At 52.2% G+C, this 141,165-nt stretch overlaps 2 protein-coding genes across 14 annotated transcripts; both read left to right on the top strand.

Moving 5' to 3' along the window:
* The first annotated feature begins 8,378 nt into the window (after nt 1-8,378).
* H6PD (hexose-6-phosphate dehydrogenase/glucose 1-dehydrogenase) lies at nt 8,379-36,710 on the top strand. Of its 5 annotated transcripts, none has more exons than XM_084786718.1 (5): nt 8,379-8,709; nt 21,113-21,749; nt 23,109-23,226; nt 32,866-33,135; nt 34,388-36,710. In XM_084786718.1, the coding sequence occupies exons 1-5, from the start codon at nt 8,705-8,707 to the stop codon at nt 35,749-35,751; spliced, it is 2,394 nt and encodes a 797-aa protein (XP_084642844.1). In that variant the 5' UTR covers nt 8,379-8,704; the 3' UTR covers nt 35,752-36,710. The 5 variants fall into 5 exon arrangements, with proteins under 5 accessions (XP_084642844.1, XP_084642848.1, XP_084642845.1 ...); XM_084786722.1 differs by lacking the exon at nt 8,379-8,709 and adding an exon at nt 9,037-9,226; XM_084786719.1 differs by lacking the exon at nt 8,379-8,709 and adding an exon at nt 14,666-14,865.
* A 27,752-nt stretch (nt 36,711-64,462) lies between these two features.
* SPSB1 (splA/ryanodine receptor domain and SOCS box containing 1) lies at nt 64,463-127,068 on the top strand. 9 transcript variants are annotated; one of them, XM_084786754.1, is made up of 3 exons: nt 64,463-64,661; nt 115,642-116,485; nt 124,950-127,068. In XM_084786754.1, the coding sequence occupies exons 2-3, from the start codon at nt 115,792-115,794 to the stop codon at nt 125,075-125,077; spliced, it is 822 nt and encodes a 273-aa protein (XP_084642880.1). In that variant the 5' UTR covers nt 64,463-64,661; nt 115,642-115,791; the 3' UTR covers nt 125,078-127,068. The 9 variants fall into 9 exon arrangements, with proteins under 9 accessions (XP_084642880.1, XP_084642882.1, XP_084642885.1 ...); XM_084786756.1 differs by having other exon boundaries at nt 64,463-64,689; XM_084786759.1 differs by lacking the exon at nt 64,463-64,661 and adding an exon at nt 78,784-78,827.
* The last annotated feature ends 14,097 nt before the right edge of the window (nt 127,069-141,165 follow it).

The raw sequence follows: 141,165 nt of genomic DNA, 5'->3' as shown, positions 1-141,165 counted from the left end.
CACCTGCCTCTCTGCCTCCTGAGTGCTGGAATTACAGACTAAGCCCAGCCCAAACTTTCAATGCACGGTGGAGCCCTACCAGTGGCTCAACCCACACATTTTGCTGCAATCCAAAAGCCTATAAGATCTTGCTTCCTATGTCTTTATTCGTAAGACAGAGTCCCATACAGCACAGGCGGACCTCAGGGAGACACTGATGACACTGACCTTCTGATCTTCAGGAAGCTATTTCCCCAGTGCCATGTGGTACTGGGTATCAGCCCAGGACTTTCTGCATGCTAGGCCAGCACTCTACCAACCGAGCTCCATCCCCACCCCGTAACTATTTACTTGTTTAGAGACAGAGCCTGAGCTCCATAACCCAGGTTCTCATTGAACTCACTAAGTAGCCCAGGCTAGCCTCAAACTCTGTGTCCTCCTATCTCTACCTCCAAGTCAGCAGTTCTATGTGGCAAGGAGTGCTATCGCACCCCGCCACAACAGACTTTTAAGATGAAAACCAGTTGGGTCACTCTCATTTAAAATCCCACAGAGCCTTCTGTTGGCAACTGGAATCAGTCCCTAGTGTCTTCCGGGTCCTGTGCATCAGGGACCCTGCCCTAGGGCAGCCTCTGCTCAGGGACCAGATGGTGCTGGCTGCCTTCAGAGGTGACAGGCTGATCATACCTTGGGCCTTTGTATGTGTCAATCTTGGAACATTTTCCTCCAGCCTTTGTGTGCCGGTCTCTGTCCCTCCATCCTGTATCCAATGTCACCTCCAGAAGATGCCATCTCTAAGCACCCGGGGAGACTCAACCCATCACTCAGTTTTCCTTCCTTCCTGGAGCTGGCCACACTCTGATTTCCTGTTTGATCTCTGTCTGTCCCCTATGCAGACAAAAAATAGACTAGAGGCTGCCCGAGAACAGGGCCCTTTGCTGTGCCCCTGATCCTGGCAGAGTCCGGCAGGAGCTGCTGGCGGAACAGATGATGAGAGGGTGTCTTACCTGTATTTCCGATACAGGAGGAATGCGGGGGGGGGGGGGGGGAGCCTTTGGGTGTGGACCTGTCCCCTGCTGTGACCCTGCAGCCACTTGGGAACTGCTGGATCACCAGAGGCTTCCAAGCTCTTGGCCCCAGACCAGGCCACTGCAGTGGCAGGCTGGAGAAAGGCAGACAGAGCCTGCTTCCTGGAGAAGCCGGTGTCTTGTGAGGTCCTGTTGACCATCACATTCCCCATACAAGGATGCCTTGTCCTTCCCCCAGGACCCCAGGCTTGCCAGCCTTGGCCGTGGCTGGTCTCTGTGTTGTTCTCTTGGCCCACAGGCTACGATGCAGCTCCTGCTGGTGCAGTGATGGCTGGGGCAGCTGCCAGCACTTTTATCTTGTTCTTGTATCCGCTGAGAGCTCACCCTGCTTTCCTCTCTGAAGCTCAAGGCGAGAGATGGCAACCTAGAAGACAAGTGCCTCTCTTTCCTTACTCAAGGTCCCCACCCTGGCTCACGCCCAGGCCAGTTGTTCCTGATCTCTCTCTTCCCTTTGCTCCCCCACTCCTAGGAAGCCTCAGACCAAATCTGGGGCTCTGCCCTCCTCCATATGGCTCAGGCAAGAGCCACATAGCTAGTGTGCCCCTTGTGTCCAAGTGTATCACAGTGCTGTTCAGACAGACATCCTCTCTGTCATCTGAGGCACGTGCAGAGCAAAGGGACCCCGCTCCCACCCCCAGAGCCCAGGCTTGGTAGCTCACCCACACTCTGTGGACAATTGTCTTAAGGGTCTTTTTTTTTGTCAGGCATTGGTTTCCTAGGTTGGGGCTCATGGGATAGGACAGGCATTTTGGTCAGGATAGGACAAACATTTTTGGTCATGCCTGTGTTGTGTGTCTATGAGCAAATGTTTTGAAGGTGCACCGTGTGCATCCTAAGACGGGTGGATATCCAAAAGCCACTGATGAAGTTGACTAAAAATATTCTGAAATATATGTTGGGCAAGGGGTGTACCCCAGTGGTAGATTGTTTTTGTCACAGGCTCAAGGTCCTGGGTTTTATCCTCAGTAATGCAAAAGACAAAAACGGCAAACACACACAAACACAGGAACTAAATACAGGTTATTGTCTAGGTGGGACAGAATGCAAAGCACACATTTCCATGATAAGAGTGTGGCTCAGTGGTATGGCTCTGTGGTGTGGCTCAGTGGTGTGGCTCATTGGTGTGGCTCAGTGGTGTGGTTCAGTGGTGTGGCTCAGTGGTGTGGCTCAGTGGTGTGGTTCAGTGGTGTGGCTCATTGGTGTGGCTCAGTGGTGTGGCTCAGTGGTGTGGCTCAGTGGTGTGGCTCATTGGTATGGCTCTATGGTGTGGCTCATTGGTGTGGCTCTGTGGTATGGCTCTGTGGTGTGGCTCAGTGGTGTGGCTCATCGGTGTGGTTCTATGGTGTGGCTCAGTGGTGTGGCTCTGTGCTGTGGTTCTATGGTGTGGCTCAGTGGTGTGGCTCTGTGCTGTGGCTCTGTGGTGTAGCACTCACCCTAGTGCACTTGAGGCCCAGGACTTCATCTTCAGTACCATACACAGAAAAATCTTTATGACATTGGGTTAGGCTAAGTAAGCCTTCTTAGAAAGGACACTAAGAGCAAAAACAGCAAAAGTAAAAATAGACAAACTGGACGTCATCAAAATTAAAGACTTTTATGTCTTAAAGGATACCATCAGGAAAGTGAGGAGATAGCTAACAAAATGAGGGAGGACATTTGTAATCAGGGCTGGGGCGTGGGGATGGGGTGGTAATTCAGTTGATATAGTGCTTGCCTAGCATGCACAAGGCCCTGGCTTTAATCTCCATTCTGCACAAACTAGGTCTGATGGTGCACCCCTAGATTCCAGCATTCTAGGAGGCAGGTCATCCTCAGCTACATAAGTATTTTGGGGTTTTGTTTTGTTTTGTTTTTGTTTGTTTGCTTTTTTTTTTTGCTTGTTTTTTGTTTTTGTCAACTTAATACAAGCTAGAGTCATTTGGAAAGAAGGAACCTCAATTGTAAAAATATCTCCATCGGACTGGCCTATAGGCAAGTCTGTGGGGCATTTTCTTGATTAACGATTGGTGAGGGGAAGCACAGCTCACTGTAAATGGAGCCATCTCTGGGCAGGTGCTGGGTCATATAAAAACGCAGGCTGAGCAAGCCACGGGGAGCAAGCCAGCGAGAGCCTTCCCTTCATGGTTTCTGATTCAGTTCCTGCCTCCAGGACTTCCCTCAGCTGTGGACTATGTAAGATGAGATAAACCTTTCGGTCTCTAGCACAGCAGTAGAAGTCGAACCAAGACACCCTGTGTCAAAGCAAACACACCTAGCTGGAGCGATGGCTCAGCAGTTTCAGGGCACAGGCTGCTCTCCTAGGGGACTTGAGTTCCGCTCCTGGCCCCGCACACCAGGTGGCACACAACAGCCTCCAGATCTAGCTCCAGGGGATCTGAAGCCTCTGGCTTCTCCTCACGTACCCACCACACACAGATACACACAAGACCCAGTGGGGAAGTGGGGGAAGAGCCTAACTAGGCATTTCCCCAGCAAACAGAGATGATTTAGCCAGATGCATTAGCCTCGAGGGAAATGCGATTCAGAGCGACAAGAGGATCTGCCTTCGCAGCTTCTAGAATGGGCTATAGTCGGAAGTCAGACAATCACAAGTGTTGGTGCGTCGCAGGGCTCGGAGAGAGATGTAAACCATTTTGGGAGCTACCAAATATGTGCGCTGGAAACCAAATTCCAGTCCATTCCCTGGACCACTGGACCATCTCTCAGTAAATAATATTGGAGGTGGGGGGTGGGGGATGGAGAGGGGTTGGGGGGGTTGGGGGGCAGGTCCTCAAAGCTCAAGTGCAGAAGAACTACACTGACTCTGCTGTTCCACCAGGAGTGTTCACACTAAAACTTGGACACACATGTTCACAACTGCATCATTTTTTTTCTTTTTTTTAAAAAAAGATTTATTTATTTATTATGTATCCAATATCCTGCCTGCATGTGTGCCTGCCCACCAGAAGAGGGCACCAGATCTCATTACAGATACTTTTGTGGCACCATGTGGTTCCTGGGAATTGAACTCAGGACCACTGGAAGGGCGGACAGTGCTCTTAACCTCTGAGCCATCTCTCCAACCCAATTGCATCATTTTCAAGAGCCAAAAGGCAGAAATAACCAACATAACAAGGCACATTCATGCAATTAAACGTTATTTACTGAGAGATGGTCCAGTGGTCCAGGGAATGGACAGGAATTTGGTTTCCAGCACACACATCTGGTGGCTCACACAGCCTGAAACTTTGTTTCCCCGAGATCCTGTGTTCTCTTCTGGCCTTGTCAGGCACCTGTATACACATGTACACACACACACACACACACACACACACACACACACACGTAAAAACAAACCTTAAAATATTTGGGGAGGGGGCTAGAGAGATGGTTCAGTGGTTAATTAAAGTCTGCTTTTCCAGAGAATCGGAGTTCAATTCCCAACACGCCATGGTGGCTCACAACCATCTGTAACTCCAATTCCAGGGAATCTAACATCCTTTTCTGGCCTTCAAGGGCACCAGGTTGTGCGCATGTGGCCCACAGACATCAGACAGGCAAAACAACAGTAGGCATAAAATTAATTAATTAAATAATTAAAAATATATTTGGGGCCAGGCATGGTGGTGCACAGCCTTAATTCCATTACTTGAGGAGGCAGAGGCGGTCAGATCTCTGTGAATTCAAGAGAGTTCCAGGCCAAGAAAAAGAAAAAAAAAAAAAAACAAATAAGAAAATTAGTTTGGGATTATGCAAGTGTCCCTCCCCAGTGTAATACCACGAGTTTTTGAAGCAGACACCCTTTCCTGACTGAGTCAGAAACTTTCCATCCAAGCCTTGGAGATAAGGTGCCCAACTGAGAACAGTCCTCAGCGAAATCCAGGAGCAGAACATGGCCGAAGCTAGACACAGCAAGAAAATGGCTCCTCTACACAGGAGCTCAGCCCTGACCCCTGTAGCCAGACCAGAGGCAGCTGCAAGAGAGCAGTGCTATGTTGTTTGAATGTGGATCCCTATTACGGCAGCAACAGAGAACAACAACAACAACAACAAAAAAATCCCTACTCTTTGGAGCCGATCTGGGGATGAAAAATGTCTACCCATGGCTGGAAAACGTACTACACCTGTCCCTCCCTTCCCTCCTCTCCCTCCCCTCCCTCCCCTCCCTCCCCTGTGAGAAGCAAGGAGCCAGCAAATAGAGCCGACTTGGGGCATGGTGCCTGAAAATAGAAACTGCAACGTGATTTTATTTCTAACTCCAGAGACCTCTCTGTGAGTCATTCAACTCCCTGGGTCTCACTTTCCCCGTCTGCAAAGCAGGCTGAGTTAACCCTGACTTCTGCTCACCTGGTGTACGGTGAGATGACTAGGAAGCAAAGCCCCCCCCACACACCTATGGGCTCCACAAACAGAGCCCGGTGTCCTCCTTACCCCGCGCCACGTGAGATAACCCAGATGCCCTATGACCACAAGAGCTCCTCCCCCCAAGAGCACGGTTCCGCTTTCCCCTGACTTCCTCCACGGGGCTTTGAGTACACCTTGTGATACAGTTTGCGTTGGGTAGTAGCAGCTAGTGCAGAAATGAGAAACTCCAGGCAGGCAGAAGTACTGGGACCAATCCCAAAGCCCACACAGACAAGCTCTTCCAGGGCTGATTTTGGGGAGGCAGTGATCTCATACCTAGACAACTGAGGTTCAATGCGACTGGACCGTATCTGTGAAGAAAGTCAAGAAATTGTTCGCTTCACACCGGAAGACACAGGGGTAGGATGGGATAGGATTGGGGTGAAGATGAGAGAAGCTAGAGAGACAGGTCAGTGGGTACAGTGACTGCAGTGCAGGTGTGAGGACCCAAGGTCAGTGGGTACAGTGACTGCAGTGCAGGTGTGAGGACCCAAGGTCAGTGGGTACCGTGACTGCAGTGCAGGTGTGAGGACCCAAGGTCAGTGGGTACCGTGACTGCAGTGCAGGTGTGAGGACCCAAGGTCAGTGGGTACCGTGACCGCAGTGCAGGTGTGAGGACCCAAGTTTGGAACCCTAGCAGCCACGTAATCAAGCCAGACATGATGTTATACTGCCTCCCACCCAAGCCATATAAAGATGAACAGCCAATTCAGCAAGTTCGAGGCTCAGTGAGATACATGACTTGAAAAATAAAGTGTAGGGCCTGAGAGGTGGCTCAGGGGTTAGGGGGAACCTTGTTGCTCTTACGTGAGACCTAGGTTCAGTTCCCGGCACCCACATGGTGGCTTATGAGTCCAGTTTCAGGGGCTCTGATGCACCAGGTGCATCTACAGGCATCAGGTGCACACACGGTGCACATAAATACATGCAAGCAAAAACATTCATACACATAATAAGATAAATGCAAAAAAAAAGTGTAGAAAAATAAGGGAAGACACCTGACTTTGGCCCCTGGCCTCCACATGTGCACATACAATGTATAGACACACGGACACAGATGAGGAAGGAAGGCGAGGGAAGAAACAGTTAATGGCAACGTGGGAGTAACATTCCCAGAGAGAAGGGATGATGGTCCTTCCCTAGCCCCGTCCCCACCACTTAGGGGACACATGGTCACCGCTCAACTGGCTTGGGGAGACTTTAAAGGATGTCTTCAAGGTAACTGGAAATGACTCGCTAAGATGGGCTCATAGACGTCCAGGAAGTATTCCCTCTGGTCATCTCAGCCTCTGGGCACCTGTCAACTCCTGTCTGTCCTTTCTCTGGCCCCAGTTGTGTCTCGCAGGACTAGGGAATACAGGAAGGGCTCTAAGCTAAGAATCTTGACACGAGGGGCTGGAGAGATGGCCCAGCGGTTAATAGCACTGACTGCTCTTCCGGAGGTCGTGAGTTCAATTCCCAGCAACCACATGGTGGCTCACAACCATCTATAATGTGATCTGATGCCCTCCTCTGGCCTGCAGATGTACACGCAGGCAGTGCTCTGTATACATAATAATAAATAAATAAATCTTTAAAAAAAAGAATCTCGACACCAGCTGGGCTCAATTTGGCTGACCCCTGCCTTAGCCCCTTCGGCTCACTTCCAGTTCTAGAGGTGACCCAGAAGGTGCCTGGCACTTCACCCCATGTCCCACCTCAGACTCCACCCAATGGGACCTCAATCCTTGCTGAGGCTCAGCCAATCCTCTGCCGGCCTCCCGTGGTCCCTGGGCTTGATCACAGTGAGCCCGAGCTTCCCTTAGCTCTCCAGCTTCCTGGAACCTTCTTGTCCAGAGCATCCCATTCAGTCAGCGATTGTGCCTGTCCCCTCACTCGGTCCCTCTGGTCCTCACAGCTTCCCCCTGCGAGAGTTCCCAGCACTCTCAACTGGAGAACAACCATCATGGAATTAAAAGCTGGTGCATTTTTCTCTCACACCAGAGTCCCCTGGCAGGTGTCAGAGCTTAGAGGTGGCCATGGTTCTGTCAGTGGGGCAGCTAGGGGGAGTGTCTGAAGAAGGAGCAGAGGGTAATGAAGGGCACTTTCATTCAGGAAGTGGCCCTGGGCCGCCTGGCGGGTCAGTGAGGCACCATCCTTGCCTTAATTAAGCCCAACGTTGCTTTGGAGTGTGGTCTTTGGTGTCAGGAGTCATGGAGGACGCTGTAGGGTTAGAATCAAAATGGGGGTGAGGTTGGAGGCAGGGCACCAAAATGGATCCCGGTAGGATGGGGCCAAGAGCTGAGGTGTCTTTTAAACACCTGGTACGAGAGAGAGAGAGAGAGAGAGAGAGAGAGAGAGAGAGAGAGAGAGAGAGAGAGAACGAGCCGTATTTTATTTCCTGTCTTGCTTAAAGTCACAGGGGATAAGCTGAGCTTCATCATTTGGCAGTCAATTTTCGGCCCACACTTCCACTACCTTAATTGTACAGAAGAACACAGAGTCCCAAGACCATGTAAGTTAGGGGGTGTCAGATCTGGAACTGACTGGTCACAGTGTGGCAAGAATGTGCACTCCCAGCGTTTAACTCACACCTCTGTGTACTGGAATACCCAATGGACCTAGTGGTCCAAGTAATTCACTACAGATGGGGGAATGTGAGGTCTGGGGAAGGCAGGGGCCCTGTTCTAGCTTCCTAACTACAGATCAGAGCCACTGCTCATCCACTGAGTCTCCTCAACCACATAACCACTATTTCTACCCCTATTATCTTAGGGGCACACGCGCGTCTCGGTGCAGCAGGGAAGCCCTGCCACTGACAGTATGACGCAGGTAGCACAGACGGCCACAAGGGAGACAGGAGTCCAAGTGCAGCAAGCGCTCTGAGGCCTCGCCTCCTCCGCCACGCCCGCGAGCTAGCGGGGCGTGCCCAGGCCCGAGGCTCCGCCTTCTCCGCGCGCGCTTCGCCCTAGGCCCCACTGCGCGCGCTCCAGGAGCCTGGGTGAGCGCGGCGCGGGGCCGCGGTGGCCTGAGGCCTGCCCGCTGGGCCCTGACGCTGCGCAGCCTGACCCCTCTGTGGCATCCCGGGTTGAACTTGGCCTCGCGCCCTCCGTTCTCGCCGCGCGCCCGGGCGCTCTCGGAGCGCCGAGGCGCGGCCCCGTGTGAAAGCGCGCACCTGCCGAAGACGAGGCGCGGGCAGGGGGTCGCTGGTGCCCCCCCAGCGCCCCAGCCGCCTGTCGCGCGAGCCAGTCGCAGCCACTTCCCGGAGGAGCCAGATGAAGTAAGCCGCACATCCCTACCCGCCCCCCCCCCGCCCCCCACCCCCGCTTGTTCTGGGCTGCGCACTTGCATCTGAGGACACGCCAGCTAGCGGCCACGAGGGTGGCTCGGGTCCCACGGTGCTCACCCGAGTCACCGATCCTCCACCCGCCCGTTCCTCCTAACGGGGAATAAAGTCACCATCACCCTACCCCACCCCTACAGGGCCTGGGGTTGCGGTGCAGTTAGGTGGCGAGCCAATAGGAGGCGGCCTGGCCCCTTTCCGGGCAGCCCTAGGGTCCCAGCGCGCCCTTGTGCCTTGGCTTCCTGGAACGTACTGGTGCTTTCCCAGTGCGTAAAGCTTTAGCAATCGCTATTGCGTGAGCATTTCCTACGTACCGACCCAGCACATTCTTTTCCAGAGGCATGGGGCCTCTGAAAGTCGACTCTCCCAGCCTTGAATGCTTAGCCAGGAAAACTGAAATTCCACACGGCGAATAGAGTAGCCAGCCCACTCCCTCCGTCGTGGCCCTTAAAAGGTAACTGGTTGGAAAATGAGGACCCCTATAGCCTCTGAAGTGATGCACAGCTGACCGAAGCTATGAGTTGATGAGGCTAATCTTTATTTTGGGGAACACACCACAGAAAAGTGCCCTTTTAAGAGGACCATAGTAGTGCACACTTTTAATCCCGCACGCGGAGGGAGGAGGGCAGATGCAGAAAGATCTCTGTGAGGTTGAAGCTAGCCTGTTCTACACTGAGAGTTCTAGGCTAGTCACACAGTGAGACCCTACCTTGAAAAGTGCTGTGTTTAGCTCGTTTTAGAGAGTTTTTGGATTTAACAGCATTTTTTTTTCCTTTTGAAATACAAGACTATTTAACAGAAAGCAACAAATTACCGTTAGCTGTTTGGGTAGCTCGGGGACCATTTAAAGGGGAGAGAAAAAAATGGGCTGTTAGGGTCCTAGCATTTGTGAGACTTGAGGCGGCGAGCCCAGGCCAGCCTGGGCTACTCAGCCACACTCTTGTCTCAAAACCAAACCAAACCATAAAGGAGAATTACAAAGATTGCTTAAGCCATCTGTGGCCCATTCCTCCACATCTGACTCCAGGAGCAGCTGTTCTGGGTTGTACACCATGTCCTCACAAAGTTGTTTTTTTGTTTTGTTTTGTTTTCCCTGATCTAGTTTCTTTTGGCCAGCCATTAAAATGAGATTGTTTATCCCCATTTTGCAGGCAGGAAAAACAACCTAGAATTAAGCTATAAGTTTAAGGCTACACAGTTACACGGTTGCTCTTTTTTTTCTTGTTCTTTTTTGGTTTTTTTCGAAACAGGGTTTCTTTGTGTAGCCCTGCCTGTCCTGAACTCACTTTGTAGACCAGGCTGGCCTCGAACTCACAGAGATCTGCCTGCCTCTGCCTCCCGAGTGCTGGGACTAAAGACACACACCACCACACCCAGCAGTTTTACTCTTTGTTTTGTTGTTGTTGTTTTGTTTGTTTGTTTTCACCTAGGACATCATACATGTTAGGTAAGCACAAAATCTTTGATCTACAGCTTCAGCTTATATTTCTCTTAAAATAATTTATTACTTTTTAAAAAAATATTTAAACTTTTGTGTGTGCATATGAGTATTTTGCCTGCATGGATGTAAGTATGCTGTGTATGTGCACTGAGGCTACAAGATCGGACAGTGGGGTAATCCCCCTCAGGAACAGTCATAGGGGAGGGGAATAAGGGGAAATTGGGAGGGAGGGAAGAATGGGAGGATACAAGGGATGGGATAACCATTGAGATGTAACAAGAATAAATTAATAAAGGAGGAAAAAAAAAAGATCGGACAGTGGGATCTCCTAGAACTGGAGTAACTCCGTGAGGTGCCATATGGATGTGGGCAATCAAACCTGGGTCCTCTGCAAGAGCAGCGTGCGCTTTTAACCACTGAGCCGTCTCTCCAGCCCTGTGTGCATGCGTGCGTGGGTGCGTGGGTGCTCACGTGCCTGTTCGTATGCACTCTCATAAGATGGAGTTGGAGCCCACGGAGTTGGAGTTACTGTGAGCCGCCATGTTAGTGCTGGGACACTGAATCTAGGTCTACAAGAACAGCAAATGTTGTTAACTGCTAAGCAAACTCTCTAGTCCTCCCCCTCCCTCCTTTAAAAAAAAATGTGTATTTATCTTATGTGTGTGGTTGGGCATTTTATCTCCACGGATATCTTTGTACCGCATGTGTGCCTGGGACCCTCGGGGGCCAGGCAAGGACTGGAGTTACAGCTGGTTGTGGGGTGCCGTCTATGTGATGGGAACTGAGCTCCAGTCCTCTGCAGGAGCAGCAGGCGCCCCTCAACTGCTGAGACACCTCTCCAGCCCAGCTTTGTTCTTTGAGACAGAGTCTTGTTTTATGTCCCAGGCTGGTGTCAAGTTCTCAGTGCTACCTTTCAGCCTCTTGAGGTACGGGTTGTAGACGTAAAACACCGCGCCTCTCATACTCTGCTCTTCTGGTCGGATGGTACAGTTCTCAAAGGACAAGAGGGCCCGTCCAGCACTGTACCTCTTCAGAGTGACCGGGTGGACCAGCTGAGCGCTCATGATCCATGCCTTGCAGTTTTCCTGTAGCCAGATGGTTGGTTGGTTTTTGAGGCATTGAGGGAAGTGCCTCAGTGGTGCTGACGCTCACTGGTAGAAGCTAGCGTTTCTTGAGTGGCTACAGCTCGCCAAGCAGTGCGCCAAGGCGCCCTACACAGATTATCTACATGTGGACTTGTAAAGGACTTGCTTTTCTGTTCTGTGGTGGAGGAGAAAAAAAAAGTCACTGCCTCGGGTCAATCGGCTGCTCTGCTGAGAGGTGCAGAGCGAATCCCAGATTGTTTGCTTAATGTCTTAGCCCACCGGGCCCTTCGGGTTTCACCGGTGTGTCGACTCCATGCCCTCTTAAAGGCAGAAGGCAGGCAAGGGAGTCACTATTGGGCACGTGGGCATGGGCCTTGTTAGCAGAGACCAGTGAAAAGCCATTGGTGTTCCGGGTAACGCAGCGGGCTCAACCAGCTGGCTTAGGTGAGCAGCCACTGACAGGGAGCCAGTGATGTCTACATCTACACCAAGCTGGTGGCTGCGAGCTTGTCATTTGGGGGATATAGCCACATGTTTTCTTTCTTGTTCTTTTTGATTGTTTTGTGGTTTTTGTTGTTGTTGTTGTTTTGGTTTTTTGTTTGTTTTTTGAGACAAGGTTTCCTCTCCAAGTGCTGGAATTACAGGAATGCGCCACTATGCCCAGCTTTTTTCTTTCATTCTTTGTTTTAAAGATTTATTTATGGGGCTGGAGAGATGGCTCAGTGGTTAAGACCACCACCTGCTCTCCCAGAGGTTCAGAGTTCAATTCCCAGCAACCGCATGGTGGCTCACAACCATCTATGATGTGACCTGATGCCCTCTTCTGCAGATAAAGCCCTCATATAACAAATACATTTTAAAAAAAGATTTATTTATTTTTATTTCTATGTATGCGTTTTTGCTTTCATGTATATATTATGAGCACCACGTGTGTACAGTGCCCACAGAGGCCAAAAGAGGGTACTGGATCCCCTGGGATTGAAGTTACAGATGGCCGTGAGCCACCGTGTGGGGGCTGGGAACTGCACCTAGGTCCCTCTGCAAAACCAGCCAGTGCTCTTGACCACTGAGCCATCTCCCCAGCCTTCAGCCACGCATTTTAAAGAGCCATTGGAGGTCAGCTCTGTGACCGAGCTGCTTCCGCTCACATCCTGTCCCCTCTTAGTTGCTTGACCTTCAGCAGGGTCGTTTACCTTTCCGCATCTCAGCTCCCCGCCGCACAAGCGGCTGCTGCCCGTACGTAGCCTCGCAGAACTGCGGCAAGCGTAAAAGGGTGTGCCGCTTGTGATACTCTAAGCCTAGCATTTGGCATATGGCACACGAGCCACAAATAGCTCATGGCGCTAATAGTGTTGCTATAAAGCAAGAGGCAGCTGCTGGCGGGTTGCAGTGTCACGGTGCCATTACAGCCTATTGTTTCCCAGCCGTCGTCGTTCAGCCCTGGCTATCTCATACACGAGGTCACAGTGATCCTGTGCAAATGGGATTTATTTGGTCACTAGCAAATATGGCCGGAGAGCTTGCTGAGTGCCTGACCCTGCTTTGGATGTGGGGAGATGCCGCAGGGAAGTGAACATACCATACGTCTCCCTTGTGCAGGTTGGACTTGATTTCCTGGGAGGAGGAGTGCCAGGCAGTGAGCAAGCGAAATGCAGTTAGCATCACACAGTGTCCTGGGAAGTGCTATGGACATAGGGCTGGGGATGTAGCTCAGTGGGTGGAGGGCTTGCCTGTGATGCCTAACACACCCAGCCCTGCATAGAACTACACATGGTGACATGTACCTGTCGTCCTAGCCCTCAGGAGATTGGGGGTGGGGGAGGGGGAAGAGCAGAGACTCATGCATGGTCTGCAGAGATGGCTCAGTAGTTTGCAAAGGCACTGGGTTCAATTCCCAGCATCCTCATGGCAACATTCAACTGTCTATAACGCCTGTTCTAGGGTACCCAAAGCTGCTTTCTGGCCTCTGCAGGCACCAGGCATGTACGTGGCACACAGTCATACAAAACACCCACACACATAAAATAAAATAAGTTCAAGGAAACTCAAGGTCATCCTCAGCTACATAGCAAGTTTTAGGGAAGGAAAGACAGGCTGCAGAGAAACAGAGTGGGGAGGAGGCAGGAGGTGGAGGTGGCAGCTTTAGTGGAGTGGGCTGAGAAAGCCTGACTGACCAAGTGTGGTCTTGCTGAAGTTAGTGAGGTAATGCACCATGTGGCCACCGGCAGGGGAAAGTAGGCCAGGCAGAGAGCAGAGCCAGTACAAAGGCCCTGAGGCAGGAGGATGGACAGGAGGTCAAAGAAGTGATGGTGAGAGTCTAGACTGTGTAGATCCTTGAGACGGACCTATGAGCAGAGAGATGGCAGGACCCTCCCAACACCGGGAGGGTCACTCTGGCCCCTGTGCTAGGCCCAACAGTGCAGGGGCCAAAGGAAGATACAGGAGGGAGGGAGGGAGGGAGGGAGGGAGGGCGCAATCCAGGCAGAGTGGAGAGCAGAAAAACAAAAATGGTGAGAAACACTGAACACCAAACCTGTATAATTTTTATTGTGTGTGTGTGTGTGTGTGTGTGTGTGTTTGTGCGCGCGTGCGCACTCGAAGTACTGGAGCTGGGATCTCTCCTTCCACCCTGCGGTTCCTGTGGCGTGAACTCAGGTGGTCAGGCTTGGCGGCAGATGCCTGTAGCTTCCCCCAAATAAAATTTGAAGGTCGAATTTGGTATTTGCGGTTTAATGACCCGAACGTGGTCATGTTGACTGGGACTTGTGGCAACTGCATTTGAAGCGAGTTGAGAGGTGTGTCTTTATATTGTCTATAATCCCCGGGCTGGGGAGGGTGGTGCTGGAGGCTAGCAAGTTGAGGCCAGCCTGGGCTACATAGAGATACCTTGTCTCAAAAACAAAGAAACCGAAACCTGGAGGGAAGGAGAGACGGGGAGGGAAGGGGAAAGGAGGAAAGAAATTAGATTTGGGCTTAAGCCATGTCAGCATTCAACTGATGCAATCAGAGGAGCAAAGTATGGGTGGATGACTCAGGAAAGTCCAAACTGGAAAAACCAGCTTGGCCACACAGCAACTGGCCGGTCGGTGTTCAACACTGAACAGCTGCTGTGTAGGAGGTGGGGCCTGAGGCAGGAGCGCTTGATTTATGGTCTTTGCCAATATCCGTATTATAGATGTTCCCCTATTCAGCAATGTCAAGAGTATAAAAGGCAGCAAAAGAGTGATTCCATGATAAGAAACAGTTAAGTTTTGAGTGTGTATTTGACCTTTGTTCTTAACAGAACTCAGTTGGATATCATTTATGTAATTTCTCTTTACTAGTGGCAATGTTTAACAGCCAGGTGGGAAAATACCTGGAAATTTCACAATCGAACTTTGTAAACAGGTCCATTGGGGCTTGGAGTGCTCCACATAGCCTCCAGCTACCCTCCGAGACGCCAGTGAAAGGGCTCTTTGAACTTAGAGAAGAGCTTGCTCTGGACACTCTGGTGCCCAGATTGGCCTGGAGGAGACCAAATGCAGATCACGGTTGATTGACACCGGGTTGTGTTCTTTGCCTGCACTGGTAAGTTTGGCATCGGAGCCTCAGAACTAGAGGAGACGCTTGGCTGATAAGGACGATTTTGTAAGTGTTCTGTCATCTGGATCTGTTGTTTCCGTCCCAGCCCTTTTAAGGAGTCCAGATTTCCGGGCTGTGATCTGAGGAACCCCTCTTCTAGCCCCACCCCCAGAAGGCAGCTTTGCCAACGATATCTGAGTTAGGGAAGGGGACGGGGTGTAGGTAGTAGCCCCTGATCTTTTCTCTCAGCTCTTCCTCCACTCTGGGTCTTGTGGCCATACTGCCTGTAACGCTGTGGCCAGCCAGCACCAGCCCTGCCTCTGGATGCTGCTGGCCTGAGCAGGGACAGCTTTGGGTCGGCTGGCCGTGTCCCCCTTTCCCATGACAGTGACAGGAAGGTAGAGCTGGGCTCAGTCCCTGCTCACCACGGCTAGCCAAGTAGTCTTTCCCCTTCTGGAATGTTCGCAGGGCGTTTGTCTAATGGATGAGTCTCTCCCAGGATGACCTCTCTTAGCTGGGTTTGGAGAGCCAAGGGTGTTGAAATAAGATCCCTGCGTGTACACACACTCAAGTCCTAATTCTAGCGAGAGCCCGTTAGAGCAGTGCCTTGTTACCCAGAGGAGGCACGGCTGCCTTGCTGCTTGCTGACTCCACGGCCTTTTTATTTATTTCATTTGGGGTGCCCGCATGTCCATATGTGCACCATGTGCGTGCTTGGTGTAGGATCCCCGGGAACTGGAGTTGCAGATGGTTGTGAGCCACCACGAGGGTGCTGGGAATGGGTCCTCTGCAAGAGGAACAAGTGCTGTAGAGTGCTGAGCTGTCTCTCCAGCCTTCACCCTCTCTTCTTCTTCTTCTTCTTCTTCTTCTTCTTCTTCTTCTTCTTCTTCTTCTCCTCCTCCTCCTCCTCCTCCTCCTCCTCCTCCTCCTCCTCCTTCTCCTCCTCCTCCTCCTCCTCCTCCTCCTCCTCCTCCTTCTTCTTCTTCTGTTTGGTTTTTCCTGGCTTTCTCTATGTAGCCTTGCCTGTCTTGGACTCACTCTGTAGACCAGGATGGCCTTGAACTCACAGAGATCCATCTGCTTCCGCCTCCCTGAGTGCTGGGATTACAGGCATGTGCCACCACCACCACTGTCCACCCTTTCTCTCTTCTTTTTCATTGCTTGTCTTTCTTTTGACATGAGGTTGCTTTGTAGCCCCGGCTAACCCTGAGCTCACAATCCTCCTGACTCCCAAGGGCTTGAGATTGTAGGCTTGAGCTACCATATCCCATGAATAAATTTGTTTCATGAATAAAATTGTTATATATGAAACTGTATCCTCCACACTCCTTGTTGTTTGGGGTTTTAAGACAGGGTTTCTCTGTATATTCTTGGATGTCCTGGTCTCACCCTGGAGACCAGGATGTAGACTTTTCTCTATATTTCTTGGTCCTGTGAGCCCACTACAGTGGTCTGTGTTCCTCCTAGCACTTCCCTGCTTAGATGGATAGGTGGTGGTACCTCCTTGATATTAGGAAGGGCAGACCTCCCTTGAAAAGTATGGGACCAAGGACCAGTAAGATACCTGGATACACTTAGTTTATTACCCAGGCGAGGAAGCTGAGGACTTGGCAGATCCACTGCCTTGTTCAAGGTAGTGTGGTTGTTTAGGAGGAGGGCAAGAACATGGCTGGGAATGACATTTTCCAGCATCCATGTTGATGATGTCCCTGTCCTTTCTCTCCTCCAGCTTCTTAGACTATTCAGTAATGGTTTCCTGACCGATCTCTTAATTAGACAAAGAAAGCAAAGGAAAAGAAAATTCCCACGTGGGCATTCGGTTTCCTGCTTCTTGACCAATGTCACTGTGCACGCAGCTTTGGTAGCTTTATTCTGTAGCCCTCTCCTCTTGGTCAGCACAGGGCCCAGAGGGAGAGTGCACACGTAAAACCACTCAGACCGCAGCCTCTGCGGCAGCCGGTGAGGGATGGCACAGCTAGTGGGGAGGAGAGCCAGAGCTGGAACCCCAGGTTTCGCTGAGATGGCTTGTGAAGTTGGCAACAGGCTTTGTTCTCCAGGGCATTTGGCAGGGTTGCTCTGTACGCCAGAGGTGAGGGAAATGGCCCAGGGTCTCTCAGCGGCGCTATTGTGCCGCCCTAGGTCAGAGAATCACTCTATCTACCTACCTACCTACCAACCTACCTATCTTTCCTTTCTTTTCTTTTTTCTGAGAGAGTCTCAAACCACTTGTATGGCAGGCTGGCTTGACTTTCTGACACCCACCCCAGCCCACCTCCCGCCGCCCGACTTTCCTCCCAGATGCTGGCTTACAGGGGTACATCACCATACCTGGACTATTTAAGTAATCTAATTAGTTAGTTAATGTTTGTTCTGTATTCATTCCTTAAGTGTTTTATTAATTTTATTTGGTGCGTGTTACATGCATGCACGCCCATTCACTTGCCAAGGCCTGCATGTGGGGGTCAAAGGACAAATCCAGGAACTCAGTTTTCTCCTTCTACCGTGTCAGCTCCAGGAAGTGAACTTGAGTCACCATGCTTTGTGGTAGCAAGCGCCTTTACCCACTAAGCCATTTCATCCACCTGAGGGAGGGGGAGGGGAAGGGGGGGAAGGGGGAGGGGAAGGGGACCGAGGAGGAGTTAGTTGGTTATATTTTTCTTGTTTGCTTTTCAGTTTGGGAGACAGAGTCTTATTATGTAGCCAAGGCTGGCCTTGAACTTTCAGTCATCCCCCTGCCGTAGCCTTCTGACAGCTGGGGTGACAACCATGTGCTGTTGTACATGGTTGTGTTGATTTTTGATGTTGTTCGTTTGCTTGCTTGCTTTGGTTTGGGCCACATATGTCATCTCCGTTAGCCTTTGGCACCCTTCCCTCCCCAGCCCTTGTCTCACTCTCAGCTGAGCTCTTGAGCCTCTAGACTGCCCCCTAGGATCATAGGGGTGAAACCATGCCTGGCTTCAGCCATGCTTTACAGATGAAGAAGTCAGCGCCCAAACAGATTAAGTCATTTCCGAAGGTCCTGTAGCTAGATGGAGTGTTGAGCCCAGGGCTTGGGACCTGAAGTTACTGTGGTAAACTGGGCCTCGTGACTTGATGATTTATTCTTCCTTCTAGTCTCCTCAGCTGTATTATGAGAATCATGTCATAACCAGCGGGGGGTGAGAAGTACAGCTGCATCACCCAGTTCGTGCCGGCTACCACAGTCGACACGGGACTGATAAGGAGATGGCGAGCTAAGGCGTCTAAGGACCAGCTCAAGCAGGACTGTGCTGACTTTGTAATGGGAGCGGGAGGCCAGACGTGTGCGTTTAGTTTTTCCTTTTGTGCGCATGGGTGTTTAGCGAGCACCATGTGCATGCCTGGTGTCTGTGGAAGCCAGAAGAGGGTGTTGGATTCCCCCCTCTGCCCACCGCCCCCCCAGGACTGGAGTTACAGACACTTGTGAACTGCCATGTGGGTGCTGGGGATCGAACTCTGGGAGCACCGGTACTTTTAGCCACTGAGTCGTCTCTCCAGCCCCATGCACGCACGCTCTGATGCTGACGCCCTCTGTGCTCAGTGTTCTGGGGCCTAGCTACTCAAAGTGTGCTCCCTGGGCCCAGCCACAAGCTCCTTAAGGCCTCCCGCCTCATCTTCACCATCAGAACCTTCACTTTAAACAGCTCCACAGAAACCCAAACACACAGTACAGTTTGAGCTGCGCTGTTACGGTTAAAAAAAAAAAAAAAAAAAAAAAACCAAGACAGGGTCGTGATGAAAACAAGTAACACGTGTGCTTCCCGCGCTGATTTTGGAAAGAGCAGCTAGGTCTTTAGTAATCGTACTGTAAACACCTCTGCCGAAATGCCTAATCCTGCTTGCTTTAGGAGTTCTGGGAGCGCCAGAGACGGCTGGTACTTGGGAAGCAGGTCCAGAACACACATGCTTGTCAGAGGAAAACGGTAGAGGGCCAGAAGGCAGCATGGGCCAGGTGCCATCCATCCTCCCTTGTCCTCAGAGAGGCGGCCTCAGGCTCCCCCACCTGACAGGCCCTGTGAGGCTCCCCAGCTCCCCTCTGTACCAGCACATCTCGAGCCCTGGCTCCCAGGCCCGGATCAGGAGTTTGGAATGCCGCTTGCCAGCTGGCGCTACCTCCTTCTCCAGGCTGTTCTCTGGGCTTCTGGTTTCTCCTGCACTGACCTTGCAGCTTCTCCTCCTCCCCGCACCCCCCCCCCCCGGGGGCCGAGGCTGCTGCCAGCTGAGAAAGAAAGGCTCAGGTGCCAAGGACAGGGATTGGGAAGCAGAGGAAAATGGAATGCCCTGTAGTCAGTCTGTCTGTGCATTTGAGAATGAGTAGTGATACAGGCAGAGCAGGTGAGGAAGGCTGGGGGCCTCTTGGGTCCTTTGAAACGGACGGATGTGTGATGTGTCTTGTGGGTGCGGCACTACTGTTGGGCCTTTGTCTTATTCGGGTGTCACTAGAGTCATCTTTGGGGTGAGTCCCCAGAGCGAGGAGGAAGGAAGACTAGAAAAACAGGTGCATGGCTCCCACCAGCAATCCCAGCACTTCAGAGGCCGAGGCAGGAGGATTGCTATGAGTGTGAGGCCAGCCTGGGCTGCAGAGCAAGACCCAGTTTCATATAACAACAGCCAAACAGGTAAATTTAATCCCAACTGAATAGTGCTGGTAGGCTGGCCAACCCTGCAGCCCTTCTGTATGTTTGACGATCTCTCTGAGGCCCCGTTTTCCATGCGTATGGACATATTTTCCTGTTCGTGCTGTCTGGTTTATGAGGGGTGCTTATCCAGTCTCTGTAGTTGCCCCCTTCACCTTTCTACCTCTATCCTGCACCCCGTCTCCACCTTTCACTTCCCATAGCTATGGTTCCTCTCCTCTTCGCTCCCTTTTGCCCTTTCCCAAAGCCCAGCTTCTGTGGGGACCTGGAGGGCTGTGCTGATACAAACACAACTCTTGACCCCACAACTTAGGCCAGAACAGAAGCCCGACGCAGCAAACACTCAGGTGCTCTTGTGACTCTGTCCAGGCCTCTTGCCTCTCAGATATGCCAGCTGCCTCAAGTCAGGCAAAAAAAAAAACAAAACAAAAAACAAAAAAAAACCCAAGAAGACAAACAACAACAACAACAACAACAACAACAACAACAACAACCAGCTGGGAAGGCGTGTTTGCTGAGGGAAGGCCAGGAAGGCATTTGCAAGGACCCAGCTTGTCACTCTGTCACTATGGAAGCTTCCTTCCACAGCACCTCAGCCTGTGCACAGGGGGTTGTGGCTAAACTGTCCTGTGTGGTCTTTAGGGCTCTGGTCTGGAGCCAGTGAGGTCAGACCGTGAGTGTTTGGGTTTGTGACTGGCACATGGGAATATCATCTCCACTCCATACCATCAGCCATTGTGTAGACGGCGGCTAGAGGGCAGCAGGTACTGCCCTGCGCATGGTATAAAACGAAGTCATTTTATTTTGTGCCTAGCCTGGGCTCGAGGCATCACTATAGCACCCACTTTAGAGGAAACTGGGGCTCTCGCTCTCTCTCTCTCTCTCTGTGTTTTCCTCGCACACACATATATACATGGAGGGGGTCAGAGGACAATTTGCAGGAGTTGATTCTCTTCTTATACCGTGTGGGTCCCAGGGATCATACACAGAACACTGGTTGGGGGGCAGGTGTGTTTTCACACTGAGCCATCCCGCCTGCCCCCACAGTCCTTGTGATCTGTGGCACTATGCTGGAGCCACTGTGTGTGTTGGGATTTTTTGCGTGAAGCCCAGCAGACGTGGGGAGAAGCTGAGTGATGGGTGAGGGAAGGCGGCCATGTCCTCTCACTCTGCAGCCGCTGCTTGGAAGGGTACCTGCCGTCTCTTGCCGTCCGTCCAGCTAGCCTGTGCCTGTGCCTGTGCCTGCGGCTGGCTGCGGCTGTGAACTGGACCACTCTGTTCTCGGCATCGTGGAGCTCCCTGGTGACTCGTGCCATTCTCTGACGCTCCCAGTGGCAGAACGCTCTGGTTTCACCAAGTGGCTGAGGATTTTCCCAGGCACAATCCCTGCTCGCAGAGCAAGCTCCCTACACACCAGCTTCTGCCCCAGAAGCCAGATTGCTCAGGAGGGAGGGGAATGCTGCGGGACTGTAACATCTCCCGAGAACCGCGTGGCCTTTTCTTGCCAGGCAGGAAATAAACGTTCGGTGCCCTAGCTATGTTCCTTCCACACCATAGCCATGTCTGATCTTTCCTTGTTCCTTGTCTGTTCTTCCCAGGCACACAGGCGTCTGGAAGATGCTCGTAGCAACAGTGTGCTTGGCCCTTCTGGGCTGCCTGCAGGCTCAGGAATTCAAGGGGCATGTTTCCATAGTCCTGCTGGGAGCAACCGGGGACCTAGCTAAGAAGTACCTGTGGCAGGGGCTATTTCAGCTGTACCTGGATGAGGCTGGGAAGGGCCACAGTTTCAGCTTCCATGGCGCTGCCCTGACATCCCCCCAGCAAGGCCAGAAGCTCATGGACAAGGCCTTGGAATCCCTCTCCTGCCCCAAGGACTTGGTACCCAGCCGATGTGCTGAACTGAAGGGCCAGTTTCTAGAGCTGAGCCAGTACCGCCAACTGAAGACAGCCGAGGACTATCAGACTCTGGACAAGGACATCGAGGCCCAGGTCCTGCAGGATGGGCTCTGGGAGGCTGGCAGGATCTTCTACTTCTCGGTGCCACCCTTTGCCTATGCAGACATCGCCCGCAACATCAACAGCAGCTGCCGGCCACACCCAGGCGCCTGGCTGCGGGTTGTTCTTGAAAAGCCCTTTGGCCATGACCACCTCTCAGCCCAGCAGCTGGCTTCAGAACTTGGAAGCTTTTTCCAGGAAGAGGAGATGTACCGGGTCGACCATTACCTGGGCAAGCAGGTGAGCTGCAGCTCGGAGCGTGGCGTGGCATGGCTGTGCTGTGTGGGGTGCCATGGTTCTGTCACCGGGAATTTACCGCCAAATTGAGCTAGAAAATGTTAGAAGCCCTCAGCCCTCGTGGCCTTCCTGAAGGAAGACAGGCGAGGTGGAAGCAGGGGAAAACAGTGAATAGCACACAAGACCAGTTTCTATTTTCCTTGTCCCGGCTTCCCAGAGAGGGTATGTATTCCGAGTGCCCCGTGTTGACCTGGCTTCTCCACAGAAGTGCGCCGGGGCACTCTGATGTCTGGATCTGGCTTTCATCTGGGAACGCTGTGGGAACTAGAATTGGCTTTTTAAAACCCCTCCCCCACCTGCCTTTCTAGAATAAAAATCCTTTTCATCTTGAATTCTGTCTTGAGGCAGAAAGCTGATAACAACTTAGCACTGAATAAGGGAAGTGGGACCCCAAGTCCGAGTGTTTCAGTGAAGCCCAAGAAACGAGAGCTCGGGGTGATCTCCTGGAAGACACAGGTCAATGGCCAGTTCGCTCGGCACAGGCCTCAGAACCCTGGGCTCCTCAAGCCCTCGCTGTGCGAGTACCTGTCTTCTCTGGTACTCAGACTGCTGAGCTGGGCCTCATACTGGGTAGGCAGTTGACCACCTGGGCAGGTGTGCCACTTTGCATCCAGCCCTATGCATTTGCCATGGTTGTAGTCTCTAACTGTCCTTCCCCCACCCAGACCAGGGCCAGTCTTGCTGAGGGTTTGTTGGCCTAGAAGTGAAAAGGAATAATATTCAATGTATACAGCTTGAAGGTTTTCATGTTACAATTTCATCACTAAATTATCTTATTAAAAGTTGATAGTCTTGGGGCTAGAGAGGTGGTTCACAGGTTAAGAGCACTGCCTGCTCTTCAAAGGTCCTGAGTTCAATTCCCAGCAGCCACCGTGGCTCACAAAGGTCTATAATGCGATCTGGTGCCCTCTTCTGGCATGCAAGCACAATGGCAGGCAGAATACTGTATAATAAATCTTTTTTTAAAATAAAAGTTGATAGTCCCAAAAAGATAGGGTTCACTTTTTTTTCTTTCCTTTTTTTTTTTTCTCTTTTGTACTGCAGATTGAACCTAGGGTCTCAGGCATGTGGGGCAAACACTCTACACTGAGCTACAGCCACGGGAAGATAGTTTAGAACACGGTCTTTCTTGGCTGGAAGCTGTAGGCCTTGAGTCTCTCCGCTGAGCTGTGAGGCCTGAGGTCTAGGAGCTGTTTGTCCACAGAGCATTTCCCCTTTAAGTGGAGAGCTCTGGAGCTCGAGAGCCAGGGCTCTTCCCTGACCCCAGGAGAACCCGAGATGACCAGTGTTCCTCCGTGACAGGCCGTGGCTCACATCCTGCCGTTCCGAGATCAGAACCGCAAGGCCTTGGGTGGCCTCTGGGACAGGCACCACGTGGAGCGGGTAGAGATCATCCTGAAGGAGACGGTGGGTGCAGAAGGTGCGTGAGGCCTTTGGCACCCCACCCCCACGGGTCCTGCTATTTGGTGGCACTCCAGGCTCTGCAGTCTGGAGGATCAGCCAGGCTTTTGTACCATGGCCAGCTCATCTTGGAGGGAGGAACTCTGTTGGTACGTGGCCTCCTGCTGTGTGCTGCAGTCTATCCTGAGCCAAACTGCAGGGTGTCCGGTGGCAAAGCCCATGTTGTCATTGATGCCATAGGGGGTATGTGGTCCAGTGACGTGCACCTGGTGCAGACACAGACAAGTAGTACTGGAGGTTATCCCAGACTCTGTGTGTGTGTGTGTGTGTGTGTGTGTGTGTGTGTGTGTGTGTGTGTGTGTTTCAGACAGGATCTCATATAGCCCAGGCTGGCCTCAAAATCACTACATAGCCGGGGATGGCTTTGAACTTCTGACCCTCCTGCTTCTATCTCCCTAGGACTAGGGCTTAGGTATGTGCTGCCACACCCAGCTAATGTGGATTTAATGCCAGTGTTATAGGGATCATTGCAGCTGTGAGGCCTTATGCTTGCATGGGTGATGTCACTACCAGGAGGTGGCAACTCTCCAGCACCCTTGCTCTTTCTCCTGGAGGCCTTTGCTGGCCACTCCCTCCTGAAGCTCCAGATTTCCGTTGCTCTCTGTGGGGCTGCTCCTGGCCTGCTCTGGCCTCGATGTCTCTCTCATGTGATCACAGGTGCCAGGAGTACGACCATCTTACAAAGTACTGCAGGAATGACCCTGTCAGCCCAGGGCCTGGAGACTGAGTAATTAAGCTCGTCCCTGCCTCTAGCTGCATCTTCAGTGTGTCACCTTCGCGTCTCTGGCAAGAGTAGGGCTTGCGGATGTTGATAGATAAGGTTGCTTCAAGCTCTCGCTTTCTGCAATGTCGGTACAAAATTTTTAGAAGTGTGCGTGCACATGTGTGTCAACGTGATCTGTGAAGGTTAGAGGACAGCCTTTGGAGTCAAGTCTTGCCTACCATGTGGCTCCTGGCCTCAGGTCATCACACCTGGGGACAACACATTTCTCACTAGGACACCTTTCCGGTCCTATTATTATAATTACAACTAATTTTTAGACTGATTTCAGTGTTTTGTGTGTACTAAGTCCCCTGGGACTAGAGTTAAAGGCAGTTGTGAGTCTCCGTGTGGGTGCTGGGAATCGGATGCAGGTCCTCTGCAAGAGCGATAAGTGCTTTTGAGTGCTGAGCCATCTCTCCAGCCCCATTATTACAATTTTTCATCACTATGTTTACAACATTGGTTCCTCCTCCTCCTCTTCTTCTTCTTGCTCCTCCTCCTTCTATCTTCTCCTCCTCCTCATCATAATCATCATATAATAATAACTTAAAAAGCTAATTATTACCATGTCCCCAGTAGCTATATGAGGTGGGGACAATTACTGGCCTTCTCTAAAAGAAACAGTATGGTACTGTGTCCAAGGTCCTCGGCTACTGTGAAGGAGACCACTCCTAGGCCACCCCAGCTCTCACGCTTGGCACCACTGCACAGAGCTACCATCTCACACAGCTGTCTGCTTACCTTGGCATATGTAATTGGTGCTGGAAGCTCGGGGTGGTAGAGTCTCAGAGAGGTATGAGACCCAGGCCAGGATGGGGTGAGAAACTCCAGTATGGAGGCCACGAGCAGATGAGGGAGGCAGGTGGAGAGTGAGGGTCTGGAGGCTAGGCAGGGCTTCCCAGCCAGGCCTTGTCAGGCATCTGTCCATCAGGAGGTGCCGGGTGTCTGTCCTCCCAAGAGCCACAGCAGAGAACAGGTGCAGCCCCTTACCGTGACTTTTAAGCAAAAAGACCAAGGTCCACAAGCCGTTCCCTGTGCACTGCCCCCCACGCCCCACCACTCTGCCCCCACCCCCACTCCACCCACTTCCACTCATGCTGGGGGAGTCTAAACTGTACCCTGCATTCTGGGAGGGGAGGGGCTGCAATCCAGGTCTGCAACCCAGGTCTATCATTTCCTACCCCTGCACCCCCTGTTCCCACCCACCCCCACCCCCACCCACCCTGCTTTGTGGCAGCCATGAGAAAGGGACTTTCGAACTGCAAGGTCATTTGGCTCTTTCTCTCCCACCCCCATCCACCTGGGTGGCAGCAGTTTCCCGGGCTCCCTCCCCTCCACAGCTTCTGCCGCAGCCTTTGGCTCAGTGGAGTTTGCTGCAGAGGCTGCTGCAGAGACTGGGGGGCACACGGGGAGAGGAAGGAAGAAGCCATCCTTCAGGCCAGCAGCTACTCTGCAGTGTCTGACCTGGGTTCTCCCCACAGGAGGCCCTGGGTCCCTCAGTGGGGTCTCTTGACACAACAGCATGGGCTGTGGAAGTGACCTTGACCAGGTCGCCTGCTGCAATGGAGCAGTGATTCCAAATGGCTGTGCAGACAGAGGACTCAGGTCTTTGGTGACAGAGGTTCAGTAGCCGTATGTTCTGGGATTTGAATCCAGCCTCTAGGTCATCAGAACCCAAACTTTTAACCATTGTATCACCTATCCTCTGAGGCCCTCAGGAGGCACTCTCTAGACCAGCCCAGTTTGTTTAGGAGGTGGGGAGGGGTGAAGGGTAGGGACGCCACTCCCCAAGGCTGTCCCTGCTGGGGAGAGAAGTGTGATGCTTGTTCTCCCCTAAGAGTTAGAGTAGCTGCCCAGTGCCTCTCACCAAGGGACCCAAACACTCCCAGGTAGCACCAGCTGTCCTGCCTTCCGTCTGCCCATGTGACATAAGGTGCTGGGCACTTGCTCAGCAGAGCAGTGTCCCTTCCAGACCATCTGCTGTGCTGTCCTCAGTTTGAGCTGGGGTGGCTGCAGCCTCGCGTCCAGAGCAAGAAGGAGAGGCCCACCAGCAGTCAGTGTCTCTCCTCCGCTCTGACTTTCCTTATTTTCAGTGAGTCCCCGGAGACACTGGTAGGAAATACAGGTGGCTTTTAGTTGTTTTTTCCTCTTTGTTTTCTTAAAAAATATCTTATTTTTGCTGGGACCTCAGCATCTCCCATAGCACTCAGAAGCATGGGAGGCGGTCGCCAGTTCAGTGCAGGAGATGTGACCCTCGATTCGTTGTCTGGGTGATTTTCTGTGTTAAATTGATAACGTCCATGGGTGGACTTAGCAAGCAGATGCCCTCCAAGTTCACAAGGAGAGGAGTGATGTTAAAACGCCTGTGCCAGCCAGTGTTGGCTTAGCGTGTGACAACCTGCAACTGATCTCTAAGGCTCTTTCTCCTTTCTTCGTTAACCCCCTATCTGTATCTCCATATACTGACAATCTGCATAATATATTTTTAACAGCTCTATATTTTTGTTAAGTTCTATATATATCACAGAATATGCAGTATAAATTCTATAACTAGGCATTTTGGCTGTTTCCAGTTTTTTTGCTATTTTAAGTAGTACTTTCTGATTTCTTTCTTTCTGTCTGTCTGTTTTTCTTTCTTTCTTTTTGAGATCAGGTTTGCATCCTCTAAAATTTATCATTTTAAGTTCGTGACTCAGTGCGTTTTAGTATTTTTGCAATATTGTGCAGCCATTCTTTACTTCTAGGACACTTGTGATCATTAACTTTTTCTCTTCTAGTATTATTTCTACAGTGGACTCACTGGGCCAAAGCTGAGGAGCAGTCCCAAGCTTTGGGACTTAGACAAGCAAGAAGACGGAGCAAAGCCGTGGCCCACTTAGACTCTGCACAGTTAGGAGCTGAGTTCTCAGGGTCTGTCTTTCATTTGGCCAAACCGCTTGCCTTCCTCTTTTCAATGCGGTAGACTTTGGCTTGCAACCCTTAACCTAGCAAAAGATGGGCATAGCCAGCAGAGATCCCCTTTGGGTAGGGGTGGGGGGTCGGGTGGGGTGTGTGTGTGTGTGGAGCCAACCAAGTTCCCCACAACTGGCAGTTCCTGTGCTAAGTCCACACACTGAGTACCACGCCTGGCTGCCCACCCTAACACTCAGCTGCCGAGCCCTGGGCACAGCCTTTTTCCTTCCTATGTGGCCCAGGGCACAGCCCTGGTCCTTCATAGCTGACTGGGTTGGGAGCAGAGCCCATAAATCCATGAGCTGTGCTAAGCGCAGGCACACACCCCCAGAGCTTGAAATGAAGGCATAAAGGAAGCTCTAGTCTACTCAGCAGGTAGCAACCCCCAGGCATGCAATCTCCCAGAATCAAAAAAGCAGGTGGATAAAAATAGGAAAGGGGCCACTCAGGGATTTAGGAAATTAATGAATAGTAAGCAGATAGCGGGCTCTTAAGAACTCTGCTGCTCTCTCGCCACCAAAATTTCATCTGCTCATGAGGCTGTAACTGTCCCCTCTTTGCTTAAATCTGCTCTAATTTATTGATCTTTGCCAGGTATGGGTTTTCATGTTTAAGCATCTCCGAAGCTGGGTTTGTCGTCAAGGGTGCCAGGCTGAGCCAGCAGCCGAGGCTATAATTAGCCATGTTCGGATTTCAGGCTTGGTAAAGTCCATTGTCCCTCGCGTTGTGTCTCCAGTGACCTTTCAGGGACTCCCAGGTGTCACGTCAGCGCTCTTGAGAGTCAGCAGATTTCAAGTGGGCATCATCATGGTGTCCTTGTACTTTTCTCATGAAACGCCAACTACATTTTAAAAGAATTATTTTATGTGTATGAGTGTCTTGCCTGAATGTATGTCTGTGCGTCACTTGAGTGCCTGGTCGTGCCTGTAGGAGTCACAAGAGTGGGCGTGTCTGATCACCCGGAACTGGAAGTTACAGATGGTTGTGAGCCACCATGTGCGGGCTGGGAACTGAACCCTGGTCCTCTGCAAGAGAAACAAATGCTGAGCCATCTCTAGCTCCCCTATAGCTATATATACATGTATAGGTATGTATATATATATATGTATGTATGTGTATGTATATATGTGTGTGTATAAAAGATTCCATTTGTTTGTTTGTTTGTTTGTTTGTTTTAGACATAATCTCACTATATAGCTTTGGCTGTCCTGGAACTCTGCAGATCAGGCTGACCTCAGACTTACAGAGATCTGCCTGTTTTTGCCTTCCGAGTTCTGGGATTAAAGGCGTGCACCGCTACACCTGGCTCTATTTTTATTTTTAGCTGTGTGTGTATGTGTGGGGGTTGGTTTGTACATCTGAGTACAGTATCTTTAGAGTCCAGAAGAGGGCTTCAAACCCACTGGATCTGGAGTTACAGGTTGTTACAACTGAATTTGGATCTTCTGGTAGAGTGGCAAGTGCTCCTAGCCACCAACCCATCTCTCTGTCTCCCTCAACTGCCTTTTAAAATTTCAGTATGTCCAAGTAGTATGTCCTCCCAGCAGGGCCAGTTCTGAAGACTTGGGGTGTCTGCTCAGAACACGGGTGCTCACCTTCACAAATCTAAGCTGGGATTGCCTCCCATTTATCCTTTAGATTAAATGTTAGCTATATTCCAGGTAAAATAATGGCTTAGAAAATACATGCAAGATACATATAACTATGTAATAAGAAATACAGTTTTTAATTTAAGCTTCTATTTTTTTTTCCCTTCTTGGGAATGAGCCCAGAGCCTCAAGCATAATAAACATTCGTCCACTGCACCACATCAAAGCTCTTACCAGTTCTTTACTTCGAGAACCCTTTAGTGCATTTGTTTGTTTATTTATGATTTATGTGCCTGTGTGGGTGTGTGCATGCCACGGGCACACACGTGGAGGTCAGATGATAACTTGTGGGAACCAGTCCCTCTCTCCACGTTATGGCACCTGTGGACTGAACTCAAGTCATCAGGCTTGTGAGCAAGCCCCTTTCCCAGCCTCCTGTCGGTTCTTTAAAAGTACTGCGGCATCTCTTATGTGTGTCTCCTTGGACTCTGCTTCCCAGCCTCTGTTGCTCCCAATTTTGAGTGTGCTTACTTCTGTTTGTATGTTTGTACACTTCTGTGTGTATGTATGTGTGCACATGTATGTAAAGGTGTGTGTAATGGAAGTTTTGGTTTCTTTGTAAAGTCAGTTATGTTATGTAAATGTATTTTTGTTTTAATCCCAAGTGTGGGATTTTAGTTTGTCCACAGCTGATAATTGTCTCTTGAGGGGCGTGTTCTTTGCCAGCTGCTAACAGCCTGCCTAGTGAGAGGCATGGTCTAAGACTCTGAGGCAATAAATAGGAGAGCAGAGAGAGAGAGAGAGAGAGAGAGAGAGAGAGAGAGAGAGAGAGAGAGAGAGAGAGAGAGAGAGATAAAGTGTGGCATGTGGCATGTAGCAGTTTGGAGAGACCAGAGACAGACAGTATGGTGCCCAGAGAGAAACGTTTCCGCACAGCAGCTTGGAGGAGGCTGCTTGCCGCGTTTGCTGTTGGCAGAGACTGGTACTGCTCCCAAGCAACTCAATCGACCCTAAACAGCCGGGTGAAGTAAGGGACCTGCACCCCGTCTCTCCCTAACTTTCTTTCTTGTACGCAGGGTTAAGGGGTTGGTGGAAGGGAGTATAGGCTTCAATACCTTAAATAAAATAGAGGGGTTTTGTGTTTGTGTATTTGCTTGTTTGCTTGTTTGTTTGTTTGTTTTGGCATCAACATGTGTCCTTGTGGGGAGCCAGGTGTCTTCCTCACTCATTCTCCACATTATTTGTCTTGAGTTAGGGTCTCTGTGTGGCCACCCAGCTATTCCTAGGGATCCTTCTGTGTCCTCAGTGCTGCAGTCACAGGCATGCGCGCACAGACCCACACACAAGGACACACACAGGCAGACACACAACACACACATGCACATACACGCAGACACACAACACACACACACACAGACTCATACATACAGACATACACACATACACACACAGACAGGCACGAACACACAGGCACGTACACGCAGGCACGTACACACAGACACATTCCCACACATACACACACTCAGATACATACATACAGATACACAGACACACATGCACGCGCACACACACACACACACACACACACACACACACACACACACACCTTTTTATACAGGTGCTGGCAATCTGAACTCAGATCTTCATGTGTGTGTCTCCCCTGTCTCAGCCAACACTTGGTTCTCTTTAGTATTGTCACATGTGTCCACATCCTTAGACAATACACGGTCTGATTTCAGAGAGGAACCGACCACTGTACGTAACTTTTTGTTTGCTTGTTTCTTTCTTTCTTTTTTTTTTTTTTTTTTTTTTTTTTTTGGTGCTGAGGTTGAAGCCTCAGGCCTCAGGCATGCTAGGCAAAGCTCTGCTGCCAAGCTCCACCCCAGCCTTCTTCCTACCTCTTCATCCTGCCTCCCTTTGCAAACTTCAGTCTGTTCCCTACGCTTACTCCACCAGCTCCTTCCAGTTTGTATCTATCTTCTGCTCAATCGCTAACTTCAGTGATCGTTACTCACTGAAATTCTGTTCATGTGAGCCAGTTTAGATCCTCTTTTTATTATTATTATTATTATTATTATTATTATTATTATTATTATTATTATTATTATTATATAATTATTATTATTTTACTCTTCTGCATGTGTGCGTGTGTTTGAACTCACACGTGTGTATGCACATGTGTGTGCTGGTACCCTGAGAGGCCAGAAGAGGGTGTCAGATCCCCTGGGTCTGGAGTGGCAGGCAGTTGTGAGCTGGCTGATGCAGGCATTGGGAAATGAATTCTGATCCTCTGTAAGAGCAGCAAGTGCTCTTAACTGCAGACCCATCTCTTTAGCTGCATGTCCTCTCCAGATAAGTTTCTACTTGGTGAAGTCAGTGCTGTCTCCTTGTGGTGTTACGTGTCAGGATGTGTGGGCATCCGTCCCTTCTGTGGTCTGTTGAATGACAGTGGCAATACCTTAAGTAGCAGGCACACAACAGCTTTGTCCCCGCCGTGGGCCTCGGGTGCATGACATGAAACGGCCAGTATCAAGTGGCCTAGAGAAGGCAGGCCTGCAGTATGAGAGGCCAGAGCTCCCTGGTGCTCAGAGCACACAGGAATTAGTTGGCTACATGGCAGCACACATGAGGCACAGCATTTGGTAAGTGGTTGTTCTTGGTGCTGTGCTGTTAGGTTCACTGTGGGACTGACGTGGTGACTGGACCGGGTGTTTGCAGGTTGGGCCATCCAAACCCATGACGAGGGTAGAGTACATCTGAGTCCTGTGCTGTGACGCTTGTGTCTGTGGTGAAGTCATGGGTGATCAGGGCTTCCATGCCTTAGTCCTGGCCCTGGTCACGTGACTCCTTTCCAAGTAGAGCAGAGGTAAGCTTGCTCTGTGGGGCCTCTGTGATACAAGAGTAATGCATGTCAGGTACGTGGTGTTGCACCAGGTCACAGGTGGCTTGCTTTGGGCTTGGTGTTCCTAGGCACAACCTCTGACCTTCACACTGGCCCACCTGCCAGCCAGACATCTCCACCTGGATGCCTTCAACACATGTACCACATGCACGGTTTCCTTTCTGCCATTTGTTCCCTGCCCCGTCCTCCCATCTCTGAGTGTTACCTCAGCCTGCCCTGTTGCTTTAGGCCCAGTTTGAGGAGCTGCCTTTGCTCCCTTCTTTTCTCCTTTCGTTCACACTGTCCTCTTCTGTTGGCAAGTCCAGTCAACTCCAGACTGAAGGAGCTCAACCATTGCTCTACAGGAGCCTAGCCGTCTCCCCTCTCTTCCTGCCTCCACAGCCCCACCACATAGCAGGCCAGGGCTGCCCTGCTCCTCTGTGGGCATCCAGGGGCTTCCCGCGGAACCCAGAACACTGTATTTTACCTCACCCCACAGGACCCCACCTCCCCTTCAGCCTCGTCTCCACTGCCTCTTTCTCCGTTCTCCCTGTCCAGCCCCAGCAGGCCCAGTCTCTCCTCGCCTCCGGCTGTGCATATGCCTGTGGTCTCAGAGGAGCCCTCTGCGACCCTCTGACACAACTCACTGTTTCATTTCCTCTTTCTCCTTCGCCTTTCTCTTCTCCTTCCTGTTTCACTGTGCCTTGGCTAAGTATACTCTTGCACTGGGCCACGGCCCTGTTTAGTGGTAGGATACATGACCAGTCAACTAAGTAGCCGCATGCACGAGGAGGTGGCTGTCAGAGCCAGCGCCTGGTCCTTTCCTGGCTGTCCTACCCTCCTCTCACCCTGACCAGATCGCTCCCCCTGCTGGCCAGCGCCTGGGGAAGGAGGGCATGGCGAGGAGGCTGGCCAAGATCCACAGATGTTTCTGCCGAGCCCAGAGACTAGAACCTTCCCACACAGATTCCTGAATGGGCCCAGTGGAAAGATCCCTTCCCTTAGAGTAGTTCTCTTCTTTCTTTCTTTTCTTTTTCTTTCTTTCTTTCTTTCTTTCTTTCTTTTTGTTGTTGTTGTTGTTGTTTTGGTTTTTTGAGACAGGGTTTCTCTGTGTTAGCCTTGGCTGTCCTGGACTTGCTTTATAGACCATGCTGGCCTTGAACTCACAGCGATCCGCCTGCCTCAGGCTCCTGAGTGCTGGGATTTTACAGCGTGCACCACCACACCCAGCTAGGGTAGCACTTGATGAAGGGAGGCTGTCCCACCGTCCCCCTTGCTGTTTCATGTTGAGGTTTGCTGTGGCACACCAGGTCATGGGTTTGCTGGATGGAGGAATGAGGATGCTGGGACAAACGATGGGGTAAGGTTGTCTTACCACCTCAGGGACCCTCTGACAGCCCTCCTGTCACTCAGGTAGGGCCAGTTTCTATGAGGAGTACGGCGTCATCCGTGACACACTACAGAACCACCTGACTGAGATCCTCACGCTGGTGGCCATGGAGCTACCCCACAACATCAGCAGCTCGGCTGCCGTGCTGCAGCACAAGCTCGAAGTCTTCCAGGCCCTGCGGGGGCTGCAGAGGAGCAGTGCCATCCTGGGCCAGTACCAGGCCTATAGTGGGCAGGTGCGCCAAGAGCTGCAGAAGCCGGACAGCTTCCAGAGCCTGACACCAACCTTTGCAGGTAGGCACCCAGCTGGCATTGCTGGAACAGCCGGAAGCAGCTGTTCTATCCAGCGCCCTTTGCAGCATGGTAGCTGGGACTGCAAGGCATCTTTACAAGAGTACCCTGTGCATGGTGATTGCCACTCTCTAGGCCTTCTGCCGTCTTAAAGCGGGGGTCACCAGGGCTACAGAGATGGCTCAGCAGCTATGAACACTGGCTACTCTTCCAGAGGACCTGGGTTCAGTTTCCAGCACCACATAGCAGCTTACAACTTTCTGTAATTCCAGTTCCAGGGGATCTGGCACCCTCACACAGACATATGTGTAGTCAAAATACCAATGTACATAAAGTAATAATTTAAAAAAAAAAAAGCTGCAGGTCACCTACTTCGGCCTCCATTCAGTCCCAGAAAGTCTCCCAAGGGCTTGCCTGTGGGGCTCAGATAGGTGCCACATTCATGGGTTGTGTATACGGTTTCCATGACAAGGTGCAGACCTCTGTCCTGTCCTGCCGTAGCTAAGGCGTGTTTCTGTGGACTGACACCACACTGGCCAACAGATACCTGCTAGGGCCACCTGGAAAGTTGCAGAAGCCTTTGGGGAGAAAGGTTGGTTCTTAGCAGATAGAGACAATGGCCATGAGACAGGCCCCACATTTAGAGCCCATTTGATGTGCCAGGCAGCAGCATATGTCGCACATCTCGCTGAGTCCTCACATACCCAAAGGCAAGTGCAGTTATTGTCTTTGCAGGAGAGGACACAGAGGCAAGGTGAAAAGGCACGAGCCCAGCCAGGCTTGAGTCTGTGTGTGTGTGTAGTATGCCAGCACCTGGCTTCTATGACTATGGCATGCACACATCCCTCTCATTCCACGGACTCATTCACCTACTCCCTGCCCACCTGGCCTGCACTCACCTGTGACTCACCTTTTGGTACCCTGGGGTTCACACAAAGAGAACTGCCCTTCCTCAGGACACTGCCCTAACCCATCAAGACCCAATATGTCTCCCATCCCTTTTGCCCCACCAGAGAGCCTTCCATGGCAGGACCAGAGCCTCATTAGACCAGGCCTCTCAGAGGGACCTCAGGGTGCTCCTGCTACGGCTATAGAAGTAGCCCCACAGGCTGTTTCCAGCCGTACCTGAGAAGAAGAGGCAACAGGAGGCTGAAGGCACCACAAACGGGGGCTTGACAGGGGCATCGGGTGCGTGGTGGCCTGCATAGCCAGCTCTCAGCCTGTGACGTCGCTGTCTGCTCTTTCCCCACCTCAGGTGTCCTTGTCCACATCGACAACCTGCGCTGGGAGGGTGTTCCTTTCATCCTGATGTCCGGAAAGGCCTTGGATGAGAGAGTGGGCTATGTTCGGATCTTGTTTAAGAATCGGGCATACTGCACTCAGAGCGAGAAGCACTGGGCGATGGGGCAGAGCCGGTGCCTGCCCCAGCAGATTGTCTTCTACATTGGACACGGCGAGCTGGGCCACCCCGCCATCCTGGTCAGCCAGAACCTGTTCAAGCCCTCCCTGCCCACTCAGAGCTGGAAGGAGGTGCCGGACCAGCCCGGCCTCCGCCTTTTTGGTCGCCCTCTGTCTGACTACTACGCCTATAGACCTGTGCGGGAGCAAGATGCCTACTCCACCCTCCTGTCTCACATCTTCCATGGCCGGAAGGAGTCCTTCATCACCACAGAGAACCTGTTGGCCTCCTGGGTCTTCTGGACTCCCTTACTGGACAGCCTGGCCCTCGAAGTTCCACGCCTCTACCCAGGGGGGCCAGAGAACGGCCATCTGCTGGACTTTGAGTTTAGTGGCGGCCAGCTGTCCTTCTCCCAGCAGCAGTTAGAGGTGCTGCTACCGGAACTGGGATCGGTCCCAAAGCCCAGTGACTTCCAGGTCCTCAGGGCCCAATATAGAGATAGCCCACTGATCACAGCCTGGCCAGAGGAGCTGATCTCTAAGCTGGCCAGTGACATCGAAGCCACCGCAGTGCAGGCGGTGCGACGTTTTGGCAAGTTCCACCTGGCACTGTCAGGCGGCTCGAGCCCCATAGCCCTCTTCCAGCAGCTGGCCACAGGGCATTACAGCTTCCCCTGGGCCCACACGCACCTTTGGCTGGTTGATGAGCGCTGTGTCCCTCTCTCAGACCCAGAGTCCAACTTCCAGGGCCTGCAGGCTCACTTGCTCCAGCACGTTAGGGTGCCCTACTACAATATTCACCCCATGCCGGTGCACCTGCACCAGCGGCTTTGTGCTGAAGAGGACCAGGGCACCCAGACCTATGCCAGCGAGATCTCAGCCCTGGTGGCCAACAGCAGCTTTGACCTGGTTCTGCTGGGCATGGGCACTGATGGGCACACGGCTTCCCTGTTCCCACAGTCACCCACCGGCCTCGATGGGGATCAGCTGGTGGTGCTGACGGAGAGCCCACTCAGGCCACACCAACGCATGAGCCTCAGCCTGCCCCTCATCAACCGAGCCAAGAAAGTAGCAGTCCTGGTCATAGGGAGGGCAAAACGCGAGATCACCATGCTGGTGAGCCGTGTGGGCCACGAGCCCAAGAAGTGGCCCATCTCAGGTGTGCTGCCTCTTTCCGGACAGCTGGTTTGGTACATGGATTATGAGGCCTTTCTGGGATGACAGGAGCATCTTGGTTTCTGGGATGACAGGAGCATCTTGGTCTCAGGCTTTCTCTGACCTGCCCAGCATACCCCAGCCGTCTGGAGCTTTGTGCCAGAGTCAGGCCCTAGAGAAGGGAGGTCAAAACTGCCCCAGTTTCCTGGACCACCGCCCCCCCCAAGTCTATGTGATTACAGTGCCTAGGCGTGGAAACACAGAATTCGGACCTCTGCTGTGGATATGCCTCAAAACCCAAACAGGAGAGAGCTAAGGCCTCTAGCACTTCCATGTCAGAGTCTACAACGCACAATAAGACAGGGAGAGCGCTCCCTGCTAAAGAACCAGAGTGGTGTGCCAACACTTCCCGGTGACCTTTGAACTGGTTTCTGTGGGAAGAGGCCAGAGTTGGTGAAGAGAAGGGTGCAGAGACTGCTGCTGGTGAAGCAGAGTGGTCCTGAGACTGCACCAGGCGGCCTGCCTCCTGTGGTGCCCCTTCCTCCCTCTGTGTATCTAGCTGACATCTGCCCTTGTCCAGGCAGCTTCCTCCTGCTCTGGGCCAGACACCCACTGTCCTCAGCATTTCCCATGACCCCTCAGCCTCTCTCTATATACAGACATACAGACACTGCCATGTCAAAAAGGTTCTCCAAAATCTAAAAACCAGGGTTCCCCTCTTTTCCCACTGCCAGCACAGGGCCACCAAGGGTCTCTGATTTAACCAGACAGGAGGCACTGTCTGCTCCTTGGAGGTGACTACAGCCCGCAGCCTCTTCCTAGGGCTTCTGTGGCCAGTTCCCAGCAGTAGGGCAGACGTCAGCCCGCTCTCCTCACACTACCTCTCGAGGGACTTCAAGCCTGGCAGCTGATTTCCTCTGCCGGCGTCCCTGCCTCTCAATGTCACTAACCTGGTACCGCTGGGAATGCTATAGGCAGCTCCTAACCTCAGCCTCCTCCAGGAGCTCAGAATTGTTATTATTATTTTTTAAAAAAGAAAAAGAAAACCAACAGCATAAAGCAAACTTTGTTTCCACCTCCTGTTTAGTCATGTGAACAAGGTGCAGAGCACGGGGTTAGGATGACCATTGCCCCACAGTCACACACTGGGTCAGTCACAGAGTCTTGGTAGCTTTCAGAATCTTCCCAGAGGAGAGCTTTCATCTGGTGAGGAGGAATCTGTTTCTCTCCTTCCTCCGAGCCAATGCACAGAAAAGAACCCTTGCTTTCACTAGAGATGTGTGCACAGAGTGTAGGCTGAGCTCGGGTTCTGTATGAAAGGCACTCTTGTTGAAATTATGTGTACTCTGGCCTCCAGCGACCCAGACTGACAGAACACCTCTATTCCAAGACAGCTACCCTTAGCAGAAAAGACGCCTTGGGGTCCTTTTTTTGGCCAGCTTTGTTCAAGGTCGGCAGGTAGTGGAGGGTGAAGTTCCACATTTGGCCATGTGGGGGAGCCCACATGCCACCACTCACATTCCACACAGGAGGGAGGCTTAGTGCCAAACGTCATTTCTTTGTGTTTCACGCTCTTTTGCCTCTCTGGCTTCCTAGCCCAAGTGCACTCTCATCTGTTCTTTGAGGACGAAGCCCTCTGCAGTTGCAACATCGGAGAGGAAGGGGCCTCGCATGCCTTAGGAGAGAGTGAACAGGCTTTGTGTCACCATTCTGAATAAGAGTGAGTCAGTGCCCAGCCTGAGCCTAGAATGTCCTGTTCTTACCCAGAAGAATGACTCGCCACACAGGGGAGGCCAGTGTGGGGAAATACCAAAGATTCCCTTTCCAGAAACAAGCACTAATAAAACCGCATTGGAAAGGTTGGCAGGAGACACTGTCAGTGTCGTTGGCATGCACCTGTGCGTGCCTTTTTGCCCTCTGCCCAGGCATTAGGAAGGAGAGATGCTCACAGTCAGGACCACCGAGACTGCTGTTCTTCGGACCTTTTGTGCTTTACATCACCAACCAGTCCCTTCTGTGTATAAATGTGTTGAGTCCCAAAAATGAGTTTTCAGCTTTAAGACCCGGGATACCCTCTGTTTTTTTTTTTTTTTTTTCATTAAAAAAAAAAATGTTGCTTACAAACTATTTACATTGAATTGATAACAGTGTGAAGAACACAGCCTTTGCCAGCTTCCTGCCTGTCAGAAAGCTGGGGTCTGAGGCTGTCTGGGTCCCCAGGAGGGAGGGACATATGGTCACTTTGTATCTGGGACACAGCCCTCCCTCCCCAAAATCCACTTCCACTTCTGGCTCCTTCAGTGAAAAGAGGTCCTTGCAGCTGTGGCTTAGCTCTGGCCTTGCCTGGGCTTGTCTGGGCTGCCTGGGACTGCTGTGGGATCCTGCTAACTGCATGGCTGTTCACTCCCTTGAGGGGGACGACAGTGGAAGCAGAAGTCTGCGCCTTGCTTTGGTGGCTCTTGTGTGTCCCATGCTCACAGGCAGATGTGCTGCACTGTAGGACCTCAGGGCCTGGTCAGTGGCAACCAGAAACCGCCCGTTACATTCTCGAGCTCAGTCCCAGCACTCTGGGAGGCCGGCTCCTCTTCAGGGGCTCCATGAGGGCCTCACATGGCAGGGTCAGCTTCCCTGGGATGGGCCCAGGATTCCGCCATAAGAAAGACGCAGAGGCAAGAAGTTCTTGGGGTGACATGCCAGTTAGCATCTCCAGGTTTCTGGAGGTCGCAGGCTAGGTTCTGATTTCCAGTCCCGGGCAAATATTCCTGCTAATTTGTACCTTAAATGGGCCCATCTTGTTAATTTCTTGCTTTTTTGAAATTATTTTTTAAAAAAATTTTATATGCAAGTTTTGCCTGCATATGTGTCTGTGTGAGGGTATCAGATCACCTGGAACGGGAGTTGTACGACACCATGTGGGTGCTGGGAATTGAACCCGGGTCCTCTAGAAGAACAGCCAGTGCTCTTAACCACAGAGCCATCTCTCTAGCCCCCAATTTTCTGCTTATTTGTCCTGAAGAAAATACTCTTTTCACTTTTGGTCCCCCAAATTATCAGTGGAATCAGAACTTCCTGCCACTTGGACTGATGATATCTTAGACTTTACCCCTCAAGGGGCTGCATCCCCCAGTTCTCTTTGCTGCCTACTTTCCCTCTTTCCTCCATTTTGACAGAGAGCCAGAGGTGTGTGATGGAAAACAGAATGAAGAAGCTTCCAGAAAATGTTAATGAGACTATTTCTTGGAATTTAGTTTTCAGGAACTTTTTTTGGTTTTTTGGCCTCCTACAAAGTGCGTGTGGCCCCACAGTGGCTCTGCAATAGATCCCCGGCTGTATTTTTTTATCTTAAACAGCTGGGGCTCCTGTAGGCCTTAGTCCACTGGTAGAAAAACCAGGGAGCAACATTCCAGTGTCAGGGAATGAGCTACAGGTGGTGGTAAGAGGGCTGCATTGCTTGGCCGAGTGGTCGGCACCTGCCTGCTTTGGGAATGACTCTCCAGAGGAACCAAGGACCCGAATGGGCTGATGTCCCCAGGTGTCACAGGCTGCACTGGAAAAATCAAGCCCTTCGGCTTTCTGCTCTCTTCTCTCCGGCTCTCCTGCAGCAATTCTACACCAGTGTCTCAGCCCCCAAGGTTGTGCTGTGTCCCAGAAATCTTAGCACTTAAAGATGTGTTCATGGCTTGGCTTGGGAGCTTATCCATGGAGAGGGGTGGAGATTGCACGTGGAAGTTAGTCAGAACCCAACCTGAACTAGCAGTTAATTGGGGCAGCTCTGCACTGTCTGTCTGGGCCCATTTTAATTGCAGTAGTTTGGGATGCTCAGCTGAAGCTGAGATCCATTCCTGACGTACCTTGTGCCCACCAGCAGCCGGCATTAGCTTAGCTGCTCAGTCTGCTGGGGCAAAGATTCAACTGGTTGCAAGCATGTCCTTCGCTTTCTTCACATGCTGCATCCCATGCGGGCTCTCTAGGGGAATAAAAAGGCTTTCCTGCCTCGTGCCCTTCCTCCGCTGGAGCAGAACTGGCCCTCCGGGTACCTAAGGGCTCCTTGCAAGGGTGTGGCCCCTGGAAAGAGGAGCAGGAATCAAACCAGAGTGTGTTCCTGGAAGATGCAAGGGGCAGATGCCTTCCAAGAACACCAACTCCTGCCTTCTGCAAACTCCTCACACCCACTGCAGGCTGCTCACACCTCGAGGTGGGTGTGAGGAGCCCCAAGGATGTTTCAGCTCTTTGCTGAGCCAAGTGTCAATTCACCACTGCTGTCACCAGCAAGCACAAGGCATCCTGGCAAGGGATCTGAGGATGCTTCACCGTGATCTAGCAAGCCATGCAGATGGTGATGGCTTGGACGTTTTGTCCCTCCAGCCAGTCAACAGTGGGGTATATTTATTTGCAGGTTCCAGGGGATGTCCCTGTCTGACCATGGACAGGACCTCAGAGTAAAGACACTTGTCTTCGTTCTTTGACCTCCAAGGGTGAGCTGTGTGAAAGCTCTGTTGCTTCAGTGTTTTAAAGGAAGTCTGTGTATCTTTTCTGTCCCTTTCTGTTGACTGGCAGATTCCTGCATTTGCCAGATGCTGTTGAGCCCATATGAACATCTGGGAGTTTGCACTGAGAGTGTGGGTGTACATAGACACCACATGAGTTGGAGTGGTCTTGGGCTGGGCCTCACAGAGGCCCAGATGGGCTGGTTTTGATGCACTTTGGGAATGTAGCTCGGCTGAGAAAAGCACATGCCTAGCACATTCAAAGCCCTGGGTTTTATTCCAGTGGCACATAAATTGGGGGTGGTAGTGCAGACCTGTAGTCCTAGCACTTGGGAAGTGGAGGCAAGAGCATTAGGAATCCAAAGCTATCCTTGGCTACATAGCAATGTCAAGCCAACCTAGGATAGTCGAGACCCTGTTTTAGAAAAACAAATAAAACATTGTGAATGCAAAAGGTAAGGACGGGGCTAGCTGGGCACGAGGACACCCATGTTGTTTTCCTCTTGTCTCCGGGGGGTCTGGCACAGTTGGTTCTTCCTGGCTCTGTCCACCTGGGAAAGTAAGTGGACGCTAGTAGCAGCTAGGGCTGCTGCTCCTGCCTACCCATGCCCGAATAAGGAGCCTAATTCCCCAGAAACGTCCCTGTCTCTGCGATAAACACTAAAGGAAAAACAAAGGAGGGAGAATTTATTTTGGTTCATGGTTCATTTTAGCCCAAGGCCACTTGACTGTGTTGTGGGCCAGAACTTAGGCAGAATGTCACAGCAGGAGCATGGTGACCCAGAAGTGGGATAAAACAGGCAGAGAAGGGGCAAGGGACAAAGTGTGCCCTTCAAACTGCCCGGGACCTGCTTTCTCCAGTGAAGGCTGACCTCCTTCTGTCACCTCTGACCGTGTTCTCACATTATGAAACCAGCAAGGAATTAATGCAACTGTGACGTCAGCGCCTTCAGGATGCAGACATTTCTCCAGGGCCCAGCAGCTGGCAGCACAAGTCCCAATGCAAACGTGCCGACAGATTCCATCCAAACCATCACAAAGGGTCAAGTTGTGACAGTGCAGAGAGTCTGGGTCGGGGGTTATGACCCAGGCTTCGTCTTTACTTTCTGCCCTGCAATCTGCCCTGCTTTTGTCAGGTGGGAATGGCACTAGGCAGTGGCATAGTTGGGATTTCCCAGGACCAAGAATGTGGGGGGTTTGTTGTTTGTTTGTTTGTTTGTTCCACACAGGGTTTCTCTGTGGTTGCCCTGGCTGTCCTGGAATTCACTCTGTAGACCAGGCTGGCCTCAAACTCAGAAATCCGCCTGCCTCTGTCTCTCGAGTGCTGGGATTAAAATAAAGGTGTGCACCACCACTGCCAGCCAAGGATGTGGGTGTCCCCACTTCTACCGTGCAGGGAAACGCCCTTGATCTTATGGAGACTCATACTACCTCAGAGAATGAAATATGTTCCGAACAAGTGCCCTTTAAAACTTTCTGAGATTCCCCCCCCCCTTTTTTTGTATGTCAAATGTAACATCGATTTAAAAAAAAAAAACACAATAAACTTGTTTATTTTCCCCAATCCAAGTTTCTTCCTTCGGGAGATGGGGTAAAGTGGGTTGTGAGTTCTCTTAGTGTGCCCAGGGGATGAGACATAGAGCAAAAAGACCCTGCTGGTTTGTACTTGTCAGCTTGACACAGGCTACAGTCACCTGGGAGGACAGCGATCCTCTTCTGGTCCTCTGGGGCACCTTGACACACACACACACACAGACACACACATATTCATATACACAGTTATTATTTTTAATTGTATTCTTTCGGAATGCAGAAGTCCTACCCAGAACACAGGTGAGTTTACGTATCCACCATGAAGAACAATTATGACAGTTGAAACTTAAAAAAAAAACCTCCTGTCTCATGATTCATGTGTGCTTTGGCCTGTATTTCATCCTTCCTTACCACCTCATATTATTCTTAGCCTCCCTTTAAATTTTAGACTATATTTATACCGACGCCTGTTACATATACGCATGCATACATTATAGGCTATGGTTGCAGTATGACAAAGAACATGTGTTTGGGGCTTTTTTTCTTTCTGAGTTTCAGTCACCTTGCATTATAATATACTTTCCAGGTCCATCTGTTTTCCTGATTGAAAAAAAAAAAAACCACGATTTCATTTTTTAAAACTGCTGAATCGGATTCCAGCATGTACGCATACCACATTTGCTTTATCCAGTCTTCTGTTGATGAGCATCTATGCTGGTTCCATTTCCTTGCTCCTGTGAGTAGAGCAACAATAATTAATGAACGTGCAAACACTTTTTGTGGTGGAATGTGGAGGTCTTTGATAAATGCCCAGGTCTGGAATGGCTGGGTCATAAGGTAGTTCTCCACTTAATCCTTTGAGGAGCCTCCAAAACTGACTTCCATAATGGCTGCATTTATTTGCACTCCAGTAGTGAATAAAAGTTCCCTTTCTCTACAACTTCCCTAAGCCTTTGATGTCAGGTTTCCCTTTTTAAACATAATTTTAATATAATATTTTTATTAACTTTGTGAATTCCACACAATGTATTTTGGTGGGATTTACCCTTCTCCTCTTAACTTCTCCTGGATCCATCTCTACTTCTCCACCACTCCCAACCTTTCATTTTTTGTACTTTTATGTGTATTAGTGTTTTGCCTCCATGTATTTCTGTGCACCAAATATGTGCCAGGTGCTCAAAAGAGGGCATCTGAGCTTCCAGGACTGGAGTTACAGATGGTTGTGAGCCGCCATGTGGGTGCTGGGAATTGAACCCAGGTCATCTGAAAGAGCAGTCAGTGCCGTTAAATGACCTATCTCTCCAGCCCATGTATCCTCTTTAAAAAAAAAAACCCACTGAGTCCAATTTGTGTTGCCCAAAAACTCATGGGTGGGTGTCATCCACTGGGCCATGATCATGATCAACCTACTAGGGGCCACACCCTTGAGGGAAACTGAGTCTCCCTCCCATGAAGGCCATCGTCTGTCAATAGTGAGAGTGTGTCCTGGGTAGTTGTGTGTCAACTTGACACAAGCTAGAATCATCCGAGAGTAGGGAGCCTCAATTGAGAAAATGCCCCCCATAAGACTGGGTTGTAGGCAGACCTGTAGGCTGTTTTCTTAATTAGTTATTGATGGGGGAGGGCCCAGCTCACTGTGGGTGGAGCCACCCTTGGGCTGGTGGTCCTGAGTGCTATAGAAAGCAATCTGAGCAAGCCATGAGGAACAAGTCAGTAAGCAGCACTCTTCCATGGCCTGTGCGTCGGCTCCTGCCTCCAGGTTCCTGCCCTGCCTGAGTTCCTGTCCTGACTCCCTCCAATGACAAGCAGTGATGTGTAAGTGTCAGCCAATTGAGCTCTGTCCTCCCAGTTTGCTTTTGGTCATAGCATTTCCTCGTACAGCAACAGCGGCCCGAACTAAGGCAGTGGTGTCAGGATTCCTGATGACAGCCATTCTGAGTGGGACGAGGTGGTATCTCAAAGTGACTTTAATTTGATTTCTCCAATGACTTAGCGATGTGAACACTTTAAAAATAGTTCTTTTCAGCCAGGCATGGGGGGGGGGGGGCGGTGCATGCCTTTAATCCCAGCACTCGGGAGGCAGAGGCAGGAGGATCTCTGTGAGTTCAAGGCCAGCCTGGTCTACAGAGTGAGTCTAGGACAGCCAGAGCTACACACAGAGAAACCCTGTCTCAAAAAGAAGAAGAAGGGGGGAAAAAATCTTAAAAAATCTTGTTTGTGTTTCTTCTTTTGACAGCTCTCTGTTCAATTTATTGGCTCATTTGTTGAAATGCAAGTTTTATTTCCTTGATGTTTCTGCAACCCTTTATAAATTCTGGATTTGGCCCCTTGTCTTTTGTACAGCTGACAAAGAATTTCTCCCCTCTGGAGGGGCGGGGGTGGCTGTCTGTTTTCCCCACTGGTAGTTCCTCTGTGTGCAGAAACTTGTTTGCTGTCTGTTGAGACTTGAGGCTGGTTCCTGAGCTACCGGAGTTCTGTTCAGGAAGTTCTTGCTCACCCCAGCACCTTGAAGAGCATTCCCTATGTTTCCTTCCAGCACTTTCAGCATTTCAAGTTTTAAACTAAGGTCTTTAATCACCTCAGGTTGATCTTTGACAGGATGAAAGGCATGAACCTAATCTCATTCTTCTGAGGGAGAAACGCTGCGTTCATAGCATCATCTCCTGAATAGATAGCTTTTCCCCCATCACATGTTTTTTGTCTCCTCTGTAAAAAATTAGGTTCCCATTGCTTTGTGACTTTATTTTTGCATCTTCTATTCTGTTCAGTGTTGCGATACAACCAGCTGTGTTCTTACCTCTTAGGATTACTTTGGCTATTCGTGTTTTGGGGCTTTTTTTGTTTGTTTGGTTTTTGGGGTTTTGTTTTTGTTTTTCTGTGGTTCCATGTGAATTCTTAGTCTTTTGTTTTTCCTCAACATTCTAGTGAAGAATGTTGTCAGAGCCAGGCATGCTAGTGCACACCTTTAATCCCAGCACTCGGGAGGCAGAGGCAAGGGGATCTCTGAGGGTTCGAGGTCTGGTCTATGTAGTAAGTTCCAGGACAGCCAGGGCTGTGTAAAGAGACCCTGTCTCAAAAACAAAAACAAACAAACAAAAAATAAACAAAGAATGTTATCAGAGTGTTGAGTACTGCATTGGTCTGCAGAGGTCTCCACAGCCCCCACGGCCAGCAGAGGGAAGACCTGTGAGAGGCAAAAGGGCAGTTTGGTTTAACACAACTAAATAGCCAGTGAGTGCTGAGTCAAACTTCGAAGACTCTGACCCCAAGTGGTTTATTTTAGGCATGTTTAAACTCAGCACAATTTGGTGAAAACTTTTCTGATGATAACTAACTAAAGTCTGCAGATACAACAAAGCATCCATAAATCTCTGAGGAACACAGCAAGCTAAGTAAACCAGACATGACTACATCAAAATTCCTTTTAAAGTACGTGCAACACCTTCCATAAAGATGGATTTTACAGAATGACTGAAGGGGGAAAAAACATGATAAGGGTCTGGGGGAAGATCCAGTGTGGTCTTGGCCACACAGATAGTGCAAAGGTCACCAGGCTAGTATCCAATCTACTTCTAGCCTCCTGGGTGGATAACAGGTCTTAAATCCCTTCCTTTGAGGGAACAACCCTGTGTGTTTAACATTCCTGGTCCCGCCCCCCTCCCCAGTGCTTATCTGTGAACATAGCACCTCTGTACCTCCTACAACTGTCTCAATTAATTTTGGTAGTGGTAATTTTCATTACAAATTCTGCCAATCCAGAAACATGGATACTTTATTATCTAATGTCCTTTGTTGGTTTTCTTTTCCTTTTCTTCTCTCTCTCTCTCTCTCTCTCTCTCTCTCTCTCTCTCTCTCTCTCTCTCTGCAATAGGGTCACTTTATCAAGTCCTGTCTGTCCTGGAACTCACTAATGTAGACCAGGCTGGGTTGAACTCACAGAGATCTGTCTACTTCTGCCTCCTGAGTGCTGGGATTAAAGCCTGTGCCACCATGCCCAGCTTTGATTTCCTTTTCCGATGTATTGAAGTTGTGTGTGTGTGTAGGCACACATGTCAGAAGACAACACACAAAGTTGGCTCTCTCCTTCCACCACGTGCGTCTTCTCCTTTGGTTCTTCAAAACAGAGTGTAGGAGGGTCACAGCACCCGCCCACCAAGGCTTTCCTAACAGGCATGTGCCAAACGCTGGGGCTAGTACTCCCCCACAGTTCCCTGATGTTTTCTACCTGGAATTGAGGGCAAATGAGCTTGTCCTGCGTTCCAAGCCTGCAGAGCGGCAGCTGGTCTCTTCCCTCCCCCATTGCTGGTCCCAGAGAAGGAAGCCCAGCAGACGGGGGCACTGAGGGTTCCAGCCAGCCTGTGGTGCCCAAGGCTCCGCCCACGCCTTCCCCTGCCTGTAAACCAATCCATCCGGCATCTTTCACAGCTTAAACTACTTTGAACGACTTTTTTTCACTCTTAAGGAAGAACCCCTGGGTAATGGAGCAGACAGACACAGAACAGAACATCGAAGCCAAGTGCTTTCCCACCGAGACACATCCCAGCCCAAGAGAGTATTAGTGACTTAGGACTTTCCCTATTGTTCTTAGTTTATGTATTTATTTATTTAGTTTATTTTTGTGGGGTTGGGTATTAAACTCAGGGCTGTGTGCATTCCAGGTACAGAAAAAAACAGGTTTGTTGTTACTGTTTGTATTTTGTTTGTTTTGAGATGGGGGTCTCACACATCTCAGGCTGGCCTTGAACTCACTACTTCAGACTGTTGATATCACGGGCACAGGTGACCACATCTAGTTTATGCAATGTTGGGAATCAAACCTTCAAGCTTTGGCCATGTTGGGCAAGTGTTCTGCCAAACTGAGCCATATCCTCAGAAACAGAAAAAGAAAAATATATTTCTGTCTTAGAAGTCCAATGATATGGGGACCCCAAAGCAGGGCACATCCTCCCACCCTGACCCAGGAGGAAGAAGTGATGGGTTGTATCCCAAAAAACCCCTAGGAGACAGGGCAAGGGTAAAAAAAAAAATGGGCTTTTTTTTCCAGGCAGGCAGTGGAAGCTGCATGTCTCAGACGGGAGACACAAAAGGTCCTGAACTGCTCAACAGGATGGTCCCAGGTGGGCAGCTTGGCTCCAGATGCTGAGAGAGAACAGACCCACAGCCTTGAAGGCTCAGACTGGGCCACCCCACACACTTGGAGCTGTCAAGGTACAGGGGATGGGGCGCCATCTCCCAGAACAACAGCCATATCCAAGAGTGGACAGAAATTACTTTTGCCCTAAAGCAAAGCTAGAGCAGTAAACAGGATTCAAACCATATCAGGCCTGGCAAGAGGCTCAGCTCCCATCCATGCAAGCCTGATGGCTCTGCATCTCATTTCTGGAACCCATGGAAAGGTGGAAGGAGAGAACTGGCCCCACAAAGCTCTACTCTGACCTCCACACATGCGAATAATAAAAATAAAATAAAATAAAATCGAAACCCCTATCAGAAAAACCAGGCCTGAGAACGTGCTGAACACATCACACCCGTGAAGGGCTAATGACGCACGCCCTACTGGACTCTGTGGATGGGGGGGGGCACTTAACACTGAGACGCATGGTCCCACTGACCTGTTATCTGACCACATGATGGGTGTGTCAAGGGACTGACTGACACACAGAGAACCCCTCACAGTCCCCAGGGCTCCAGCTCAGTCCCCACCACTTAAATCTGTTACTTAAGCTGCTGGGTCGCCGCTGCCACCTGCCCTGCCTTGTTTCTGTTTCGTGGTCACAGTTTGACCCTCTGCAGCTCAGCTTGGCTCTGAGGTAGACTCTTGGGCAGCTTTGTGTGGCCCCAGCATCCCTCCAGCTGGGTTCACTCATAGCTTCTCTTTGGGTCTGAAAGATGGGTCCGCCGTTAAGAGAACTGGTTGAATTTATTCTGACGTTGTGCACAGAGGCAGATGCATCTGGCAGTGTTTAGGGCGTGGCTTGCGTACACCAGGAGGTGTCTGTCCAGCCAGTGGAGCTGCTGTGTGAATGCTGTGGATAGAGGGGTGGGTGGTTCATCCCACCATAACCCCTCAGTTCAGGCACAGTGGCAGACGCCGGGTGCCTGGGCTATGACGAAGTTAACCAGGTCCTCTGTTCCTATCCCATACTGTGACATAACTTCCCAGTTAGGGACAAGGGCCTGCTGTTTCTGGTTACGCGCCCTGCCAGGCATGCCCTGAGCATTCGGACAGTGAGTCAGGCCTAAGGGCCAGACCACCATGCTGCCCTGCCCACGGACATTTCCTTCCCATGGGCTGGCTCAGGAGTGGGCTGGCTCATGTTGGTCTGCTGGCACTCTGCCCGCACAACCCTTCTCTGGCTCCTACCAACAGCGATTTCCTTTCAAACCACCCCCCAACCCCCCCCAACCCTCCCCACCCCCCACCCCGCCCAGGTCCACAAGGGAGGATCAGCTTCGCCTGTGACACACTTCCCACCCTCTCTGGAGGATGCAGGGAGCAGGGATGTGGGGCCCCTACTGTTCTCAGCCTGTTGAGGATATAGTGCCTCAGCCTTGTAAGATTCCAAACATGAAAGATCTGAGTTCAAATCCTGGCTCCACTACTTAGCAGTGAATGCCATGGGGTCATGTCACTGTTCTGAACTTTAGTCTCCTCCTCTGTGAACTGGGATCATTAATTCTACTTTTCCAGAAAGGAGGCACAAACCTAGGACTTCACTGTGGCTCAGTATGAGCTAAGCCAAGGGTCTAGCCAGGGGGTTCAGGAACAGAGAAGGCGTATCCTCAGGCCTTGCAGGAGTCCTGAGAACTTAGGATGGGGCACAACAGGGCTCTGGACACTTCTGTTGGGGACAGTACGAGTCAGGAAAGACTTCCACCAAGCCAGGCCTCAGTTCAGGAGTTCAATAAATGCCATCTGCTGATTTTGCACGGTCCCCCGGGTACTTACTATACACTGTGTGCCTGGCACAGTGCTTAGTACCAGGGAAAACTTCATAGCAGGACAGGAGGACGTGCCCTGGATTCCTGTCAGTTTATAGGAGTCAGACAAGGTCCCAGGCAACCACGGCCCCAAGCACTTTGCAGCCTGGGCTGTGTGCAGCCAGGTGAGGAACTTCTCAAGGGATACAAACCCCGAGCTGGGGACCAGACAGATGGGGCGGGGGGAGCCCTGCTGCTGCACAGGTAGATCATTCATCCCTGGGGCCTGGCTTCATCCCCTCCTGCCCCCAGCAAGCTGCCTTTTGGGACACAGCATCACTCTCAGGTATTCTCAGATGTGACAGGAGGACTGCAACCTAGGAAGACTGAGCCCCCACCCGCTCTCCTTTTAATATTTTGTCTGTTTTCTCTCTCTTTCTCCCCCCCCCCCCCCGTGTGTGTGTGTGTGTGTGTGTGTGTGTGTGTGTGTGTGTGTGTGAGAACAAGTATGTCACAACATGCCTGTGGAGGTCAGAGGACAGCTCTCAGGAGTTGGTTCTGTCCCACACTGTGGTTTCTGGGCACTAAACTCAGATCTTCAGGATTCTGCTGTAGTGTTTTTGTTTTTGTTTGATTTTGTTTTTGTTTTGTTTTTGTTTTGGAGACAGGCTCTCTGTGTGTAGCCTTGGCTGACCTGGACTCACTTATAGACCAGGCTGGCCTCGAACTCACAGCGATTCTTCTGCTTCTGCCTCCCGAGTGCTGGGATTAAAGGTGTGTGCCACTACCACCTGGCTCCTGCTGCAGTGTCTTGTTGGTTTGTTTTGTTTTCTTCACTGTTTAAGGTTTATTTGGTGTGTTCGTTGGCATGATGCTTGGGAGGTTGTTTGCATCTGGCTGGCTCTTTTCTGTCTTTGGCTTTTGAGGCAGGGTCTCAACCCTGCTATGAAGTTGGCATTGAACTGATTCTCCTGCTTCCTCTTTCCAAGTGCTGGGATTAGGAGATGTACCACCATACCTGGCTGAGGACCTAAGCCCTTGGAGAGGCCTGAGCCTTCGGAGAGTGCTCTTACAGCAAAGGGCTGGCTTATGGAAGCAGGTTTATGCAGGTAACCCAGCCTGGCCACAATGGCACACACCATCTCCGCCACCAGATCTCCTGCGGGAGGCACAGCTCCTCTCCCAGCTTTAACTGTAGCTCTCATATCCTTGCCTCGCTGCAGAACGGCTAGTCCCCTTGTACCATTGGTCCCTCGGGGGAACAGGAGCCCTGCGAAGCTCAGACCTGGCAAGCACAGGCTGCCATCTTAGAGCCAGGCCTGGCCCTAGGCACCAGCAGCAGAGCGGTTTCCGGAAGCAGCTACTGGAAAAGGCTCAGCCCACTCTTGGTGTGTTCCAGATCCTGGGTGGTCTAGTGTCAGGGACTCAGAGGCCAAAGGATCTGGGTTCAGATTGCCACCAATTTCCTGAGAGTTCCCCCCCCCCCTCCCCTTAGGGCTCCAGGCAAACTCACCAGTTGAACAGGAAAAATAACAGACCCCACACTTAAAACCAGATGTCAGAATCTCCTGGGCCATTCAGAGAGACAGAAGGCGCCAGCTCATCTCCTCCTCCCCGCCACCCCCCCTCCCCCCGCCCCAGGTCCTTGCTGCAGACGGGTCAGCCACCACTAAGCCACACAACAGACAACTTAGCTGGCACCTAAAAATATTGCCTTGTGTTTTTCCTTTAAATAGAAAGGTCCTTCAGCTCGATCCATGCCAGGCGCCCGCCTTCTGTGTTCTGGGTGGGCGCCTGGGACCTCAGCCAGACTCAGCAGCCCCCACATTCAGCTGCCATGGCTTGCAAACGGAGCAGGGCTGGGCAGGATGAGTTTAGGCTGTAGGGGCTTGTCCACTCCCGAAAGCTGGATGGGATGATACAGGTTAGACTGGTGTTTGCTTTGCCTGGTATCCCAGGGCATTATGTATCCAGATGGGCCCTATTTCAAAGCCCAGGGCATCTTCATGGCACAGATGAGAGGCTAGGGTTCAGGACTGGGGCAGGGGGGCTGTGACAATGGAAGGGGTTCAGGGCATACTGATGTGTTTACAGGACCCTCGTCCAGGGCTATCTGGCCTCCCAAGGTGCCAGGAATCATATCCCATGGGTTCTGAGCTCTGCCTGGCAGGAGAGACCTTGGGTACAAGGGCCTTTTCTTGGAGGAAGGACCAACCATGGGCCTCTGGCAGCTGGGAGCACTTCTCAGTTCTGAGCCTCAACACGCCTTTGCCAACTCCACGGCCAAACGGTTAGGGGAAAGAGCAGGAGGACCATGCATGGCTGTGGCACCTATGGCAGAGCACACAGTAGGCCTGCAGGTCTCTGGAGGATGCCCAGGTGACCATGAGAAGGCCACCTCTGGGGAAGGGGATGGCTGGAGCTGGCTTTTCTTGATTTGCCCTGTATTCAGGACAATGCAGGCTGGTGCCATCTGACTGTGTCCTCGGAGCTGGGCGGTGCCCTCCTGAGTGTCCCTATAAAAGTGGCCTGAGAGGCTCTCCACTCTTCCACCATGTGGGGACACAGTGAGGACAGGTTTTATATATAAGAGGTTATAACTAGCAAACAGGCTATGTTGGTTAAGTTTTTGCCAACTTCACATAAACTGGGGTCATCTGGCAAGAGGGAACCCCAACTGAGAGAAAATGTCTCTATAAGATCAGCCTATAGGTAGGTCTATGGGGCGTTTTCCTGATTCATGATAGATGTGGGTGAACCCAGCCCACTGTGGGTGGTGCCACCCCCTGGACAGGTGGTTCTGGGTTGTGTCAGAAAGCAAGCCATGGAGAGCAAGCCAGTAAGAGACATTCCTTCACGGTCTCTGTTTCAGTTGCTGCCTGGAGTTCCTGCCCAGGCTTCCCTCGATGATCGGTTCTAACCTGTAAGCCAAATAAACCCCCCCACAGACCCACACCCACACCACCTCCCACACCTCCCCACACCCCCACTCCCCCCACACCCACTCACCCACACCCCACACACTCCCCCCCACACCCACACTCACACCCCCGCACACCCCCATCCCCCACACTCACACCCTCCACCAATATCCACACACCCCCACACACACCCACACTGCTTTTGTTCAAGGTGTTTATCACAGCAATAGAAAGCAAACGGACACTCAGGCCTTCCCTAGACATGAAACTCTGGACTTCATCCCAGTCTCTCCAGCCTCCAGAACTCTGAGAAAGAAACGCCTGTGGTACTCTGTTATAGAAATGAACTATTCAAAATGCACGCAAGTCACGTATCTGCTTATTTTATTCTGCAGCCCCAGTGGTCAGACGCAGGGTCCTGTGCAATACTAGCAATGTGACCTACCACTGGACTATCTTTCCAATCACAAATAATTTTTCATATATATATATATATGAAAAAGATACAAGTAAAACAACATGCTCTTCCACCTCCCACTTGTTACATCCAGGGGGTGACTACTACAATTCTTTTTTTCCCCTCTATTCTTCTGTTACTTACTCTAGTGTTTTTTAATAGTCTTCCTCCATTACTCATCCATAATGCTTTTTGTTTTTGTTTTTGGGTTTTTTGTTTTTTGTTTTTTGTTTTTTTTTTTTTGGTTTTTTGAGACAGGGTCTCTCTGTATAGCTTTGGTTATCCTGGACTCGCTTTGTAGACCAGGCTGGCCTCGAACTCACAGCAATCCACCTGCCTCTGCCTCCCGAGTCCTGGGATTAAAGGCGTGCACCACCATGCCTGGCTCTTATTTTGTTTTTTAAGTGTGTGTGTGTGTGTGTGTGTGTGTGTGTGTGTGTGTGTGTGTGCGCAAGCATGAGTAAAGTATCTGAGAAGGCATCAGATCCTCTGGAGTTGGAATTACAGGCAGATGTGAGCTGCCTGATGTGTGTGGGTGCTGGGAACCGAACACAGGCTCAGTTCCTCTGCGAGAACACACCGTGTGCTTTTTTGTTTGTTTGTTTTTTGTTTGGTTTGGTTTGGTGTTTTTGAGACAGGGTTTCTTTGTGGAGCCTTTTCTGTCCTGGGCTCACTTTGTAGACCAGGTTGGCCTCGAACTCACAGAGATCCGCCTGCCTCTGCCTCCCGAGTGCTGGGATTAAAAAGCCTGCACCACCACGCCCGGCCACCACATGCTCTTAACTGCTGAGCCATCTTGCCAGCCTCATATTTTCATTTTTGATGTTGTGCCAACATGAGGCCTCGTATAGAGACCTAGGTGAGATGCTCTCAGCAGCTGGACCATGAAGCATCCTTCACAGGAAGGACTTTGTTTTGGGAAGTCATGGAATCTGGGAGTGGTTTGACTGGCAGAAGTGTGTTGCTTGCTGGGAGCCTTGACGATGGCGTCTGCTCTCTGCCGCTTGTCCCACCGGGATGCCCTCCATCACACACTCTTGCCAGCCAGCAACTGCCTGGTTCCTACCTTCATGCCTTCCCCACCCTGAGAGCCACGGAAATCGTGGAACCTAAGCCACGCTTTCCTCACATGCATTCCATCTGTGAGGTCTTTTTGTTATAGTTTATTTCTATAAAACTGGGTTTGTGCCAGGCGTGGTGGCGCATGCCCTTAATCCCAGCACTCGGGAGGCAGAGGCAGGAGGATTGACGTGAGTACGAGGCCAGCCTGCTCTACAAAGCGACTCCAGGACAGCCAAGGCTAACAGAGACCCTGTCTTGAAAAACCAAAAATCAAACCAAACCAAACAAACAAACAAAACCTCAAAAACAAAACAACAAAAAACTGTGTTTCTCTTAGTTTCTCTCTTAACCTGGCTATCACACAAATAGAGACTGTTTTAATTTTGTTTATAAGGGTTTACAACACCATCTTGAGCAGTTTAAGCCTGTTCTTTACCATCTATGTCATCCTGACTCCATCTTTGCCAAAACCCCCAAGTTACTTGCCTTCTAGTTCTTTCTTTGCTCCAGCTGAACCTTCATCTCTCCCGTACCTCTGCCTGTAACTGCATTCCCTGCTGAAGCCCCCACTTCCTCCTCCCCTGGCAGGCAGGAAGTCCAGCCCTGTTCTCTCCCCTGCTCAGCGATTGGCTGCAAGCTGCTTTATTGACATATCATGGGCATAATTGGGGAGCAGTGTTTACACAACATTGATGCTGGAGATTCTCAGAACAAGGATTGCAGCCAGATATGGGGGAGAGGTACAGAAATCAGCATTTGAATTACATAGTAACCTTATGCCTACATATTTTAGTCATAGTGATTTAAAAAAAAAAAAAGTTTCCAGTTCCGGTGCTGACTTTGGAGACAAGGTTGCACCGGTTCAAATCCAAGCTGTAACTTTCAAAGTAACTTAGCTGGTGGCTATACCATCCAAAACAAGTCATTAATTTAATCTGTGCCTTGTATTTGTTTGTCTATACCAGAGGGTTTGTGTGAGGATTAATGAGGTGGGGTTTTCTTTTGTTTTGTTTGAGACACTTTCATGGAGCCAAGGCTGGCCTTGAACTGCTGATCCTCCTGCCTCAGCCTCCCAACTGCCAGGATTGCCAGGCCACTGTGCTTGGCGCGTTAAACAAGGTTTTTCCTCTTAAAAATTCACTTATTCGCCAGGCGGTGGTTGCGCACACCTTTAATCCCAGCATTTGGGAGGCAGAGGCAGGTGGATCCCTGTGAGTTTGAGGCCAGCCTGATCTACAAAGTGAGTCCAGCCCAGCCAAGGCTACACAGAGAAACCCTGTCTCCAAAAAACAAAAACAAAAACAAAAACAGAAAGAAAAATTAAAATTAAAAAAATTCACTTATTCTAGAGCACCGAGCCCAAGGCTTTAGGCATGCTGCAGCCCAGAGGCCACCCCCCACCCCCACCCCCGAGGCCTGGCTGGAGCATGCCACACTGGCTGTACATTCAGCCTCCTCCTTCCCCTTTTCCACTGCGCTATCCCTGCATATGGCTAAGCTTATTCTTTTCAAACGGATGCCTTTATTTGTTCATCAAATACTATCTGAGGACAGTGAGGACTGATACTAAGGAACTATTCACTGTTCTCTCATTCCACTATTGGAGCATCTTCCTCCTCCACCCTTGTGACTTCCTTTTGCCCTTGGAGGCAGCAGACAGGAGACGTAAAAGGCACACAAGCCGTGGGGTTTCCTTCCAGGTTTCCTGCCGTAAGGACTTCCACGGGGTTTCGCTGACCTTTCAGCTCAGGTCCCGAATTGCATACGCTGGCTTGCACATCTATGAGTCAGGCTCAGACAGTCATGGAGGCCCAAGGCCAGGGGAGCCAGCTCATCCCCTGCCACCCAACAAATGTCAGGGGGAATAAGTAATTGCTCTTTAAAGTCACTGGGTTTCGGGGTGGTTTGTTTCATGGCAATGGCTGGGAGATAGATACTGTGTGTCAAGGACCCAGATGAGCCTTGGACATTTGTGTGAATGCAACGTTAGCCCTCGTGTAGTGTAAATCTGGTGAGATTAGGATAAATCAAAGATTCAGACAAACAGTGGCGAGATCGCCTCTCTCGGGGGCCTTGTGAGGGACGGCCAGGTGGAAGAGAGTGTAATCCAGAGTGATCAAAGCCAAGAAGGGCAGATGGGAGCTGGGAGCCAGAGCAGAGGAGGGGAGAAGAAGCTTCTGGAGAGAGGCCTGTGGTGCAGTCATGGTGGGAGGAAGCAGGGGCCGGGGGTGAAGAGGGAAGGCCAGAGGAACAGCTGTGGGGAGAGGGTGCAGAGAGGGGCAGGAGTAGACCATTGAGGGCCTTGTAGACCTGGTCAGATTTGAGGACTCTGCTTTTAAATGTTAAAATATTGAGTGGTGTGTGTGTGTGTGTGTCGGTGTGTGTGTCGGGGTGTGTGTGTGTGTGTGTGCATGCGTGTGTGCGTATGTGTGTGCGTGTGTGTGCGTGTGTGTGCGTGTATGTGCGAGTGTGCGTTGTATGTAGAACAATCTGAGGGAATGCGTTCTCTCCGTTCACCACGTGGGTTCTGGAGATCCAACCCAAGCCTTGGGCTCAGCAGCAAGCACCTTTCTCTGCTGAGCCATCCTGACTGCCCTTCAAGCTCTGTTTTAATAACAGAGTGGGACAGTGGGCATTTGCATTGCAGAGACCATTTCTGTTGCTTAGTGGGATGCTGATTGGAAGGGCTGGGTTCCCAAAGGGAAAAGAGTGAGAAGCTAGGTAGCTGAGGGATGAGGAGCCAGGGACCAGGCAGCTGAGGGATGAGGAGCCAGGGACCAGGCAGCTGAGGGATGAGGAGCCAGGGACCAGGCAGCTGAGGGATGAGGAGCCAGGGACCGGGCAGCTGAGGGATGAGGAGCCAGGGACCGGGCAGCTGAGGGATGAGGAGCCAGGGACCGGGCAGCTGAGGGATGAGGAGCCAGGGACCGGGCAGCTGAGGGATGAGGAGCCAGGGACCGGGCAGCGGAGGGATGAGGAGCCAGGGACCGGGCAGCGGAGGGATGAGGAGCCAGGGACCGGGCAGCGGAGGGATGAGGAGCCAGGGACCGGGCAGCGGAGGGATGAGGAGCCAGGGACCGGGCAGCGGAGGGATGAGGAGCCAGGGACCGGGCAGCGGAGGGATGAGGAGCCAGGGACCGGGCAGCGGAGGGATGAGGAGCCAGGGACCGGGCAGCGGAGGGATGAGGAGCCAGGGACCGGGCAGCGGAGGGATGAGGAGCCAGGGACCGGGCAGCGGAGGGATGAGGAGCCAGGGACCGGGCAGCGGAGGGATGAGGAGCCAGGGACCGGGCAGCGGAGGGATGAGGAGCCAGGGACCGGGCAGCGGAGGGATGAGGAGCCAGGGACCGGGCAGCGGAGGGATGAGGAGCCAGGGACCGGGCAGCGGAGGGATGAGGAGCCAGGGACCGGGCAGCGGAGGGATGAGGAGCCAGGGACCGGGCAGCGGAGGGATGAGGAGCCAGGGACCGGGCAGCGGAGGGATGAGGAGCCAGGGACCGGGCAGCGGAGGGATGAGGAGCCAGGGACCGGGCAGCGGAGGGATGAGGAGCCAGGGACCGGGCAGCGGAGGGATGAGGAGCCAGGGACCGGGCAGCGGAGGGATGAGGAGCCAGGGACCGGGCAGCGGAGGGATGAGGAGCCAGGGACCGGGCAGCGGAGGGATGAGGAGCCAGGGACCGGGCAGCGGAGGGATGAGGAGCCAGGGACCGGGCAGCGGAGGGATGAGGAGCCAGGGACCGGGCAGCGGAGGGATGAGGAGCCAGGGACCGGGCAGCGGAGGGATGAGGAGCCAGGGACCGGGCAGCGGAGGGATGAGGAGCCAGGGACCGGGCAGCGGAGGGATGAGGAGCCAGGGACCGGGCAGCGGAGGGATGAGGAGCCAGGGACCGGGCAGCGGAGGGATGAGGAGCCAGGGACCGGGCAGCGGAGGGATGAGGAGCCAGGGACCGGGCAGCGGAGGGATGAGGAGCCAGGGACCGGGCAGCGGAGGGATGAGGACGGTTTTCAGTCAGGGCCAAAGTCAAGATGAAGGTGTCTCAGACTCTAGGAAACACTCCTTCCTTACCACTTCCAATCCCCATGACTGTTGGCAGTTTTGGTTTCTTTGGCTGTGTACCTATCGTTTTAACCTGCCTCTCTTTCTCTCTCATTTAATCTGATTATTTAACAGTCTGTCTGTATAGTTCAGGCTGGCCTCACACTCCTGCCTCGGCCTCTTGAGAATTACAATAGAATGCTGCCATGCCCAGCTCTGCCTCTCTTCTTTTCAGGGTTTTCTGTTCTGTGGCTCTGTATCCAGACAGGCTCTGCAGTCACTTGTCATTGCATTAAACCCCACCTGAGTCCAGCATGATGTCATTTTAGATCTGCAAAGATCACCCACCCCCAACTCCCTGGTCTCCCAGGTTGGTCTCCAACTTGCAATGTAGTTGAGGGTGACTGTGAACTTCTGATCCTCCTGCCTCTGCCTCCCAAGTGCTTGGATTATAGGCATATATCACTAAACCCAATTTTATGTCTTGCTGGGGATTGAGCCCATGGTGTCAAGCATGCTGGGCAAGCAAGCACTCTGCCAGCTGAGCTACATTCCCAGCCCAAGATCTAAGTACTAAATGTGGCCATATTCACAGGGTCTGTGTGGGCACGGACTTTACAGCCTACACGCTTCGCTCCAGTGCGGGATGGCATGTGGAAGAGATCTGCAGGAGCCTTTTAAAAAGTACTTTATTTTTATTGGAGATTCTTATGGTCCTGCCTCCTTTCTCCCCAACCCCCTCTGGCACCCTAACACCAGGTAGGAGAGAAAGAAAGCTAATGAGGAGAAGGGGCGTAGGTCTCTTAGCTACTTCCTGCTGGGTAGGTCTTCGAGTTCCTCGGGCCAAGTCCAATCTTCGCTTCAGGATATCTCCAATTTCTTCTCGTCAAACTGCATCAACAGCAACCAGGAGCAGCAGTGAGAGCAGCAACCTTCTTCTTTCTCAGACAGACAGACAGACACAGAAACAGACACACACAGAGACACAGAGACACACATACAGACACAGACACAGACACACAGACACACAGACACACAGACACACAGACAGACAGACACACACACAGACAGACACACACACACACACACACACACACACACACACACACACTGGCCTCTAGTGTTTATTCCCACTCCAGAGTCCTCAGAATTAAACTATCTGCAGCTGGCAAAGAGCCCCTCCCAGAGCTCAGGTGAGACAAACAGCCCGCTGCTGTGGACAGTTCGAATCAGGCCCATACCCCACACCTGGGATTAAAACAAAACCATGTTTACATAACATAGTTTTTAAAAGACACCAAAACTTCTACTGCAGGTAGATAGTGTTGGGGTGACAGGGTACGATCAAGTTGTCTCAGACTCCCCTAGGTCTTCTGTCCTGTACTTAACTGTTGATGTTAGTTTAATGGTATGGCCTAATAAATCTTTATTATTAGGCCTATAATTACTACAGCGGTGTTATCTAACCTGCTTTTACAATCAATAAAGACACAGACACCTGATATATTTTTAGAATAGCCTATTTTCACCTGGAGCAGGACAGCTATTACCTCCTAAGCTATCTTTCACTGCCCGAGCCTCCACCCCATGCCATCTGCTTCTAGTAATTTCTATTTGGGCTACCTCCCATCCATAATCCCAAAATACTTGCTAAGGTTGTTCATCTGGACCATTTCTTTCCCTGTGGAACTTCAGAGTTCCTCCTCTGGGCCCACCTGGCTCTTTCCTGTCTCAGGGGATTCTCCTCCTCCTCCCTCCTCCCTCCTCCCTCCTCCCTCCTCCCTCCTCCCTCCTCCCTCCTCTCTCTTCCTTGCCTCTCTTTCCCAAGATCCTTCTCTCCTCAAAGTCCTCAAACCGCCGCTCAGCCCCTGCCTTCTCCCTTGCCCAGGTGTAGACCTTTTATTCAGCCACCCAGCGAGACGCAAGCAGTACTTGGGCTAGGTGAGACCGGGAGACCGTGCTCACCAGGGCAGCAACTAGATCCTGGGAGCCAGTAATTAGCATCACCTATACATCGCACCAGGCCAACTCCAACGCTTAACGTTTTCAAGCTACCTCATGCTCCTTTCCTGGGTGTGCTGCTACGGCCACATCCTTATTAGGTCTTCATTTTACCAAATGATCCATCTCCCCGGCTCTAAATGCTCCTATTCTAGACTTTCCCATTTACATGGAAAGTCTCTCAAGCCAGGACCTTGGTCTGTTTTGTTTACCACTTGCCAGCGTGCAGAACAGGAAGGGTCTATGCAGGCACTGAGGGGGGAAGAAAGCAATAGTCTTCCCAGGGTGCTGGATCCTGAATACTACAGTATTGACCTGGCAGGTAAGATGTGCCTACCTGCTGCGATAGTGGCACAAAGATTAAAGGGGTTACCAGTCGCTTTGTTTGGACCTGAGGCCTTTTCCTTAAGAAGGAACTCAGTTTTGGATCTATAAAGCTGGTTAAAAGCCCATGGCTTGGGAGGTCATGGTCCGTGGGGTACCGGGACAGGATGCTTCTGTTGTTCTACAAAATTGTCATGTAGTCAGACTGCATTCTAAATATTTATGCCTATACCCATAGACTGTGCTGCTTTCAGCGCTGGCCAGAGATCTTCTTTCTGCTACGGGCAGCAGCTAATGTAGAGGCTCAGGACTGTTGAGTGCTCGGCCCTAAGTGGGACATCTATATTACCCCCTCCCACACACACATTGCCCAAGGCTTGTGGGACATCCCTGAAGAGGGAACAGAGAGACACAGGAGCTGCAGAATGGGGAGGAGTGCTGTGAATTGCTGTCTTCTGGGCATGCATGGCTGCTGTGCTCACAAATTCATTGCTGCTGTGGTTACCTGCACAAGCCAACGAGATCAGCCCTCATTGCAGCAGGCCGTGCCAACTGAACCCAGCAGGTTAAAAATCAGAGAAGAGCACAATGTATGTCCATTAAGACCCTCAAATTCTGCTGAGTGTGGTGGCGCACACCTTTAATCCCAGCACTCAGGAAGCAGAGGCAGGTGGATCGCTGTGAGTTCTAGGCCAGCCTGGTCTACAAAGTGAGTCCAGGACAGCCGAGGCTACACAGAGAAACCCTGTCTCAAAGAAGAAGAAAATAAGACCCTCAAATTTTAATTAAAAAGAAAATACCGAGAGATCAAGGAAGAAATACTTCAAGGAAGCATTCATTAATACTGTTTTAATAAACTTTTACTGTTCTAGTGAAAATATCCCATGGGAAAAATACCCTGAAGGACTGGTAAAAAATTACTAGTGACAGCAGACATGGTGGCGCATGCCTTTAATCCCAGCACTTGGGAGACAGAGGCAGGTGGATCTCTGTGAGTTCGAAGCCAGCCTGGTCTACAGTGCAAGTCCAGGACAATGAAGGCCTAAGAAACCCTTTCTGGAAAGAAAAAATCACTAGTGAAAAGCTGGCAGAGGCACCAACATCCCAACGGACTTGCTATTATTTTGCTGGAAGTTTTAGAAAACATTGTAGTAGGGGCCAGAGAGGTGGCTCAGTGGTTAAGAGCACTGCTCCTCTGCCAATACCAGGCACTCTCACTCACACTTACTGATATGAAATAAAAATGAATAAATCTTTAAAAAACAAACCACAACAAAACATTGCAATGACTCTTACCCCTCTCCCTCTGTCCCCATTTCTTGAGATCTCATGTAGCCTAAGCTGGTCTTGAACTCCCCATGTAAGGGATTATGACCTTGAACTTAAGATCGTCCTGTCTCCACCTTCCAAGTTCTGGATTTACAGCTATATTCCCCCAAGACCAGGTTTATGTGTTGCTGAGAACTCTACCAAACTGGATGACCATCTCTGTTAATGGCATCATAGTTGGTAAAACTTTTCTCTGAATGTTTGATAGAGCTATACTGCAATCTCACATCTTGCCAGCAGGTGTCACTATTCAATAATATGTGACCCTGCACAAGCACGCCCTCAAAGGACAAATGCAGGGAAGGATGGCCTGCTTATTCATGAATGCTACAAGATCAAAATCAGTAAAAGCACTAGCCTAGTTTTACTTTGTGGGAGACATCTGCCTTAGGCTATGGGCGCATGGTGGTCTACATGTATAATGCGCCCCAGTGTTTGCTCTTTGTGGTTTGCTAGCTCTTGCCACACTTGTGGGTAATGGCTTGATCTCACAAATCCCTGGGAATCTTTTAAACCCCTCAAACCCTTTTTATTTCATCCTAACGTGATTCCCTGCATTTGCTTGTTAAATGAGCACACATGCATATGTGGACGTGCCTCTCCAAACCCTGGGAAACACATGCAGAAGTTCTGTGGATAATAAAACCGAGTCTTTTGGGCTGGGTGAAGTACGCTCCATAACCATGAAGATCTGAGGTAAAATTCCCAGCACCCATGTAAAGCAGGCCATGGTATCAACCTTCAATAATCCCATTTCGACACTTGTACTTCCAGATTGGGTGGGGGTGGGGGTGGGAGTGGGGGGTGGGGGGGTAGAGGGTGGAGCCTGGAGAGTCCTCAGAAGCTCCTGCAACTGGCCCGACAGAAATGAAAATATTCTAAAGAGATGGTTGTGTCTCTCAATCTGACTGTCAGATTATTGAAACAATGGACACCAAAGAAATGGGGATTTCCCCAGGAGTTTTATACTGGCAGAAGGAAAGGATGCCAGCCATTGGGGGGGGGGGGAAGTGTCTCCCAGAAAGCTTTCACACAGTTCTAAGAACTCATCAGACATCCCTGTGGGATGCGACTGAAGCCGATGGGGGTGGAGGCGCGTTTTGACCAGGTCTGCTCACAAGTGCTTATCTTTGGCTTCTACCTCTCTTCAGAGCCCCACAGACGGCCTTTTAAGAATAGCAGGCAGTGGTGGCGCACGGCTTTGATCGCAGCACTCGGGAGGCAGAGGCAGGCGGATCGCTGTGAGTTCGAGGCCAGCCTGGTCTTCAAAGCGACTCCAGGACAGCCAAGGCTAACACAGAGAGACCCTGTAACGAAAAACAAAAATAAGAATGGCACGGTTCTTCCCTGTGGGCCTCAACTGTCCATGGCATCTCTAGCTAGACCGCAAGCCATCACCAGGAAAAAGCAGTTCCGCACATAGCTGTCCCCTAACGACCCATCCTTATCGTGTTCCCAAGATTAAAGGAGCGAGCACATTACACGAGCAGCGTCTGTGATGCAGAAGATGCAGGGGCGGGGCGGGGAAGGGCTTGGGCAGAACTGGGAGTCTGAAACCTCCTCCCCTGTGCCTCACAGGCCTGCCTCTGGCCTCAGGCATTTATCAGCTGACCTTCCCATGGTGTTTATCAGCTGGCGTTGCAGTATTGAAAGATTACGACGTTTTAGCGAACAATAGCATCACACCCCTTTCACTCACAGTCCGGCCTTGAGGACTCTTCGATAGCGCTGTGAGTCACAGAGGTCTCTACCGTATGACTAACCATCTGATACCTAGTCTACCCTCTCAGTATCCCAGGGGCAAGGCAGGTGACTGTCGGGTGAGTTTTAGACACTTAGACCCCACTGTCTGGTTACCGACAGGATCAGAACTCAAGCTCAGTGCCGATGGGCAGGTGTTCGAGACTTCTGAGAACCATCTTTCTCTGGTCACCAGAGGGAAGGACCCCGAATGAACAGTTGTCATCCTAATCATTTGAAACGTGCCTTAGTACATCCTGGAAGCTTCCTTCAGGCGAAAGACAAGGCCTGGAAGGACGTAGCACCTGGTGTGTGGCTGCAGTGCCAGCCTTGTGAGGTGACCACACCTGACAAGGGACGCACACTTCCTGAACACACATCAAGCGTGCTGACCTCCCGAGCTGGATGGGTCAGTGGCTGCTGTGATCACTGCGGACGCCACACGTTTTCAAACCTTGAAGGCTCTAACAGGAGGGCCTGAACCACTGGCAAGGCTGCTGGCCCATATGGCCAGGGGACTTGAACCTATCGGGCCCCAGAGAGGCCACTTTTCCCACTCATGCCCACTTTGTCCGTGGCAATCGGGAAGCCTATGTGTTTTCAAACAAAACTAAACTTATTTGCAACACAGTGGGGTGGTTGGAACCTACACTGTTGGCTCTGGGCCCTTCAAGTCTTCACAGCGAGTGAGAAAATAACTTCGGTGGCCACAGTTTTTATAGCAACTTCTCTACCATCCCTCACCACCCATAGGTGAGAAGGGGGGAAATCTTAGGGAGGGGTTTGTTAAGATGGGAATGTAAAATCCCCCCTCCCCCCTCCCCCCGTCTCCTCTTTCTACTTCACTTGTGCACAGTGAGGGGAAAGGAAAATTACTTCCACAGACTAGAGCTTCTAAGAGGGTACTTTGTGTTTTTTGTTTTTCGAGATGGTTCCTCTGTGTGGCCTTGGCTCTCCTGGACCTGCAGATCAGGCTGGCCTCGAACTCACAGGCATCTGCCTGCCTCTGCCTCTGCCTCCCGAGAGCTGGGATAACAGGGGTGGGCCACCGTAAAGCACTTTTTGTGTGTGTTCCTTAGAGATGCAGATTCCCTGTCGCTCATGGCATCCTAAGTTCGGTGTCTAGGAACTGTGAAAATGCTCATGTGACCAAGCCTTCGGGATCTACAAGCCCTGAAATGCTTGTCAGGCCCCACGAATGAGGAAACAGTGAGTATAGTGCAGTCGGGTTAGGCATCAACTCATATACCACTCCTTTGCACGCCAGGATTACAGAAACTTAAAACTTGGCGTTTGAAACGAGTTAAGCAAGGTCTGGCTCCTGTGATTACAGCTATAACCTCACCCTGCCAAATGTCCCGAATTATGTCCATCCACTAGCCCCCCCCCTCCTCCCCCAACCGCCCAATGAATTGAACCTCAACTCCTCGATGCAAGGCCTGCCACCACCGCAGCCCTCCGAGGCAAGCTATCCGCTATTACAATGCCGGCCTCAGGTCCAGCTTTTCCCAAGGGAATCAAAGCAGTTTCTGCAGACACCAAGACAGAAAGAGAGATGCATGGTTGCAGCCTTTACCACCCCAGGATCCTCCGCAAGAGGGCGGTAGCGGGGGGCTGCAGAGCTCGCAAACCCGCAATCCGGCCCCGCCTCTGCTCCCCAGGCGCTCTGCGCTCTCGGGCGCCCCGCAGCGCTCAGCGCTAGGAAACCCAAGACTTGGCCGGAAAGTAGAGGGGCGTGGCGGGTGGGAGGGGCGGGTGGGAGGGGCGGGGCAAGGCAGAAAAGTGGAGAGGGGAGGGGAGGGGCAGAGGGAGGGACGGGCAGACGTGAAGGCAAGAGATAAAGGGCGTGACCTGGAGCAGGGCGTGATGTAAGGAGCGTGACTTGGGGTGTGCCAGGGCAGATGAGGGCGGGGCGGGTTGCACAAACCCCGCCCATGGCTCCTCCCTCTTTCTACTCCCCCCCACCCCCAATTTAGAGCGGTTGGTTGCTTTTTCTTCTCAGCGCACGAGTCGCGCTCGAGCGGCCCGCGCGCTTGCTGCAAGAACCAGCTCCTGGCGCTGGCGCCGGGGCCGCGGGGAGGAAGCGACTTCGCTCTCTGCAGCGGGCGCGGCCCTGGGCACCCCAAGCCTCCAGAGCTCTTAGAGCTGCGGCCTCTCCGTGCGCGGTAAGCGGCGCGGGACACCGAAGACCCGGTGGGTGGGCGCGCATTCGTGCTCTGGTACCGGGGGAAGGGGAGACATGGGGACCACCACGCCGTGGGAACTGAGAAGGTGGGCGCGGGGCAGAGCGTGGGCATATATAGGGTTGGCACTGGTGTGGAGCGCTGGCCCAGGAGCCCTGCTCGCTGGGTCCCTGGAGAGGAGCCGGGCGCCGCCCAGCGCTCTGCCGCCTCTGCTGCCGAGGGGCGGCTCCTGGAGACTCTGAGGTCCCACCTGCGGGGGCTGCCCTGGGCCGGGGGCCTCAGTGATGCGGGGACTATCGCGCACTGGCATGAGCCTCTGTGGCTGCAGAACGGAAAAGAGAGGCCTGGGGCGCGCCATAGTCCCGGGGTGCCTTAGGGTTCTGGTTCTAGAGGCTGCCTCTCGGTCGCCAAAGTCGAAGGGACCCCCTTCTTGCACTTAGCGTCGCGACCCTGCTTGAGTTAAGTTAGTTTCACTTTTCCCGCCAGTCCGGGCTCTGATTTGCAGCGGCCACAAATGTCCTGGTCCCCCTCCGGATCGGGCCCCGTAGCGCCTCTCTCTGGGAGACCGCCTGGTGACACTGCGCGCGGCGCCAGTCACCCCGGAGCCTTCGATGCTTCTCCCAGCAGCTGAGGTTATGTCAGGAAATCGATGGAAACAGAAACAAGGCCCGCCAGAGGCGGCCGGTGGAGCAGCGGGATGGGTTGCCCGGTGCCTGCCGAGTGTGTAAGGACTTGCTAATTTCCAAGTTTAAGGATATGCGATAGCAAAGGCTCTGAATGTTCGCAAATTGTGCCTGTGAAGATACTGGCGGGCCAGGAAGTTGTGTGTGCTTTTGAGTACTGGGAGTGTGTGTCCTCGTGTTTGTGTGTCCGTGTATCCTCGTGAATATGTGTGTTTCCTAAGTGTTCTTGCGTGTCTGTGAACATACTTCTGTGGCATAAGCATGAATAGTATGTGTCTGTACGTGTGTGTGTGTGTGTGTGTGTGTGTGTTTCAAGCGTGCCGTCTGGGGGTAACCCATCAGTAGGGCTGGCCGTTGGAGTGTGACTCTCCTTGCTTGCTTGGTTCCTGTAAGTGGGGTATTGCTGGAGTGCTGGTTGGCACCCTTCCAGGGAAGCCCCTGCCAGCTGATCAGGGCTCAGGCTCCTCTCTCTTCCTCTCTCTCTTTCTCTGAAAGCAAACTGTACAGTGTGGTGGTGAGCTGGCAGAGGCTGTTTCCTGAGTGAGTAATATTTAATTAAACACTCTAGTTAGTAACATCAGAAACTGCTCATGAGCTGAGTTTTAACAGGTGTTTACCGTAAGAACTCTATCCCCCTCCCCCCCCCACGATGAAGGTTTGGTGTCCTTGAAGTGTGTGTGTGTGTGTGTGTGTGTGTGCGTGTGTGTGTGTGTGTGTGTGTGTGTGTGTGTGTGTGTGTTGAGGTAGTACGGCTTGGAGGGAGTTGGCTTTCTTCCTAATGGACGTGAGGAGAGAGTGGGACCGCCTTTTCCTTTTCTGCCCCACGTCTTCCGAACTTCCATCTGTGGGAGGCAGAAAGCGCTGCGTGAACATTAGTGGGACAGACGGAAGGAACCATGGAGTCAAAGAAGCACCACATTACTCAGAGACTGTCTAGCTGGACCAACCCTTTCCCAGTGGAGGCCCAGAGAGGTTAGGCGATTTACCCAGAGTGCACAGCCAGGGCACGAGATCAAGATGTAAGTCCTGGCTGTTGGTTACTGTCCCCCAGCACTGAGGTCCGAGGCCAGGCAGCTGCAGAGCGGTGGGTGGACTGGATTCGACCATCTGAAGCATCTTTTCTTCTTCCTCTTGCTGCAGGGAGCACTTAGATCTCCACAGACCCCCGGGGAGAAGCCATAGCTGTTGGAGTCTCGGGAAGGAATGGTCTTGCTAGGGCCTTGGGTGAGGTCACTTAGAGCGTGAGCCTGTGCCAGCAAGGGTGGACACACCCTTCAATGGGTTCCTTCCAGCCGCTGCTCCCAGGGGTGCTGCTGAGGATCTTGAGGATTGGGGGTGGGGGAGAAGGGGGGCGGCTCCCTTCTTGAACCTGCTGCCTTCTCCTGGGTGGATGCAACTTGGAGGCAGATGTATCTTCATTTTAGCAAAGTCCGAGCTTAGTCTAGGAATTTCACACCAGTCCCTTTCAGAAACAGGGCGTGTCTGGTATGCGTGAATGGATTCATCTTTTTGTTATGGGCGCACAGCGAGTGGCAGGTGTGCCTCCGTCCGTCCGTCTGGGTGTCAGTGCGCAGGCCCTACATTCACTGCGAGTCAGAGCAGTGAGAGAAGACAAAAGACTTACAGTGCCATCCTCGCCCTTCTGCAGAAGGCACCCTCTCCAACGGAAGAGACCGCCTTGGCTGCAAGGGCTCTGATGTGAGCCCTCATCATACTTCTGGTGGGCGGCGGCTGGTACCAGTACCCGGCTCGGCTCCACATCCTTGACACATTGACTCCGTCTACACTTCCCGGGAACCTGGACTGGGAGATTCCATCCCTGTTTGCCTCGGCCAGCAGGTTACTTAGCCAAGGCCTGCCTGCCACTGAATGATGGAGTCAAAACTCCAATCCAGACTTTAGCTGCCATCACAGTGTTCCACTCCTTGTCTTCCCTGTCCCTTTAGCTAAGTTTGGGTTAATTTCTAAAAATTTTATCATTGTGTGAGTGTGTGTGTATGTGAAGGGGTGTGCATGTGCCTGAGTGTACGAGTACATGCATGCGTGTGTGTGTGTGTGAGTGTGTGTGTGTGAGAGAGTGTGTGTGTGTGTGAGTGTGTGTGTGTGAGAGTGTGTGTGTGTGTGTGTGTGTGTGTGTGTGTGTGTGTGTGTGTGTAGAGGTGAGATGACAACTTTGTGGAATCCGTTCTCTCTTTCTATATCATGCAGGTTCTAGGGGATCGAACTGCAGTTGCCAGGTTTGTGTAGCTAGCACTTTGTCTGCTGAACCATCTTGACGGTCCCTGTTAGCTTTCTACATGAACTTTCTGTTGCAGTTGTTGAAAAAAAAAATCAACCATATATCAGTGGAAAGAATATAATGAATAAGTTTTCACATTCCTTCACCGATTTTGAGGGTCAACACGCGCACATACGTGACTGCATGTATTCATGTTGGAATATTCGGAAGCAGAAATATGTTGTCATGTCACCTCTAGTTGCCCTGTAAGATGTGTTTAAGGGAAGAAGAATCAGGTTCAGCCCATCTGAGGGTAAAGTTTGCGTGTCCTCTTGTGTGTCTTTAGTGTGCACTTCTTGTGTGTCTTCAGTCTGCAATTTGAAGGTGAGGTTGATGCTTTCTTCTGATGAAAGAGGACTGCACTAGCCAACCGGGTTCCTCCGGCTTGGTGCCACTCTTCAGAGCCGCTGGGTAGCGCCTTGCTTGTTTGGCATTGTAAAAAGGTCTATTCATTGCCTAATATTAAAAAGAATGAGTCGGAGGATCATGAGGCAAACCACATCGGCTTCGGCCCTCTCAGCCTCCCTGAAGAGTTGGGCAAGAGAAGCCGCCAAGGCAACGCAGCTCTGCCTGCTGTGGAGGCCCAGACCTTGCGCAGGGCTGGTGCAGGGGGTCACAGCAGGCCAGGGCGTTAGGGAATGACAGATGATTTGTCAAGAAATTCTGTGCTAGGCCTCAGCCCCAAGCTTAGCTCTTCAGCTTGCAGTGTTGGCCATGGCTGGAGGGGTCTGGGAGCCTCGCCTGCCTCAGGGAACTTTTGGGAAAAGAAGTGAAACTCTGCGTTCCCGTTCCCCAGGGCTGAAGGTGGAGGAGACTGAGATGTAACCGCCACAACCAGGAAAAGACAACTGAGTGAGACTTCAGTGTCTCAGAGTTAGAGGGGCCTGCTTGCCCCTCACTGTGAACCCCGCTTAGCTATGTGGGACTACCTGAAGCTGCTGGCTGTGTTTTGGGACCACCTTGATTGTTAAATTTACACCTGTACACGTTATTTTCCTTGTTGCCCTGGCAAAAACAACTTAACGAAAGGGTTAGTTCATCATCTTGGGGGAAGGTGTGTGCACAGAATCCTGAGGTACCTGACTGCACAGTATCCACGGTCAGAAAACAGGACGAGCTGACTGCTGGGACTCAGCTCACTTTATCCTGTTTATTCCGCCCAGGGTGCTGCTCTGGACCGTGCCACTCACATTCAAGGTGGGTCTTCCCTCCTCCCGAAACAGCCTCCTAGACACACCCAGAGGAGTGTCTCCTAGGTAATTCCAAATCCAGTCAGGGTGACAAGGAAGATGAAATACCACAGTGGCCCTGTATTGTGAACATCTGTGTCTCCCACTTGTCGCCCCACCCCTAAGGAGCGAAGGGTCTTTCCCTTTGGGCCGCCCGTGCAAAGTGAGCTGCCCTCCAGAGGCACTTTCGTGCCTCCTGATTCACTAGGGGGGGGAAGCCACACGCCTACGGGGGTGGACTTTTGTGGCTGTGGGGTCGTGGTGGTAAGGGTGGCGGGGGCGGGGTGTGACATGATGTTGGGTCTGCTGAATGTGTTGAGGTTGAGGTCCTTCGTCTAGTGTTGCAGTTCCAGGTGTCGGGAAGGACAAGGACAGGCCGGTTGGCTGGCTGGAACAGGAAAATCTGGCACACTGCGTCGGAACTAGGGATGCCAGGTCTCCCTGGGTTCAGTGGAGGAAAGAGTCGGCAGCTGGAAAGATTGGTGTTCCGGAGGGGCAGATCCCCGCCCTGCCCTGCCCCCCCCACTCCCCACCCCCCCACCCCCCACCCCCCGCCCCCCACCCCCCGCCCCGGCGCCTTCAAACCTCACCATCCATACCGGGAGGGAAGGAGGGTTCACCAAAGGACGAACTTCCTTCCCAGTAGGCCTCTGGGAAATAGATTTGGGAGATCCACTCTGAGGTTGCTGACTGCTCTTCTCTGGCCTTGCGTGGAACCTGCCACTGAGAACTCTGAAGTCAGTGGGAGTAATTGGATGGATGGAGGAGGAGGCTCTGGACCTCCAAGGGCAAGGTGGGTGTAATTAGTAATTACCCAGTAATGGGCGGCGGAGTAAAGCAGCAATCACAGCCAGCGGGCTCGTGCAGAGCTCTGGGGCTGGCGAGTTAATCACCGTGTCCCTAGAAGTGAACTGCTGCACTCTTGACTGTGCAAGCAAACGGCCTCCAGGGTGAGGGAACTGAAAAGTCTAACTCACATCATAAAAACAGAAGCATGGCTGCCCAGCTAGCTAGTCTACCCCAGTCAGTTTTCAGTGAACTCAGCGACAGGGCGGCCAGGCCTACCTGGGTCCACTCTCCATCACTCCCAACTATTTAATACTATTAGTCTTGTGGCTAGGCCTCCCCAGAGGGCATTAAGGTCTTTGACTAGGATGACTGTGCCCTGAGGAAAAGGAAGTCATTAGAGCACCCTGGGACTAGTGGGTAGCTCTGAGCTGACTTGATTCTGGGAGACTAGAATTGTCCTTGTGGTCCTCCCTTCCCAGAGGGACTGATGGATGTTACGTGGTCAGTGGGTTTTGTTTTTGTTTTTTTAAGCTTAGATGCAACTCGAGAGGGTGAAGTGGGTCTCTGAACATATCCTGTGGGTTTTTGTTTGTTTTGTTATTTTCCGAATCCCAGAATAGTTGGAACAGAAAGTGTTGCAGATGGGGTAATCATCACATTGATTCTCTGACCTATGAGCAAGGCCTGCTACAGAGACCAAGGTCAAATGGGAACCGTTAGAAACAAGTCCATCAAGGGAGATCGCAAATTGGAAGTTCTCAAAGGGATCTCAGAGACAAGCAACCTTGGGGGGGGGAGCTGAGAGGTGCCGAGCGTGGTGGTCTCCCCCACACACCCTCATTCAACTCGACAAAGGACACGGAGCCTACGCAAGACAGTGAGTGACAGGGCGCAGCCTTAACTGGACCACATGGTGCCTCCAGCTGTAGCTGCTCTACCAGATGTGGCTGTCCTGTTTGAGCAGATGCACACATCTGATATATAGCTATTGGTCTGGGAAACGCCTTTTTCTCCAGACCTGTCCACAAGACCTTCCAGAAGGAGTTCGCTTTCACCCGGCAGGGTCACTCATACACATGCGGGGTCCTGCCTAAGAAGTAGTTAACACTCCTATGCCATGGAACAGCTTCGTCCCCAGGGCCTTGCTTAGCTATATTTCCCTTCTCCGATATGTCATATGCGCCAGTGTTAAAAACTATGATGCTGGCTGGATTGAGTGAGCAAGAGGTGAAAGTCATTCTGGACTCACTTGTAGGACATCTTCATGGCAGAAGTTGGAAATGAGACCTACTGAAATGCCAGGCAGTGGTGGCGCACGCCTTTAATCCCAGCTCTTGGGAGGCAGAGGCAGGCGGATCTCTGTGAGTTCAAAGCCAGCCTGGTCTACAAAGTGAGTCCAGGATAGCCAAGGCTACATACATAGAGAAACCCTGTCTCAAAAAACTGAAGAAGAAAAAGAAAAAAAAAAAAGACCTTCTGAAATTTACTGGGTGCCCTTTGCTCCAGTGAAGTTGGTATGAGTTGAGTAACGGGAGGCATGCTGGGATACTTCTTCTCAGGCCAAGGATAAGTTGTCATGCCAGGCCCTGTCTACAGCCAAGAAAGGAGGCTGATGCTAGCAGACCTATTTGGACTTTGGAGATAGTACATCGCACACTTGAGTGTGTTACTCCCGCCCATGTAGTGAGGGACTCTAAATGCTGCTGGTTTTCAGTGGGACCTGGACCAGGAGAAGCTTCTGCCACAGACCCAGGCTCCCGTGTGGACCACTTTCATGTCTGGGCTGTGAGATCCAGAGGCTCCCTTGATCCTCGAGGTGTGGTAGATAAGGATGCTATTTGGAGCCTTTGGCAGCCCTGTAAGTGAATCACAGCACAAGTGATTGGGATTCTGGAGCAAGGCCCAGCTGCCGTCCCCAAATAACTACACTCCTTTTGAGAGACAGCCCCTGGCGTGCAAAAGTGAACCTTGAACCACAGGTCACCACTTTGTCATTTGATCTGAGTCACCCATAGGAACTGGGTGTTATTGGACCCCCCCCCCCCAAGTCATAAAGATGGACGTGTACATAGGAACAATCCATGACCCACTCACCCCCCAAAAAAAGGGTTTCTACCGAGCAGTGTATGAAGGCGCAAGTCTATCTGAGTAGACAAATTCTGAGTAGCTAAATTCAAGTGGTTAGGATGGCTTGTTCAGAAGACCCTGGCCAGCTTCTGTTCCCAGCCATCCTTCCTGTAGTCAGTTACATCCTAAAGTAGCCGTGGTGTCAGAGAAGGGTACTGTGTGTGAGAAGCGGAGAGACCATGCTTATATATGTATATAATATGCATTCACGCACTGTCTGCTGCTGTCTGTATGGAAAGTGGAACCAGTGAAAGGGGCTGACCGCTCCCGAGCAATGACTTGTAAAGTTGACCTCTGGCCTCTACATGCACATTTGCACAATGACGTGAATCCTCTACGCATATATGCACAAGGACATGAAGATGCGTGCGTGTGTGCGTGCGTGCGTGCGTGCGTGCGTAGATGTTCCTGAGAAATCCAGATAGTTAGGAGGTCATAGTGGATCCAGACCCTAGAGAGAGGTCTGCGAACTAGGTACACGGATGTGCTTTACACCTGTCCTGCTAAATGTGGCTCCGGTAGACGTGTCTAGATGACAGACAGGAAGGCTCAAGGTTAGAGAGAGAGGCCTGGACTAACAGCTAGGAACTGGAGCCTTTTCTTTTTTTTCCTTTTCTTTTTCTTTTTGGTATTTTGAGACAGGGCTTCTCTGTGTAGCCTTGGCTGTCCTGAGCTTGCTTTGTAGACCAGGCTGGCCTCGAACTCACAGTGATCCACCTGCCTCAGCTTTTCTGAGTGCTGGGATTACAGGCACTTGTCATTGTGCCTGGTTCTCTGGAGCCTTCTTTGTAAGGAAGTTTCTCTGCCAGCAGAAGAGGCGAGACACCACAGGATTTGGAACCATGTTGGGCATCTTCTTCTAGACCGGGGAAGAAGAGCTTAGGTGGCTTCTCAGGCCTGGTGCTTCCACCTGGCGCACCCAGTCTGGGGATAGGCCACCTCTGGATGCCAGCAGACACCTGCTACCCGATGTGTGCTGGGGGACATCTAAGGTGAGTATCAGAGTGTTCGAGAAACATCTAGAAAGCCTTTCAATTTGTGGTTTTATACTTCTGTTTCCCTTTAAAAATTTTCAAGAGGAAAATATGAAATCTACCATCTTAACGTTTTTTGTTTTTTTTGTTTTTTTTTTTCTTCTGTGCTGGGGATTGAACCCAGAGCTTTGTGCTTGCTGAAGAAACGCTCTACCACGGAGCCACATTTTCAGCCCCTGGATTTTTGAGGCAGAGTCTTGCTGTTCTAGCTTAGATTGGCCTTGAATTGGTGATCCTCCTGCCTCAGCTGAGCTTTGTGGGTAGACATGGGTTCCCCCTGATGCCTGCTTCAGCTGGAGGGCAGGTGAGTGAAGTTCCTTGTGTTGGCGGTAGGGGAAAGGTCTGGGGCCTGGAGAAGTACCCTAAGCCTCTGGCTTCTTAGCCATCAAGTGCTCTGCCCCCGCCCTGGAGCAAGAGGAATAACACCGTCATGGCCTAGCCTCCATTCCCAGGTCTCTGGACTGTGGTCAACACATCTGGTTTCTGCTTCCTAACATCCCTCCCCCTTTTAAACCCTCCCCCCCCAACCACGCCTGATCTCAGCATCCCTTGTTACTAGCACTGCTCAGCAGAGCTTGCCCAAGACCTGTCCCCATCACCCACACACTCAAAGGTGCCTTTGCCCCCTTCCCCTGCTAAGATCTTCTGGACCCCCCTTGGGTCTCTCTTGCTGCTACCAGACCCTGTTTGCTTCACCTCCACCGCAGCCTGCCCCCCCCACCTCCACCCCTCATCCCCCCCTCCCCCCCCACCCCCCCACCCCACCCCCACCCGCTCCCAGGCCAAGTCCTTCCCATTCATTAACTGGCTTTTTATTGCTATGACAACTGTGTGAGAATAAAACAACCCAGAAGAGGGCAGGTGGACCTTTGGCTGGTGGTTTCAGGTTTTGTAGCCCATTGTCACTCAGCTCTGTTGCTTTCCCCCCTCAACCCCATCTCTTGTGCAGATGGGGAAAACAGGAGGGAGCAAAGCAGCACTGCTTCGCCTCGTGGCAGTTGGGACGTGTGGAGAGGGATGCTTGGAAAGCTAGCGCGGTTTTCTCTCCATTTCTTCCTGACAGCTTCTCGCATCCTCTCCACACTTGGGCCAGCAGTCAGTGGAAGGTGTTTGAGATGCCGGCTTCTCTAAGGGCGGTTCCGCTCGTAGTTGGAACCCTTCTCAAGTGCCTTCGTCTGCCAGGCTCTGCACTTGGCCCCCCTCAAGTGGCGATGTGAAAATAGATGCTGCTGCCCTGTTTTATTGGGGGAGAAGAATGGACTTCAAAGATGTTTTCTGAGCTGGAGATAGCTTCCAAGTTCCCATGAACCCCCAGGAATATGTGGACCCAAGACACATGTAGCCATCAGGCGGGCTCCTGTAAGGCTGGGGGTTTTTCATGGTCAGTGCTAGGAAGCTGGCCCTCATGGGAAAGCCTGAGGGGTGGCATCCTGTGTCAGGCTCAGGAGTTGTTTATGGGTCTGGGTGCCCTTGTACCCCTTTTCTACCATTTCACCTCCAGAGCTGTTCTGAGGTATTAATGAAGTAGAGTGTCCCCCTTCAATTTCCTGTATTGCCTTGAATTTAAAAACCCAGTAACTGATGGGGATCCTGAACAGTGTCTCTCTGAAGACCCAAATTCAGCTCCCTGGTCCTTTCAGGTGGCAGTGTCCCTCAGTCAGGTTGTTGACGCCCCTTGGCAATGCTGCTGTCCACTGACCAAGGCACAGGTGTCTAGCTGTGTGGTGCTGCTCTGCCGCCTCACACCTTCCCTCTTGTAGGGTCTGTGACGCAGCCGCAGGGGAAGCGAGCCGTTGGATGGGATTCACCTGTTAGGGAGTCACTGGAAGCCCGCAGACTCCAAATTAGTCACAGGAGTCAGACAGTAGGAGACTTGGTGAAGAATGAGGCATGCCTAGCATTTGGTCCGTGAAACCCTTCAAAGGGCTTTTGGGTGAGACCTGTAAGTGAGGCCCATGGAAATGAAGCCCTGTAGCTCTGCTCCTCCGATGCGGAGGAGTGAGGGAGATCTTTGCATGCCCTCCGGATCCCAGGCTCTTCTCAGTTTGGTGACTTCAGGGCTCATGAGAAAGGTGGCTGTGTGTGTCTGTGAAGCCTGGAAGAGCGGAAGAGGACGGGGGAGGGGGGGGCCGGGGGGAGGGGCGCAGGGGGTTCCTAAAGATGCACAACAGTGTTCAATTTATGGTAATTACCAATAAATTCTATGTATGTGCCAGGGTTCCTCTGAAAAGACTTTCTTCAGAGCGAGGGATGTGAGGCTCAGAGATGTCTCTGTTCCCGTGTGTGCTGTCCTATTGATTCTGAGCTGGTTCCTATGATGCCCCCACCCCATGTGCCTGTGAGGTCTCTCGGAGTCTTCCTCCCACCCCGCTGCTTTCAGGGCTGTCTGGAAAGCTCAAGATAAAAGGCTTTCTGCTCCCCTCTTTAAAAAAAAAAAAATTCCCTCATCATTCAGCTGCTGTGCCCTGAATGCCTGCTCTGTCCGGGCTGCTCTGGTGCCTGCACTGAGGGAGATGCCCAGACAGGGCTAACCCGGAGGAGGTCTGAGTCTGAGTCTGAGCAGCACCAGCATGACTGGGTCTTTCTTCCCCGGCGTGGCATGGGTTTTGCCGCATTGCTGTCCGAGGTTTACGGTGGAGACCTGCAGGCGTGGACACCTCCAGTCCCTGCTCTGACCTCCCAGGGTCAATCAAGGCTTACTGCTCACTCCCTTGTCTCCTCCCAGGGCTCAGTCCTCCTCCCTGGAAAGCCCAACAGTCTCAGGAATGGCGTCCAAGGTCTAGGAAAGGCCAGCTTGGCTCCTGTGCGCTGCAGGTTGACACTGACGTCTCTGCACCTGTGTCTCTGGACACTGTCACCGATTTCTGTAGTCTATGGCTGTTTGCACCAGAGGATTATAGGGTTCTGTACACGGTGTATCTTGCTTGTTTTTCTTTTCTTTTTCTTTCTTTCTTTCTTTCTTCCTTCCTTCCTTCCTTCCTTCCTTTCTTTATATTTTGAGCAGTAGTTTTGCAATGCTCAGCATAGATTTGGAGACCACTCCCCTAGAAGCTGACTCTGAGAAGCCGCCTCCCTCCCCTCTGTGTCTCTGTCTTGTAAAATGCTTCCCCCGGAGCCTGGCAGAAGCCAGTAGTAGAAGCAGATGATAGCAGGGGCCAGGCAGGCAGAGTGCAGGCTGTTTCTGCACTTAACTGGGTGTCAGGTGTGACATATGGCTTCACCCAGCTTGTCTGAGGGAATGCAGGGTGTTACGTCTCTTTTCTTCCTGAGGGTAGTGAACTTCCTTTGTGGTACTGAGCTGTCTGTCCTTCCATCCCAGCCAGGAGAGGGAACTGTGCTGAGACCCTGGAGACACCAAAGCTGGATGTCTGTCTTTCTTAAGCTTATCTATCACTCACTGAGTTGAGATTCAGGACTCCTTAGGAGGACCAGACTTCCTATTGGTGCCGCTGGTTCCCTGTCTGCCTCTTTCCGAATATTTATAAGATGAGGCCGGGCATCTCTGGTGTACTGCACACATCATCAGCACATGGCACTGTCTCTTAGGGCCCAAACTGTATATGGTAGGAAACAGTGCAAGACTTGCTTGTCATTGTCTTAACTGTGGTATAATTTACAGGGCACACAGCTTGCCTGCTGTAAGCATCCTGCATATGTGGTGTATGTGCATTTTAGTGTGTGTGTGTGTGTGTGTGTGTGTGTGTGTGTGTGTGTGTAGGCCCAAGGCTGATGTTGGGAAGCCGTTCTCCATCGCTCTTTCACATTATCCCTAAGTGAGTTTCCTGGTCAGGCCAGACTGCATCAGTATGGCTAGCCCCACTAGCTAGCTTTTTCCAGAGAGTCCTTGTCACCATCCCATGAGGCTGGAACTATAACAGGTGGCCTGTGTGGCTTCTGGGGATCCAAACTCTGGTCTTCCCACGGTAGCTGTTGAGCCGTCTTCTCCGGCCCCTCGGTCCGTATCCTGACCTTCTCAGGCTGGGGGTGGCGAGGAGCAGTTACCACAGCACCACACAGAGCAAGCACTGGGGTGGGCTGTGGAGGAAGGCAAAGGAAGGGCACGAGACTGGTCTGGGAGGAGAAGGTAAGAGATTCCTCTTCGGTGTGGCATTCTGGGAGTGGCAGTGTGTCCGACTCCCTCCCGGTCCCCAGTGTCCAGCCCTCAGCAAATTCTGGTGATGAGCACGCAAATGACACCAGCATCTTCAGAGAGGTAAGAAGAAGGCCAGAGTCTTGCACTTTTCCCAGACAACCCCAGACATGTCTAGTGGTTCTGCTAGGCTGTCAGCAGATCCAGCCACATCCAGAGAATCTTCTATATTCTTACAAGTATCCAGAACAGCTGCCTGGCTGGAAAGTCTGGAGGCCTCCCCATAGCTCTTAGATGAGCCCAGAGCTGGGAGCTGCACTGATGCGCCTGCCTGTCTCCTACTGCCTAGAGGGGCAGCAGCCAGGGGCGCTGCTCACTTCAGTTCATAACCAGGAGGTAGAGGGAGGTGGAGCAAAGAGAACCGGGCCCCAAAACTTCTCCTCTTTGTCTAAGAATTCACAATAAGTCAAACTGAGAAAATGACAGCCTCACTGCCGGCCTTCCCTTGTGGCGCCATGTTTTTCTCTGAGAAAAGCCAGCCTTGGGCGTCAGACTTTAATTACCTTCCCGAGGGACGCTTCCTGTGGATATTTCTAGTGACGAGTGGCTAAGGCTGAGCTCCTGAATAAAATTAGGGTTTTAACTGGGTCATAAGCTCCCTGGCCCCCAGAGGCTGGGAAGGAAGGCAGAAGGGCATTGAGCAGCCTGTGGCGTAAAGAGGTGCATGTCCTGGCTAACGAGTAGCTCCTGGGACAGTGGAGCCCACTTGCATGGTAGTGCTTTGGTTTGGCCTGGTTTGGTCTTCCCCTAAGAGAAGCCAAGAATCTGGAATACATACATACATACTCACTCACGCTCACACTCACACTCATACTTTTCAGTAAGTTTTGTTTGGAAGTCCCAACACTGCACTGGTTGAAAATAGCATCTTTGTGACAGCATAGACGCTCCGTTTGGGTCCAGGGCAGCTGGCATCAGGACTGTTTCTGCGCTTGGTCCAGCCCCCTGCCCACTTGCCCAGGTTGCATTGTGGTTCAAACTGAAAACCAACCCAGCAGATTCTTCTGCAACAAGAGACACGTGCTGGCTCTGAGGGGGCAAGCGGGGGCAACTCCTTGCTCACCAAGAAATCGTGTTTGTATGATTGCCTTTTCGGTACCCTGCACAGAGCATCTCAGGTCGGTTAATACATTCTCCTGGTAGGTAACCATCATGTATGTTGCAGATAAGCAAACTGTGGACCTGCTGGGACTCTGCCTACTTTGGTGGGGAGGGTTTGAATAGGAGTCTGATTCCTCTGTGTGCCTGTTAAGTAAGTTCTCTGTACTGTCTGGTGCCAATGACCTTGCCCTTGGGCCACGGGCTGCGTTCTAATTATAGTCACTGCCAGGCACTGTCATCTACCAGTTTGAAGACTCCTGGTGTGGAGGTCCAGGCCCACCCAGCTCCTCTCCCGTGGCTCTACCTAGGGTCCACAGGCTGCCCCAGCTCTGAGTGCTCACCAGGCTGCTTGCTGACTAATTCTCTTTGCAAAGGGCTCGGTTTCACATGTTTTTTGCTTCCAGTAACCTTGTGGGTGGATTTGTTTCACTAAAGGGGAAAACGAAACACAACAAAACGTGGAGGGGTTTTCTTTCCCAAGAAGGGGACACGGTAATTAGGGGTTCAGCACGTGCGGCTTGGGCATCCTAGTGCGTCCTGCAGCCAGCAGGGCCTCTTGGCAGCCTGCTCCAGGGAGAAATCGCTTAGTCATATAGAAGCAGACCCAGGTGTAGGAGAGCAGAGAGATGCAGGGGCTGCTGGGGCACAGGAGGCCCTGCCCTGCTCAGGGAACCACAGCGGCTGGGTGCTGCTCCTTCCAGCTCAGCTCCGCCCTAAACTTGGCAGGAGGAGAGCTGGGCGAAGAGGAAGGTGGCAGGTGAGGCAGCGGACCAAACCCTTGGGCCTCACGGCACTCCCAAGGGACATGGCCTGGCAAGAAGACGCTCCCAGCTGGCCCAGGCTGGCTGCCTACTGCTGTTGGGTTGGAGAAGGCAGAGTGTCGGGGCTACTTAGATTCTGCTGGAGAATGTACAGGCAATTCAGGCAATTAGTTGCAGGAGACAAGGGTGTGTGCATCCCCGAATTGTATATCGCTGCACCTGACCGGGTCCAGGCCCTATCAAAATGAGCCTGCGTTTGGTGCTGGTATTGGCAAGATCCCAGGAGCCTCTGCTGTGTCCTGAACTTAAGGCAGAGCCCCTTTTTAGTTGCTGTATGGTGACGGAGCACAGGTCATGGCAGAGACTGGTTGCTTGGGAGCCAAGCATGGACGTTTTGGTACCCCGCAGCAGCCCATGTTTGTCTCCTGCCCCCCGAACACAGACAGAGCCGGCTGTGCAGGGACTGCTGTGAATGCAGTGGGCAGTTAGACTCTTCTTCAGGGTGGCAGCCTCTTGTCTGGCTGAGGCAGCAGGGGAGGCCGGCTTTAGTCTGTGTGTGGAGGAGGTTGAAGCTGTTTTGAGCTTGGCTGGGAGTCAGGGAGAGGACCGCAGTCTAGCATTGCTACTTCCTGCCTCTGTGACCTGAGTGTGCGCCAGTCACTTCTCTGAGCCTCCAGTTTCCCTCTTGGAAGTGGGAGTGTCGGCGGAATGCCCCCCCCCCCCACGGATGGGATGGTGCGATGCAGGTGAGTTGCCTGGGGGAAGCCTTGCCAATTGGAAACGAGGTAGTTTATCATGAGGAGGGTGGGTAACCAGATAACTGCCCCTGCCCTGCCCCAACCCCCACCCACCGAGTACAACAGTAGTGGAGATGGTAAAGGTGAAGGGATCAGCGGGAGGGGGCTGGATTGAATTTTAATGGCAGTCAGGACTTATTTGAGTGAATTTGTGAAAGCTACGTAAGGGGTGGTGTCTCTGACACTGAGGCTTAGGGCTGTGAGGGCTGAGAGAAAAGAGAAGGCAGGAAGAGATGCACTCACTGGCAAGGGCAGTGTGGTATGTATGCAGACTCATCAGGAACTGAGCCAGATAATAAGCACCTGAGAAATGTCATCAGCAAATGCAGTATGGGGTGTGTGTGTGTGTGTGTGTGTGTGTGTGTGTGTGTGTGTGTGTGTTCTTGTTCCTAGGTCTGTCTGTGTCTTCCCCTTACCCCTGCAGGTCGATTGGTTTCTTCTCTGACCTTCCGTTTTATCACACGTGCATATTAATGGTGTCTGTAGGCCAGGCTTGGCCCAGGTACCAGCCCCCTCCCCATAGGAAGTGGAGTGGACAGTTGTGGGCTGTGACAAGCCAGGTGGAGACGGGAAGCAGCTGCGCCTTTTCCCCCTTCCTGGGCAGGTCAGGGAAGCACAGAAGCTCGGCGGCGTGGACAGCACCTGTGTTTCCTGTGGCCAGTAAGGGTGTGGCCTTTGGGGTCTGGCTGAGGCAAGGGCTGGAGGTTGGCGTGGGCACTGGAGGCTTACAGTGCCAGGCCAGATCCTCAGCTAGGGAGGTAGGTGGCTGGTGGTAATAGACTCCCCACACCCGTACCTTTTACTGTGCACTCTCTCTGGAGGTGACCTCTTTGCTTTCTTCCTTGGCAGCTTAAGTCCTGAGGTACTGCAGGCTGTCCGGGTAGCAGGCAGGCCAGGATGGGGAAAGCACCAGTATAATGGTTCTCCGCCCCGGAACCACCTCCTGCCATCCCCTTCAAGCCTTCTGTGTCACGAGAACACCCTGAGCTTCTGATCTGGATCGTGGACAAGTTTCCTTTTTGAGCCTCGGCTTCCACAGCTATAGAAATGGGTGTGAGGTCCTTGTGCAGAACCACAGCTGGGGTGAGCATAGACACAGACAGATGTGTGGCTGGTGCCCCTGGGCCGCTGGTGCCATCACCCAGACAAGTGTGTAACAGCTCTGCCAGACTCTGGATACACAGCTGGACAAGGCAAGGGTTCAGGGCCCTTCTATGGTGGGGACGGTCATATGAGCTGGTGATCGGACACAGTATAACTGTGTAGGCGCCATCCTGGCAGGAGCCCAGGCCGTGATTGTGCCGTAGAGCGGCTCCAAACGAGGAGGAGTCAGGAACTGCAGAGACAGACGTCTGAGGGGCAGTGCAGTGTGGAAGCCTCCCAGGCCACTGCTTCATCGATTTCATAGCTCTGCAACATACCCAGCTCCCTTCACGCTAGCCCCACCCCTCCGGGATCCCATTTCCTTCTGACGCTGAGCTGAGGTGAAGAGGTAGGGACCCTCTTAGCTACACACCTGTAATAAACACTCGGGATGCTAAGGCAGGAAGATTGCTGCATGTTTGAGGCCAGCCTAGGCTACCAGCAAGACCCAGTGTCCCCCCCCAAAATTTTTTTTTTTTACAGTAGGCAAGGAACTCTACTTTCAAGCCACTGGGTCACGTAGCTCTGGCCCTCTTGGGACAAGGCATAGTCCCCTGACGGAAACTACGTGTCTACGTTGCTTCAGCTACAATTTGCTAGACCCCTTCCTGATTCTTCCATGGCAAGAACTTTCTCCTACAAATGGGTGTGGAGATCCAATCGCGAGCGCAATGCATCGTTCTTGGGCGGGGTGCGTTCAGTGGGAGAAAAACTGGGAGGGCTATAATTAGCCATCACCGTCTCTTGGAGCAGGTCTGCCCTCTGTGCATTAAACACAGCCACTGGTTCGGCTGGCCAAGCCAGAGACTTAAAGCTACAGAAGACTTTGTCTCCTCTCAGCTCCCTTTCACCTCTGCCTTGCCTCAGGTGTATACAGATGTGGGGTGGCCTCAAGAGCCCCTTTTGTCCCCAGGCACAATCAGTCTGTGATATGTCACTTAGTCCTTGTAACATAGAGGAAGTAAGTAGCCACCTCCTTCCATCTTGTGGATGTTTTAGGCAGTGGCACTGTAGAGCAGTTGGAGGAGCTGTGGAGACCGAGCTAGGGCTGATCTCTTCCTTCAGTATTTGGCCTGGGCTTCTGAGGAACCCAGAGGCTCTGAAGAGAATGCTAGAGTGCACTCCAGGCACAGACATGACTTGATCACTGTCAGCGTTGCGGGTGTCCATCGAACACAGCAGCTGGGAAGGATGTGGTAGCTCCACATGGTGGGTGCTTAGTAGTAATGGAAGTGAGTGGCCGAGTGAGCGAGTGGGCTAGCGCACCCCTTCACTGACGATGGAAATGCTAGTATCTTTGATCTAGCCAGGTCATACTTTGTGGCTCTCCATTGGCTCTCAGGAGCCCTGTATATTTAGTTCTGAAGTGTCCCCCAAGTGTCAGGACGTGGGATCAAGCCCCTTGACCGACTAAGATGAACCCAGTTGCCTTGGCTCTCTACCCCATGCACCCTCCCTGAAGGATCAAGTCTGTCTCCTTCCTCCCCAAAGCTGCCTCTCCAAAGCCAGCCTTTCTCCTTCCTTCCGAAGGTGAACTCAGGGTGGGCTCTATTTCTCCTTCCTTCCGAAGGTGAACTCAGGGTGGGCTCTATGCTCGGCTCTCCCCACACAGGCTGACCATCTTCCTCCCAGGTCCACTGAAGGCAGGCTCTGTATTTCTTATTTCTTTATGAGAGGCTTTTTGTTTATGCCACTGGCTTTTTTTTTAGGCCATAATATCCTGAGGTGAAGTGAGTGGAATGGAGTTATAGTGGACTTTTCGCTGTACAAATTCCTTGTGGCAGGAGGGAGGAAGCTTTACCAGGCTCCAGGGGACCCTCTAGCCCAACTCTAAAACCAAGCCTCTTCTCCTCCTCTGCCCCCAGCCTCTTCTCTGCCCCCCCCCCCAGCCTCTTCCCCCTTGCTCCCCACCCGCCACGTTCTGTTCAGATGTCAGAGCCCCTCAGAATCCCACACCCACCGTCTAGGCCACAGCAAGGGGAGTAACTTTGGCCATGATTCTGGGGAAGGAGGCAGCAGAGTAATTACAGTTACTGGAAATAATCTTATTTTCTTTTACCCTTCTCCATCCCACTAAAAGAAAAAAAAAAAAAAGAAATCAAAACAAAACAAAACTTCCCCCAAAACACCAAGCCGACAAGAATTCTTAAACCTCCCCAGTTTAGTCTGTGTGGTTGGTCCAGCCGCGGGCCTTAAACATTTGCATTCCTGGGGCTCAGCTGGCTCTTTGGGCATAGGGTTTCTGGGTTAGTGGTCCAGCAAGGTGGGAGGGTGAGGGGGGCAGGCTCCTTACAAGGAAAGTGTGTGTGTGGTGGGATGTCAGATACCCTGCAAGGCACCAGGACACGGAAACAGGCTCCAACCTGTTACTGGCCGGCCGCCTCTCGTGCTGGGGAGGGAAGTGTCTCCTAGTTGGGTCTTCAGACCTTTATATAGCCTGTTCATTGTGTGTTGGGGGCACAGCCAAGAAGGGGTAAGAAGTTTGACGATGTAACGAGCAGTGGGAGACAGACCTGGGGTTGTTCTGTTTCATCCCACCAAAGGCCATCAGGGTTGAAGTCACTGATTGTCACTGTAAGAGGCCATTGTCTTTAGGACCAGTCTGATGGCAGAGATAGTAAGATGTGGGTCACATGACTGAGTCAGTGTTTGTGGAGAAAATGGTTATGTTAGACAGGTGGGTGGTGATGGGGCGGGCCAAGGTCATGGAAGAAGATTTTTATGGACAGGCAAGCTAGAACACTGACTTGATCCTTCAGGCAGGACACAGGGCTGGAACACTAGCAACCAATTCTATTCTGGGTCAAGAGGCACGGCCCCACTAGGTGAGGACTGTCACAGCGGGGCGGAAGAGGGTGGCAGCCATAGGAACAGTCCCAGAAATGGCCACCTATGAATGTCCCCCTGTGGCCTCCTGTCAAGGAGCAGCTCTGACATCTCTTTTATATGTGGGCAAAGGCTGCTTGTCTGGCCTCAGGAAATACACAGCTGAAATGCCTGAACTCCCTTCCTGTGAGATGCTCGAAGAGTCTTTAGCAAGCCCCCGAGCCCCCGAGGTTAAGCCCTAGTGAATGACTCTTTCCTCGGCCCTGTGCCTGTGGCTCCTGTTTACTCAACTCTTGGTACGAGCCAGGCTTAGGGCTCAGTGGGTGCCGGCGCTGTCTCCTCTACTCCTCATGTCATTCCTATAAGACAGGGTTTGCAGAAAGGGGGAAACTGAGGCTCACAAGGTCACACCTCACAAGAAAGTTCAACACTCACACCTCTCACCCATTCCTGTTTAGAGAGGTATCCGTTCACATGCTCTCCTCTGTATGGTGTGTTCATCGGTGGCTCTTGGCAAGGGTGATCAAAAATCCCTACCTGATAACTGATGTATGGACAGGACCAGGGAGCCTCAGCTAATGTGTTTTCTTCAAAGCTGGATGAGAAATGGCTTCGTCTCTGGGCAGAGTGAGGGGGGCCATGTGCGAGGAGAGGCAACACTGACCAGGGAATGCTGTGGCTGTGCTAAGGGGTTCTGAGCCAAATTCTGAGGCAGTCAGGGCCACTTGTTGGTCCCATTGTGGTTGAAAATTGGCGGACTATTTTGGAGGGCCGAGGAAAGCCTCATATAGGTGCAGGTATTACAGAGGGACGGACAGTGGCTTACAGTGTCGGGCTTGGCCTTGGCTACTCTGATGGCTAGCAGGAAGCCCTCTAGGTTAAGTCGCCAGACGCACCCAGCCTCTAACCCTTGCCACACCCTTCCTAAGACTCTTCCCAGACACCTTTTGTTGTCTGGCTCTGTCAGAGCTCTGTCTGAGCTCCCAGGGAGGTTCCTGATGGGGCACCTTGGAAATAGGTCACTCCCTTCCTGTGTAGCAGCACTGACCCAGATGTGACCTGTCTGTCTGAGTGTCAGTCTTTGATGCTGGCAGTGGAGGGGCCAGGTGGCCATCTCCTTCCAGCTCTGGCCTTTGAAGACTGTCATCCTCAGCTACAGCGTGCTCCTTCAGTCAGCCCCTCCTCTCCTCTGCCATATTGGGAAGGGGAAATCCAGCCTTGACTTCTTCCGCTCTCATGAGTGCCCTGGCTGGGCTGGCAGCTCCAGTCTCTGGATGAAACAGGCAAGTTCCTGCAGGGCCGAAGCCAAGGGCTGCTGGGGCTGGACATGCGCCTCTCTGGCCTCCTCCCCCTTTGCCTCCCATAGAGTCCTGGGGTTTTCCATTTCTTCCTGGCTTGCTTTCTCAGTTGCACGCCGCTGCCCCGCCTCCCCCCTCAACACTTTCTGCTGGGACCTTAGGAGATGCTTGGGACCGTAGATTTTACCTCCCCTTCCTCTCAGGTCCTGGTTCCTGAGGGCCAGAGAGAAAGTCCAGCAAAGAAAACTGAGCGGCAGAATTCCTGCCCAGAGTATCTGGTGGCTCCACCTTGTCACAGATCCTGGGTTTTCTAGGCCACTTCTCTTTTCCTTTCTTCTAGTTTCTGTCTTTTGAGTGGCTGTTAGGACTTTTATTTTTTCCCTCCCCAGACAGTGGAGTGTGTGTGTGTGTGTGTGTGTGTGTGTGTGTGTGTGTGTGTGTGTGTGTTTGAATGTGAAATAAGAGGACAACTTGAAGGAACTGGTTCTCGCCTGCTATGGTATGAATTCCAGGGGTCAGATTCAGGGCTTCAGCTCTCTCCCAGCTTAGTTCCATCCCTGGCCTAAGGACCCTAATTTCTGATCATCCCGTGCCTGTGTTTTTCCTTTCTTTTCTTTTTGATTAATTAATTTTTATTTTATGTGCATAGCTGTTTTGCCTGCCTTGAAGATCTGTGTCGATTTGGAGTTACACCCAATTGGGAGCTGCCATGTGGGTGCTGGGAATTAAACTTGGGTCCTCTGGAAGAGCAGTCACTGCTCTTGACCACTGAGCCATCTCTCCAGCCTGCCTATGTTAGTCAGCAAGTCTGGCACCTGTGATGCAGCTGAATCAGACCCCAAGTAAGCAGGTTCATCCTCATCACCTTGTAGACCCACTGTGAGGCGCACACGCACACACACACACACACACACACACACACACACACACACACACACACATACACACACACACACACACACACACGAGGCTCCACAGCTATCCATGGCAACAGTGAATGACATTCTCAGTGGCTAGCAGTGTCATTCTGTCTGTGGCTCTTCTGTGTTTCCACTGTTTAGTACATAGTGGGTCCTCAGCAAGCTTCTCAGAGGGAGTGAAGAGATGCCCAGTGCTGGCCAAATGCGCCTTCCTATCCTTGACGTCTTTGTGGACAGGTACAGAAAGTTTGGCGAAGTAGCCTGGGCGTCCTGGGCCATACCCACTGAGGAGGCTGGACGGGTGGCGATGAGGTAGGAGTCAAGACAAAAGTCTATTGTATCCTTGGAGAAAACCCAAACCTGGATTTCCCGGATGCTGGATCTGCCAGTGGCCAGCCTGTCTTCCCATAAAGAGAACTATGTGTGTGGCTCCTGGTGCGAGACAGCCACTGGCCAGTGGCTCCTGGTGCCCAGACACTCTGGGATGAGTGCGACAGCCTTGAAGCCAAAATGCATGCACCATGACGATAACTCTATGACCCTTAACTTAGAGCTGACACCAAACTAGACAGTCATGTTTGAGACAAGAAGTCTCAGTTGGCTGTACTTACTGGCTGCTGCTCCTGAAGACAATGCTCATGTGGATGAAGGGAATGTATTGAGCCTCTTCTCCGCCCATTGTAGATGTGGGTTCCCCGGGCTGGGGCTGGATGCCCAGAAAGACCAATGCTCTATCATCCAGTCAGGAGCTGGGACCAGGAAGGGTGGAGGGAGGGACCAAATGCTGTGTCTGACATGTGCTGTGTGCTATGTGACATGTACTCACTTTGAGAAGGTTAGCATCAGAAGTTATGACAACCCCTGCTGGGCTGAGGCAGGTATCAGAGGGACAAGGGTTCCATGGCGGGGCACACACGGCATGCTGGGAAATAGGTAGATGATAGAAAGCATGCAGAAGCCCTGTGAGGGCACAGGAGGGTGTCGCGCAGAGGAGAGGCCATAAGACTTTCTGATGTCAAAGGCTCTGTGGGAGCAAAGTCTGATCAGGAAACAGGATGTGCTTGGTGGAAGAAACAGTGTGAGCCACAAAGTAGTCTACGCAAAATTGCACTCGGAACCATGGAAGAGCCATCACTCAGCACACCAGTGGCCCTGTGCCAGTCTGCAGCACCAGAAATAATAAAGTTTACTTATGCAACATGCGAAACCCCTCAACCGGGGAAATGGCTCAGTTGTTAAAGAGCTTGTCATACAAACACAAAGGCCTGAGTTTAACCGTCCCTCCCCACCCCCACCCCCGAGTGCACATAAACACCAGTGCGTGACTGTGTGTGTGCCTGTAGTGCTGGGTACACAGAATAGGAGGAGGCCTGGAGCTCGCTAGCCAGCAAGACTAGTTTAGTCAGCCAGCTCCAGGTTCAGAAAGAGACTCCGCCAAAAATTCTAAGGCAGAGAGTGAATAAGACACCTAGGGTTGACTTCTGGCCTCCACTTGTACACATACTCACATGTACACACACTACATACAAACCCACACACACTCACATACACACATGCACATCACACACTCGAGCGCGCGCGCGCGCGCACACACACACACACACACACACACACACACACAAACACACACACAAAACCCAAAGCTTAACTTGCTTGTCAGCAGGAACTTTTTTGGGTTGGGTCAGAAAATCAAAAAAAAAATTGATTTGGTGTACTGTAAGATTGCTTTAAAAAAAAAAAAGTTGCTGGATCTCAGGCGCCTCTGGGTCCAGGGTTTCCAGCCCTGGCATCAGCAACCATGTTTCTTTCTATTTAAGCATCTAATTTCATTCTTTTTGACCTCTTTCTCAGAAGGTCATTTAGGCAAAAGTCCCAGGATTGTTTTGACTGGTCCCATATCTTCACTGTCCCAGGGCCGTTTGATTCTCCTGATGCAGCACTTTGAGATCATGTCCTGACTCCCAGAGCCCAGCAATAGCTCGAGTCCTACTTTGTGAATGGGGTTGGGTAGTCTTCAAAATCAGAACGGAGGCACATCATCAAGGCAAGACAAAGCATCAGATGCCCTACGCCCAGCAAATTTGTCGAAGACGGTGAACATTGTCATAGGGTAGTCATGTGTGTTGTTGAGGACAGACAAGAAAGGAGAAAGGAATGACTCTAGAATCGTAGAGGGAGGTCACAGGACACTGCTGCCCACTGTCCTTGAAGTGACTTGTGCCTGTAGACTCGCTTGGGTGATCTGCTTGCTTCGTGGGTGGTTTAAAGCAGGGGAATGTGGCAAGGATGCTAGATCCTGGAGGCTGGTTGGGAGGGTCTGTGGGGTCTTTAAGAGAGGGGTCAGCACACTCCACACCCGGGAAGCCTGTTGAAGCTCCGCTCCCTCCTGATGACGCCCTTCTCCATTGGATGCTGCCAACACCGCACCGCATCCTTCCGGGTGGCAGGATGGAACCTATCGTTAGCGTGCCCCAGCAGCCCCTTGGCCATCCACAGCTCTGGAGAGTTCACGTCCCCGTTTTCGCTTTGGCACAGTTCAGGGAAGATAAGCAGGGTGTGTTCCTAAGAGTAGCTACCTTCTTACTTGGGTGTTTTACTTTCTGGACTGCCGTTGAACTTTTTTCTTCATAAATCCCAGAGGGAAGTTGCAGCTGGGTCCCCTTGGCTCCTAAGATGTCTGTCTCTTTTGCCACCCAGGAAGCCAATCCTAACCCCAGCCAGAGAGTGTGATTTCTCAGGGTTAAAGGTCATCGCAGCAAGGGGCGGTGGCAGGGACAGAGTACCTGAGGTTCAGCCAGAAAGGCCTGAGTCATGCTGCTGTTGTCCCGTCTGTCCCCACAAGTATGGCAGAGCCAGCTGCTGACACCAGGCAGGGTGTCCCCCTACAGGGCAGGATTTGCTTTTCTCTGCCTTTGGATGGTTGGTCCTTTTGTGCTCATGGGAAGACCTCTCAGGGGAGAAGAGTCCCCTCAGGATAACCAGGGTCCACTCCTGGCACCACCGCGAGCTGTCATACTGCTTCTACTTGGTCTCCCCCTGCCACAGAGGCCAACACCACGAGTCACCAGTAATCCACCCAGCCGTTGGAAGCCACACGGTGCTCGAGGTAGGATTTGGCCTGGAGGTCTCTGCGAGTGTCCTCCGTGGAGGGCTCTGGAGATCTGGCACAGGAGCTGGGGGCAGAGCTGAGAGTTTCAAGAAGCTGGGACACCCACAGGGCCCTGCTGCAGCTTCCCGCATCTACTTCCCTGGGGACAGCAGCTGGACAAAGCGATGGTGGACACTCAGCCCCTGGAGATAAACACCACCCTGATTGCCAGCTGAGCAGACACAGTAAGCCTGACTTTCCAAGGGGCTTTCCTCATTCCTAAAGTTTAGTCTACTTTGGTTTAATTTCTAAGACGTATTCTTTTGAGTCAAAACATAAAAATCCCCCTGAAAGTACTATAGAGCCTGTTGACTATGGGGGAGGGGCACGACTGGAACATTCTCTAAGTCTCTTCTGCCTGAGCCCTGGCCAGCCCTCTAGGAGGTACCACATCCCAAAGGCAGTCCTGTCTCTGTCCCAGGGTCTTTGCTTTGGGGCAGGTGTTCCATGGCTGGGTAATGGGGTGTTTTTTTGTTTTGGGGTTTGTGTGTGTGTGTGTGCGCTTCGATGAATCTGCTGTTGTTTCTCAGCTGAGAGTCAATCCTGATCCTTGTGCACATGTGTAGTGCATTGGACAGGCTGGGTGACCCTCCATGCCTTCCTGAGTGGCACTCACCCCACAGGGGTTGGGGGAAGAAAGTGAAGTTTTATTTCTGTCTACCAGTGTGTGTGTGTGTGTGTGTGTGTGTGTGTGTGTGTGTGTGTGTGTGTGTGTGTGTACACACATTGCCATAAAAACTGAAAAAGGATGGTGAATTCTGGTGCAGATGAGGCTCTGGTTGTGACAGGAAGGAGTGTCTGGGAGTGCCCTAAGAAGTTTGGTGTGGTGCATCTTATGGGAAAGGTCAGGCCAGACCAAGAGCAGGGATGCTGTGGGCCGAGTGGCAAACACCTGGATGCCATGCCTCTCTGTGTTGTGTGCAGCCGATGCTCCCACTGGAGCCTGGGCCTGGAAAACCTGAGTTTGGGGGAAAGTGTGGCCATTACCCATGGTCTCAGTCAAGGGCCAACAAGCTTCATAGGCCGGGTAGCAAACACAAGGTTGTCTGTTGGAGTTAAATTACCAGTATGGCCTAATAATATTTATTATTAGGCCTATAATTATTATTGCAGCAGTATTATCTAACCTGCTAGCAATCAATCAAGACACAGACACCTGTTATATTTTAAAATAGCCTTAGTTAACCTGGGGCGGGGCAGATTTCAATCCCCTAAACTACTTCCCATAGTGGGGCAGGTATGCTGCCCCAACCCCATGCTATCTGCTTCTAATAATTTCTATCAGGCTACTTCCCATCCATAATCCCATATGCTTGCTAATTATCATCATCTGGGACAAATCCTCCATCCACACCGGCCATGTGCTTCTCTTCCATCTAACCCATGGCAACCTTCCCTCTTCCTCTTCCTCTTCTGTCTTCTGGTCTCTTTCCTCCCAAGATTCTCTCTGTCCCGGCCCCCCTCCCTGCCCAGGAACCTTAGCCATGCTTATCCCATTTACCCTGCCCAGGTGTGATGACCTTTTTTATAGGTCAAACAGGTTAGGCTTTTAGGTAAGGTGGGTCACTGAGACAGCAGCAGTAATCAGTATCAAAATACATCAGACCAACCTCCAGCAGCTGTTCATCTCCTGGCAGTGATGGTCCACTGCAAAAGGGCAACCACTTTGGGTATTTTTTGTTTGGCTGGGTTTTTTGTTGGGGGGGGGGGGGTTCCCGAGACAGGCTGTCCTGGACTCGCTTTATAGACCAGGCTGTCCTAGAACTCACAGAGATCTGCCTGCCTCTGCCTCCGGAGTGCTGGGATTAAATAAAGGCGTGCACCCCCACGGCCAGCTGGAGCAGCCACTTTGTAACCAACAGGTCCACCGACCCACTGAGTTCTGGAGCTTTTTTTTTTTTTTTTAACTTCTGGACTACTGGTTGATTGCCAGTTTGTTTCCCTATTCAAACCATGTGGTGTCGCCTCTCTGAGTCCCCCAGTGGGAGCAGAATATGTGTCTGGGCACTAGAAACCTGTCATGTGCACAGTGATGTCTCTTTTCAATTTAGGGTTCCCCCTGTTAGGGTTCCCCCTGTCAGTTTGAGTATAAGCATCTTTTCAAGCAAGTCTGGTTGCCTTTTTTTTTTTTTTTTTTTGAGGGGACTATTCTCATCCTCTGGCCACCACATGCTGTCTGTGTTGGCAGCACTGAGAGCAAGTGTGGCAAGAGCTAACCCCTGCAGCAGCTTCACAAGTGAGGACTCTGGCAGGCAGAGAGGGCACCAGCCTTCATCTGGCATGTGGTGTGCCAGCAAGGAAGGCATCCATGGTTAGACCAAGGTGAGCCAGGGGTTGAGGGTGGAAATTGATGGATACAGAGAGTCTGGGAAGGGGTCTGATTGAGTCTTTATGAGAGATGTTGTTTTGGGGGGCAGAGAGGCCACAGGGTGAGGGTGAGAGGCATCAGGAGCTGCAGAGTTGCTGGGCTGGGGTCTTGGGCAGTGAGGAGTGTGTGTCATGGAGTACAGCATCTGTCTCAAGGACATGGCAGGGTTTCCAGACGAGGTTGACAAGGATGCTTTTCTTAGTCTCGGTCAATGTATTGATTAGGAATTCATAACCTTGAAGGGCACTTAAGGGCCTGGACTTAAGTATCCTGCTTCTACAGGCTGAGTATGCCTGAGACCAGAGGCCACAGGAAGTGTGGGCAGTGGGAGAGTGTCCTGGGATACAGGGTCATCTTGTCACTTAGCCATCTCCTGAACTTTCTGCCTATGGCTTAATTTAAAGGTTTGCTCTATGAGTCAGGGTCTCAGGTAACCCAGTGTCGCACTGATCTCACTCTGTAGCGGAGGCTGGCCTCAAAGGTCCTGTCCTTCAGCCTCCCTAGTGCTGGGATTACAGGAATCTGCCGCCACACTTAGCTTGACTTTAATTCCCTTCACCAACAGGTAGGTGTGCTGGGTACCAGCAATACCCTCATGTCTCTGAGCTGGCTCCCAGATATGTGGTCCTGGGTGGTAACCCTGTCCAGTGTCTCCCCGACAAAGGAACCTTGAGGCCCAGAAGAGATGTGAGCGTGTAGCCCCTTGATGCTTGGTTTTCAATGTCTTAGTCTGTATCTTTTGAGTTCGCTTCTATCTCTTGTCTCCTTGTCTGTCTGGTGAGGCCTGCAGCTTGTTAACGCATGCGCTGCCTAGAGCAGCCTAGACTGGACCCAGATGCAGTCTGGGAGTCATGATTGGAGGGAAGGATGCTGCAGAGAACCCTGGGAGTTGCTCACCAAAAAACTGGTGTCCTTCCCGCCATGCAAAGCCGACTGTCCTTTTCCGCAGCGCTGCTCTTGGGAGGGCTGACAGCGGTGGCCACTGAGCAGCATTTGTCCCAGGAATGCCAGGATGGGGGAGCCCCTCTTTCATTACGTGTAGATTTCTGTGCTGCACGTTTTTTCTTTGGCTGTAACAAGTAGAAATGCTCTCCGTTCTTTTGGGCATCGTGATGGTCGATCTTCGTTGTTAACCTGACTGGATTTAGAGTCACCATGGGAACACATTTCTGAGTGTGTCTGTCTGTGAAAGCATTTCCAGAAAAAAGTTAACAGGAGAGGAAAGGCCCACCCTCAATGTGGGTGCCCCACCCCTCGGGCAGGGGAGCTGAGAAGCAGCAGTCACCTCTTTTAGTTCCCTAACTGCACATGTAATGTGTCCCACCACCCCATACTTCTCTGCCGTGACGTACTGTGCGTAACCTCAGTCTGTGAGCCGGGATAAACCCTTCTGTAAGTGGCCCTTGCTGCGTATCTCGGCACAGCAGTAAGAAAGGTGACCAATGCAGAGACTTGATGCTGGGCAGTGGGGCTGTTGCTCTGGTGAATCTGACCACGTGGTTCACAAGGTCTTTAGAACTAGTTTAGGGGCGGGGGTGGGGGGGTACGCTGAAGAGTTTGGCGCCATAGGCTAGAATGCTGTAAGTAAAACTATTCTTGTGGGAATTTGGAAGAATGAAGAAAGAAATGTGGGCAGCAGGGCCCTTGCGTAGGTTACCGAGAGGGACAACTACTCTACTGGGAACTGGGCTAGAAACCATTTATTCTGGCCACAAAATTCTGCCTATATTCTACCTGTGTCCTGAGAATTTGAGTGGAGACTTAAAAGGTAAATTAGCTAGTTTGTTTGGCAGGTGGAATCTCAAGGCAAGCTAGTATTTTTCAGACTGTGGCAGCTCTCATCCAGATCTGCAGTGGCAGTGACCAACAAATGGAACGGAAAGACGGGGAAAATGTCAAGTTCAGCCAGGAGAGGTGTGTGAGAAGCTGAAAGATGTGTGCAAGGAAGGTGTGGAGAAAGGCAGCTGCAACTGTCAAGGAGACTAGCATTGAAGACAGACGTCATGTTCTGCCCTGGGACAAGAGGAAACTACCCTTAGGTCACAGCATCTCCCACCCTTTTCACACTGAGGCCTCTATCTTGGGCCAATAATAGGTATATTTGAAAAGAGAGAACCTACAGTGAGAGTGTAGATGAAGGAGTGCCCTCCTCCAAAATGGCGCCCTAGGCAAGCATTTTTCCCAGGCCCAGCCTTGAAGGCACACAGGGGCTATCGTGTTTGTGATCCCCGGGGGAGAGACCAGGCTACAACTTGAGCTGTCAGCAGAACTTGGCACCGTCACCCAAGTGGTGTTAGTTTTGCAGGCACGGAGGATTCGAGGAGATGGCCACAGAGGCTTCCGCCAGGGTTCCAGGAAGCTGTTGAAGCTAGGCAGTACAAGGCAGGCTTAGATTCCTTGGGAGGAGGCCTGGAGAGATCATCGCATGGGCCCAGGAAGGTGAAGAGAGCCCTGATGTATTGGAGGTGCTAAGAACAGCGCGCATCTGCCAAAGAAAGCTGCAGGCATGGAGAGCAGAGCTGGCCCAAGGGTCTGTGTGCTGTAGGCGGCAGCGGGAGAGTAACACCATCGTGAGTCCCAGATGCCAAATACAGAGCTGAAGGAATTGGTGTTTGCCCTTCTGAGTCTTCATCTTGCTTTGGTCTCGTGCTCCCGTCCTACTGCTAAAGGCTGTGGGGGCCTTTAGGAATAGACTATGTTTGCTTTGCAATATAAGATGGAAGTAAAGCTTTATACGTCAGGGGTGGACCGTTAACAGCTAAATGCCGATGTTCTTGAATGCCATGTGGGCAAAGGGTAGAGCCGGCATGGTTAGCTGCCATTATCACCGCGAGAGCACACCTCTGGCTGTGTCTAAGAAAGCAGAGTCCACCCTGAAAGTGGGTGGTGCTACCCCATGAGCTGGTGGCAGACTGATTAGAGAGAGACAGCAAGGATGGCTATGTGACCTCTCCATGGGTCAAGTACTTGACATCATAAGCCTGAGAGGGTCTCAACTCAGTCTCCAGGGCCTGCCTAGAGGTAGGAGAGATCTGACTCCACAAAGCTGCGTGCGTGCTGTGAGGCATGGACCCACTAACCTCTGTCTCTCTGCCTCCCTCTTTCTCTCAGACATACACACACACTCTCTCTCACACACACACACAACAATAATAATTTTTTTAAGAGGAGAAAGTGAGCTGTGGCCCAGCATTCCTCTCTCAGCTCCCTGACCGCAGACGCAGTGAGATCTGCTGCCTCATGCTCCTGCCGCCGTGCCTCCTCCTCCGCCATGATGGACTGTGAACCCTCAGACTGTGACCTTGAATAAGCCTTTCCTTCCTTCAGGTGCTATTGTCGGTGCTTTGTCACAGAAGTGGAAACCGGCTGGAGCCAGTAGAGATGAGCGCCCCTCGTGGAATTTGCTAGATTACACAGTCGTTCTGTTTTGAGGCTTCTCATGAACCTCTCCGTAGTGTTTCCCACCGTGGCTGCGTTTTACAAAACAAAGCATTCTGAATGAACAGATAGATGGTCCTTTAAAAGAAAGGTTTATTTTTAAAATTGTGTATATGTGCTGGGCATGGTGGCACACACTCTGTGAGTTCAAGGCCAGCCTGGTCTACAAAGCGAGTCCAGGATAGCCAGGGCTACACAGAGAAACCCTGTCTCAAAAAAAACCAAAACAAAACAAAACAAAAACCCAAAAACGAACCATGGATGCCAGAGGGTATCCGAGCCCTGGAGTTGGAGTTACGGGTGCTAGTGAGCCCCCAGACATGGGGTGCCGGAAACCGAGCCCAGTCCTCTGCAACAGCAGTACTTTCTCTTCATCGCTGAGCCACCGTCTCTCCAGCCCCGAGGTTGGATGGACTTCAAGGCTGCTTTGTGCTTTAAAACACTGTGGTGCTCCTGCAGCAGAGTGTTCTGTGTTAAGTTTTAATAACCACATGGATGCTGGGTAAATAGTGACGTCACCCCATGCACAACCACACGTCACATATTAATGCTTCAGACTGCCCACCAGGAGAGCTATTTAAGCATGTGGTGTTACTGGGAAGACCTACTGTGTGCTGGCAATCTGGGCTCATCTTGCAGGTTCGTTAGGTTTTTCAGTTATCTCAGCCGCCTTCTGAGGCCGCTGTGGAATCGCCTCACTTCTTCCGGTAAGAAATGAACATACGTGTGCTGACGATTCTGGAGAGTCGCTGTTTAGGCTGATTACCTGAAAGATACTTTCTAATTCATCTTTCCTGGTTCTTCTGCGCGCGCAGCGTAGGTCTATGTGTGTGGAGGCCAGGAGACAAACTCGGGTGGCTCCTCAGCTGTTGACCACCTTCTGTTTGTTGTTTCTGAAACAGAGTCTCATTCTGGTAGCCTTGGCCTGTCCTAGAACTAGCGATGTAGACTGGGCTGGTTTTGAATTTATGGAGACTCACCTCTCTTTGCCTTGAGTGCTGGGATTAAAGGTATGCACCATCACACCCAGTGGTATTTTTTAAAAGGCATTTATTTTATGTGTGGGTGGGTTGAGTGGGTGCTGTGTGGAGGTCAGAGTTCAACGTGCAGAACCCACTTCTCTTCTTCCACACATGAGATCTAGGACCTGAACTCAGGCCATCAGCGTTGGCAGCAAGTGCCTTTATCCACGGAGCCATCTTGCCAGCCCCACCTGGTTTATTGAGACAAGTCGTCTGACTGGTCCTGAGCTCTCCAAGAGAGCGAGGTGGCCGGCTAGAAAGCCCTGGGGACTCCCCTTTCCCCCCTACTTTCCCAGTGCTGGGATAACAAGCATGCGCCACCATACTTGGTGTTTCAGTGTGGTTTATGGGCGTCGAATCAAGTCTTCCTGCATGCAGGGCAAAGCACTCTACCAACTTGGCTTTCCCCTAGCCCCGACTTCCCCTCAAAGCAAAGGAGAAAGAAGATAGAAAAAGAGGGAAGGGAGGAAGATAATGGACCGGCTGCCTTTGGTGGCTTTCCCAGGACATGTCTGAGTACCAGTTCCTATATCCCAGTCGGCGACTGACTCTGACAGAGCCCTCACTTTAATGTGCCCAAGTGACACCAGTGGCCATGTTTACAGACCCTTTGCAATAGGCAGTGACACACTCTAATCACTTTGTGGGGAGGGGACATTGGCTCCATCTGTAGTGCTTTCTCGCTCCTACCCGGACACCCGGGGGGGGGGGGTTGAGTGCGTTCGTGGAGTGGGCTCTCTTCCCTTGCCCAGGGTCCAGCCCCAGTGTCCTCACCATAGGGCTCCAGACAGTGTTTAATATTCTTACCCCAAATGTCCTTGTGTTCTAAGCAGCTTTTCCATTGACTCAGGCAAAACGAAGGGGGTCAGGGTTTCTGATAGCTCCTGGCTAATTATCCGCGGAATGTACTGTTTAAATTTTCAGTGTGACAGTATCAAAAATCCTAAGACTCTGACTCCCCGCTATTAAGTTCAGTGGCCTTCCCATCTGTGACTGGGGCAGGAAGAGGGGCCAGTGGGTCCTCAAGGTCCTCTGAGACCAGCAGGGACTAGGACTGAGTCCAAAGCCTGAGTTGGCTTCCAGTGAGGTAAGGCCTCTGCTTTTAAAAGCAGGGACGACTCCAAGGCAGACCCCAAGCCTGGCTGGTAAAAAGCAGGGGTCTTCTGGTCTTCTTATTTTTACCACGAGACCTCCCTGGGTTATAGACACAAAACACTATGGGTAGGGGGAGAGAGAGTAGGACAGGGTTGGAGTTGGGTGATGAAAAACACCCTGACCTCCTGTCCCACCAAGCGTATAGCTCCAGCACTCTGCTGGCTCCGTCCCCCTTGGTTTTGAGGACTAGGTCCTTCCTATGCTCAGGGCGGCGTTCCGGTTGCATATACACTGTGTGTGTGTGTGTGTGTGTGTGTGTGTGTGTGTGTGTGTGTGTGTGTGTGTGTGTGTGACCTCTCTGCATCCATCTTGGAGCCTCCACACTCCCTGCCGCACATTCAGTCTGTCTCCTTCCTGTTCCTCGTCTCTCTGTCTCTTTCCCCTGGCCAGTCTCTGAAGCCAGAGTAGGCTAACTACTGTAGTCAGAGAAAACTGTGGCTCCAGGGAGACCAAGGAGCAGGGGATCCAGGTGAGCCTGAGACCGGGGGTCCTGGGTTGCAGTGGCTCCTGTGTTCCCAGGATTTGACCTTGTCCAAGGCTAGGACTGCCGGTGCCCACCCCTGCTCTCCCTAAAGCTCACGTGGGTGCCCAGAAAGTGAGGCATAGGTGGAGAAAGGACAAACACTTCTGCACGTCACCCTACTGCGGAGCAGACCTGGAGACTTGGGGTGAGGGTCTGAGGAGGGATAAGGTGTGTCACTCGGGTCTTTCTATCTTCCGTTTCCACTTAAGCATCCCTCCAGTGTCTACCTAAGAGTCCTAAGGCCCTGGCAGTAGGGTGTCCCTGCATGGGAGAGATCCTGTCCCAGAAGAGGGTGGGACTGAGGGGAAGGTTCTGGATGTGCTGGAACAGAGGGGATTGGGGACCAGTGCCTGGGCTGTGTGGCTGCACCTGTAGCTCTGCCCTTCAGCCCCTCAGGACAGTGTAGGGTCCGGGTACAGCCCTGTATGCTCTCCTGCTGGGTTTGGCTGGATCCTGGCAGGAAATACCTTTTCTTCGTTTAGTGGTGAGTCTGTTCATCTGATGGCAGGTTGCTGGGTGGAGCCGGGGAGGGGCGGGGGATAAGATTTGGGGGCAAGGGGATTCATGACTGGCAGGATCTAGGAACTGTGCCCATCCTCAGCCTGCCCCTGCCAGGCCTGAGGTTTACAGTGATCCCTTCTTGAGGTCTGATGGGGCATCACCTCTGCACCTGCCAAGCTTACTGGTGGAAAACAGTTTTGCAAACCCAGTTGAGCGCTCTGTGCCCTGTCCAGTGTTGGCCATGACTCTGCAGTTCCTGAGGCTCCAGTGTGTTGTTTCCCTGTCTTTCTGAGTGGGATGCCAGAGGGGTCCCTGGGTCTTGGGAAATATACAGAGGCAAAGGAAGGGAATAAGTTACCCACTGGCCTCCCGCTGGCTCACAGCCTCCGATCTTGGAGGGCCCTTAAACTGCTGGGCCCTTACCCTGTAATTGTTCCCAGCAGTGAGGAGAGAGGCCTGCTAGGCCTTCGTGTTTGTTTTGCCTTCTGTGTTAGGCCAGCGGTAACCAAGGGCCGTTTCCCCTTGGTGACGGTGGAGCTGGCTCCGGCCAGGGCTGATCCAGGCAGCTCAGGCGCAGCAGCCTTGGGGACCCTGTGGGGCAGCCACACTCAGGAGGAGACCCAGGCCTCAGCAGCCCAGTGCTGCTTGCTTTGTGCTCTGATTCTGCCCCTGGTGATGAAGACCCACCAGCTTTTCTCCTGGCTTTTCTCCAAGGCACTTGCCTAGAACATTCCGGAACTCTGGATTTTGTGGTAGGTGTTGGGAGACTGTGAGGCCACTTGCTGGCTGGCCGCATGTGGGCGGGTCTTGGACAGGCTCATGGACTTCAGCCATGAGGCAGTATTGTGACTGACCTAGGTTCCTGCAGGCCCAAGGTCCTGAGGTCATCCCAGGGAGAGATCAGAGGAGATGACTATGTGAGGCAGCTGCAGGCAGCCATGGAGACCAACCTGGGAAGGCTCTATGGAGGAGGCAGCCAGGGAGGCCTCTATGGAGGAGGCGGCCAGGGAGGCCTCTATGGAGGAGGCAGCCAGGGAGGCCTCTATGGAGGAGGCAGCCAGGGAGGCCTCTATGGAGGAGGCGGCCAGGGAGGCCTCTATGGAGGAGGCGGCCAGGGAGGGCTCTATGGAGGAGGCAGCCAGGGAGGGCTCTATATGGGAGGCAGCCAGGGAGGGCTCTATATGGGAGGCAGCCAGGGAGGGCTCTATGGAGGAGGCGGCCAGAACAGATGTTGAGAGACGGGCTTCACCTGAGTGTAGTTCACTTTAGGGCAAAGGATGTTTTAGAGCAGGCATGGCTCTGAGAGGTCTCAGGGTCTGCCTGGCTAACTGGAGTCAAAGGGAGGTTTGGAGTGTGGAAGACCCTGAAAGCATGTCTGAACTTGACGGGTGGGCAGAAGGAAGCCGATGAGTTGGGTGGAGGAGGCGCCTCGGGATGCTATCAGTCACTGGGACCTGTGTCCCCAGGTCCCTGTGATCACTGCCTTCTGTAAGGTCCAGGAGCCACAGCCTATCTCTTGTGTCCCCACCCTGCCCACCTCTATGGGTCTGACCCAGGACAGGGAGCATTGTCTGCCACCTCTGTCACATGGTCTTGTCTGTGCTTTAAGATCAGCTTCCTAGAGAGTGATGAAGCCCTCCATCTAGGGCAGAGGTTCTTTTCTGTTTTTAATGATTTATTTATTTTTATTCCATGTGCATTGATATTTTGCCTTGCATGTGTGTCCATGTGAGGGTATCAGATCTTGGAGTTACAGACAGCGAGGTGCCGTGTGGGTGCTGGGAACTGAACCCGGGTCCCCTGGAAGAGAGCAGTCAGTGTTCATAACCACAGAGCCATCTCTCCAGTCTCCCAGGGCAGAGGTTCTTAACCTTCCTAATGCTCGACCCTTTAGTACGTTAGGATGGCCTCCAACCATAAAGTTATTTTTGTGGCTTCTTCATTTGACTGTAGTTTTGTTACTACTAAGAATCTCGATATCTGCGTTTTCTGATGGTCTTGGGCGAGCCCTGCAAGAGGGCTGTTTGACCCCCAGATTGAGAACCGCTGCCCTACTATCTTCCTAATGTGCCTCCTCTAAGTCTCTGCCTCCCAAAGAGTCCAAACTGATAGCCACAAGCCTCCTAAGGGTCTGGTGCAGGTCCCATCGGTGAGTAGGTAGGGCGAGACCTGAGACTCCGCATTTTCCTCAAGCTCCTGGCATGCATCCTGGGTTTTCTGGGTGTCACAAGGTATAGGACAAACCAGGTGACTGGTCCCCTGCTTCATAAAGTGCCTGTCACAGGGCCATAAAGGAGTCGGACTGCTCCCCGTGCAGGATCTCCATGCTGTATGGTTTTCCGTTTGGGGTCCTGGAGAGGGAGCTGTCAATCAGGAGAGATGTGGTGCAGAAGGTGGAGCTGAGCTTCCCCATGCAACTTTCACACGGGCCCCTGCCACGAGCCCAGCTGCCGATAGCATTAAGGCTCAGTGATTCATTGTAGCGCGCCAGGTTATGAAAACGCAGGTCCCTGCGGCTTGTTTTGTTGGCAGGTCTTGTCACCTCAGCAGAAAAGAGACGCCTTTGATATGGGAACGGAAACTCAGACAGCAGTCGAGCTCAGCAGTGCCTTCGGGAGCAGCAGGGATTGTGGTCCAGCCCCAGCTGTGGGAATCTGAGGCTGGCAGGAAGGCTTGCAGTGTAGGCCTGAGGAGAGGTCTCTCACAACTGGTCTGGTGGCAGCTGCCCAGCTGCGATGTGCCAGACCCTCCGGCTAACCCCCTTCAGGAGGCAGGGATGTGCCTGTGAAGGTGATGTGCAGGCTTACATCATGGGAAACCCAGCCTACTGAGGACAAACCTTTCTGAAAGTTGGCCCAGCTGCTCACAGAGCTCTCTGCCAGCAAGGCTGGAGTATAAAATACACATGAGTCTCATGTACCTGGGGTGACAGGAGCTGGGCTAACTAAAGCGGCCAGTCCTGGCCTTGTTTATGTCCCCAAGGCTGAGCTGACTGTTGGGACAAGCAAGTACCTTCCTTCCCTCCACTCGTTGTCATCCTGGGTTGGCTCGTTAAATGACTATTTGGCCAGTTTCTCCTCCCCCCACCCCCCCTTTTTTTTTCCCCTTTTACATTTTCAAGATATGAGAGCTGGAATAGACAGGCCACAGATCCAAACTGCTTCCCTAAGAAACTTTTTCTCATGCTCAGGCTTGGGCAGAGGAAGGACAGAGCCCCTCCTCCCCCAGACACTGGGTGAGATCTCCCCGGGGCTCTGTGGCTGTTGCTGAGTTTGAGATGGCCCAAGGTTGCCACAGAGAGAGGTCAGCGCCTCAGGGCTGCTGTTCAGAAGTTGGGGTAGGGAATGGTTTCAGATGTGCACGTCTGTGTTGAAACCCTGTCTCAGGGGAAACACCCCTCTGCTCTTCTTTCTCCTCACACCACTAACTTGGAAATGTTGCCTTCAGTTGTTTCTAATGTTTTTGTTTGTGTGTGCGCATGTATGCAGACATGCACATGCCTGTTGTGTGACAGAACTTTTCCTAGGAAACTGCAATGCACACATGTACTCGCCCCACGTAGGGAACCCATGATAGACCAAAGTACAGATACTACCAAAGTCCAGCTTGGTAAACCAGTGGGTTTTATTGAGGTTACTTACAGGAATATGGGTGAGGGGTTACTTACAGGAATATGGGTGAGGGGTTACTTACAGGAATATGGGTGAGGGGTTACTTACAGGAATATGGGTGAGGGGGTTACTTACAGGAATATGGGTGAGGGGTTACTTACAGGAATATGGGTGAGGGGTTACTTACAGGAATATGGGTGAGGGGTTACTTACAGGAATATGGGTGAGGGGTTACTTACAGGAGCAGAAATGGTTGAGACAGCTTCATCACCAAATCCCACCCCAGTATGAGCGAAAGCTCACAAAGCTTGGAGCCGGGAGCACCGCTGCACAGCCTTCAGGCAGCTCAGCAGGTTGGAGAGTGTCTTTTTCAGGTGCCTCAGTTGAACTGAAGCTCTTCTAGGCTTTAGTTCTGCTGTTTCTGCTTCTTCCGAGCAGCTAATCTGGCCTGAGAGGGGATTCTCAGCTTGTATTGTGTACTCTGGCAGAGAGGGGCTAGTGAATCTGGTCAGTTTCAGGGACTTCCTGCTGCTGTTTGAGTTGTTTACCTCCCGGCTTAAGGAACTTCCTTGCAGGGTGGAATGTTTTAGTCTCTGGATGAACCTACTGTACACAGTGCCATGGAGCAAGTGTGAAGGTCAGAGGAAAAATTATGAGGAATCATATCTCTCCTCCTATCACGGGGGTCCCAGGAGTCAAACTCAAGTCCCTGGTTTTGGTGGCAGACATCTTTCGTCTCTCTGACCCTGGCTGTTCATGTAATGCTGACCTTCCAATGGGATCTATCTACATTTTATCCTCTAAGCAACCCGTGAGGTTGGACCACCGTCACGTTCACTTCAGTGGATGAAGGGACCCAGAGCTCGGAGAGGTGAGGAAAGAAGGTCACCCGGCTTGTAGAGCAGAGGTTGAGACTTGACAGCCCAGCTCGAGACTGCGCATGCCCTCTGCAGCTTGACAGCCACTTGGTTAAACCAGTCTCCCTTGATTGACGGCGCTTCACAGCCAGCTTTCCGTGTTTCACCCAAGCCCAGCCCAGCTGGAAAGGGTCTATGGGAAATGATGGGGCCTGTCTGAGGTGCTTGGGCTGTGCTCAAGCTGTGAGTGGTGTTCCAAGAACGCTTTGTTCGTTATAAAGAGTGTGCGTGTGGGGACAAGCCTGGTCCGGCGGAGCATCAGCCTGGGGCTTCCTGGGTAGGGGCAGGAGTCCTGTAGTACAGTGCACGTCAGTGGCAGCCAGGCCAAGATTGCACACATCAGCAGGGGGAGCAAGCAGGAGCTGAGTAGCCAGGGTAGTTTCCTGATGTCAGAAAGTGGGGCCCTCACCAATGCTCGATGCCTCGGGGTGCAGACCTGCTCTGTGAGAAAGCTGGTACTGGAACGTGTGTGTCGGCAGGCCTTCTTCCTACCGTGGGCTGTGCCCAGGTGCTGCCCTGGTAGCACTTCTCCCATGCCAGCGTCATTACGCTATTGTTTTGGGCGTGCTGGTCACCACTCCCCCAGACTTCTGTTTGGGCGCAGGCTGGGAGATAAAAGCACGCATTCGAGATTCCTCCAGAGAAACTTGATCCACAGGTGCCTGCTCAAGGATGCAAAGCTGCCAAGCCAAGCTCAGAGCTTTTTTTTTTTTTCTTTTGCAACGGAGGGGAAAAAAAAAATAGTGTGTGGGTGCAGGGACAGAGGATTGCAGCAACCAGACTCTAGAACGCTTTAACTCCCACATCTGAACACTGTTAGCCGTGGCTGGTGTGAAACACTGGCTGCAAGCTGGTGCCCAACCAGCGAGGTCCCCTGTAGGCTCTGGGTGTCCTTCAGGCTGGCCTCTCAGTCCCACCCTTATTCTCTTGTCATGGCCAGGCAAGGGTGCATACTTGCATTCAGTTGTGCTTTCTTAACCTCGGATAACAGAAGAATAACCGTTTTGTGAATGTTTATGTGTGTGGCGGGTGCACATACGTGTGTGGAAGGCACGGGTCAACCCACCCTGGTGTTTCCTATCACCAGGAGCTATCTGCTTTGCTCCTTGAGATGTGGTGTCTTACTGGAGCCTAGGGCAGACTGATCAGGCTAGACTGGCTGGCCCAAGACTCGCCTGGGTTCGCCCTTGCTTGCACCTCAGGAGCTGGGACCACAAGGATGTGCCACCACGCTGAGCTTTGTCCATGGGCTCTGGAGGTTGGATGACGGGCTTCCTGTTTGTGTGGCAAGCACTTTATAAACTGAGCTATCTCCCTGGTCCACATTACCCTGTCTTTAATCCCAGCACTTGGGAGGTGGAGGTAGGTGGATCGCTGTGAGTTCGAGGCCAGCCTGGTCTTCAGAGTGAGTCCAGGACAGCCAAGGATACTTAGAGAAACCCTGTCTCGAAAAAACAAAACAAAAAATTACAGTGTGTGTGTGTGTGTCTGTGTGTGTGTGTTTATACACATGTGTGTGCATGCATGTGTGTTATAGTATACACAAGTAGAGATCAGAGGACAACTTGGACTCAGTTTTCTCATTTGGATCCAGTGATCAAACTCAGGTTGCAAGGCTTGGTGGCAAATACCTTTACACACTATGCCATCTTGCCAACCCAATGTTAGTCTTTTTTAAAAAAGTGCAACTCAGTGGCACCTGGTATACCACACACACACACACACACACACACACACACACACACACACCCCACTTAGTTCCCAAACATTTGGTCCTTTGTCAAGAGGCCCAGTCTACTTGCCCTCCTCATGCCCTTTCACAGTCTGCTTTGGTCTACACGGCTTCTGTTCTTCTAGCCAATTCCATAAGACTTGGATCCTTAGGCTGTGTGACCCTCGGCGTCCGGCTTCTTTCTCTTAGCATGACCGTTTTCCAGGTCCACCCGCTGTGTAGCATATACCAGGCCACCGCTCCTTTCACGGCCAGATAGTGCTGCGTCGCGTGTGTGCACTGCAGTTAGTAAGTCGCGTCAGCTGCTGATGGCTATCTGGGTCCGCTTACCTTTTCCTACAACAGCAAAACAACAGACCGAGAAAGCTTAAAAGGAAGGGCAACTCACACCCCCCTCATGCCGACCGCGGCAGCGCTTTCACTTTCCTGGCTTATTTGCCAACCAATGACAGCTTTTGCTGTCGTTTTGGCTTGTTGACTCAGGTTGGCCGACTTGCTATGTAGCCCAGGCTAGGCTCTCTCAGAATGCTCCTGCTTCCACTGCTAAGTGCTGGGATTATAGCAGCCATGTGCTGGGATCTCGCCAACAGACATTTTTAGCAGGTCAAGGATAGCCTCCCTGTGCATTGGCCCAGAAGTCATTTTCTACCTTCTTCCTTTTTCCTGCATGTGACACGGTGCAAGGGAGTTTGCTCCCTGGAGCCTTCAGCTTGTCTGAAATGCAGGATTAGTCCACTTGCCACCTTTGGACCTGCAGGTGCCACCCCTTTAGAGGTCTTAGGACTTCCCAGGCTCAGGAGCAGGAAGGCCAGGGACAGGTAAGAGGAAGTTCCTGGAGGCTATAGGAATCTGAGAGATTAAAGTCCTTGCGTTCCCCCGCCGCTGCTGCCCGTGAGACCTGGGACTGGCCTCTCCCAGGCCTCCCGTTCAGGTCTATGAAATCCCACCCGGGGACCGGTACTGAGGCTGCTACCCGGATCCTTTTCCAAGCTCATTGGCAGTAGTCCACTACAAGTCTGTTGGACAAACTAGCCCGGCAGAAACTCCAGCGCCTTCAGCTGCCACTGTGAGGTGCAAAGACCAGGAAGCTTAGAGGCAGGCAAGTGGGATCCTCCATGTCTTCTGCGAACAGTAAGGGGGCAGGGGCGGGGGGGACGGGGTGTCTGAGAGCCAAAGTTTTGAAGGTGGGAGTAAACTAAAGGAAATACTTCCAGGTCACACCGTTAAGGAGGAAATCTTAACAGAGAACCGAAGCCAGCACATCAGACTGATGCAGGGGTTAAGATGTGGCTAGGAAGGACAACCCATGTGCTGAGCGTGATGTCACCTTTGGCCATAAATGACCATCATTGTGCCTGCATGGTCTAGAAAGAAGGCAAACTGATGTATCTTGGTGCTTCTCCCTAACAGTAGAAGAGAGAAAACTTAACGTATGCTTTCTCCATTTCAGTATTATGACCTCTTACTTGTGACATTTGAAATAGTTTATATCAAGGTAGGACAAGGTGTCTGGAAGATCACTGAGGGGCTGGGGAGACAGTTCTGTGGATAAAGTGCTGGCTGCACAGGCGTGCGGGCTGGAGTTTGGATCTCCAGCCCCTGTGTATATGCTGGCCTGGTGTAACAGCCCACCTGTAGTCCCAGTGTGTGGGAGGTGAAGACAGGGTAAACCTGCAAACTGGCTAGACCAGTCCCTACACACACACACACACACACACACACACACACACACACACACACACACACACACACACACACACACACACACACCGTAGAGTAAGTCCATGCTGGGGAGCCAGGTGTGATGGCCCACACCTGGAATCCTAGCATTTGGGAGAACGGAGACTCTGTACACTTCCCAGGGGCCTCCACTGCTGCTGCACCTCACCCTGAGAACCACTCTCACAAACAAATGTAATTACAGGGAACAACATGTGTGGTCTTCACGTATGATCTCGTAGATACGACTGTTTGCCTTCCTTCTAGACCATTCTAGAGTGCAGACACAGTGATGGTCACTTAAGGCCGAGGGTCGTATGGCACCCAGCACGCGGGTTATTTTTCCTAGCCATCTCTTTGAACAGCCTTCTTCCCCTTCTGGATGTTTTTGGGGTGACTCCTTCTGCTGCTGTTTTTTTTTTAATCTAAGGGGCTCACATGACCTACTGAATTCAGGAGAAGTTAGGAAGGTGTTGTGTGAAGGGGGACCTTCCTGTCCTTCTGCCTTCACATGCCCCGCACAGGGACACCTGTCCACCTCTTCCTGTCTTTTCTCTGAGACACCTTCTTGATGACTGGGCAGCCGGAGTCATCTCTGTGGACCCTGGACCCATGGCTTCCCATGACCCCTCCCCTGTACTTGGCATCTAAGCTCTCTGTTTTTAGGGATCCCTTAGCACTGAAATAGACGGGAGGAGGCAGAGCGATGTGTGTACGGTGTGTCTCCTGAGTGCTAAATGCTGCTATCTGGAGCCAAGCTGCGCGTTATGTGCCGAAAAACAAATGCCACACTGGTTCCTCCTATACACCCTCAGAGAGTGGGGTGGGTTTTCCATGGATCTGCAGAGTGGGACAGGGCAGCCCAGGCCCCTCTCGCTTGCTCATGGACTTGCTTACTTGCTCACTCTAGACCTATAAACAGATCCCCCCTGAGGGCCCTGAGCCTCTCCCAGCACCTTTCCCCTGTTTCTTCTATCTAGAGGGACCTGAGGTAAACTGAGGTCTACTTCTAGAAGTAATCTTCATTATGGGAAGAGGTCAAGGTGATGCCTGTACCTGACCTAGGCCTTGGGGCCCCAAAAGCTGAGGTCTGGTTTGATGTAAGGCTGTAAGCTATCTCAGACCTGTGTTACCCTCCTCTCAGATCAGGAAGAAGCCAAGAAGGGGGACCCTGAGATTGTTTCCGTGGGGAGCCTTTGCCCAAGAGTAACCACTTGGGGGGCCGGAGGCACCCTATCTCCTGCCTTCCTCTGGAGCTGGTGAGGGTATGGGCTACGGGGCAGCCAGGGCCTTTCTCTGTGGGCTCCTTCAGCAGCTCTTCCTGCTCCTGCTGCTGCTGTGACACTCAGCTCCCTCCATGCCAGCACTAACAGCTCAGTTTGTGACTGACTCCCCCTAGGCCACGGGCGGAACAGTAACCCCGTGAGTCTAGATTGTTCCCCCTGTCACTGAAGGTGCATATGCTTGGCCTGTGGCTGCCCCTCCTGTGACGGAGCCTCTCTGACTGAGTCGCAGGCCACAGCCCTCCAGCTCCTAACTAGACTACAAGCTAACTGTTATTTTAATTTTTGGTCTCTGTATGAATGTCTTGCTGGTTTCCCAGGGGCATGGAGCAACTGCCTCGAGCCCTTTCTGAAAGTGCGGTGAGTAATCTGGGTCCTTCTGTAGGTGTTTGTGGCAGGTGCGTTTTCACTCTTTTGAGGCCAGAGGCTAGAGCTCCGGACTGTGTGGGGTTTTCTTTCCAAAATCGCCTATCAGAACTTCTCAGAAGTGCCAAATCCTCTCTGATGGCTCTGGGGTCAGAGACAATGTTATATAACCCCTCTGCCTGAGAAGTCCTCTCAGGCAGGTGACTGGGTAGGGTGGGAGATCACACACATGGCAGGAGTTCCACTGAGGGCGGTGCCTTTGTTCTTGTAGCCCAGCTTGCTGTCTGTGTGCCCTGGGTGTTGTCAGCGCCTAACCCATCCTACCACCTGTGTTCCTCTGGCTGGAGGAAGCAGCAAACCCTAATGAGCAGGCCAAGCTGGGGCAGGCGGTCAGACAGTGGCTCAGCCAGCCAGCCTGCAGAGGCTGCACTGTAATATAATAACAGGCTGTTCTGCCCCAGGCGTATTACTCTCGCAAAAACCCTGGGCTGCAACCACTGATGTGTGAGGTAGGGAGGCCACCGGAGGGAGGGAGCCTATTTGATCTTCAGGTGAAAGGAGGCTTTATAAATAGGTCACCTTGTTCCACATCCTGAATTTCGCTCTTTCTCCATCTTGGGTCAAAAACAATAGTTTTACTGTTCTGGGGTCAGGGGTAGTGAGGGTGAAGGGAGCTTCAGGAGGCAGGCGTGTGTCTGCACACTCCCCGGTGGCCTTCCTCTGTCCACTCCCCTACACTGGCCCTCCCCCCCTCCCCTGTCACCTTGGCAGTGCCTCCTCCAGTAAAAGCTAATTTTCAGAAGAAGTGGGACTCTCCGGCCAAGTCATCTGAAAGCACTTTGTGGGAAGGTGAGGTCCGAGAGGCTGTACCATCCATCTACTGAAGGCATATGGTAGGGTTCCAGGTCAGTGCTGGCAAGTTCAGAAGTTCTGCCTGAGCCAAGAGCCAGAAGTTGTCCCCTTGGATGTCCCTCTTTGAGGTCCCCATTCTTCCTCCTCCTCCTCTCTAGAGTTAGTCTGTTGAGGCCAGAGTGGCCTGGGGTTTTATGGGGCAGCAGTGTGAGGCCTTAAGCAGGGGCTGAGCAAGAGTAGAGCCAGCCCACCTGGCTGAGTTGTAGGATAAAGCAGTTGTGTTTGGGGCAGGTGGCAGTAGACAGGCTGCTCCATTTTCAATGGACAAAGTAAATTGGTGATCTAGAAAGAGCACAAGTGGCAGGCCCTCTTTGGAGAATCAGTTGCAGAAATGATGGTTTTCGAATCAGTTGCAGAAATGATGGTTTTCTTTGGGATGGCCCTGGAGCTTGAGCAGCCTTCTTATCCTGGAATCTGCTTTCCAGTCTGTCAGTCATGGACTTCAGAGTGTCTAAAATTAACACTCGTTGTCTTTCATAGCACTGCATCCCACGGTGATTTTATAGGCGGCTGTAAACTGGTTGGTGTTTATTCTTCTGGGTCCTTCTCCAAGCCTGCAGTAGACCCAGATGCGTGAAGAGACCAAACCCTGCCCCTTCAGAGATGAGAGTGCATGCTGCACATTCCCATGATCCTCCTGTCCCAGCTGCCTCATTCCCTGGGCTGCTCAATGGACCTTATGCTGTGGGAGTGTCTTTCTTCATCCAAGTGCTCCTGGCTGTAGGCTGATGGGGGGAGGGGAGGGTGGGGGATGTCTCACCACTCCTGGTGGGAGGAGATGCGACTCTCAGGAGTATGAGACCCTGAAGGAATATTTGGCACCTGGTTGGAACACATGGTCCCACCCCCCACCTCTCCCTTCCCCCCTGCCTCTCCCCCCCCCCCCGCCTGCTCGTGTGTGTGTGTGTGTGTGTGTGTGTGTGTGTGTGTGTGTCTCCCTCCCTCTCTATCATACACACACACACACACACACACACACACACACACACACTTTGCAGAGAAGGTTGTCCCAGTTGGGCGTCTGTTCATCACACCAGCTGACGATTCCCTGCCAAGCTCCCCTCACCTCCATGACACCTTAGATAGCAACAAGAGGCCCTGGACTAAGAGCATGGAAGGCCGCCCATAGGAAGCCAAGGCTTCGTTCAGCAAGTTCTGCTCTTCTTAGAGCCGAGCCCTCCATTTGAAAGTCCATTTACAGATGCCACCGGGTCACCTAAACTGAGTTGTGAAAGCTTTTGCCCCTAACCGCTGTGGCCTTTTGCAGTGGACCTTGAACTGACCCCAACTCTGTGTGTGGCAGGGGCTGGGGGAGGGGTGGGAGTGCTTCCTTAGAGGAAGGCGGAAGAAATGTAAGCCACAGGGTCCAGTGTGGTCTTGTGGATACAGATACCTCTTCCTTGGTTCCTGCACTTTTGATCTGGTTCATCCTACTGCAAGGGAGTATAGAGTCAGTCTTGGTGTGTGTGTGCATCTTTAAACTGGCCTGTCAGGGTCACAAGTCATCCGACCCATAGCCTTGGGGTGTACCCTAAGCCCATAGCCCCTCGCCAGTGTGCCTCAGTTCAGCCACACATCCTTACCAAGAGGGCATGGTAGACAGTGGCATGGGGGGTGGGGGTGGGACGACTCGCCTGCTATGACCCATGGAGCTGCTTACACAGCATTTTCTTTTCTTTTTTTTCGATTTTTTACTTGTATTTTACGTGCATTGGTGTTTGGCCTTACATGTACGTCTGTGTGAAGGTGTCAGATCTTGGCGTTAGAAACAGTTGTGAGCTGCTATGTGGGTGCTGGGAATTGAACCCTGGCCCTTTGTAAGAGCAGTCAGTGCTCTTAACCACTGAGCCATCTCTCCAGCCCTTACATGGCATTTTCTGAGTAATTATTCAGGTACTTTCGTGTCACACAGTCCCTGTCACTGGTCTTGACTCCTGACCAGAGCTGGTCCTCTTCTGTGGCTCAGCGAGCTCTCAGCCTATGGTGCAGAGCACAGCCTTCCTCTCGTAAGCAACCTGCTTGCCTTTGCATGGTGGTTACCCTGCTGTCCTTGGTTGATCTTTAACCTAGAGAAAAACAATGCTGGGCGATTGACTGGATAGAGTATCTGCTGCCCAATAAGAGTAACAGATGCACACTTAGAGCTTCTACACACTCAAAGCATGCACACACACACACACACACACACACACACACACACACACACGATCTCTTGGCTGGGATAGCTGTGCCTCTGCATAGAAGCTGTAATGGGATAATAACATTGTATGTCCCCTCCTCGGCCCCCTCTCAGCAGTGTCCCTGGTCCTTGCTAGTGGCCAGCACCGCAACTGTATGACAGCTGCCAGGGGCAGCCCTGGGGACTAAGCACAGTGGGATGTGTTTGTTGTTCAGGGTGGCCAGAGTTTGGAAGGCAAGAGGGGTGCTGACTGGGCTTTGTTTGGGGGTTGGCTAGCCCTGAGGGCGGCCAGCCGTCTCCACCACAGAGGAACATGGTAGTGAATGCCAGACCTCGCTTTCTGAGCATGAGAACCGCTAAGGGACTCAGCCAGGAACCACCAACGTCCAGGCCTCTGTCCTGCTCCTAAGCCTCAGCGACCGCTGATGTCACTACCCCCAGTGGTGCCCCTATGCGTACGGGCATGCATGCATGTCTGTGTAGGCATCCATGGGTGCTGTGACTGATGGGATGTGGTGATGGAAGCCCGTCCCTGTAGGCTCTCTGCTGCCTAGTTTCAGCCTACAAGGCAACACACCACCACTTTCTTCCCTTCATGGTTCGACAGCTCCTGGGCAGGGATGAGGGCTGAGTCCTCCCACCTCTCAGAGGCTTGCATCTGCTCCCTCGATCCTGGGACTCACATGGCACATTTGAACCCCATAACACCTGAGCCTCTGCTTTGCTTCCTGAACAGCAGGAAACGGGGTGACCCAGAGCCAGCACCTGTACTGGTTTTCCCACTTCCTACCAGCAGTGCCCATTGCTGGACTCCCTACAGGCTCAGTGAAGCCTACCTTGCCCAGTGTTAACCACAGCTATGCAGGCGCACCCACGTTCCTGTCACCTAGCACCCATGGGTGGCGCACACCCACCCCACCCTGAGCTCCATGTCCAGGTATTTTGGGGAGCGGGTCAGTCGTTTTTCACAATTTTATAAGAGGGTCAGTCAGCAAACCATGGCTATGGTTTAAATCCACCTCTCTGTTTTCTTGGGACATAGCCATACCCATTTATTTACACACTGTCTGAAAAGCTTAAAATATTTACTCTCTGGCCATCCACAAAACAAGTCCACTGACCTCTGCTTTCATGGAGTCCTTAATCTTGGACTTCTGTGGGATGGCCTTCCAGTGCTTGGGGTCATAGCCAGAGGCGGTGTTCATCCGCTGAGCCAGGTATGGTAACCAGGAAGACGGGCTCACAGTGAGCTTTGTTGAGGGAGCAAGCACATTCTAGAACATCAGAAGTAAAATGCCAGCTGTGCCAAGCCGTCTCTTGGGCATTGTCCCCCTTGAGTCTCAGATAAGCACGTGATACACAGGTGCCACCCATGTTATAGATGAGCAAACGAGAACTTGGAAAAGCCAAGCGTGGTACTTAGTTGGTGTACGAGGCACAGTTGTCCTGAGTGAGTGTGGGAGCCTTGGAGACAGGCCTGGGGGCACACCCTGCAGGCTGCAGCCCAAGGACAGGTGAGAATGGGAGAGCGCAGCTGCATGGGCATGCCTTAAAATAATTTATTTTTAAATTATAGGTCTGGGATGGGGGCCCTGTGCACATGATTTCAGTCCCCCACAGAGACTAGAGGTACCAGGTTCTCTGTAGCTAGAGCTACAGGCAGTTGTGAACCACCTAGTGTGGGTACTGGGAATGAAACTTGGGTCTTCTTCAAGAGCGGTATGCACTTTTAACCTCTGAGCTACCTTTCTAGCTCCCTGCATGGGCGCATTTTAGAGTGGATGGAAGGTGGGAAGCTGGTTGGCTTTGGCAGCCTTACGTAAGCTAGGAGGTGGCTCGCTGTGGACAATAGGACAGTGTCATCTTCAGGCAACAACCTGGACACACAGGAAAGATGAGTCAAGCGTGACTCTAGGATTGCCGTGGCAACTGACCACTCAGAAGGTGACTCAGATGATGGGATGGGAGAACACATAGGACGGAGGACTTGGACCGTGTCCCCTGGCCTCCCTTATGAGAAAATCATTCCGCACCACTGTGGACACTTTAGCTTGTGCCTCTCCAGCTCTCCCTTCCTATACCTTCTCTCCAGTGGACACCCACCATTCATAACTGTCCCACGCCCGGAGCTCTCACCTGCCTATGGGCCAGGGAGGGCTGCAGCTTAGCACAGCGTGGGTGATGGTGAACTCGCTAGGCTGCGTACAGGCCATTGGGAACATCTTAGAACTAGAAGAGTTTGTGAAAATGGACAGGCAGTGGACACTCTACCCTGAGGTGACCTTTTTTTTTTTTTTTGATTGATTGTCCTAAGGCCTTAGGCTTGCCGGCTGCAGCCTTCACAAAACTTTGTTCAGTGGTGGGTGACAGAGTGGGAGCCATAATCTAGCTTGGGCTGGCAGGCTGAGGGCTGGCCCGTTTTTAAATAAAGTTTTATTGTAATGCAGCCGTGAACATCGGCGTCTGTGCCATTTGTAGGTATTTTTGGGGCTGTGACAGTGAAGCTGAACAGCTGTAGTCTGGTCCACAAAACCAAAGACAGTTAGCATGGAGTTTTTTTCGCACCGAATGTGCTAGTTTCTGGTGGTTTTCATTTGATTTCTGCTGCTATAATAAAACATTCTGATGAGGAGCAGTTTAGGTATGGAAAGGGCTTGCTCCAGCTTAGAGGTCGCACTCTGCCATTGAAAGAAGTTGTCATGACAGCAACTCAACAAGCTTGAAGCAGACATCCCAGGTGGTTGATCGAGCCAGCAACATGAGGGCCTGGGTCAAAACGATAAGTTTTTTAAAAAGGGCCGGTGCTGTGGTTCAGTGGTAGAGTTTTTGCCTAGCATGTACAGAGTTTTAGGTTTAACCCCCCCAGTATCCCAAAGGAAGATAAAAGAAACTAGACTTGTTATTCCCAGATATCCAGAAGTAGCTCTCAGTGCCCTCAGGGCTTTGTGGAACCAGTGCAGTCCTCAGCTGCAAAGGGACGCTTCGACTATGTGCAGATTTGTTGACACTGGACACCCCGGTCCTGTCTTTTCTCTGAAGAGATATCTGCATCCTTGGGACTGGGTGTTGCAAGAGCATCATGTGTTCTCTCTGGCACCAAGAATGAAGGTATAAGGCGCTGAGCACGTGTTTTCACCTAGGTCCTTCCCGCGGGGCTGAACCCACAGGAGGCCTTTCCTCCTCAAAGCCATCATCCTCACAGTGGTCCCTTCCCAGCCAAGAGCGCAGTAGCTCACCTTGGTCCTGTGCTCACTGACTGAGAGGCCAGCGCTCTCTAGTGCCCAGATGACCTTGAACCTAGCACCCTGCAGCCTTCCCACACTAGATTCCTTCACATTTCCTGTATCCACTTTATTCATGGACCCTAGAGCTCCTGTTTCCAGCAGCTGAGGCTTACTGGCCTTCACCCGTTTTTGTTGGTGTCTCATCCTGTTAGATTACGTATCCGGGAGCCTCCGTTCACCGTTACCCTGTTGATGGCTGGAGCCTGTCTTCAGACTTTGCTTCTGGAGTCCAAGGAGGGTTTGGGTTTGTTTTTTTTTTTTAATGTATGTATACCGTGTGTGTGTGTGTGTGTGTGTGTGTGTGTGTGTGTGTGTGTGTGTGTTTGTTTGTTGTTGTTGTATGCATGTATGTACATGTGTGTGGAAGATGGCATCAGGTGTCTTCCTTATCCTTCACCTTATGTATTGAGAAAGGGTCTTTCATTAAATTCCCCGTTTTAGCTAGCTTCTCTAGCCAGCTTCCTCTGCAGAGAGCCCATCCCCACCCCCAGGTGCTCTGGGATAGGAAGTGGGCTGCCATACGCACCCAGCTTCTGTGTGGGCTCTGAGGATCGGAACTCTGGGCCTCACACTTGTGGAGGCAGGCCTCGACTCACGGAGCCATCTTCCAGCCCTCCACGCATGAGTGAGAGCCAGGAGTGCAAATGTTCTGCCATTCCCCACCCCCACCCCTCGACTTCCCATCCCCCACCCCTGCCCCATCCAAGTCTGGACAGCAACAGGTGGGGAAAGTATTGTCAGCCGCCTCCTCCTCATTTTGACACCCACTGGAGGTGTAGACAGATGCAGTGAGGTCTCCCCTCTGGTCCCACTTCCTATAACAGATCTAGGACATGTTGATGCAGGGGGGGGGGGGGTGCGGGGAGCAGGGCATGGACTTAGGCTGTAGCCAGGAGGAGACTCACTGGTGAAGCATGGTCTTCTAACAGAGCACTGGGTCACCTGCCAGTCAGCCCAGGACCACGCGTGGGTTAGCGGATGAGCCTTGCCCCTTCCGTGTCCCTCTGATTCCAGGACCCAGCGAGGGCCCTGTGAAAGCCTTGCTGATGGCTGCAGTCCAGACAAGGTTAGGGCCTGAGGAGGACTTGCTGAGACCTCTGGGCTGTAGAGCTTGGCTAAGTGTGTATGCTGTTCCTGAGAAGAACTGCCGTCTACATCAGCGTTCCTTCCCTTGGGCCACTTGGCGGGGGGGGGGGGGGGGGTGACTGTGCTGGCAAGGGAAGTCCTGGCTTGGGGTCTTCCTCTGCCTCTGCTGTGGTCTGCATCCTGCACAGGGGAGCAAGAGCAGTGTGCTTCCCTTCACTCTGACCAAGGAGGTGTCACTGAGTTGGGGCTCACGCCAGGATCCACGCTGCCGCCTGGGCCTTCTGACCATGAACCGCCAACTAGGAGCCCAACGAGCATCCCCCGTGTCTCACACTGACCCGGCACACCGAGTGCAGTTTCCCGGCCCTAAGCCCACCTCCACCTCTCCACACAGACCATGGGGTGGATAGCCCCTTTCGCTCGTGACCACACAGCCCCCAGGGACGGGGGCATTTCATTCTGCGCCAAGGTTCCGAGCTGCTGAGGCACATTGGTGTATCCAGCTGTGTGTTCCTTTTTAATCTTCCCCCTGCTACTGTGCTCCAGCTCGCTCACTCTGCTGTTTTTCTTTCCACCCATTAGGAAACACTGAGTGCTTCACAACCTTTGGAGATCGGCTAGGAACCTTCCTTAGGGGTTGCTGCTGGGCCTGATTAGAGCTGTTGGAGTCAGTGCCCCAAGATTGATGAGTTTGCCTTGGGAGTCAGGGAAAAGGTGAAATCAAAGGCCAACATGGGTCAGAAGGTCACGGGAGGCATCAAGACTGTGGACATGCGGGACGCCACCTACCGACCTCTCAAGCAGGAGCTCCAGGGCCTGGACTACTGCAAGCCCACCCGGCTGGACCTCCTGCTCGACATGCCCCCCGTGCCCCACGACGTCCAGCTCCTCCACTCCTGGAACAATAACGACCGTTCGCTCAACGTCTTCGTGAAGGAAGATGACAAGTTGACCTTTCACCGGCATCCGGTGGCCCAGAGCACAGACGCTATCAGGGCCAAGGTCGGGTACACACGTGGACTGCACGTGTGGCAGATCACGTGGGCCATGAGGCAGCGGGGCACGCATGCCGTGGTGGGGGTAGCCACGGCGGATGCCCCTTTGCACTCTGTCGGGTACACAACCCTCGTAGGGAATAACTCTGAGTCCTGGGGCTGGGACCTGGGGCGTAACCGTCTCTACCATGACGGCAAGAACCAGCCAAGTAGAACATACCCGGCCTTTCTGGAGCCGGATGAGACATTCATCGTCCCTGACTCCTTCCTTGTGGCCCTGGACATGGACGACGGGACTTTGAGTTTCATTGTGGACGGACAGTACATGGGAGTGGCTTTCCGGGGGCTCAAGGGCAAAAAGTTATACCCCGTCGTGAGTGCCGTCTGGGGCCACTGTGAGATCCGCATGCGCTACTTGAACGGACTTGATCGTAAGTGTCCCCTGCTTTGTCTAAAACAGGTGTTTGTCGTCCCCCTCCCCCACACGCTCCAGCCCCCCCCCCATATCCCTATGGTCTCTGGCTAGTTTATGTAGTTGTTGGGCTTTAAAAACGTCTCAAAGTAGGTAGGTAGCCCGGTGTTTGTAGATCCTCACGGGCCATTTTTGACCTGTACCTGGTTAAGTGAGGAGGTCTATCTAGAACCTGCTGGAATACCTGGTAGCGCTTCATGAGTCAATGGATGGATGCACAGGGGGGTGACTGGATGGTGGATGGAGAGGTCAGGTGACTGGATGAACAGGTGATGGAGTGACAGATAGTAAATGAAGGAATGCTTTTTGTCATTCTCTGATTAATGTGCTTCCAGCCTTGAACTGTCATTGACCGTATTCTAGCACAGGAGCTAGTGTCACCGAGTCGAGCTGTGTAGCCTTGGGGATGCTCTGCCCTCCTAGATAGGTGAAAGCCCAGGACCTTTTCCAAGAATGACCCAGCTTCCGAGTCCCTGCTTCCCACAGCGAGACTCTCCTTTGCACCACAGTCTTGAAAAAGATTTGCATCGTTTTGGAGTGGGGACACTGTGGAGTCAGCGGGGACTTCTCTGCCTGTCCTTTGGGGAAAAGGTGTGGCCTTTTTCTGTGTTGAAGGATCTTGTATGCATCAGCACTGTGCTGGTGGCAGGTGCAGGCCTGTGGCTTTCCGGTATGGGTGAGACCGTGCATCGTGTTAGTGGGAGTCCTTGTGCCCCAGAACCGTCCACCCCCATACCAGGCCCTCTCTCTGGGAGCTCATTTCCTACAAGGGTATCTCCACAAGGGGATGACCCAGAAAGTGCCAACCACCATGGCTGTTTTAGGGGCAGGCTTGGCCTGGCACTCCAAATCCCAGCCCCAACCTGTGTTTCGTGATAGACGTGTCCCTTGCTCATGTCAGGAACACAGACCTTGACTCTCCCACCATCACTGACCCTGCAAGATTCCCTGTCTGCCTCGCCTCTCTCTCGGACCGGTCTTTGGGCAGCCCTGGGATGTTCAGAGTAGCCAGACACCTGTGAACTGACTCCCAGTCTTCTCAGGAGCCCCTCCCTTCTTCTTTGCATGTTCTACCGAGGCTTTGCCTGGACGATGGCAGGGAGCCAGTCGCTGGGTGGGGCCATCTGCAGCGCAGAATCCTCTGCCCGCCTCTATCTGTCCCCGTGCAGTCCAACACAAGGGTATGGCACTACGGGCAGAGGCGGCCCAGCATGCACCGAGAATGGAACCTCCTCCCCAAGGAAGCCATTTCAGACCTGGACCAGGGAACTAGCAGAGCAAGTTCCGTAGGTCTGTCTCCCTCAGCGACAGAAACAAGTGACAAGTCCACAACCACCTTTGCAGGGACGGCCGGAGATTGGGACTCCTGGGTGCAGGTGCCCGGGGCTTAGGTTCAAAGGGAACCCTGGCTCCGGGCCTGCCTCCCTCCTTCCCTCAAGGCGTGGTCAGTGCCCCCAGGGAGCTTATGCTCTTTCATTGCAGACTGACAGATGGGAGGGTTGCCAAGGCTACTGTCGTCTTCTAGACATCAGATCTGAGCTCCATGAGAATTGTCTAGTCTTGTCATTTGGGAGTAGGCTTGCCAGGATTTCCATTAGCCCTGAGAGTTTGCATGGCTTCCATGTATCCCAGATCCTGTACAGAACACAGACTCTTAGCAGTCAAGAGGGGGCCTGGGCTGTGTTTGCTCTTGGCAAGTCATGTGTAACTCACGTGGCATTTCCACCAGTGCCACTCTAGAGGCCTAGACCGTGTCCTCTGAACAGTTGGTACTCTCCTTAGCTCTGCATCAAGTGGAGGGTTACACACCGGGCTAGTTACTTTTCTCATTGCTGGGACAAAATACCCGATGAACCCAACAGGAGGAAGGAGTTTGAGAGGGTACACAGTCTAGTATGGCGGGGGAAGGTATGAGGCAGCCAATCATAGTATATCCACAGTTAGGAAGCAGAGAAAGATGAATGCTTGCTTTTTTCCTTCCTCTTCAATCCAGAACGCCAAGCCCTACTGGAAAATTCTAAAGAAGTTTGGGCGGGAGTGTGAGAATGGGGATAAGTTGTTGGAAACTGACCTCACCTAGGCAGCCTGTCGTGGCAGCTGGGATCCAGATGGACTCAGAATGTCACAGCAAGATGCATCTTGGGCAGTGATATACACTCTGGGCTTTCTCCGGCTTAACTGAGTTGCCAGGCAATGCCAAGACCCTTGGCTTCTCATCTTCCCTAGTCCTGGCTGTATAAAGCTGACTTTGGAAGGTGCAGGTGGGAGCACGGATGTGCTGAGCAGGACACCTGGGGTGGTGTGTTCTCATTGGCTGCAGAGGGAGAGGAGGGAGAGTTGGCATGTGTTAGAGCCATCACCTGCTTGACACCGATACCTCAGTGCATTGTTGAGGGGCCACTCAGGCCATACACGGATCCCTCGGCTGATGGTGGATAACAGTGGTCCCCGTGACAGTTTGTCAGGTAAGAGATGACTGGGCCTGAGGCAAGGCAAAAGCTGTAGAGGTGGTAGAGGCCGCCAGATCCTGGAACACACAGCTCAGTAGATTGTGTTTAAGAAATGGGAAAGGATAGCCAGGGTATGACTATAGGTGTTTGGTCTAAGCAGGTTGAAGGTCACGGTTGAAATCAGAAAGATAGGAAAGCTGGAGAGAGGAACGTGTCGAGGCAGAAGTTAGTCCAGCTGCACCTAGGAGCTTCCTGAGACACAGGGTTCATCCGTGTACAGATGACATTGATAGTGGTGACTATTGGCTGCGGGCGTTGCTTATGGATCGCAGACTTGCCTGGTATATGCAAGGTCCCAGGATTCATCCCTAGCCCACCAAAACTGATAACAAACGGAACACCCAGAGGCATGGGGAGAGCCAGGTGAGGGCTGAGGTCAGACGCCGTTAGGAGCAAGAGGCCCTGGAGAATAACGCTATGTGTCCAGAGCGTCCCAAGAGATGGTATTGGGTGCCAAGGGAAGAAAGAGTTTAAGGAAAGACAAAGTAATGACAGATCGAGAATGCTGACAGCTGCCTTGGCAACCAGAAGGTTGTAAGTGACCTTGCCAGGAGCCATTCGGGTGGAGCAGACTTAAAGCCTGATGCCTGATGTGGGGAAAAAGGATGCTATACTCATTTCCTGGGGCTGCCGGAACAGATTGCCCTGAACCAGGCATTTAAAACAACAGAAATCTATTCTGTCGCAGTTCAGGAGGCCAGATGTCTGAGACCGAGCTGTCAGCAGGGTCAGACCTCGCGGAGGCTCGGGGGAGAATCTGTTCCCTGCGGCCAGGAAGTCCTGGCGGCGGCTGTTTAGTGTTTAGTTTGTAGCTATTCATTCTCTGCCTCTGTCCACTCCTGGCCAGTTCTTAGTGTGAGTATCTGTCCCCTCCTCCTGCGTTGCTCCCCAGCTGTCCCACCACAGCGATGGCTTCTCGGTGCTCCCCCATCCAAACAGTGCGGTGGGGAGACTGGTCACCCTGCCCCTGGCAGGACTTCCTTCAGGGGGTGCCACACCACGAAGGAGAAGCAAGACCCTCTCTCAGAAACACTGGCTTCATGAGGACGGTAGAGTCTCAGTGTCTGGAGGACAGAGGCCAAGAGCACCTGTGTCGCTTAGAAAGATTCCATTTGTCCTTGCTTGGGGACAAGGACAAGACGCCGTGCTTCCACAGCTCTTCTTGTGAGAACTGCTTAGTACAAAGAATGAGCACAATGGCTACTTCCACTCAGAACAATCTAGAATGTTCCCGTGAGGATTTTCACTGCCAGCTGCTTGTAGGAGTGAGCACCACCTCAGCCTCAGGTGCTGTGGGGGTCAACAGCATGTGTGTCACTGAACTAGAGTCTCCTCCTCATGCGACTGTTTCATTGGTCATTTGTCATGGACTGGAACACAGCACTTGCCTTTTAAAAATTTTTTCCACTTGTACATACAAATGGTTTTACATGAATGTGGGTGCATGTGTGTGGGTACATGTATGTGGGTACACGTGTGTGGGTACATATGTGTGGCTGCCCATGTGTGAATGCATATGCAAGTCCAAGGTTCATGTCAAGAATCGTCCTCAAAGCCGGGCGTGGTGGCACACACCTTTAATCCCAGCACTCGGGAGGCAGAGGCAGGTGGATTGCTGTGAGTTCGAGTCCAGCCTGGTCTACAAAGCGAGTCTAGGATAGCCAAGGCTATACAGAGAGACCCTGTCTCGAAAAAACTCTTCCCCTTAGTCATTAAGGCAGGTTTCTCAATCAAACTCAGAGCTCGCTGATGTGGCTAGTCCTGCTAGCCAGCTTGACTGGGGAACCCGTCTCTATCTTCCAAGGCTGGAATTACAGGCAGATTGCTGTGCCCATTTGGCATTTACTGGGTTCTGGGAATCCAGATCTGGTCCTCACATTTGCACGGATGCTCTAACTGCTAGTGAGCCCTTGGGCTCCTGAAGCCTCACTTGGGGCAGATGTTTTTCAGAGCACCACAGATATGTCTGTGGGGGCTCTAGAGCCGTGCAGAGCTTCCTAGTGGCCTAGGAAACTGTTCCTCTTAGAAATGCATTAGTCGGCCTGTGGCCTCTCCCAGATCCTCAACCTTTTGCTCCTGGAAACAGTGTCTGGTTAACTTCCTGGTGTCCTTGCTGAGCATTCAGCCCCATCTTCTGTCACTCACATAAAAATCAGCAACCACCTCAGCCTCCTGTGATGAGCAAAAGTCGCCAGAGGCTCCAGCCAGCAGCTGTTCTCACCAGCTCAGTGGAACGTTGGTGGACACTTGCATGGGGCAGGGAGCAAGCCTGCAGCTCTTGGCCAAAAGTGCTTTCTTGGGTCCTGGTAGTGACCAAGTGCAATTGGGACAGTGGACTTTGCTACAGTCTGTGCACTCTCAGCTCTGCCCAGGGTCTGAGAAGCAGGCTGACCACAGTGCTGTGTACCGTTGCTTCTCCCCGTGTGAGGTGGGGAAAGGTGACCTGTTTGTTCTTGTTCACAGAGTGCCTGATTCGCCCTGGTTACATTGTCAACTCTTGACGCATTACTACAGCCATTAGCTGCCCCTCCTGTCGCTGGTCCTAGGAGGCCTGACAGCCCATGACCATTCCCCATAGCCCCCAGTCTTCCACGTGGGCGAATGAGGGAGCTGCTTAACCCTTCAGAGTCCTTGACCCTTGTGCTCCTGATGTCTCTTTCCCCATCTGCAGGTTAGAGCAGCAGCCCCCCCCCTCCCCCGGGCCAGGTCCACAAGCTTCACCTACCGTGGAGGTGGTGGTGGTGGCGGCGGCTGCAGTGCCTGTCCTGAAACACAGGAGCTTGGAGCAGGGACTCGCTCGGTCTCAGACCTGTGGTCTGGAAACTTTCTTCACAAGGCTATCTGTGAGGTGGCCTGACACTCAGTGCCAAGGGTCCATGGTGGGAATACTTTCTGGCTTAGTAGGGCTCTTGAGCCATGATAGATGGCTCCCGGTGCTGCCTCAGCAGCCTTCCAGCCCTTGAGGAAGGCCATCTACCTCCCAGGAGGGGCTGAGACACATCCTCCCAGAATAGCACTCAGGCAGCCTCAGGCCCTTTGCCCCGTGATGCCAGATAGTAGGAGCTCCCAGGCAGTGAGAAGGAAACACAGAGGGTTCCCCACCCTGCCGTGAAGAAGAGCCACCTCACAACTACCAGGCACTAGCTGAAGGCTGCAGTTAAGCCTTCTGGTTTCAGGGTCTAGATGTGCTTGGATAGATGGAACCCCTTTAGTTTATCCTCCTGCCACCCCCCCCCCCCCGAGGCTCCCAGTGATCACACTGGGTTGTCCAGGAAAGGCTCTATTTCAAAGCTTCCATTAAAAACCATTACGACTTGGGTCCCTCTCCTGAAAAGCCAAAGCTGCAGCTTTCCTTCAGGTTAGAGTTCAGGAAATTGTAATCGATTTAGTGTGTGTGTGTGTGTGTGTGTGTGTGTGTGAGAGAGAGAGAGAGAGAGAGAGAGAGAGAGAGAGAGAGAGAGAGAGAGAGAGAGAGAGAGAGAGAGAGTTAGTTATGTGTATGTCTGAGTGTTGGCACAGCCATGCCACCAGACCAAACACAGGTCATCGAGTTTGTGCCACAAGCGCCAAGCCACACACCAAGCCATCCCATGAGCTCAGGTTTATCCTGTGGGGTGGGGTGTAAGTGTGGGTGGGCATGTATGTACATATATGTGGAGGTCAGAGGTCAGCTTCAGGTGTCATTCCTGAGACCGGACCTCTTTCTCTGGGACCTGGAACTCCCCACTATGGCTGTACTACTTAGCTAGTGAACCCCAAGGGATCCTCCTGGCTCTGCCTCCCCAGAGCTGAGATTACAAGCAACTGCTACCACGCCTGGCTGTTTTCATGTCCTCCTAGGAACAAGGCTCAGGTCCTCCCTCCTGCATGGCAGGCATCTTATAGACTGGGCCGTCTCCCAGTTTGTTCTTTTTCAATGCAACTGGTATAAGATTGAGCTTAGGCACCGTTCTAATTCACCCATTGATGCACCCAGTAACCTCATTACCATCAGCATCCGAACACTCTCCTACCCCGAGGGGTCCTGCACCCATCCGCAGGCTCCATGTTCCAGGCGTAGAACGAAATCTCCCATCATTTCTATTAGTTTGTTTATTATTTGGTGGTGGGGTTTGACCCCCAGGGCCTTGCACATGCTGAGCACATGCTAAGCACCATGTTCTACCACTGGGCTGTGTCTCCAGCCTTTAAAGGGGTTGGTATTTTGTTGTTTTGTTTTGTTTTGTTTTGTTTACTGTTTTGAGGCACACTGGTTAATACGGAAGATGGAAGACTTTAACAGCAGAATGAATGCACTTTAGCGATAGGGAAATGGCCCAGCCGGTAAAATGCTTGCAAGAATGAAGACCCCCGAGTTTGATCCCCCCAGTACACACGTTAAAAAAAGCCAGGTGTGATGTGTACACTTTGCAGGCCCAGCATTAGGGACACAGAGAAGTAGGCACATAGCTGAGGCTCTCCAGGCAGCCCGGCCCACGTGTGAGTTCCAGGCCAATGACCTTGTCTGAGAACAAACAACAATATGGTGAACAGTTTTTCCTGAGGAATGTCAGCTAAGGATGTCCTTTAGCCCCCACATTCACACACATGCATGTGTTGCCTCCCACCATGTGCATCTGTACACACATGAACATGTACACACAAAGTAACAAGCACACATTTTTTTTAAGATTTTTTAAAAAAATGTTCTGGACGTTTTTTACTTTCTTTTTTTCTTTCTCACAATGGACATTCCACGTCAAGGGGTGGGTGTGGTCCAAGCCACAGTCCATTGATTTGTGCTCTTTCTAGCACCAGGATCCAGGGAGCATCGAACCGTTCCACAGTGGCCCAGCCTTGGTATGTTCCAAAGCTGAGAGAAACAATTTTCAGACTCCTTAGCACTCTGGCATTGCCAGCTGGCCAGCGCCTCCTCTGCAGGACACAGGGCCTGGACTCTCAGCTGACAAAACAGAGCCTTGGGGTCCCAGAGGTGAAGGCACTCTCTAACCTAGATGCCCAAGACAACTCAGCCATGAGTTCCTCTGGCTGGGGACATCTTGGTGGTGTTTGGGACAGTGCAGGGAGGTGGCCCTGAGTGTCCTTGGAGTTCCAGCAGCAGCTAGGTTGGCATTTCCATTTTTCCTGTCAGCCAATAGACCTGGGTTTCCTCCAGCTCTTGGTCACGGTCACCGTGGCTTCAGACACCGGTCATCAGGCTTTGGGGCCAGCTGACTGGCAACAGTGCATTAGCTTTGTCGCCCATTATACATGACTCTAGGCTACCATTTCTTTCTTTTCTTGAGAAGGTTTACTTCTTCGTTTGTTCCATGTCACACGTGCACGTGCTTGCACACTCAAGCGCGTGCATGTGAAGATCAGATGGAACAACTTGTAGGTGTCGGCTCTCTCCTTCCACTGTGTGTGAGTCCTACACAGATAGACCTCAGGTCATCCGGGTTGGCAACGGGTGCCTTTACCTGCTGCGCCAGCCCCAGGCCAGCTCTTCTGTCTTGGGCAGTACAGTATGGCAGCTCAGCACGCTGGCTATCAGCCTCTACCCCAGCCTGCTGGGCACCTTTTCTGTCGCCCGTTGTCCTCTCCTACAAAATGAAGGCAAGCACAGTACCTCACAGGCTCTCGAAAGTAGGAGTGAGGTGGCGCACCTGCCCTCCATGGCCTGCTCTGTGTCTGGAATCAGGGAGTGCAAGAGAATTGGCTCTCGCTTGCCCTAGGGTCCCTATCTAGCCTGGTGCGCCTTCTCCGCAGTGGTTTCCACAATTCAGAATTTTAAATCACGTTTGTTAATGGTCTGCTTGTTAAAAATCCACTTAAAGCGGTGCTGACTCCGCACTCGTCATAAGCAGTGTCTGTCTGTTCTAGAACCTTCCTGAGCTTTGCTAAGGTTCTCCTCTTCTTTCCTGGTTTTCCCAGCTGAGCCCCTGCCCCTCATGGACCTGTGCCGGCGTTCAGTGCGCCTAGCGCTCGGAAAGGAGCGCCTGGGTGCCATCCCTGCTCTGCCGCTACCTGCCTCCCTCAAGGCCTACCTCCTCTACCAGTGACCCACGTCCCAGGACCGCCATATGACAGCCACCTGGTGCCAACTCACTGAGCCGTCAGGGGGTCCACCGACCCCTGTGCCTGGGATGGATGCCCACCCTCAGCCATGGGCAGACGTGTCCTCTCATCCTACCAGCTGCCTCCGCTGGGTGGACCGACGCCAACGGACTTCTCCCTTCCCAGCACTGGCTGAAGCAGCAACATCCAGGCCCTTCCCTGAACCACCTGCAGAGAATAAACTATGAAAGCCTCTCTCGGGCGCCTGTCTCCTCTCAGGTGGAGTGGGTTGCTCCCCAGTTCCCTAAGGAGAGTCTACAGCCACCTGGGGGTCTTGGGAGGTGAGGCTAATGGGAGATGCCAGGGCTGAAGGGCAGATTCCAAAAAAGCAGGAATGGCCGGACCAGGCCATGCAGAGGAAGCTCAGGACAGCACATACCATGGACGCTGAGATAAACCCCAGGCTGGGCCTCCCTTGGGCCAGTGAGCGCCAGCTTCCATGCCAGCTGTCGGTGCTCCGTGCCCTGTATTTATTCTTTAAACATTAACAAAAGGCCGTTTATTTATTCCACATAGAAAGGGAACCTTCTTGGGTCACATCCCTTGGTGTGTTCTGTCACTTTCCCACCACCTGCCACCCCCCGCCCCCGATTGTGTGTGCCACACCTGCCCTTCTCCCGGGACGTGCGAGCTGGTGTGCACACATACAAGTGTGTCGTTGTGTAGATCCCCTGACCAGTTCCTAAGGAGCTCTGCACCAGGCAGCAGAGCAGGAGAATTAGAGGGCTGTGCAAGTCCCCATGTCCCCAGGGAGCTGCTTTACCTTGGGCAGTCACCCATCATTATACCTGTTTGGGTTGCTCGTCTTCCACGAGCTGTGAACTTTGCACCTGATTTTTCTGGTGTTTCCCACTGGCATCCTCAGAAGCTCCAAGCCTGGAGGATCATCAGGATAAACAGATGAGCGGGGTCTCCAGCCCCTGGGGACGCCATAGGCAAGACAGGGTTAGAGAGACCAAGAGCAGAACGGAGCATCATGAAAAGCCTGTGCCCCCCCCCAGCCCCCTTCAGGCTCAAGACCCCACCATACACACCCTCAAGCCACAGAAGTGGGGTGTAGGACAGCCCCCAGGAGATGAATGCCTGCCCCCAGCAGCACCCTCACGGAGCATCACAGCGCCTGCTCCTGCTCTCTTACTGTTCTCTTCCACTTTAAAATCAACTCCCTAAATTGGGTACGTAGCCCAGTTGGTAAAATGGTTGCCTGGCATGCAGGAAGCTCAGGTTCTATCCACCACCACCCCACCCCCAACACCAAGGAAAATCAGGCATGGTGTGAAACACCTGTGATCCCGGAACTCAGGGGGTGGAGCCAGGAGAACTGGAGTTCAGTGACACACTGTGTCTGTGGCCACCCCGGGCTGTGTTAAACCTTGTCCTTAAAAAAAGAAAAAAAGAAATCAACTCCCATCGAGTCTGAGTTCTGTTCATTTCTGCACAGGTACAATAGATGACTTTATTTGTTGAAAAATGTTTAATATATTTACATATATATTTGTAAGAATCATTTTAAGCAGCTGCTGTAGGGTACCTTTTTTTTTTTAATCTTCCAGTGGAGTATAATTTTTAAAGCACAAAATTGGTGCCAAGACTAGATAAAGAATGTAAATTATTCCCTTTCTATTTTGAGGTTTGTTTGGTTTTTTTTTTTTTTTTCCATTTCGGGCCTTGTCAGACTGTAAGTTTTTACTCGTTCTGATTTTGGAGTGGATCATATTCAGTTGTACAGATCCCAGCTTGTCATCTTGATCCAGCTGTGCCCCCGTGGGTGCTGGTGAAGTGCCAGGCTCTCCTGCATCCTCATAGTCCATCACCCCAGGACTCACCGTACGCCCCATGGCATGTATAGTTTTGAAACCCCGTAACCCCGTTCTGTTCTATTTTATGATGATTCATAACAGCAACCTAATAAAGAAAAGTTTGTTAAAATATAAAACCATGAGTCCTTTGTGTCTCGGGGGGGGGGGGGTAGGGGATTGGGGGGAGGGACCACGGCCAAGCCCTCTACCATCCTGCCAATGATACTGCCTGCTGTGTTACTTTCTACTCCTTGCTTTCTACTCCTTGGCCTGGCCAAAGAGTGGGATGCTAGCTGGAGAGTGTGGGAACCATTCTAGGATACACCCCATCTTTGCAGAAAGCTGGTAACCCCAGGACCCTATCAATGTCGCCCACTAAGCCTAATAGCAAGCGTTGCTGCATGCTGAGGAGGTGCTCTCATTGCCTCGCTAAAACGATTAGTGTGGGAGTTGGGAAGATGCTTGCCACTCAAGCCTGAGGACCTAAGTTTGGTCAGAGAGCCAAGGTAAGAAGCTAGGAGCAGTGAGTGCTATGCATCTGTAATCCTAGTCCTGGGGAAGCAGAGACAAGTAAATCCCTGGAGGCCAGCCAGTCCTGCCAAACCCATGAGCCCCAGGTTCGATGAGAGACTGCGTCTCAAAAAAAAAAAATGAGGCAGCATGTGACTGAGGCAGACAAGCAATGGCAGCCTCCAGCCTCTGTGTGGTTGTGTGTGCACACACAAGACAACCAAGAGGAAGACTTAAGTTGACTGTAGGTTGCTCAGGACCACAGCAGCAGCTGCGTAGCCAGGCCTCAGCACTCCTCAGAAGACCTTAGGCTGTGTCCCTTTGGTATTGAAAGACCCTTACCAGAGAACACTCACTGGAAAATTCTCCAGGTGAATTCACATGTCATAGCTAGTTTCCAGAGAGAGCCACCAAGAGGAGTGTGTGCATACAGCTCACTGGTGTGTGTGTGTGGGTGTGGGTGTAGGGTATGTCGGGCCCTGGCAGTGCTGTGGGAAGTGTCTGGTCACAGGAACCAAGCCATGCCCCTGTCCCTTTCGGAGACTTTTTTGACCAATTTTCCTTAGATCCTTGCATTTTTAAATGCAAGTTCCAATGCTGCAGATGTAACTCCATTGGCAGAGTGCTTGCCTAACATGCATACAGTCCTGCACTGGATTCCCCAGAACCATAGAGAATCAGGCACAGGTCACCAAGATGGCTCAGGAGGTAAAGGCACTTTCTGCCAGGACTGATGACCTGAGGTTTGTCCCTAGAACCCATATGGTGGGGGAAGCTGACTACCTGAAATTGTACTCCCATCTCCTGATGCACACTGTGGTGTATGCACAAAACACACAACTATTAAAATTGTAAAAAAAAAAAAAAAAAGGAAGAAGAAGAAGAAGACAAAGAAGAAGAAGAAAGCTACCTGGTGTGTGTTGACATACATCTGTAATCCCAGGAGGTGAAGGCAGGAAGAGCAAGAAAGAGTTCAAAGTCATCCTTGGCCAAATAGTGATTTAAAGGCCAGGTTGGGCTACATGCAATTGGGAGGAGGGAGCCCAGGGAGGGCAGAGAGAGAAGGAGGAGGAGAAAAGAGGGGGAAAAAAAGACAAAATAAATGCATTTTACTGCAACGCCACCCCATAGGCGTTTCTGGGGCCGGGCCCAGGGCCGTGTAGTTCCCTATGCTCCCCAGGTAACCTTGCTTGAGAGATGCCAATGCTCTTTGGGACTGTGCTAACTCTTCCTCTTGCAGAGTTGCCAGGTGCAGGGACTCGCTTCGGTGTGGTGGCAGCTTGACCCAGGAAGTAGCGCATGGGATCCTCCTCCGTCACACACCGAGCTTCTAACATCGTTGCTGCTGTAACCCTGCATGAGCCTCTGTAAAAGGGCCATTGCAGATGGAACAAGGGACTGTGGGCTCCCAGGGCAGGGCCGGGCATCCCAGCATCCCGGCCTGTGTGCCAGCAGGCGCTTCGGAGACTCTTCAGAAAGATATCACTTCCTATATTGACGCCTGGCTTCTGAGGACAGCCCAAGTGCTCCTGATCTAACCTTCTGACTAATCTCCCTTCCGAGGTAGTCTGCCACAAATCAAGGTGACTATTGGGGGGAAGAGCCCTCCATGCCCGCCCCGGATGTAGGCAGGGGAAAGAGGGTGGCTCTAGAGTTATTTTTAGGCAGGAGTTCATGTCTGGGTTGCAATTGGAACTCGGGCCTCCTTTGAAAGGGTGGCAGGGGAGGAGAGAGGTCAGGCATGGGGTAGGGGAGGCACCAGCAAAATGAGGGGCTTTGTGCTGCCAGGAGACTTCTGGGGGAGCCGGCCTTTGTGCTGAAGGGAACAGTTTTTAATAAAACCATCTGTGCAGACTTGGCCCATCTGGTTGTAATTAATCCCCCTGCCTTCGAGCAGGTAGCCGGCTCTCTGGCTTGGCCATAGATGGGAAGACGCCTCTGTCTCCATCCTGGGCAGCAGCCCTGCCTCCCGCTCCTAGGCGGGGATGAGGAATGTGGACTTTGCTGAACCATAAACTATGCTGGGGAAGCTGGGGAGGGGGCTGAAGCAGAGCAATCCGTTCATGTTCCAGTCCAGACACCCAAACATGGTCGGGTTCCAGCCACAAGGAATATTTGAAATAAATGCACTGCGCGGGGCCAGGAGTTTGCTGTGTTTTCTGCATGGGGCCATGGCAACCGGGGAGGAAATCATGCGCTTGGATCAGGCCGGAGGAGCAACAAATGATGTCCTGGCCCGGCGAGCCGGAGGAAGCCGCGCATGACTCCTGGAGCTTCTCAGGCCTTGGCTGTGGGAGGCCAGGACACGGCCTGGCAGTCTTTCTGGCGAGCTCAGACCTCACGGTTCTCTTCTGGGCTCGGATTTTTTTTTTTAATCATAGTTTTGGTAGGGCCATAGCGGGTCTGCTACCGTCACTAAAGGTCTGATGAGGATTTTCTGAGCAGAAGGGATGCTTTCAGCAAGAAAGCCCAGGCTAAGGGCAGCTGCTAGAATCTAGCCGCTTGATGGAAGAGTCCCTAGCGCTGAGCTGATGCTGAGTCTGTCTTCCAGGCCAGGCCCGGCTGCAATCCTTCTGGGTCTCTGTTCCAGGCAGAAAAGTATCCTCTATGTCCCTCCTGTAGATGCCATCTGATGGTGGACTTACGTCTCTCTCTCAGGACGTAGCTTGGATATGTATGCCCATAAAGGACAGGAAAGTAGCCGGGGTGTCGGGGTGCTGGCAGAAGTCCACAGATGCCCCCTGCATCGGACTCATCTGAGGAATATAAGGAAAAACCCAGAAACCCAGCAAGCCTGTGATGCCAAGATGGAGGATCTGGTAGCTGATAGACAGATTGCTCCGCCCCCCTCCCCCCAGGCTCCCTGCACATAGCTCGACCTCCACAGACCCCTCTGCCATTTCCCCATGATCCTCCAGAAACTTGCAGGGGGGCCATGAAGGGATCTGGTGACACCCCTGGTGCAGAAGCTGCTGTACAAAGGCTCGGTCAGGTCTGTCCGCTTTGGTCTCGGTACCCAGCAGAGCCCAGGAGAGCTGAAGGCTAAGGTGGCAAGGCCAGCACCCCACGCAGGCTCACAGGTCTGGTCTTCAGAGTGCAGTTAGTGGGTCCACAGGGAAGTACTGGAGGGCAGACTGCAAAATTCCTCCCTGGAAAGCTGAGCAAGGAACACGGTGACATCATCAGGTCCCCAAGCTGCTCAGGCAAGACCTTTCTCTCAGGACTGTCCTCTCAGGAGCTGCCCTTTTATTTGCAATGAAACTGAGAACACATGACATTAAACTCAGTGGCATTTAGCACACTCCCAATACTAGGCTTTAGCCCGATCTCAATCTAAAACACTTCATCATCCCCAAAAGGACACACACACACACACACACTCCCATTTCCCCTTGACCAGAGTACTTGACATCTATGCACCTACCTTCCGCCACCATGGGTTTTCTGTTCAATGGAGTTGTGACACCATGGGGCCTTTTGTATCTGGCTTTTGCTTCCAAATGGCCTGTGAAGGGGTTACAGCCTTCACATCCTCCTTTGCTATTTGTCTTTGTCTTCTTGTTTGTCAAGGGGAGAACATTTCCCCAAGGATTTTTTCAGGATTCATAAGCTAATATCTTCGGAGTGATCTGAACACATCTAAGCCATAGATGTCTAAGAGTAATAATACCTGGCCCAGCCACCAGAGCCTCCTGCGTGTACTCGTGTCCACCAGAGCCTCCTGCGTGTACTCGTGTCCGCCAGAGCCTCCTGTGTGTACTCGTGTCCACCAGAGCCTCCTGTGTGTACTCATGTCCGCCAGAGCCTCCTGTGTGTACTCGTGTCCACCAGAGCCTCCTGCGTGTATGCGTGTCCACCAGAGCCACCTGCATATACTCGCGTTTACCAAAGTCAGTCCTTTCCTAGAAGGGTGCTTTTCAAGGCTGTTGCCAGGACATGGGGGCCTCAGCTTCTCTGGGAGAAAACCAAGTCTAATTTAGGGTTTTGTTTTTGTTTTTATTTTTGTCTTTTTCAGTCTGGGAGCCAGGTGCAGCAGAGGGCCAGATGGTAAGTGCTTCGGGGCCTTACTCAGCATCTCTGGTCCCAGGTTCCATGTTGCATTCATTTCCTGAGGCTATATGACATAGAACCACGCTCTGGGCAGCTAAAACATCACACGGTTCCCCCACAGCTCTGGAGGTGAGAGAAGTCCCACATTAAGGTATAGACAAGGATGTGCTCTCCTTGGAGGTCCCAGGGGAGGAGCCTCCTCACCTCCTGTGGCTCCCTGTGCTCTCATGCTTGCCTTGGCTTTCCATGACCTTCTACTTGGTTCATGCATGTATGTACGTGGGGGGGGGCACATATTTGGAGGTCAGGGGGCAACCTTGACTGTTGCCCCTCATGAATACTCTACTTTGGTGTTGGTTTGGTTTGGTTTGGTTTTTTGGTTGGTTGGTTGGTTGTTGTTGTCGTTGTTGTTGTTGTTGTTGTTGTTGTTGTTGTGAGACAGTCTCTCACTGGCCTCTAGCTCACTAAGCAGGTTAGGCTAACTGAACAGTGAGTGGGCCCCAGAGATCACGTCTTCCCAGCTCCGGGACTACAGATGTGCACCCCGCACCTGGCTTTTGTTACTTACATTCTGAGGATCAAGCTCAGGGCCTTGAGCTCATAAGGCAAGCATTTGCCCAGCCTGACAGGCCTCTAGCCCCGTCCCTCTGTTTCTACGTCTGTCTTCTTAGGACACTTGTCATTGAGTGAGCTGGTCTCTAGTCCTTGACTCAATGGCATCTGCTGAGACCTTTCCCCCAGAGAAAGTCACATCCATGGCTTCCAGCCTCGAAACACAGGCACATCATTTGGAGCCACCATGCAGCCCTCCACCTCCATCTTAGGGACAGAGTGACTGGGGTGGCTGCAAGGCCTTTTCCGAGGTGAGAGGTGCAGCCCAGGCTAGCCCATGGGGGCTGCTGTCAAACAATCAGGTTCTCGGTCATCGATAGTCCTCCCTCCCTGACCTCGTACCTAATGACAGTCCTGTGACACCACACCAGCTTTATGCGTACCTGGTCCATATTCCCTGCTAGGAAGCCAGGGAAGAATTAGGCCATCAGGGCCAGGATCCAGATACAACCTTTTTAGTGTACACTGCTGTGCACACTAACTTAGGCTTTCTGATCAGTCTCCCTCTGATCCGTTACCCTGTCAGGGTCTGGAAAGGATGACCATAACTCAGAGGTCTCTGGAAATAGAGGGCTAGCCTGAGCTATCACACCTCAAGTGTCAAGCTCCCTGTAGAGACCCCAAGAGGTCATCTCTTCCCATCCGATGACATGGGGGATACCACACCTGTAGGGCTGCTCTGAGTTGCTCCTACAACGATGTGGACTGTGAAGCCCCGGGGCTACCGGGAGACAAGAAAGCACAGCTGGTGCTATGCCAAACTGGGGTGCTGTGGTCAGCCCGCACAGCTCTCCTCTGTGCACATGGTTTGATTTACAGGAGGCTGCGAGCAGCTCCAACTGCAGACAGAAAGCTATTTGAAGCAGCTGCCAGATGTTGTGTCTGAGCTGGGTTTTACAACTGCTTACTGGTGAACAGCCACCTCCTGCTGGAGTTCAGCTTGCCCCAGCGGGTTCGGGGGGCCCTGGCGCCAACCCCGCAGGCCTTTGCTCAGCTGCCTGGAGCCTCTCTCCTGTTTAGCAGGAGTCTGTTGGGACCCTGCAGGGAGCCAGGCTGGGAGCCCAGTTTCCAAAGCATCCTACCTTCCTGAGGAGGTCCTGAGGGTCTGACTTCAGGATTGCTCTCAGGAGCTCTAAGAATGCTCTGGAATGTTCGTTTTGAGCTCAAGCATTTGGGGCGTGGCCTGAGAGATGTGTACTGAGGAGTCTGGCTCTTGTTCTGCTTGTTCTGTGTCCTGCTTTGGCCACCTGACACGAAAGGCTCAGGGGACCAGGGCTGGGACCATAGCTCAGCCGAGAGCTTCCAGAAGTTTCCTAACTTTGTGCATGAGAGCAGTCCTGAGGGAGGTACTAGCAAGGATAACCTGCCTGTGGAGGTCGCTGTGTCAAGCCAGGACAACTCTGAAGGGTGGGCAGGATTCACTGGGAGTTCCAACATGTCTCACAGCCCACCCCAATAGGGGAGGCCTTGGCAAGTCACGCAGAACTCCAGGCTCCTGATTACTTCCTGGGGCCACTTGGAAAAAAACAAAACAAAAACGTTTTCTCAGAAAGTTCACTGCGAAGCAGAGCTGAGCGGATGACAGGGAAAGGGGTGGGGAAGAGGAAGGAGACTCATGATTAACCTTGTTGCCTGTGAAAGCATGCTTGTGTCCGTCCAGGAATCCTGGCTCAAGGCCGCCAGAGTGGACAGAGTGTTCGGTCCTGTTCTGAAAGCGCCGGCAATGTTTTGTCCCCTAGGAAGGAAACACCCTTTGCCTAAAGCTAGAATTTGGCTCTGCCTCTGGGAGACGCCAGGGAGGCCTCCTCCATCTGAGAAGTATAGTTGAGGAGTAGAGGGTTTGGGGAGCCCTGCACCCCTGGGGTGCCAGGGGTGCTTTCTAGCCTCAGGAACACCCCTCTGTGCTCTTTCTCAGTCCCCCCTTTTTCTTCTGAATTCTCCAGAGAATTAGAAAAAAGAAAGAAAGGTCCCCAACAGTTCGTCTCTCCCATAAACCTGTGTCACCAGTCCAGAAATGATGGTGGAACTTAGGGCATTCCCAGGCTGGCCCACAGCAGGGACAGTGCCACTGCAGAAGCCCAGAAACTCAGGCCCGAGATCAAAAGTCCGGGGTTTGGACTCAGAGCATCCGTGATAGTGGACCAGTTAGCTTCCCCAGGGAGCCTGACCGTGTCTTCCATGAAATGGGACTAATCATAGCTTTCAAGCTCATGGCATTACCAAGATCAAAGGCAGTGTGGGTCCAGATACCACCCGAAAGGCCGCGAAGCCCACGCCTGACTACCCATATAGATTATTATCCCATTTATTTATGGGGCAGTGGGAAAGAGATGCCTCCTAGGAATGCCCACTGCTCCCAGACAGCCCCTCCCTCTGGCCCAACACTTCCTCCTAGGTCTGCAGTCAGCCCTCCAGGAAGCTGATGGCCTCTTTGAGCATCCCCCACCCTGACTTCCTGAAAGGATGGATTTGGCTGCAGGTGTCACTTCCTTCCATGCAGCAGCCCAGCCCAGACTCACTCTGAGAACCTGCTGCCCTCCGATGAAGGCTTTGAGGCCAGAAGTCCCTGTCAGAATAGCCTATAAAAATGTTGCCCAAAGCCGGATGTGGTGGCGCACGCCTTTAATCCCAGCACTCGGGAGGCAGAGGCAGGTGGATTGTTGTGAGTTCGAGGCCAGCCTGGTCTACAAAGTGAGTCCAGGATGGCCAAGATAACATAGAGAAACCCTGTCTCGAAAAAAATAAAAAACAAAAATGTTGCCCAAGACCCCAGGCTCTGTTATCCCATCTGACAAACATGTCTTGGCCTCGCTGTCTGTGCCAGATCCATGTGGACACTGGGTAGAGACTCAGAAAACCTGAGACAGGGGCTCAGTGGGGAACATAGACCAGCAGACATGAGACATGGGCTGCAGAGGAAGGGGATGTGATGGTCCCTGCTGGTTATTCCTGACAGGGATGCACTAGTGGCATTTGGAAAGATGGGTAGGAGTTTTCTAGAGAGGAAAGTAAGCCTATTTATGTACATTTCTAAATACAATTGGTTGTTGCTGAGTAGCTCTTTGTAGAGTAATAGAACCCAGGGTTTGTTGGTACAGCAGCAGCAGTAGTGATGGTGGTGGTGGTGGTGGTGACGTCATCCAAGGAAATGATGTCTCTGCTGCCCACAGAGAACTCTTTGAAGAGTGTTACCCCAGACCCTCAGGAGCCAGGGTAACTTCTGAGGCCTTGTGATTCCATTCAGTTCTGGCTTTTCTGAGATGAACCCCCTTCAGAGCAACTGTCCTGAGGAAGGCCCTGGACTCCCAGCCTCTTCTGCACCTGATCCTTTGCCCATTGGGGATCCTGGGGTAGTCATGAGCCAGGCCAGCAAGACTGCTATCACAGGGTAGGCTGCAGGCTCAGGATAATAGCACCCCACAGGCTCTCACAAGGCCGAAGGCCAGTGCAAATTTTTTCCTGAATTTGTCTTTGGGCCCAGAGTCCAGCAGGAGCTAGCTCCAGCTAGATCTCCCTGAAGCTGGAGGTTCAAACACGGACGCTACCATGAGACCTGCACAACCACCGTGCAAAGCCAGCAAGACACACACAGAGAGAGAGAGAGAGAGAGAGAGAGAGAGAGAGAGAGCATGGACTGAAAGGCCAAGGCCAGCCAGAGAACTGGTACATCTGTGCCTGGGTCACCTGGTGGCTCCTGCAACCTGAGAGGCTCAGAGAAGCTCAGCTGCTTTAGTCACAGTTCCCGTGCCTTCCCGTCCTCCCCTTTTCTGGGAATTCTAGAACATTTCTGTTTGGAGATTAGGAAGTGACCCCAGTGGTTCTGGACCTTCCTAATGCTGCAACCTTTTAACACAGCTCCTCATGTTACGGTGACCCCACCCCAGCCATTAAATTATCTTGCTGCTACTTTGTAACTGTCATTTTGTTACTGTTATGAATGGTAATGTAAAGATCTGATATTTGACCCTCAAGGAGGCTTGACCCACAGGTTGAGAACCGCTGGTCTAGCTGAATCTGTGAGCTCCGGGTTCAGTGAAGGACCCTATCTCAGAAAAAAAAAATAATAATAAATAAATAAATAAATAAGGTGGAGATCAATTGAGGAAGACTCTGGCCTCCGCATGCACACAAGTGTATGTATGCCTGCTTGTACATGCGCACACATTTCAAATACAGTAACACATAAAACACACACACACACACACACACACACACACACACACACACACACACACACGGAATGTTAACAGAAGACTGTCCTAATTTCTACTCATGTTGGCTCCCAGGCCTGGGAAGCCAAGTTTTCTGCAGGCTGACTGTTGGCTGTTCTTGTCCCACCTGGGCAAGGTGACATCTTCCTCCTGCACCTGTACCTTATGATGAGAGCATGCCCTGTGGCCTCCCCAAGGGTGGCTCTGCAGAGGTGGGGGCGGGGGGAGGAACCACAACAAGCAGGCTGGCCTTCCTAGGGCCACGTCACTCCTGTTTTCTCCATAAACATTGCTCTGTCCAAGACCAGTGAGGACACCTGACCCGGCTGAGGTTACCCTGGTCTCCTGAGCTCTGTGTTGGCTGCCAGCTTATTTTTATGAGCTGTTTAATCTGCTCACTGTCCTCTGTTCCCAGTAGATGAGGACACGCATTCCAGGATGGCCTCAAATGATAACAGCAGCTGTCTAGACAGAGACTGGCCCCGACACCATCATAAATAAAAGTAGCTTTGTGCTTCAGGCTTTCGCCCGAGCCCAGGGAGGGGTGAGCAGGCCCGCGGCAGGGCGGGGCGCCACAGGGCTCACCCAGCTGCTGTCTGCCCCTGCCTAAGACCTGCATGAAACTGCCTGCTGGTCTTAAGATGCCCTGGGAGGAATGAAGTGCCAAGCATGCCCCTTTCTCGTGTCTGTCTGTTCATGTGGTCTGAGGGCGCTGCTTGGAAAGAGAACACAGGATGCCATGTGCTAATTTAGCTCCAGAGTCAGTGCTTTGCCTACTGTTCCTGGGGCCCAGGCCTCCAACCGGCCCAAGCAATCCAGGCACAGCCAGAAGGTTCAGTTTCTAGCCCTTGCCCCTTTATTATCCATCCGTGTGCTGCCTGGTCTCATTGCTTCTCTCCACATGGCATTTGCTCACTGGTTTGTTTTCTGCTCGTTCCTGAAATGCTGGCTAAGACCTGTCATAGAGCCAGGCAGGGCTGGACTCAGATCTGAGAGGAGCTGGCAAGTAGAGGGACCTCTGGATGAGTTCAGAGAGCTGGGCACTGCTGACACACCAATCAGGTGTGCCAAGAGTGTGCAGAAGTGGGAGCCGGGTGTGGTGGCGCACATCTTTAATCCCAGCACTCGGGAGGCAGAGGCAGGAGGATCGCTGTGAGTTCAAGACCAGTCTGGTCTATAAAACGACTCCAGGATAGTCAAGGCTACACAGAGAGACACAGGTCCTCAGGTCCTCAGATGACACCTACCCTATATGACAGATATTTCCCAGGCCAGGAGTCACCTTCCACACCCATGGTATCCAAGCAACTTTGGCCCACCCCATTCCCAAGGCACAACCCCCCCTTCCGGCTGCAGGGAGGGTGGACAGGTGCTCTGACCCTTTGGACATTTGTTCACACACCGGCCTGACTTTTAAAGGCAGAGACGAGAGCCTGGAGAGATGGTGGGTGTGGATGGGGCCAGCGGGGGACAAATGAGTGCTGCGGGGTCCATGGGGAGAAGGGTGTGTTGGCAGCAAGGAAATTAGCCACTTCCAGGAACAGGGGATAATGGGGGCGACAAATGAGGTAACCTAGAAAGGACCAGGACAGATGGGCCTCTGTGTCCCATGATCTGTCACGTCACCCCCAAAAACACCTGAGTCAAATAAGAGCATAAAGAAATGCAAGGAGCAGAACAGAGAGCACCCTCCCTGATTTCTGTTTTCAGACTGGGTCTCATGTAGCCCAGGCTAGTCCCCAGCTCACTATGTGACCTTGACCCTTGATCCTCCTGCTGCCTCCTTCAGGGGTTGGAAGCTCAACCATGCACTGCCGTGCCCAGTGTGTGCCGTGCCAAGGACTGACCTGGGATTTGGCGCATGCCAGGCAAGGGCTCTACCGACTGAGCTGCGTCTCTAGCCCTCGGATTTACATTTTGCATGCTTATGTTTTCATAGCCAAACACGAGCAAGGATCCATGTGACAAGCAGTAGGAAAGGCCAGCCGGGACGTATGTGTCTGTGTCTGTGCCCCAAGCCTGGGGTAAAAGGGCCAGGATGTTCTAGCTCAACCCCATTGCAATTCTGAAAGGCTGGGCTCTCATCTTCATTTTACAGGGGAGGAAATCGAGGCACGGGGAGAGGAGAGGTTTGACCCAAGTGTGCCTCACGGCCGGCCGGCAAGGGCAGGGCCGGGATTCCAGACAGAGATGGTTCTTCTGATTCCTGTCATCTTGGCCTCTCTGTGTCCTGCACCGCCTGGCACTGAGCTGGCACCGGGCATGTTTATTCAGCCTGTGGCCAGGAGTGATCCCAGCCCCCACCCCCACCCCGCCTTACTCACAGCTGAGCTGCACTGTCGAGTCTCACACAGCTAGCTTACCAAACAAGAGTCTGTTGAGGATGCGGAGCAAACAAAGGAGCATTGGACCAGCCACCCTGCCTTGGGGCGAGCGGGGGTGGGGGGGAGGGGGGGAGTTCAGGCCTGGCTGGATAAAGGGGGCAAACCCAAGTCAGAAGCCTGGCCTCCATCAGGAGCCGAGAAAGAGCCAGGGAATGTGAAATGGGGACGTGGCCCTTCCTAGCCATCTTTGGGGCCCTTGGCCAGTGTGTTCAGGCCTCATCAAAGTCTCCCCTCAAAAAGGCAACAGGAAAATGAGGTCCTGGCTGGAAAGGGGCAGTGACATGTGACAAGTTAGACCCCGTTCGTTCCAGTATTAAATCCTTGGGGGAGGGGGGAGGGCCCCAAGAGTCAGGTTTGCTCAGAGTCTAAGTCACCATCCCTCGGGAGGGCTTGTGGTACTGAGGGGACAGGATGAGAGTGGGCAGTCTGAATGGCAGCTTGTCCTGTCCTAAGTCTGACACAGGACATCAGAGCGTAAACGTTGCCTTCTCCCCACGGCCTCTTGACCACCCTTTCCTTCAGCTCTTCCGGCCATTGTAGAAGATGAAACCCCATGAACACCGCAGTTGACTCCAGAAGCTTTCCTTCCCCAGTGGGACCTATGCAGCCTAGCCATCAGCACCCAAGTTTCCCTTTAGCGGAACTACCTGCCCAGCCTGTGACCCTATCCGCCAATGTCTTCCTTAAGACCATTCATTGTCAACACCATTGGGAAAGAAGCCTGCTTGGCAGGCGGGGCCTGAAGCCACATGGATTCCTCGCCCAACCTTTGATGGAGCTGTCTCAGTCTCACCCAGTAGAGCTGGTGAGAGTGAGAGTGGGCCTCTCTGGCTGGAAAAACATCAGAGTTGAGGAGAGAGAGGGAGACGCGCCAGGTTCGGACCATCATTTGTACCCCTGCATCCACAGGCACCCCAGACCAGGCCTCCCCAGAACTGTATAAGCTTCTTTAGCTGAAGCTGGTGAGAGCTGGGCCTCTGTCACTCACAGCTGCAAGAACCCGGCGTGGTCAGGCTCAGTCCCCATGTCTTTATAGCATGAGAAAAACCTGAAGAAGGAGGGAGAAGGTTATTGTCTGAGGCAGTGAGGCCTATCAGGAGCACAGCCCTGAGGCAGACCTTGGCCAGTCTCAGCCTCCCGACGTTAGGCAGTAACCCAGACGAACCCCTTTCGGTTACTGAGATAGCCCCACCCCTGGCAGGCCTCCAGTTCTTCCTGCTCAGTGGGAAAGAGGACTAGAAGGAGACGGAGGATGCACTTGCTGTTGGCGCTATGTCTTGTCCAACAAGAGACGCCTGTCCCAACAAGACTCAGATGGCATAAATCAAGGGACAAGCCAAGGGAGGGTTTCTCACATGGTATGTGTAGGGCAAGAAAGCCTCAGAGAGACAGAGAAATGAAGGCACCTGGAGCTGGTGACAGCGAAGCTGCCTCCCCCCACCCCCACCCCACCCCAGGTCCCGAAGGACAGTGGTGGTGACCGAAAACTGAAGCCCAGAACAGCAGCAGGTCACTCTGCAAGCAGCAAATGTCACTCATAGACGTTGCCAGCTCACAGGGGCTAAACCCCAAAGTTCATGTCCACCCAAAGTGAGCTCAGTTAGAAAGTTGGCTCTCTCTCTCCCCCACCAGATAAAGTCAGCATCCAGTGACCCATGTCCCCATCAGCATCCAGTGACCAGTGTCCCCATCAGAGGACAGCACAGACAGATACAGAGCTGAAGGCCGTGTGCCAACGGAAGCAAAGATGGGCGAGATGCTTCTGCAAACCGAGGAAGGCTGGGACCATGGTCAGGAGAGGCCTGGACAGATCTCCCAGAGCCTGGGGAGGGCCTCGGGCTTGTGGACACTTAGTCACAAACTGTGAGAGAGTACGTGTGTGTTGTTAGCTCCAGAAAATCATCGCAGGCCTCTTTCCCTCTGGCCCGCCTTAAAACTAGCCCTAAAGCAGAGGGCGTGAAACTCGCTTGGGGTGACCTGGACAACACAAGCCCCCAGACAGGAAACAGGAATGGAGGAAAGCCACGTCCTGAGAGCGAGAGGAAGATTATTAAGAGGGGGCAGCTGTTGTCAAGGGAGGCCTGCTTTCACTGGGGCAAGCTGTCACTCACCCTGCTCTTGGTGGCCATGCTGCCGATGACAGGGACCGTGTTGGCACCTCAGTCTGTTTTCTCCTAGATGCCCGTCTGTCACGTGTCTCTTCAGAGACCCACCTTTCTCCTCTGCATGAGAGGAGATCCTGAAGAGAGAGCAGAGACCCCGTAGCCATTTCACTGGGGAAACTTCAGAGGGACACTTGGATCTCCCCCCACCCGTGTGTGTGTGTGTGTGTGTGTGTGTGTGTGTGTGTGTGTGTGTGTGTGTGTGTGTTCTTCAGTGTGAACACACTTGTGGAAGCCATAAGTAAGCCTTGGCAGCTGTTGTTCCTCAGGACACCATCCAGTTTGCCTTTTTGACGCAGGGTCTT

The sequence above is a fragment of the Acomys minous genome (assembly GCF_964271855.1).
Source record: "Acomys minous genome assembly, chromosome: 6".
Classification (NCBI taxonomy): domain Eukaryota; kingdom Metazoa; phylum Chordata; class Mammalia; order Rodentia; family Muridae; genus Acomys; species Acomys minous.
Note: the sequence above shows the minus strand (reverse complement) of the source record. Positions and strands in the feature narration are given on the sequence as shown.

Coding starts and splice junctions, on each gene's coding strand:
- H6PD (XM_084786718.1), top strand. Junction 21,750..23,108: donor ACCATTACCTGGGCAAGCAG/GTGAGCTGCAGC, acceptor CCTCCGTGACAG/GCCGTGGCTCACATCCTGCC. Junction 33,136..34,387: donor CCTGACACCAACCTTTGCAG/GTAGGCACCCAG, acceptor TCCCCACCTCAG/GTGTCCTTGTCCACATCGAC.
- SPSB1 (XM_084786754.1), top strand. CDS start 115,792: ATGGGTCAGAAGGTCACGGGAGGCATCAAGACTGTGGACATGCGGGAC. Junction 116,486..124,949: donor CTACTTGAACGGACTTGATC/GTAAGTGTCCCC, acceptor TGGTTTTCCCAG/CTGAGCCCCTGCCCCTCATG.